This window comes from Pistacia vera, unplaced genomic scaffold (assembly GCF_008641045.1).
Source record: "Pistacia vera cultivar Batoury unplaced genomic scaffold, PisVer_v2 Contig234, whole genome shotgun sequence".
Taxonomy (NCBI): Eukaryota; Viridiplantae; Streptophyta; class Magnoliopsida; order Sapindales; family Anacardiaceae; genus Pistacia; species Pistacia vera.
Window position 1 is genome coordinate 651,449 of NW_022196040.1, and position 124,906 is coordinate 776,354.

General features: G+C 35.3%; 17 protein-coding genes and 1 non-coding gene across 21 annotated transcripts; 8 read left to right on the forward strand and 10 right to left on the reverse strand.

The window, feature by feature from the left end:
• Positions 1-927: 927 nt before the first annotated feature.
• Positions 928-5,499, reverse strand: LOC116131500 (RHOMBOID-like protein 8). The gene is made up of 7 exons (XM_031417147.1): positions 5,158-5,499; positions 4,212-4,375; positions 3,912-4,075; positions 3,550-3,815; positions 3,319-3,445; positions 2,154-2,212; positions 928-1,270 (listed from the first exon to the last, which is right to left on the reverse strand). Exons 1-7 carry the CDS (start codon positions 5,496-5,498, stop codon positions 928-930), a joined length of 1,464 nt encoding a protein of 487 aa, XP_031273007.1. The 5' UTR covers position 5,499.
• A 281-nt stretch (positions 5,500-5,780) lies between these two features.
• Positions 5,781-5,852, forward strand: TRNAW-CCA. Its single transcript has one exon. It is a non-coding gene; the product is annotated as a tRNA-Trp (tRNA).
• Positions 5,853-6,325: 473 nt separating this feature from the next.
• On the forward strand, positions 6,326-9,610 carry LOC116131539 (phosphopantothenate--cysteine ligase 2-like). The gene is made up of 9 exons (XM_031417187.1): positions 6,326-6,657; positions 6,739-6,979; positions 7,091-7,135; positions 7,228-7,313; positions 7,529-7,581; positions 7,715-7,774; positions 8,327-8,428; positions 8,789-8,908; positions 9,371-9,610. Exons 2-9 carry the CDS (start codon positions 6,750-6,752, stop codon positions 9,608-9,610), a joined length of 936 nt encoding a protein of 311 aa, XP_031273047.1. The 5' UTR covers positions 6,326-6,657; positions 6,739-6,749.
• Positions 9,611-11,030: 1,420 nt separating this feature from the next.
• Positions 11,031-13,494, reverse strand: LOC116131559 (uncharacterized J domain-containing protein C4H3.01). The gene is made up of 5 exons (XM_031417211.1): positions 13,106-13,494; positions 12,768-12,842; positions 12,457-12,596; positions 11,892-12,029; positions 11,031-11,335 (listed from the first exon to the last, which is right to left on the reverse strand). The coding sequence occupies exons 1-5, from the start codon at positions 13,350-13,352 to the stop codon at positions 11,126-11,128; spliced, it is 810 nt and encodes a 269-aa protein (XP_031273071.1). The 5' UTR covers positions 13,353-13,494; the 3' UTR covers positions 11,031-11,125.
• A 3,115-nt stretch (positions 13,495-16,609) lies between these two features.
• LOC116131520 (transcription factor TGA7-like) lies at positions 16,610-20,868 on the reverse strand. Of its 2 annotated transcripts, XM_031417165.1 has the most exons (10): positions 20,768-20,868; positions 20,500-20,569; positions 19,377-19,538; positions 19,212-19,283; positions 18,915-18,974; positions 18,758-18,835; positions 18,581-18,644; positions 17,837-18,108; positions 17,242-17,469; positions 16,610-17,155 (listed from the first exon to the last, which is right to left on the reverse strand). In XM_031417165.1, the coding sequence occupies exons 3-10, from the start codon at positions 19,533-19,535 to the stop codon at positions 17,003-17,005; spliced, it is 1,086 nt and encodes a 361-aa protein (XP_031273025.1). In that variant the 5' UTR covers positions 19,536-19,538; positions 20,500-20,569; positions 20,768-20,868; the 3' UTR covers positions 16,610-17,002. The 2 variants fall into 2 exon arrangements, with proteins under 2 accessions (XP_031273025.1, XP_031273024.1); XM_031417164.1 differs by lacking the exon at positions 20,500-20,569.
• Positions 20,869-31,577: 10,709 nt separating this feature from the next.
• Positions 31,578-33,056, forward strand: LOC116131580 (ABSCISIC ACID-INSENSITIVE 5-like protein 3). The gene is made up of 3 exons (XM_031417237.1): positions 31,578-32,463; positions 32,576-32,647; positions 32,858-33,056. Exons 1-3 carry the CDS (start codon positions 31,618-31,620, stop codon positions 32,930-32,932), a joined length of 993 nt encoding a protein of 330 aa, XP_031273097.1. The 5' UTR covers positions 31,578-31,617; the 3' UTR covers positions 32,933-33,056.
• Positions 33,057-33,854: 798 nt separating this feature from the next.
• LOC116131522 lies at positions 33,855-39,441 on the reverse strand. The gene is given in 14 exon segments (XM_031417167.1): positions 33,855-34,023; positions 34,601-34,835; positions 35,427-35,505; positions 35,507-35,527; positions 36,343-36,717; positions 36,801-36,862; positions 37,314-37,386; positions 37,768-37,892; positions 38,024-38,101; positions 38,345-38,416; positions 38,500-38,573; positions 38,659-38,758; positions 38,846-38,933; positions 39,039-39,441. Coding segments are annotated over 13 exon segments (1,428 nt in total). The 5' UTR covers positions 39,119-39,441; the 3' UTR covers positions 33,855-34,023; positions 34,601-34,634.
• Positions 39,442-39,824: 383 nt separating this feature from the next.
• On the reverse strand, positions 39,825-43,223 carry LOC116131537 (uncharacterized protein At4g37920). 2 transcript variants are annotated; one of them, XM_031417184.1, is made up of 6 exons: positions 43,003-43,223; positions 42,369-42,727; positions 42,053-42,224; positions 41,316-41,560; positions 40,618-40,805; positions 39,825-40,321 (listed from the first exon to the last, which is right to left on the reverse strand). In XM_031417184.1, the coding sequence occupies exons 1-6, from the start codon at positions 43,130-43,132 to the stop codon at positions 40,162-40,164; spliced, it is 1,254 nt and encodes a 417-aa protein (XP_031273044.1). In that variant the 5' UTR covers positions 43,133-43,223; the 3' UTR covers positions 39,825-40,161. The 2 variants fall into 2 exon arrangements, with proteins under 2 accessions (XP_031273044.1, XP_031273045.1); XM_031417185.1 differs by having other exon boundaries at positions 42,369-42,699; positions 43,003-43,099.
• A 210-nt stretch (positions 43,224-43,433) lies between these two features.
• Positions 43,434-45,688, forward strand: LOC116131485 (pentatricopeptide repeat-containing protein At4g18520, chloroplastic-like). The gene has a single exon (XM_031417128.1). The coding sequence runs from the start codon at positions 43,483-43,485 to the stop codon at positions 45,343-45,345; it is 1,863 nt and encodes a 620-aa protein (XP_031272988.1). The 5' UTR covers positions 43,434-43,482; the 3' UTR covers positions 45,346-45,688.
• A 1,325-nt stretch (positions 45,689-47,013) lies between these two features.
• LOC116131501 (pentatricopeptide repeat-containing protein At4g18520, chloroplastic-like) lies at positions 47,014-48,374 on the forward strand. Its single transcript, XM_031417148.1, has one exon. The coding sequence runs from the start codon at positions 47,014-47,016 to the stop codon at positions 48,226-48,228; it is 1,215 nt and encodes a 404-aa protein (XP_031273008.1). The 3' UTR covers positions 48,229-48,374.
• Positions 48,375-50,413: 2,039 nt separating this feature from the next.
• On the reverse strand, positions 50,414-53,582 carry LOC116131480 (probable glycerol-3-phosphate acyltransferase 2). Its single transcript, XM_031417124.1, has 2 exons — positions 52,832-53,582; positions 50,414-51,475 (listed from the first exon to the last, which is right to left on the reverse strand). Exons 1-2 carry the CDS (start codon positions 53,558-53,560, stop codon positions 50,597-50,599), a joined length of 1,608 nt encoding a protein of 535 aa, XP_031272984.1. The 5' UTR covers positions 53,561-53,582; the 3' UTR covers positions 50,414-50,596.
• A 4,198-nt stretch (positions 53,583-57,780) lies between these two features.
• LOC116131581 (tRNA (carboxymethyluridine(34)-5-O)-methyltransferase) lies at positions 57,781-61,103 on the reverse strand. The gene is made up of 3 exons (XM_031417238.1): positions 61,022-61,103; positions 58,560-59,682; positions 57,781-57,890 (listed from the first exon to the last, which is right to left on the reverse strand). Exons 2-3 carry the CDS (start codon positions 59,636-59,638, stop codon positions 57,800-57,802), a joined length of 1,170 nt encoding a protein of 389 aa, XP_031273098.1. The 5' UTR covers positions 59,639-59,682; positions 61,022-61,103; the 3' UTR covers positions 57,781-57,799.
• Positions 61,104-62,676: 1,573 nt separating this feature from the next.
• LOC116131479 lies at positions 62,677-63,460 on the forward strand. Its single transcript, XM_031417123.1, has 2 exons — positions 62,677-62,710; positions 62,963-63,460. The coding sequence occupies exons 1-2, from the start codon at positions 62,708-62,710 to the stop codon at positions 63,311-63,313; spliced, it is 354 nt and encodes a 117-aa protein (XP_031272983.1). The 5' UTR covers positions 62,677-62,707; the 3' UTR covers positions 63,314-63,460.
• Positions 63,461-64,269: 809 nt separating this feature from the next.
• On the forward strand, positions 64,270-68,719 carry LOC116131571 (probable LL-diaminopimelate aminotransferase, chloroplastic). Its single transcript, XM_031417223.1, has 10 exons — positions 64,270-64,362; positions 64,477-64,505; positions 64,725-64,792; positions 65,033-65,149; positions 65,442-65,504; positions 66,646-66,750; positions 66,868-66,918; positions 67,147-67,467; positions 67,565-67,771; positions 68,254-68,719. The coding sequence occupies exons 1-10, from the start codon at positions 64,298-64,300 to the stop codon at positions 68,542-68,544; spliced, it is 1,317 nt and encodes a 438-aa protein (XP_031273083.1). The 5' UTR covers positions 64,270-64,297; the 3' UTR covers positions 68,545-68,719.
• Positions 68,720-76,816: 8,097 nt separating this feature from the next.
• On the forward strand, positions 76,817-85,464 carry LOC116131477 (myosin-9). 2 transcript variants are annotated; one of them, XM_031417120.1, is made up of 10 exons: positions 76,817-76,899; positions 77,153-77,353; positions 77,541-77,663; positions 77,869-77,906; positions 77,979-78,084; positions 78,433-83,301; positions 84,001-84,156; positions 84,347-84,448; positions 84,523-84,665; positions 84,781-85,462. In XM_031417120.1, the coding sequence occupies exons 1-10, from the start codon at positions 76,822-76,824 to the stop codon at positions 85,073-85,075; spliced, it is 6,111 nt and encodes a 2,036-aa protein (XP_031272980.1). In that variant the 5' UTR covers positions 76,817-76,821; the 3' UTR covers positions 85,076-85,462. The 2 variants fall into 2 exon arrangements, with proteins under 2 accessions (XP_031272980.1, XP_031272981.1); XM_031417121.1 differs by lacking the exon at positions 84,001-84,156 and having other exon boundaries at positions 84,781-85,464.
• Positions 85,465-85,519: 55 nt separating this feature from the next.
• LOC116131478 (membrane-anchored ubiquitin-fold protein 6) lies at positions 85,520-88,018 on the reverse strand. The gene is made up of 3 exons (XM_031417122.1): positions 87,508-88,018; positions 86,682-86,852; positions 85,520-86,096 (listed from the first exon to the last, which is right to left on the reverse strand). Exons 1-3 carry the CDS (start codon positions 87,635-87,637, stop codon positions 86,041-86,043), a joined length of 357 nt encoding a protein of 118 aa, XP_031272982.1. The 5' UTR covers positions 87,638-88,018; the 3' UTR covers positions 85,520-86,040.
• A 6,345-nt stretch (positions 88,019-94,363) lies between these two features.
• On the reverse strand, positions 94,364-96,383 carry LOC116131578 (F-box/kelch-repeat protein At1g22040). The gene has a single exon (XM_031417235.1). The coding sequence runs from the start codon at positions 96,326-96,328 to the stop codon at positions 94,895-94,897; it is 1,434 nt and encodes a 477-aa protein (XP_031273095.1). The 5' UTR covers positions 96,329-96,383; the 3' UTR covers positions 94,364-94,894.
• Positions 96,384-113,267: 16,884 nt separating this feature from the next.
• On the reverse strand, positions 113,268-114,976 carry LOC116131502 (protein FAR-RED IMPAIRED RESPONSE 1-like). Its single transcript, XM_031417149.1, has 2 exons — positions 113,669-114,976; positions 113,268-113,516 (listed from the first exon to the last, which is right to left on the reverse strand). The coding sequence occupies exons 1-2, from the start codon at positions 114,974-114,976 to the stop codon at positions 113,268-113,270; spliced, it is 1,557 nt and encodes a 518-aa protein (XP_031273009.1).
• Positions 114,977-124,906: the final 9,930 nt, after the last annotated feature.

Below are 124,906 nucleotides of genomic sequence, written 5' to 3' on the forward strand. Positions count from 1 at the left end.
TAAATTTGCTCTAATATTAAGCACGTGAAGCACTTCATTGAGGGCCAAAGTCTTGCCAGATGTGAGCTTGAGAGGAATTTTACCTTTGCCAAGAACATTAGCAGTTCGAGAATCACCAAGATATACATGTTCTTCTTCATCCCCTACAACAGTGTAGGAGGTAAAAACATCTTTGTTTGCACAAGTATGCCTAGTAGCACTAGAGTCTACCACCCATTCTTTCACATTGGCCACAAGATAAGCTTGAGAAATGACCGCTACAATTATATCACCATGTCCTTAAACCAAATTTTTCTTTGGCTTAGGAGGATTGTCATTTCTCATTCTCTTTCTACATTGAGGTGCATGATGACCTGGCTTTCCACAAACAAAACAATTTCCCTTCTTTTTGAAGTTGGCGTTAGTAGCTTTACGCTTGTAATCAGGTTTTTTGTTATCGCACCTCTTATTTTGCTTGTGAAATTTATCTTGCACCAAGTGTGCTTTTGAAGCTATCTCTATTGATTCTGCAACTTTGAGTTCCTTTCTATTGGTGTCCTCAATTATGATGTGGGTGGTCAAATCTGCAAGTGACGATTGCTTGTGCTTATGTTTGAGTTGTTGCTTGTAATCCTTTCAAGATTTTGGCAGCTTTTCAATCAGCAATCCTACAATAAACTTATCTTGCAAATTGAGGTTTTCAGCCTTGAGATCTTTTAGAAGTTTGTGGTATTCATTTATTTGCATCTTGATATCCTTGTCACTTGTCATCTCCCACCTATAGAAGTTGCCAATAACAAATTTTTGCTTCCCAACAATCTCAGCAGTGTATTTTAGTTTCATTGAATCCCATATATCCTTGACTTCTTTATGGGGGCAATAGATATCAAACAAGTCATTAGATAAGGTGCTAATGATAGTATGCCTACATACCTTGTTATCATGAGTCTAGATTTCCAATTGTTTTGGATCAGTGGATGATCCAGGTTTAGGATCTGTGAGAGCAGCAGCTACACCGAACATGTCAAGGATCGAAAGAATGCATTCTTGCCATCTTTTAAAATTTTGTCCTCCAAACATTTCAATTTTGGAGATATCAGGAAAAGATTTGGCATATGAGACAACGGCGACTACTAGAATAGCAAAGGCAACTGAATGGGACACTCCATGAAGGCCAGCTACGAAGGAGGTGTTGCCAGAGGCTATAGCTGTAGGATTGTCAATAGTAGTGGCAGAAGAGTTGTTGGCGACAGTAGCAGGAGAATTGTTGCCGAGAGTAGACTCTATAATCCTTAAGATTGTTGTAAAATAATTCAGAAAACAAGGAGAAATTAGAAAACATGAGACGTGTTATATACACTGTCCTTAAGGATTATTGCGTCACAATAAATATTTTAAGAATGCAAAAATCCTCCAGGATTTAACAGGTTCTTCTGAAATAATTTCAGGTACACAAAATAGTAAAAGATTTTAATTAACCCAAAGAGGAAGTACATAAGGAAAGACTGATAACTTATCTCATTGTAAAGAGCAAATAACTCTTCTATTATAACGTTATAATAATGTTGTGATTGAGTAAAGATGGGAGAAAATAAGGCTCATGAAGAAGTCAAGGATAATACTTTTTTTATTATAATATTATAATAAGGTTGTGATTGAGAAAAGATAAGAGAAAGATAAGGCTTATGAATGTTATAAAGAAGTCAAGGACAATGCTAACTCCAACAGATAGTAAAACTCCTTGCTAAAGTTTAGGAATAATTGGTCAAATGGAATAAAAAATAATAACGGTCCTCAAAATCTTTTTGAAATATCAATAATAATTCAACAATTAGTTAGCTACAATTTATTAGATGAGACTCATATAAGATTCATTACGAGTTGACTAATTACAAACTGTCACGTTAGAGTTGTGAAAAGAAGTTTGTGAGAAGAAATTGTGAGCACAACATTTTCCATTTTTAAAAGCATAGTAAGGAGAATCATCATTTGCTTCAAAGTTCGAAACCTTCTCACCCTTAAAAAATTGTAGGCCCTGCAACGCCTGTCCATAACACTATGTTAAGTTATTAACTAGATGGTGGTCTCCGGCTACAGTAGAGATTCGAAGACACAAAATGAGTTCGGGGGCACACAACACAACACAAAGACCATCATCACACTCTTGCCCTCACTTCGCAGTGTTCTTCAGAGGCATTCCATTATACTGTTTTGAAGTGCCAAAATCATTATGCTACAAACTTGTATCATACATCAGTACAACAAATTATTGCAGTCTCCACAGCCAGTCCCCACCGTAAAACCCCATCTTTAACTAGTAAAAGTTAAAAGGGAAAGATCATGGTGAAAAGTGAAAACATCCAAAAAGAATTTTCAATAGTGACGCCATAGTATAGCCCATTCTATCTCAATACTCTTTATGCTATCAGAAAGCTTCATAAAGCCTTTTCTTCCTACTTCAAACAGTACTTTTATATTTCAAAAAAGATATGGACCAATGGTAAAGTTAAAAAAGAAAAAAAATCCTAAAAACTTTCGACCGAATGGCTATCAACAGAGTATATGATATTCAAGTATCTTCAGTTTGCATGATTCATTACAAATTAAAATGTTTTTCTGTCAGCATAGCAGAGTGCACAAGTCCTTCATCCTTGCTTGTGAAATGTTGGTATATGGGAAAACCCTGAAGTTGCCATTGCCCATACAAGTCAATGTCATCTGTGAGTTACTCACCATAGTCTGCAATTTTCATTTGACGAATATTAGCATGCATGCAGTTTCATGGCATTAAGAGCTTATTAGTTATATAAGAAGGTCTATTCTTGACGATCTTCTAATACATTATTTCTTAGTATGTGAAAAGCTATAGTTGGCGCAAACAGTATCGATTAAAAATAAATACGATCCTCTTTGATGCAAAGATAGTATCAAATGCAGCCATCTACACACATTATAAAAGAAGTTTCTATGAATAGAGCATTTATGACATATGAAAGTAGTTTACAACAAGTTATATAGTCAGTCAAAGGAAGGGATTCGGTTGACAATGTGATGCAGTAACTTACTTTCAAGAAGACATTTTTTTATGTTCACAGTCCAGTGTATACTCTTAAGCTGATAAGAGTAATGAAATTTTTTTCCTATATTTGCTCTATAATTCACACTTATTCTTGGAAATGGCTTTTTGTCCGAGGACATATGTTTATGGGGTCAAATTCATAATACAGGGCAGTTTCGTGCATGGGCTTATTTCCTTTTCCCTTCCAAATATAGTCAGTTTGCCCTTAGCGTCAAACTTTGAATATCATATAATTTGATGCGCTAAAATCGAAACCGTACCTCGCAATTAGCTGTTATGTCATTGCAACTCCACCTTTTAGAAGGAATGCAGTCAATATATTTGCACCATTTGCAATATTGGTTTACATTTATTCCTCCAAGTACTGCTCCAAGAGATCCAAGAAGCCTGCATGCAAACAAAAGCTCTTCTTAGTTCTTACAATTCTTGCAGAAAAAGATATGGACCAACAGCAGGAAAGAGCTTATCACCGAATTGAAAGGAGAACTCACACAAAAACAAAAAGAATAAGACAGACACCCCTTATGATTGGCCTGTCTAGCTTCAGCTTTGATTTGATAGAACTTTTGGTACTATACTCGTAGAGGCCTGCCTTGTTGTGAACCAATGGCTTAACCTCAGGGGTGAACAGAAGCACGAAACCAAGTAGAAATCCTGATATAAGACCACCAATGCTTGAAAAATTATTTACATAAGGTAGCAAACCGACAGCAAAATTGATTGTGGAGACAAAGAAAAGAAATGATATCGCCGCCAACTGAAATCAAGCAAAGGAGGGATCAATGCACCGATTAGTAAGATTAATGAAGAATACATGATTTTGGTGGTGGTGGTGAAAGAGAAGGTGAAGGACCTTATGAGTGTAAACATTCCAGTCCCGTAGGACCCCAGAAAGCATAGCTCCAAGCAAACCAAATAATGCGCCAGAGGAACCGACTGCTGGGCTATTTGTGATGAATAGTGCGGCGGCCAAGCTTCCAACAAAAGCAGAGAGTATATAGATGATACCTGTCCTCACTGTGCAACAGAACCAGAAAAAAATAAAAGAAGGTAAATTACCCATTAATAGCATTCAAAATCTATTTGTAAACCTATAATATCATGCTATAATTCTTAGCTAAGATGATAGCTAATAAGATGGCAAAGTAGTTACGCGGTCCAAACACTTGCTCTAAGTGAATTCCTACAAAGATGACGCTGCCGAGGTTGATGATTAGATGAATGAGCCCAGCATGCAACCCAGTGCATGTGAACAGACGCCAAGCATGGTGATTCTCTTCCAGAAAATTCTGGCGGAGAGCTCCCATTTCATCAAACCTGTGAGAACATATTAATTTTATCAATGATGATAATACATTATACCACTTCATTTTCAGCGTGCTTGACAAACACTAGAGATTCAAACTAAAGCATTGGACTATGAAATCTCAAAAGCTTCTAGCGCAACAGTGTTCTTCACCCGGAAGATAGATGAAGCATTATGTATGTATAATGGCAGAAAGCATCAGCAAGTCAATTCCAGTATACATTCGCATAAAAAATAAAATAAAATTCCGCCTAAGTCAAAATTTTCCGATATTGGGCTGCAGAACTAAAAGAAAACTGATGAATGATTGGAAATAAACAGGTTCAATGCACAAATCAAGAATTTACTTTTCTATCCCATAAAATTCCTCGCAACAAGAAGGGATCCATAATCTAAAAACAACTTTGAGGAATCACCAAGGATAATAACAAAAAGATTTCTAAAAACCCTAAATATCCAGGAATCTAGAGCTAAATGGTTAACTAAGCCAGCAGTATTGTTTAAGTTGCTTACCAACTATTATTTAATTAAATATAAATTCAACAAAAATAATTCAATTATTGGCATCGTAACTAAGCAAAACCACAACAAGATTAGCGGTCTCAGAAAACCTAATGCAAACATTTGGTGTACCTTCGACGCAAGAACTAAGAGAATCAAGACACCACCTCTCATATTCTGTTGTTACAGAAGCCAAATCACAAGAAACCTAAATTTTAACCGAACATATCACGACAAGGTTCCCATTTCACACAAAATAAAACTCGCATAAACAGAGAAAAAAATTACTGACGCAGAAGCAGAGGGACCGAGTAAAGGATTCTCAGGGAGTGGCTGAAACGACAGCCTTCCGAGCGCTTTGAGTGCGCAGTCACCGTGAGAGTTTCTCCAGCAATCATTGGCAACCATGGTGGCAATGAAGGCCACGACATGGAGGATGACGAAGACGGAGATGATCCACGTGTCGCTTTTTCTTATACCGGCTCGAGACTTGAAGAAAGGAGTTTTTTGGTGTTCTCGGTCTTGGTTTTTTGATAAGGAGAAGGGACGAGTTGGAGGTGAGGGTGGCCGTAGCGTCTTGATTTCGAGGTGGCTTTGGAATTTGGCGGCGGGAGTGTCTCCCATTGTTGGCATTGCTTGTGAGAGACGCTGCTCGTCTTCTTTGGGTTTTATAGCTGTTGCCAGTTGTTGTATTCAGGTGTAACAGACTCCGAAAGTGGCAGTTAGAATTGGCGGGAAAATTTTGTTTATGTTATATACTTATATTTATACAATAATGATAGGCGGTACAAAAGAAATATGCGAATATTTTACAAAAAGTCAATATTTGTTCTTTCATTTGTTTACTGGGACATCAATTTTGTAAAAAAAAATTTTATATAAATATATATATCTTTTCGTCACATAACTTCAAGCGGATCCGTGGCGCAATGGTAGCGCGTCTGACTCCAGATCAGAAGGTTGCGTGTTCGATTCACGTCGGGTTCAATTATTTCAAAAAAATAATTCTTTTTGTTAACGGTTTACTTATGTATTGAGTAACAAATTCATGATTGCCACTCCTTATGTATTATGATTGAGTGAAGTTAGAATTGGTGATGCATAATTGTCATATTTACATTTCATTTTGACTTCAACCCCATGATTGTTATGCTCATCTTGATTCTATATGCAGGATTTCAACTGATTTTGTTGACTCTAGATATAATAGCTTCACCAAATTATTAAGGAATTTTAATATGCAATGCAATGTTAAAGCTATTATCAACTAACACAGAAGTCTATATAGTTGGGTAGTAGACGGGTGATAGGATTAGGTTTCTTAAGAAAATGACTTGTTAACAATTATATTGATATCAATGCCGCCATTATTGATCTCTACAATTATTACTCACAGCTGTTGCTAAATTTTCATTTATTTAATAAATATAACAATTCACGTGGAATGGATATGGTGGAATTCTTGTACTAAACAATTTCACATGTTTTTCATCCATTCCTGCCCTCCGAGAGATTATAGAAAACACTGAAAACAATTTCGTTTTTCAACCGAGTTACTCTCATTTTACAGAAAAAGAACAGTAATACGGTGTTTAAAAAGTAAAAGCGAGAGCGTACGGTGGGATTAGTCGGGTTGCAACCTGCAATTATATCTTGGTGGCGGGAATTGACGGCTATTAAAATATCTCCAACGAAAGTACCCAAGCTATAAAAAAGGAAATCTAAGTCTACAGATTTTCGCCCATTCATTAGCGTTGAATTGAAGCCTAGCCAATCCGCTACTCGGCACCAGGTCAGTTCTAAATCTAAATTCGTTCTCGTTTACAGCCGTTAACGTTTCTGTTCACTAATTAATATTTTTGCATCATTGTAGGCAGTTAGAAGATGAATTCATCGCTGGGATCAGAAATCGACTCGTTTTACGAGTCGGCTCCGCCTCTGAAAGAGCGCGACAGTATCATGGAGAAATTAAACGAATTTGTCGAACTTAACTGTAAAGGAACGAAACGAGTGGTGTGTGTGACATCTGGCGGTACCACGGTGCCATTGGAGCAGCGTTGTGTTCGTTACATTGATAATTTTAGTTCCGGCCATAGAGGAGCCGCATCTACTGAGTAAATCCTTTTTAATTTTGAAATTAAATTTTCATTTTTGACGAATTACAAAACTAAGGAGAACTCTATGGAAATTCCTCTAATATTAAAATCCCCAATCATGGTTTGTAGGTATTTTTTGAAGGCGGGATACGCGATTATCTTTTTGTATCGAAGGTTAGAGTTTGTTAGCTTCAATTATAATTACTTATTCATTGTTGTAACGAGGATGATGTGGGGAATTTGAATTTTTGTTTAAATTTATGCAGGGGAACGAGCCAGCCGTATTGCAGGTCCCTTCCTGATGATCCGTTGCTTGAATGTTTTGAGGCGACTGATGAATTGAATATTCAAGGTTTGTAGCATTTTGAATTATTATCAAGTTGTATACTCTAGTCGCCTTGGCTAAGTTATAGACGATTCTTTAGGTGATAATGGTGTGTTATGTGCTGGTGCTAGAATTTTTTTGTTGTGGGTGTTATATTACTTGATAGGGTCTCTCTGGATTTTATATGAAATGATGTTTCCTGTTTCACCACTAAGATGATTCAGTTATGTCTAATATTTCAGTTCGCCAACCTTATTCTGAAGCAGTGAAGAGGGCTATTAGGGATCATCATGCTGTATGGGCCATTAATATTTTTGCTAATTTGTAGTGTTTTTGGAATTATCTTCATCTTTGATTTTACTTGTTTGATATATTAATCTGCAACACAATTTAATGATGGGCTACTTTGGGCTCTTATGTTATTGCAGGCAGTAGCAGGCGGTTTTCTGTTAAAACTTCCCTTTACAACTATATTTGAGTATCTTCAGGTTCACTTCAGTCAAACTTTAATTTTTTATCCCTTCTTTATGATTAATGATGGTAATGCAAACTTTCCTCCTGATTTTTGTAAGTTTGTGGTTTAATTTTTTCCATAATGGAGATCTGTTCTTTTATGTCTTCATAGTCTTTGGCTTTGTGATGATGATAATGATAGACCGCATAATATGCCTCCTGGGAAGTCTCACTGTATTTTAGCTAAACTAAATGAGGCCACTGACCTTGCCTTAGTATTATGCATCTTTCATCTGAATCACCTAGGAGTTACCAGTCTTGCTTATTTGTTATTCTCTTTCTCTTGACCAGTTTTGCTTATATGTGCCTAAATGAAGTAGTCCTGCACCAATCTTGCTACGTTTTACTATTTTCTTTGCTTGCCTGCACATTTTTGTGGTTTGACTATTGCTTTGTTATGCTGACTAGTATTCTTTTTTGAACACTTAGTCATCATTATGTGATTGCAATAAAAAGTTTTTAAAATTGCAATTCCTGGAAGAAGCTTTCTCCTATTTATTGAATAGCTGGTCCTATACTATGAGCAGATGTTGCAGATGGTTGCAGTATCACTAAGGAGTCTTGGGCCACTGGCAATGTTCTATCTCGCTGCTGCAGTGTCGGACTTTTATGTTCCCTGGAAAAGCATGGTAATGGTTTAATAAGCATACTAAGAACTGTTCTTGGTTTCAATTTTCAAGCTGCTTTTAATAGCCATGAAAAATAGATTTGTAGTTTCCTGTAGAGAGTTCCACTGCTGGTCAAAATTGTGTATATTTTTGCATTTTTGTATTCTCATTTACTAGGCACAATATATGGCACAAATGAGTTTAGATTAGCATATTGGCGGATAGAAAGTATGCATTGGAGGAGTTATTTATATATCCATAAGAAACATAAAGGTGAAATTTGCCCACAAATTATTTTCTGAGTACTGAATTTTTAATTTATTGAAAATTTGAAATTATCCACCTCTTAATTGCATACTGAAAGCTAGATTAATTTTGCAGGCAGAACACAAGATTCAGTCTGGCTCTGGTCCCCTCGACATGCGGCTTGTGCAAGTGCCAAAAATGCTATCAGTGTTGAGGACAGAATGGGCTCCCATGGCCTTCTGCATATCATTTAAGGTTAGAGAATATGCACCTCTGGAGACTAGATTTTTGTCCAAAGAGTTCTTGAATTAAAATATGTTGTATGTCCCACAAGAGTTAGACCTATAAATGATTCAACAAGATAACCCAAAAAGTTATGGCTTGGTCATGGAGGGCATTTATGTAGGTTGGTCAAGGAAATAGCTTAACAGAAGATTTGAATAAATTAGTATCATGAATTGGTGAGGACTTGCGATACGGAATAAATACAGGTTTTCTTTATGTATGATGTTTCAAAAGTAGTGGAAGACCTATGTAAACTTTCCTCTCTTTTTTACAATGTAGTTGTACTTTGACATTAGAATGCTGCCCAATTAAATTAATATAATTGAAATATGGTTATAGAGACACAATGCGGTTATTTTGTAGTTTACTAGACCTTAAACCAAGGACCTCTTTACCATTAAAATTTGATAATCTTTTCTCTGCTTTACACAGCTTGAGACAGATACAAAGATTCTTCTAGATAAGGCTGATATGGCTCTGAGAAAGTACAAGATGAATGCAGTTGTAGCAAATGAGCTCTTGACTCGCAAAGAGGTGGTCGTAGTTGTCACAGATAGTGAAAAGATTTCAGTTCAGAGAGACAAGACAGAGGCTGGTTCTGATGTAGAAAATCCGTTGGTCAAACTCCTTGTGGACAGACATTCAGCTTTCATCAATGATTTTAATGCATAGCAAACAACAGAGATACATGACATACAACACTAATTGTTAAATGAAATAATACCTAATTTTAGGATCTTTTAGTTTTTCCATTATCTCGAGCCTTGTTTTCTCAAGGATTGTTTCTGTGTTGTATCAGCTTTTCTTTATTTGGCTTAACAAAGTTAAGCCAACAATTGTTTTTATTTTCTTCTTATTCTGAAGAAAATGTTGTATAACGAATAAACTTGTAACTTTTGTCAGTCACCTTGATTTCCTTGTTGATCTAATAATAGTTTCTACGAAGGGATCCAAGGAAAACATTGTAATACTGAAAGAAAGGTTAGTTTTTAATAAAAATGGTTATCCAATCTTTTCAACTTTAGTTTTAGCTTGCAGCCAATAATGTCTTTGCACTACACTCAGTTTTAGCTTGCAATAAAGTCTTTGCGCTACACTCAGTTTTAGCTTGCAGGTGACCATCAATATCAATACGCTTAGTAAATTTAAGCAACAGAATATGGGCTTCCCTTTCTCTGCGCACGTGTGTAAAATCCAGTTCTCTAGTTTGGTTTTGATCTTTAGAAAAGGGGAATGCGAATTGCCAAAGCTCAATTAAGTTAATTGTATTGTTTATTTGTCTTCACCGAGAAATACAGTAGTACTACACTATCAAACACTTTTCACTAACTTTCTCTCACAAATGTGACGTTTCAGCTCATAATTGATCAGCTTGCAATGAGTCTCATCTGTCCACTATAGGTCCTGTCTGACCAAATACGAATTGACCAATTACGAATTATCACGTCAACCTTTGTAAGAGAAAGTTATGAGAAATTGTTTGTCAATCTATTTTTATTCTAAAAAATATAATCAACCCAATAATATTATACTTACAAAAATTTATATATAAAGTGAGATAACAAAAAATAAATAAAAGAGTAAAACAAAAAATCAAACTCATTATATTTACTCATCTATTTTTTTTTGTCACAACGCCTTATATTCATTTTTTTGTAAGGGTAACATTGCTTTAATCAACCAGCCTCGTAATTCTTCGTGTGGCAATCCAGGCCATCAAGTACTAGATGTTGTGAAGGGTATAACGGTAAGAGTAATGCTACAGTTACCGAAGGATGTGCACCGAATAACGTGACGCAATCCTGACCGTTGATTCATAATAAGTTAATATTAATCGACGGTCAAGATTTTACCACATCATTCGATGCATGAATTCAGTGTGTAATTTTCGGTAACTCCATCATTTTCCATAACTGTAATTTCGACATGAGGAAACGAAAACACTATCAGAGGACAAATTTATTCAACCACCAACGGCCAACCTCTACCCCTATGCACAAACAAAATTTGACAATCTTACCCTCACAAATCTGAAAATAAAAGCCAATTTCTTTATAAATTTGGAAGCAATTGCTATGTACAGTTTTTTTTTTTTTTTTTGGTACAATAAATACGTATAAGATATTAAGAATGTTTCTGAAATGTATTGTACAATAGAAAGTGGTGAATAAGTATCTGCAGCGTCACCTACTTTGTTTCATCGTCATCTGTATCAAGCTCAAGGCCCTCCGCAGCTAAAAGCTGACTGATGACCCTTTTCTTTTCATCCTCTGATTTCTTTCTCATCAAGTCCCTTTTCTTTAACACAAGTGTATGCCGCTTCAAAGTATTGGTAAAATACTCCCTGGATGCCTTTTGCTCTTTAGCCAAAATTTTTCTTTCTTCATCAGGGTCAATCTGAAATTTCATCAAAACACAAATTTCTGATGTATTTGTAGAGAAATGCAGAGATAACAAGGACTAGATAGCTTCATTTGTTTTGGGAAAAACTAATATGATGAGAAGAACTTGACTGCATTCGGAATTGTAACAACAATAACCATGGAAATAATTTAAGGTAATAGTAACAACAATGGCAATAAGTGTAGTAATTTTGAGGCACGTGAAATAGTAATGAGATAATGGGTATTACAGTTCAAATTAACACTTATCTAGAAACACCTTAACCTCTAGGAGCTAAGGCATTCATGATCCTTCAGAATCTTAAGAGGGGAAATATGTATGGGATGATAGATATTAGGGTTCAGATAGATACTGTCCGCTAGAAATAAATAACTCCAAAAATTTATAATAATAGACGACAGCTGACAGAAGAAACCAGAAAGAACATGATTTACACTAGGTATAAAATTTTATAATTAAAAAGGCAATAACTAATAGAGCCAAATGGTGGGAAGATAATTAGGGAGCTCTTGATTGCAAACCACTTGATAATATTCATATTACTTAATACCTTTGAACGAGAAAGACGGCGTGCACGAAGATTTAACTGAAGCTGCTGCTGCTCAGCCCAAGCTGCAATTGCCATGTCACCCCGCTGATCAAAAGCTTTTCTCTTTTTTATAAGCCATTCCATCCATGCTTGGGATGCCTAGCAACAAAGAAACATGAAAATGCCATTAACCAAAGGGTGAAGTTGAAAAGTAAATAATTACTGGCCAGAAGAAGAGACTTGAATAATCAAAGAAACCCCTACATACTTTAGCACAGCCAGAAATTCACGGTTTTATACTTTATGCACAATTAGCAAAACTCCCACATAATTTAAGCCCTAAAGGGTGAAGTGGAGCCCTTTAGAGAACACTTATATTTTTCCCTCTTAAGGAGAAAAAGGACTGGAGGACGAGAGGGTTGGCAGAACTTCATTTAGTATGTAACAAGGAAATGTACATTCCTTTGAACTCTAACAGAATCAAATTCTCTTAAACTTGTAAATTGGAAAATTTACATGCACAAATTCTTAATTATAAGCTATCTAATAACTGAAAAAAAAATTAACATTTACGTAAGAGTGTTACCTTCATAGGATTGACTCGATTATCCATATCATATTGCCTTCGTTTTTCCTCATCTATCAGCAACTCGTAAGCTGCTTGAATCTTAATGAATCTAGCTTCAGCTGTTTCTCCTTCTTCAAGGGTCCCTCTACCATCATATACTTTAAAAAAGAAAAACAACGACTAGATTAGTAGAGAGTCGCAGAACAGATGCAAAATATCAAGTAGATACCTAACCCACCTACATTTTGATTTCCTCATTTGCCTTTCATAAAGGATTGACACGAAAATTTACATTTGTAAAGTGAATAGGTCTAAAGGAAGGAACAAACCATCTGGATGATAGAATTTCGCCAAGCGCCTGTAAGCAACCTTTATCTGCTCTTCATCAGCATCCCTTTCTAACTCTGCATTTAACAATGAAAAAATTGCAACAAAAATTTTTAACTTTATTAACAAAAAATAAATAAATCAAAATACAGAGTCAAAGTGAGAATAAAAACATCTCACTTAATTACTCAGTGTTCTAAAAAAAAATGCCATTCGTCCACTAAAAAAAAAAAAAAAAAAAAAAAAAAAAAAAGATTTAGTTAAGTTGCCTCGAGTATAAACGACTGAGTAGCAGAGCATAAGTATCCTGTGTTTGAATTCAAATAAAGAAAATTATTACCGAGGGTTTCGTAGGGAGATTTTTGGTCGGCCCAATTGGAGGCACTAACAACAGTTCTTCTCTGAGTTACGCGAAACCACGACTCGGTCCGATTCAAATCTCTGGAACCAAACCAAGGAGACAATCGAGGTTTATAGCTAGGGTTTCGAAATGAAACCCTAATTACCGAGCGAGCTTGGTCCCTGTAACTTATAAGTGAAGTGAACACCGCGTGAGGCCGACAGATCGTTCTCAAATTGCCGCTCATTTTTTTTTTTTTTTTTTTTTCAGAAGAACCAAATCCAATAACAAAATTAGGGCTTTTATTTTATTTTTCTCAAGAAATTAAGGTTGAAGACGTGAAGGAAGTGAAAAGCTTATGATAATGAATCTTTCGAATCTGACGACTGAATCTCAGTTTTTTGGGTATTTTTATTTTTATAAAAAAAAAAAAAGTTTAATTTTCAGCTTCTCTCGTTTTTTTTTGTATTTTTATTTTATTTTCATAATTTTTACCCGGGAAATTTGTGGCTTGCCGTGATCACAGTTGGGATGTGTAATATTACTATTTTACCCCTCCTTCCTGAAATAATTTCTAACTCATTATAGCGATGGAGTCCAATTCATGTTCTTTTTTTTTTTGTTTTTAAATTAGGGTTACATTATTTATAGTATCAAATGTATTTGGTTCATAAGAGGTTGATATGATGAGATTAGAGGGGCACATAATTAAAGAATCATATCATAAACATAGAACTTGATACTAAAATGAGGAGGGAAACCTAAACCACCAATTTATGATTCGAGTCCCAATGATAATTGATCAGCATCTTCATATGAAACCTCCCACCTACTTTGCCAACTTTAGAGGGCTAGGGATGCAGAGAATATGTTCCCGCTATAATAATTTCATGCGAAGATTTGGGCTCCGTTTGTTTCACTCTTTCGAATATTATTTTAGTTTTTCTCAATAAAGTTAAACAGTAAAATTGGTTTATTCTCACAATATTATTCTATTTCTTTTAAATTCTCCTAAATTTATTAATTTAACTAAACATCTCCAAATTTTTTTTTTTAAATTACAAAAACACCACAATAACCCACATTTACCATATTCTGGCCACCACTACCGGAAGCTGGCCGAAATCTGGTATAATACCGGTAGTGCACCGATCTAGCCTTTTCCGGTCAGATCTATGGTGGATCTAACCAGAAAATGCCAGATCTACGACCAAAGATCTGGCCGTAGCCAATCGTTAACGACGCCCGTATCTTTGGTCGTCGTAAATGACCAAACGCGTCAATGGTCAGATCTACGGCTAGATCTAGCCTTTTCCTGCCAGATCCACCGTGGATCTAGCCGGAAAAGGACATATCGGTGCACGATCGGTAAGATCCAGTCGATACGGTGACTCCGGCCACCCTCCAGCGGTGGTGGCTAGCTGTCCGTATTCAATGGGTAGGTTGGGGGTGTTTTTGTTAACTTTTAATATTTTATTATAGGGGTGTTTAGTAAATAAACAAACGTATGGGGTATTTTTGTTAATTTTCAAATCCTATATCGTAAAACCCACCCAATTTAACTTTTTTCAAAATATTATTATAAAAACTATATAATAATGAAACAAAGGGACCCCAAATATTTTTCTTACTTCTTTAATGGCCAGATTTTGTCAAACACACAGAATCTGTTGAGGTAATTTCAAGCTTTGCTTTTTCAATCTTAACTAATAAATGGGGAATATTTTTGTCTAGAATATCATGTACAACCAACCGTCCAACTTTGTAATTCATGACTACATTTTTTGAACGATTTGACAATCTTTTTTTTTTTCTTTTTTTTTTTATCACTGCAGGTGTCTGGACTAGCTTGCGTGTACCTTAACTAATCTNAGTTAAACATAGAACTTGATACTAAAATGAGGAGGGAAACCTAAACCACCAATTTATGATTCGAGTCCCAATGATAATTGATCAGCATCTTCATATGAAACCTCCCACCTACTTTGCCAACTTTAGAGAGCTAGGGATGCAAAGAATATGTTCCCGCTATAATAATATCATGCCAAGATTTGGGCTCCGTTTGTTTCACTCTTCCGAATATTATTCTGGTTTTTCCCAATAAAGTTAAACTGTAAAATTGGCTTATTCTCACAATATTATTCTATATTATTCAATTTCTTTTAAACCCTCCTAAATTTATTAATTTAACTAAACATCTCCAATTTTTTTTTTTAGAAATTGCAAAAACACCCCAACAACTCACATTTACCAGCTTTCGACCACCACTACCGGAATCTGGTATAATGGCGCACTACTGGCTGGCCATTAGTGTGTCGATCTAGTCTTTTTCGGCCAGATCTATGGTAGATCTAACCGGAAAAAGCTAGATCTATGGCCAAAGATCTGGCCGTCAACGGCCAATTCTTTGGCCGTAGCCAGTCGTCAATGACGGCCGTATCTTTGGTCGTCGTAAACGACCAAACGCGTCAATGGCCAGATCTAGCCGTAGATCTGGCATTTTCCGGCCAGATCCACCGTGGATCTAGCCGAAAAATGGCATATCGGTACACGACCGGCAAGATCCAGCCGATACGACGACTCCGGCCACCCTCCGGCGGTGGTGGCCAGCTGTCCGTATTTAATGAGTGGGTTGGGGGTGTTTTTGTTAACTTCTAATATTTTATTATAGGGATGTTTAGTAAATAAACAAACGTATGGGGTATTTTTATTAATTTTCAAATCTTACATCGTAAAACCCACCCAATTTAACCTTTTTCAAAATATTATTATAAAAATTATAGAATAATGAAACAAACGACCCCAAATATTTTTCCTACTTCTTTAATGGCCAGATTTTGTCAAACACACAGAATCTGTTGAGGTAATTTCAAGCTTTGCTTTTTCAATCTTAACTAATAAATGGGGAATATTTTTGTCTAGAATATCATGTACAACCAACCGTCCAACTTTGTAATTCATGACTACATTTTTTTAACGATTTGACAATCTTTTTTTTTTTCTTTTTTTTTTTTGTTTTTATCATTGGGAGTGTCTGGACTAGCTTGTGTGCACCTTAACTAATCTTTGGGACCCTAAAACTACCGATCAGATAAGAGTCCTAATGGTTACCCCTATTAGTGCCTGAGGAATTTGAACTCAAGAGTTCATGAAACCTTTTTTTGCTCTTTTACTATCAGGCTACCTGGTAATGGTTAAAGACAATCACAATAGTCACTTTGTTGAACAATAAAGACTCAAGTAATTCTTGTATTTTATATATAGGTTTGTTTAAGAAACTTCTATATATGATTGGTCGAGTCTTAATCTCATAACATTTTATTAGATTATGAATGATAGACTATATTTTAGTATATGTTACGAAGATTTGTCGTTTGTTTATTAAAATTCTGATAATTTACATAATCAAATCACTAAGACATATGATATATTATGGGCATTCAAAAATTATTAGGACCAATATTTTGGTGCACATTCATGTGGCAATTAATGGGCAGAGTACATTAAGCAATGCAAAATCCTTCAAATCCAACTTAATGCACTCTAGAAATGCTTGGAATCATATTAACCAAACAATTTTTTTTACAGTACCACCAATCCTCATAAACATTATAAGTCTCCAATTCAAATCAAACTTTCTGATGATATATACTTACACATGAACCATCAACTTAATAACCTAATTCTCCTCTTGATGTGCGCAGAAACAAAATTCATATATATTTACACCTGTTCATATTTGAGGTAGCCGCTCTTGAGAAATAAAATTCAGACAGATCATATTGTAGTCATGCAACAAAAGTTACAAGTATCCAATTCCTTTGCTGCTGACACTGAAACTTCTGGTGAAGAATACATCCTAGATATGATCCTTTTTCCAGGTCTTATTGTTGTAGACTAGGCAGGTTCGCGTGGACGAGCAGCCCAAAGTGAACTCAGAGCACGAAGACGGTGAAAATATTCTCCCAAGGCAAGTAAAGCTCGAGCTGCTTGACGGGTTGTTAGGATCCGGGACATTTGCTGCATTGTCTGTTGTCGAAGATGATCTGCCTGTTCCAAAGAAGTCCAAAGCATGAGAGAAATTTAGAAAAGCACTCGATTTTCATATGCAAACTATCAAAGAAATAATATTATACCTGGTTCACAAAGCTCTCTAGCGCTTCCAACTTCTCCACTGCATCAGCCATCTGAGACTGGTAGCTCCCTGAACTCATTTGATCAGATACTATGCTCTGGGCCAGAGTTTGCTGAAGTTTATCTATTCCTTGTGAAAGAGCTTCTTCAGCTTGCTGAGAAGATTGCTGAAGGTTACTCACGCATTGAAGCTGCTGATCAGTCAAGGGCTCAAGTTGTGGCAGAAGAATCTGTAAAATCAAAATCTGCAGTGTCACAATTCATGTGCTGATAGTCGCACCATGTGTATTATAAATAAAGTGAATGGTCTCAGCCAAAAACAGCGCAGCTAGTACATTTTATACACAGAATTGAATGAATGATGTTCTTGAAGATCGAGGATAATGGAAAAGGAGATTATAATCACAGTGAGCTAACAAATTTGAAATTAGAAGAAAAAAAAATCATGAAGAAGTCTAATGCTCAATGGGCTGACGATATAGGCTTGATTAAAACTGGATCAAACAATTCCCTAAGACCCACAACAAGCTGCAGACAAAATGCTCATAATCATATTAAACATTCTTTAAAGAATAGTTATCCTGAACTACATCTTACATTTAGAAGCTCTGATGGGCGGAATCCTCCTATCCATTGGAAAAAGCGTTCTGTTGAAGTTCTCCACACACCAGAAATCAGATAGAAGACATCAGCCTTGGCAGCATCGCCTTTCATGCGGAAAAGATTATAATAATGGTTCAAGCCACTTTCTACAAGTATTCGGAGCTCAATGTCAGTTATATGAGCTTGCATTGCATTTCTAAGCTCACATATCTGTCTATTTTGCTCTTCAATCCAGTGTGCATACTCAATCTCAAATGCAGCGATCCCTGCCATATGCAAAAATATAGTACTTTAAAAGAGAAAAAATATCTGTAGGCAGATGATATTTAACTTAAAATAGCTCAAAGAGAAACACTTCACGGTAAATAGGTAACTACTAATCATGCTACTTCAAAAGCAAAGTTTAACTTGTTTGCTGGAAAACCACAAGAGAAAGGTTTTGTAATGTAAAGCCAAAAGGGAGCTTTTTCTCATTATCATAAGAGGCAACTTAGTTCAAAGGATTGACTAAACACTTGAATTTGGATAGAGCAAAAGGAAACTATTAGACAAGAGGAACACTTCAGTATCAGCAAGTGAGGTTCACATCATTTTAACTTCAGTATTGTGTATTAAAAGATGTCAGACAGAAACAGATACAGCGAAGTGACTTTAGATTGTAGTTAAAGTGTTAAACACATACAGTTTAAGGATTCAATCGACTTAATGATGGTGATTGTCAGCACATAAAGCACAAACCTGGATTTACAATTCTAGACAACCCTAACTGACTGCCATCTGATGCAGCACCTATGAACATACCCTGCAAGAAAACATTCACCGATAGATTAAGTAGATAATAAATTTAATACTTTTACAAATTTGTTTTGACACAAGGATTATTTTTTTATAAAAGAGGGAAAATTTTCTCCAGACCTGGTGTCTTGTTCTTTCAAGTTCCTGCTCCAACTGTGCCAATTTCAAACGGCTTGATTCGAGTTGTTGTACATAGGCCTATCAAACAAAAAAGAAATATTATATAGTGAATAACGTCCATCAGGATAGGCTTCTATGGGAATGCTTATCCTTCTACCTTTTTCCGCAAACGACTTTTCCGAGCTGCTTCACGATTTTGTGCCAATCGTCTCTGTACCTATAAGTAGGAATATGTCTTTACATCATTGAATTTTCCATTGCAAAGAAGTCCAGCTAAGGTATAGTTGTCTTTGCTCCAATCAGAAACCAAATTATAAGGCAGCGCAACAACAATAAGATTTATTCTTGATTCAGAGGCAGAGGGAGAGGTAGAGGGAGAGGGAGAGAGAGAGAGAGAGAGAGAGAGAGAGAGAGAGAGAGAGAGAGAGAGCATATCATAGAATTTATATATCACCTTTTCAGAAGGTTTATTTGCTTCTTGATCACTTCTGGAAGGCTCCATTGAGTCATGAGAAACATATTCGGGCTACAGAAGTTAAACCAGAATAATGAGCCCAGAAATAAGATGAAAGAAACCTAAGATCCAGTAACCAAAGAAGCAAAATTCATGAATCTTTACCTTGTTGTCTAGCCTCGCATCCACCTCTACAATTGTGGATGAACCAGTATTTGGGCTGGCGTCACCTTGGAAGGTGTCTCCCCACATGTTGATCTGGTGGAATGGTTCATAAATGCTCATCCTTCTCAAGGTGGCAAGCTGAGTTGATGGAGAACTCATACTCTGATAATCAACAGAAACAAAATGAGATGCCAAAAGACAAAACTAAACAAATTTATTGAATGAGATTCAACATCCCTGAAACAGAGTTTGTTTATAAAATCACTTATTTTCATATCTTAGGAAGGAGGATGTGGAGATAAAATTTAATCCAAATGCTCCGGAAAAACCATTACTTTTTGGTACCCTAATCAACAACCGCCAATTTTCATGATATGTATCATTTCTTATCAACATTTAAGTGCAATGAAATATCTAAAGAAGATAAGCTATTCAGAAAGTGGCTAAGCACCTAGAGGTGATCTTCCACTTATGCATGATTTCATCAAAAAGTGAGATTACCCAAATCTAATGTAAAAGACAATTCGTCAAGCACACAAAAAGGGTAATTATTATGCTTCTGAACTTTTAGCAACTAATCTATATCATAAGATCTCCATGTCTCTCTCCCTAAATTCTCCATAATATCTGAAGAAATACCCTAAACGACGGGGGAACAACAAAGACTCCTCTCTTTTCCACCTTCAACCAAAATTTAACTTTTGCTTTACAAAATTACAGATCCTTATCTGCCCCCTTCAGGAATCTTGAACAGGACACAAATTGAAGATCAATATTAAATATAAGTAATCCTCTAGCAGTTAAAAGTATGCAGCTTAAATTCCCAAACTCCTAAACTTTTGCCCATCTTTTCCACCACAGGTCATGAAAATCAGAGCTCAAAAATTTGCTCCAACAGAGGTATGAGCAAAAAGGGAAGATGCAACAAAGATTATATACTAACTAATCATGTAAATATTTGCAACTTCAAAATCTTTAATCAAACCAAATATCCCCAGTTAAGCCTGGTGCTCTCAGTACTCTTCTGTGTATGAGATATAGTCTGTGATTGTACAAAAAAAATAATAATAATTCAAATTGACAAAATCCAATTATTGCAATCAAGATATGATCAGTAGCTTACGAGAATGAGACTGGGGATGCCTCTCACCACATGCTTTAATGCTAAAATGGCGCTAAAAACCACATGTTCACTAAACCACAGTAGCTACTGATTAGTAAGAACTTTCACCATACTTAAAAAGTTTCAAGCAAATGAAAGGAATTCATGAGAAGAACTCAATAAGCTATGAAAACAGAAAGAAGAGATTTCTTTTTTCTTTTTTGAAAAAAAGAAAAGTGATATCTTGAGCTGACAGAAGTAAATGATCACAAGATACAAAGAGACTCACCATCAAACCATCTTCCAAATCTCAATCTCTCTTCACTCTTCAGTTGTTCAAGAAAACCGACTTCAACACTGGAAGCCCTTTTTATAATACCAAACAAGAACCTAAAGCAACAGAATAATATAATTATAAAATAAAATAAATTGACTTGTCTTTCATTATAATAGAACGCTACAGTCAAACGTTAACGTCCTAGTGTTCCCACTTAAAAGTAGAAACACAACTTTGAAATTATGCGCAAACCCATCCATCTCCATCTCCACTTTATCCTACGCACTCCACACCCCTTAACCTACACCCACCTTACGTCCTCACCTTACGTCATTTCCCGGCAAAATTCTTCTGGGTTTAGCTTGAGAATCTCGCACGTCCAACGTGGAAGCATATCATTGGTGGCTGCCTCTGTTGCATGGTTGTTGAAGAATGTCCAGTAGCCCAATTGCGTGCTAAAACATTATTATATTATAAAATAAATAAATTCATTAATTCATACTTGTATTAGTAATACAGTTTTTTGGGACAATAATTATGAAAATAAATTTTGGTAAAGATAATCTGAGTTGGAACCGGGGCCAGGGTGAAAGTAATTACACGTAAGCATGTTGTCAGATCACACAAGAAGTTGAACATGCGCGCGTGTGATATATCTCCCGGCATTGGTGTAGAATAGCATCCATTTGCTTTTCGCTCGTGTGAGTAACTAAGTAACTAACTAATCAGCTTCTATCTTCACACGCGTGTAAAGAGATGTTTCCATCCATAATCTTAACCACAAATAACGAGATATTTACATTTTCATCCCCGGATGTTTGGGGTTTGTTGAAAATGCCCACTACTATGAGTAGAGATGGAACAAATAAGCTAGGTTAGGCAGGTCAACCCTAACTCGGCCAGCCTCAACCCGGGTTCAACTCGGCCTAGGTATACCCTATTGAGCGGTTGGGCCTTCATAGGCCAACCCGGCAACTCGGTGGGTTAAATTTTTTTTTTAAAAAAAACTCATCCAACCCACGGATCAACCCAACGGGTTGGACAAAAAATATTAAAAAAATCAATAAATTAAAAAAAAAATTGCAAAAACCCATTTTACCCTTAAAATATAGTCGTTTTATAGTTGTTGGAAAGGTCTTTTTAGTCATTTTCTTTTCCCCTTTTTTTTTTTTTTCTATAAATAGGGCATAAACTCTCATATTTCCTCACATCCCAAAGTCTCTCATTTTCTCTATTGAAATTTCTTAATCTCTTTGTTGTCAATTTGCTCTCATTTTAATTTTTATTAGTTTATGCAATTTTTCAATTCATATTTCCAAATTCAAATTCTCCTTCTTTAATTCTATATTTCTACTATGTCCAATTTTTTTTTTTTTTTTTGTTAACTGTAATAGATAGATATTTTCATCCCATCAATTTCGATGATGAAGAAAATTATCTTAGTCACCCCTGAATTTACTAACGTAAATGCAGTAGATTCAAATAGTCTCGCTTTTTCATTCTCAGAATTTGATACACGTCATAATATTCCCCCCATCCTCCCCATGCTGTTATAGCTCTCGGTAGTTCTAGAAGTCGTCCTCGTAATCGTCGTCCTCATCCAACTCCATGTCAAGCAAAAGCGGGTTCATCAACTGCAGTCGAAACCGACGATAGGCACACATCATACGTTAAGCGCATTTCGATAAGTTTTACGCGACAAAAAATGCAGTTCAAGTGAAGAAAACAAGATGCAAGTATTCTGGAAATATTTATAAAGCTAATGCAGGTAATGGTACTCGTACTTTAAAAAGGCATGCTAGTAAACATATGAATCAATATGGAAAGAGAGAAACCAATTAAACTCAAATAACTAATATGGGCACTACTTGACTTTATAATTCTGGTGTATATAAGAAACAATTAGTTTTATATATTGCTGTAACTAATCAACCTATTAATATGGCTGAAGATAAATATTTTAAAAGATTTATTAAAAATTCATTTTTTCCAAGATTTAAAAGTAATTTTAAAACTGCAACTATAAATGATTTAATAAAATTGTTTAGAAAAATGAAATTAGAATTAAAAAATAAAATACATAGTTGTCATGTTAGTGTGGCTCTAACCGTCGATATTTGGAGTGGTAGAGCTATATTTGATATTTGGAATGGTAAAGATAAACAAGACTATATTTGTGTGACTAGTCATTATTTTAATAACGAATATAAATTAAATAAATCTTTATTGTGATTTAGATTAATGGATGTGGATCATATTGGTCAACAAATTTATAATAAAATTGTTAAAGTTTTAAAAGATTATGATATTGTTCATAAAGTGATAAGTTTAATTTTATATAATATAAGTGCTAATATTAGAATTATAAATTTTTTTTAAATAAATTTTCCTTTTTATGACAATTTGATGTTTTTTCACCAACGTTGTCATGTCACATTATTAATTTAATTGTGAAAAGTAGTATGAAAAAAATTAGAAATAATATTGATAGAATTAAAGATTCTTTAACTTGGATTACTAGTAATAATAGAAGAAATGCTTAATTTCAAAATGCTTGTATAAAATTAAATATGTTTCCTAAAACTTGTTAGATGAAATAGTACTTATTTAATACTTGATTCATGTTTACCAAATACAAATTTAATTAGTTATTTTGTAGCAAATAATAGGGGTCCTCATTATTTGGCAGACAGTGATTGGCATATACCTCAAAATTTTCATTTTTTTAAAATTTTTTTTATCAATCCACTTTAAAACTTTACAATGTGTATTATCCTACTAGTTCATTGGTAATACATATAATTATAAAAATTTCAGATTTATTTAAAAAAAAAAAACCAGAAACAATGAAATTTTAGCGAGACCAATAGAGGCAATAGAATTAAAATTTAAAAAATATTGGAAACTCCTTCCTTTTCTTTTTTGTTTAACTGCCATATTTGATTTTATAATTAAATTAGCGCATTTAGAAAATGGTTTAGACACATTAAGTGAAAATTTATGAGACGAAGCATATGCCAATCAACTAAGAGAGATAAGATAGTATCTTGCAGAGGTATATTTTCAATAGGAAAACAGGTATGGGAACCACCGAAGAGATGAAATACCCGAGGAAGTAGCATAAGAAGAAACAAATGAAGACTTCGACTCCTATAGTGCACTTAATAGGCCGAAGAGGACCCAAACCTGAAGCATAGCCTCCTCTTCAGAAGCATCAACAACGAATATATTGTTCTTCATGCAGTTACAGAGTAAAGAGCTTCACCAATATTTGGGAATCCCTGATGTGCTACTAGCAGATCCACAACAAAGAGCCAACTTTGATGTCTTAGAATATTGGAAAATCATAAAATATATTTTTTCGGTATTATTAAGACTCGCCTTGGATGTTTTCTCTGTTCCTGTCTTAACTGTTTTATCCGAATAAACATTTAGTTCAAGTGGAAGAATTTTAAATGACAGGAGGAATAAACTTTCACCAAAATTGATTGAAGTCTTCACATGTCTTCGAGATTGAGAACGATTNCTCTATTGAAATTTCTCAATCTCTTTGTTGTCAATTTGCTCTCATTTTAATTTTTATTAGTTTATGCAATTTTTCAATTCACATTTCCAAATTCTAATTCTCCTTCTTTAATTCTATATTTATTCTATATCCAATTTTGTTTGTTTGTTTGTTTTTTTTTTTTTTTTTTTTTGTTAACTAGAATAAATAGATATTTTCATCCCATCAATTTCGATGATGAAGAAAATTATCTTAGTCACCTAACGTAAATGCAGTAGATTCAAATAGTCTCGCTTTCCCATTCTCAGAATCTGATACACGTTATAATATTCCCCCCTTCCTCCTATGCTACTACAGCTCCCGGTGGTTCTAGAAGTCGTCCTCGTAATCGTCTTCCTCATCCAACTCCATGTCAAGCAAAAGCGGGTTCATCAACTGCAGTCAGAACCGACGACAGGCACACATCAAACGTTAGGCGCATTTCGATAAGCGACAGAAAATGAAGTTCAAGTAAAGAAAGCAAAATGCAAGTATTGTGGAAATATTTATAAAGCTAATGCAAGTAATGGTACTCGTACTTTAAAAAGGCATGCTAGTAAACATATGAATCAATATGGAAAGAGAGAAACCAATTAAACTCAAATAACTAATATGGGTACTACTTGGCGCTATAATTCTGGTGTATATAGGAAACAATTAGTTTTATATATTACTGCAATTAATCAACCTATTAATATGGCTGAAGATAAATATTTTGAAAGATTTATTAAAAATTCATTTTTTCCAAGATTTAAAAGTAATTTTAAAACTGCAACTATAAATGATTTAATAAAATTATTTAGAAATATGAAATTAAAATTAAAAAATAAAATATATAGTTGTCATGTTAGTGTGGCTCTAACCGTCGATTTTTGGAGCGGTAGAGCTAAACAAAATTATATTTGTGTGACTAGTCATTATTTTAATAACGAATGTAAATTAAATAAATCTTTATTGTGATTTAGATTAATGGATGTGGATCATATTGGTCAACAAATTTATAATAAAATTGTTGAAGTTTTAAAAGATTATGATATTGTTCACAAAGTGATAAGTTTAACTTTAGCTAATATAAGTGCTAATATTAGAATTATAGGTTTTTTTTAAAATTAAATTTTCCTTTTTATGACAATTCGAAGTTTTTTCACCAACGTTGTCATGTCACATTATTAATTTAATTGTGAAAAGTAGTATGAAAAAAAATAGAAATAATATTGATAGAATTAAACATTCTTTAGCTTGGATTACTAGTAATAATAGAAGAAATGCTTAATTTCAAGATGCTTGTATAAAATTAAATATGTCTCCTAAAACTTGTTAGATGAAATATTATTTATTTAATGCTTGATTCATGTTTACCAAATACAAATTTAATTAGTTATTTTGTAGCAAATAATAGGGGTCCTCATTATTTGGCAGACAGTGATTGGCATATAGCTCAAAATTTTCATTTTTTTTAAAATTTTTTTATTAATCCACTTTAAAACTTTATAGTGTGTATTATCATACTAGTCCATTGGTAATAAATACAATTATAAAAATTTTAGATTTATTATAAAAAAAAAAACAGAAACAATGAAATTTTAGCGGGACCAATAGAGGCAATAGAATTAAAATTTAAAAAATATTGGAAACTCATTCCTTTTCTTTTTTGTTTAGCTGCCATATTTGATTCTATAATTAAATTAACGCATTTAGAAAATGGTTTAGACACATTAAGTGAAAATTTATGAGACGAAGCATATGCCAATCAACTAAGAGAGATAAGATAGTGTCTTGCAGAGGTATATTTTCAATAGGAAAACATGTATGGGAACTAGCGAAGAGACGAAATACTCGAGGAAGTAGCATAAGAAGAAACAAATGAAGACTTCGACTCCTATAATGCACTTAATAGGCCGAAGAGGACTCAAACCTAAAGCATAGCCTCCTCTTCAAAAGCATCAACAACGAATATATTATCTTTCAGGCAGTTACAGAGTAAAGAGCTTCACCAATATTTGGGAATCCCCGATGTGCCTAGCAAATCCACAACAAAGAGCCAACTTTGATGTCTTAGGATATTGGAAAATCATAAAATATATTTTTCTAGTGTTATCAAGACTTTCCCTGGATGTTTTCTCTGTTCCTGTCTCAACCGTTTCATCCGAATAAACATTTAGTTCAAGTGGAAGAATTTTAAATGACAGGAGGAATAAACTTTCACCAAAATTGATTGAAGTCTTCACATGTCTTCGAGATTGAGAACGATTGTGCCATTAGGATCAATACGAGGTTGTCGACGATACTTTAATAAAATCATTTTAATTTTGTAATTTAGATGATACAGGCGAGGGAGGTCCTAGTCAACCCTTAAATTAGTTGTTTTGTAAATTGTAACTTTTTAATTTGTAAATTAACTGTCAATTATTACACTATTTTTTCCTTACCAAGTTTTTATCCCAATTGGGTTTTTCTTAGTAAGGTTTTTAACGAGGTAATAATTGTTGTAATTTCTTATTTCTTATTTTATTTTTTGATAAATGAATAAATCTAATTTTTCTTATATTACAATTGAATTAATATTTGAAATGTTAACAAAAAAAAAAAAAAAAAATTTAATTGAATTATTGATATGTGAAAAGTTAGCTAAACAAAATTACATAAAAGAAAAAAATAAAAATAAAAAAGTTTGGGTGGCCTGGCCCGACCCGCACAAAATTCATCGGGTTAGGGTTGGCGGGGCGGGGCGGGCCAACCCTTTTGACCAAAGAGGCGGCCTATTGGCAAGCCGGGTTAGGCCCGACCCTCAATTTTGCTTAACTTGCCACAGGTCGGGCCGAACAGGTTATTTTTTCACCTTTAACTATGAGATACAAAGACTTCAATCATATTAGATCATCGATATTTCTTTTTTTGTGATCAGGGTTGTTTGAGTCAGTTTAAACACACCTCGACTAATCTTCCAATACCCTGAAGTTAATGATCGTTTAATCTTTAGTGGTCACCTATATTAACAATCGAGATAAATCGAACTTAAGACTTTTTGAATAATATACTTAAGAATCACAATTAACTAGTCGACCACACCAGAGTAGTTAGATCATTGACAATTGTGTTGTTGGCCTCTTTCTTAATACACTGAACATTTGTGTTCTTTTAATATTTTTGAAATTATAGAGTGAATGTCAATGATATTAAATTCCAAATTGACGAAGGAAATAAAGCAAGAAACTTTTGCAATAATGTCGGCCCTTCCTAATCAAGAAGGACGGGAGAAAGAAGCGTTACTGCTGGAAATTAAAGGAGAAGGAAAGCGACGAGGGTTTGTGTTGTTTCTGCAGAAAAATACAACATCAATAATGAAGAAATTAAAGTAGATGGAGATAAGAGAATCCATTACCAGAAAAAAAAAAAAAAAAAGCAAGCCATCAAAGGATAGGTTAAAATCCTGTAACCAAAAGGGGACTCATCATCTCAATTAAATCTCCATTATTCATGCAGTTGCGTATCACATTTACACTCTTGAATAAAGTTATAATACATTACTTTAATTTATACCCTTTTTTTCATTAAAAAAAGTATCCAAAATCATTAAATCACCCACCTTATTCAATAACTTTTCAGATCGTATACGTAACATCAAAATGATTGAGTTAATTATTCTGGAATTAGTTCGGTAAAGATTTGGGGAGAAGTACAGAATATATGGGTTTGGAAATAAATCATTTATACTTAATAAGTAAGAAATTGGAAATAAAAATGGTAATTAATATGAAGTAAATGGTGTGTCACAAGGCATAATGAGTAAAATGAAAGTTAAAAAAAAATAAAAAAAGGTTTAAAATGAGAGAAAGTGGCCATACGTGAAGTATTAATTGGTTGCTGAATTTGTGAGCTTTTACAGTGTAAATGGTCTCCCACTGAGAAGATGAGTATGCAGGTGCTGGTTGTGGTTGTTGTCATTATCTTAATTAATTTATATTAAAGTGTAACTTATTTTATTACAATTTGAGCTACATTAATATCCTATATTAAAGTAACCTCTCAAAGTGCACTAAACAAAAAAACATGATATGGGATTTATTTTTCTTTTACTTTATATCATGTCCAACCACGCAAATCAAATCAAATCAAATGAAAACTGAAGAAATGATAGGTGAAGAAGATATTTCTTAAGGTTTGAGAGTTGGGCAGAATGAGAATCTGAAGCTAACGAGGTAAAGGTGAATACGCCCAGAAAGCATCAAAAGTTTGGTCATAAAATTAATAAAAGGAATGGAGGGTTCAAGTAGAAGTAGGCGAGGCCATTTGATTCTTTTTAGTTTTCTTTAAGTCCAGCCACTTACGGAATCTTACAAAATATCAAACATAAATATTAATTAATACTTTGCTCCAAACTCAATTGGATCTTCTTTTAAAGTAGAACCTGTGTTGTTTTAACAAACCCACTTCCCACTTTTACTTTTCATCTTCTCTCTCTTTTCCTTTTTTTTATTTTATTTTATGTCACGCAAAAGATTAAAGGATCTTCACCAAGTACACGTAAATTAAAAGTGCACCCAAAATTGGACGAGCGAGGATAATCTAATATTATCTTTTAAATTCGAGTTTTTTTTTATGGTAAAAGAGTAAGAGAATGATTTAACATAGTCTCTCGAGTTCGAGCTTCTATAATTACTAATAGAGGTGACCATTAGAACTCTTAGCTAGCCAATAGTTTTAAGGTCTTAAGAGATTAGTTAAAGTACATGCAAACTGACCTAGACACTCAAGGCCATATAAAAAAAAAAAAAAAAAAAAATAGGTGCACCCAAAATTTCGTAACTAATGCATCTTCTCCCATCTACTTTACTTAATTGTAAAATCTTTCATCTCCTTGTGTAAAATATATGAGAAGTAAACATAGGGTGCATTTCATTCCCTATTTTTATCCATATTCTCAATCCTATTCCCCAAATATTGTTTGACACATTATTCCAGAAATATTACTATATTTTTTAATTACTTTTAGACCCCTTAAGTTTATTAATTTTATTAAACACCCCTTGAAAAAAGTTTAAAAATTAGCAAAAACACCCCATCCACCCATTCTTGCCAGATTCTGGCAACCACCATCGGTGATAACCAGAATCTGTCACAATGGCTTACATATCGACCGAAATTGATCGATAATTCACCGATCTGGTCTTTTCAGGCCGTCGTTGACTGACAACGACGACCAATGATGGGCTTTTGCGACCATCAACGGCCACATCTAGTCGTAGATCTGGCCTTTTCTGGCCAGATCCGCCACCAGAAAAGGCCAGATCTACGCGTTACGACATAGATCCGACCGATCTATGTTGTAACGCAATTTTTTGGTCAGATTTCAGTGGTGGTAGCCGGAATCTGACACTGCGGGTGATGGGGGTGTTTTTGTCATTTTATAAAAATTTTATATATTGGGGTGTTTAATTAAATTAGCAAACTTATGAGGTTTTTTTAGAAATTTTTAAATTTTATCTCGTAATACTCTCCTATCCAACTATCCAATATTATTCTCAAAATCATATCTAAAATAATAAACCAAACACACCCATAATGGTAGTGCATATGGGTGTAGTGTAATATAATTCTATGCTCAAATTGGTGGGTTGAGTGAAGGGAAAGAGTTTGTGCCATTGGAATTGCCTTTTGATCCTTCATTATTAAAAAAAGTAGCATGAAAATTTAAAATTAAAGTGGGAATGTCACTTTGGAATTGGATGACCAATTGCGTACATCAAACAACAAAATCAAAAGCTATTGGAATATTCTCACGTAAGTCTAAGCAACAATCTCCAAATTCAAGAAATAATTTGTGGGTTAGGTTAAGTTATTGTGCATCAATTAAGAGATTTTTTATTTTTTTATTTTGACTATGAAATACGAATATGAGTTGAATACAAGTGTCACCCTGGGATACCATATACATCATAAATGGGCATAAACACCAAAGTGAAATGTCAGTGTCTCCAAAAATCAGGGCCGTCAATCGAGGTCAATCTAATACAACTCAATATGTCCTTCATTATTCTTTCCTCCCACAAATACGCCTCCAATTGAATGCATTTATTTTACTATTAGGGATTTGGTTTCTTACTCCTCAATTAATAATGTTTTTTTTATGGTGGGTTTGTGTTAATTATGTTTTTTATGATCTGGAATTTGTCTTTATGTTATGTGTACTTATGGAGACATTTAAACCGTTAGATGTAAGTTTGAAGAATGTAATGGCTTGACCATACTTTCCTTTAAAAGGATTTATACTGATCGGATAAAGTTCTAGGAAAGTACCCAAATCTGTCACCTCTTTTTTTTTGTTTATCATTATCCCCTACTTTATGATTTTTTTGGCCTAAAATTGTCTTCTTATGTGAATATTTGTTTATATTAAGTTTCAATAAATAAACTAAATAACTCCAAGGGATCGGTCTGACAGTAAAAAAAGTTTGTTTCTTTTTTTGAGTTCTTGAATTCAAATCTTGGGGTTATCTACCACAATAACATTGTGGTTTAGTCATTTGGGTTTATAAAATATTCAACAGACTTTGAGATTAATTGAGATGTTATACGTAAACTGATCTGAACACTTCGGTTAATAAAAAAAAAAAAAAAAAAACCAGTTTTACACTTTGAAGAAATGAATAAGTGCTGCTTGGAAAGTTTGCAAAGAAGGCCCAAGGCTTTTTAACAACTCAACTATTGTCTGGGCTTCCGTCTCCGTAATTTTTTTTTTTTTTTTTTTTTTTTTAAAGCGTCCTTGGAGTGTCCTTTAATGGTACTGAGAGTGGGGTTGGGTGTTGAATTTATGTAGATCCCCCCAAAGTAGGATGAAAACTAGGTATGGCTGTTAAGATGAGAACTGAAACTCTTTAAACTCTTAAAATAGGATCCTCAATTCCTCTTCAACTAACCAAAGCCACCCACATCATCTCTAACTAGTTCTTCGATCTTTCTGGCGGCTGACATTTCGCACTTGAAATTTCTTTCATCAATTTTTATTTACTCTTCTTCACTCTCTAGCCACACACAGTCACCCTTTTCCATTAATCAAAACTTTACCAAACTTCAATGTCAATCCAACCCTTTTCTTCCTTTACATTTTACTTCTTTTTTCATTAACATATCATGCTTCTCCCCCTCATGGCTTATTCATTCATTTCAACTTCTCTTTCCCCCACTCTACTTTCCACTACTTGTCCCACGTTTTATCTTCATTTCCCTGTTGAATGACACTCCGTTAGTTAGTTAATTAATTAATTAACTGTAATTACCCTGCTGGTTTAATTTTCTTAGAAATCTACAAAATTTATTCATGAATTTAGTGTTTGATGAGTGGATATATGATAGAATTATGGTGTCTCCAAAGGGGTCTCAGTTTCCACCTCTGGCTACACAAGGGTCTGTTTACAATCTCACATTTGATGAGGTTCAGAGCCAGCTGGGTAACATAGGAAAGCCTTTGAACTCCATGAATTTGAATGAGTTAGTCAAAAATATGGTTTCGGTTGATGAAGGTAATCATCATCATCAGCTCCCGCAAAACCCTTCTTCTTCTTCTTCATCATCGTCTCCACCCGCTTCATGCTTGCTTGGAAATTTTAATTTGAATGGAAGATTGAGCAAGAAAACCGTTGATGAAGTTTGGAAAGAAATTGTCCACCATGACCAACATGTCAATAACGAAGTGGATAATCATTATAATAATAATAACCAGACGGTGCAACAAATGATGACTCTTGGAGAAACAACACTAGAAGATTTTCTACTGCGTGCTGGTGTTATTAATCATCCTCAGCAGCCACTTATGGCATTTGATCCGATGGTTGTGATGTCGACACAGCAGACTGATTGGTTGCATTTCCAAATGCATCAGCAGCAACAACAAATGAGTGTGATGGATGCAGATTTTAATGTTTCTGAATCGGCTTACGAGAACCCTTCAGTTGTGGATATAGGATACTCAGAGAATCATCATCAAATGGCCATGAGTATGACAATGCCTGTAGCTGCAATACCAGCGACGCCTTCGGATTCTAAAATGGCGGGCGAGAAGAAGCGAGGGTATTCGGATGAGATGATGGAAAAGACCATTGAGAGGAGACAGAAGAGAATGATCAAGAACCGCGAGTCAGCCGCAAGGTCAAGAGCAAGGAAACAGGTAACATGTTAATGGGGCTAATCTGTGATTTTATTTCTGGTTTGTACATTATTAATTATGTTGTTGCTAAATTCTCTCGGTTTATATTTGTTTTGGGTTTGTTGATTTAAAGGCATACACCAATCAGTTGGAGCTTGAAGTGTTTCAGTTGAGGAAAACAAATAGTTGGCTCAAAAAGCAAAAGGTACAATACATAATCACTGACAACATTTTTTTCTATATTTTAATGCAACTGCTTTGTGTTCAATTATAGTTTAAAGGTTAGTCCCTATGTATTGCATTTTCTTAAACGTGGGATCAAACATTCGCATTTTAATTGTTGGTGAAAGTTTAATGTTTTTGAGTGTTTTAACCCAAGGAATTTTCCTGTTCTATGTTGTTTTTTTTTTTGCAGGAAGTGGAGATGCTCTTGTCGTCGCACCCGACGTCCATGCCCAAGTATCAATTGCGACGTACCAGCTCAATTTAATTCTAGAATCTGTTCATATTTGCACTTACAGTTTTTATCTAATTAGAATTTATTTTGTTTATTCATTCGGTAGATGAGCAAAAAATTTTGACATGAGTTTTGAGCTTTTATTTTATATTCTTTTTGGGCAGTATTCATTTGTAGAAGAGCGAAAAATTTTGATATGAATTTGAGCTTCTTTTATTTGGAGCCTTTCTGGGTTATTCAAGGTTGAACATTTTGATTGATTGGTGCAGACATGAGACACTGCTGTATTTTGAAGAGAGCCAGTCATCAAGCTTATACTATAATGCTCAAACTCATAATGCTCGAACAAAATTAACTAGCCCTGTAAATCACAATGAAAGAGTATACTAATTTCCATAAAAATGTTATATGTTACGTGCCTAACTTGGGTGTATTATTCAGAGGTTTTGAATTCGATTTTCTCCTCGATTACTAATAAGGATAATCATTAGAACTTTTATTTAATCGATAATTCTAATGTTTTAAAAAATTAATTGAGATACTCATAAACCTGATTATCCAAACACCCCTTGTCATTAAAAAAAATAAAAAAAATTATATTAGGTAAAGTAATGGTACTTTTTTTTAGATTTGATTACTAAAACTCTTAAATTGTATCAAAGCAAATTAATATTTTGTTTTTGAAAAATATTTCCGAATTGAGAGCGTGATTCACAGCTACTTTAACTCATTTATCCTTTAGTGGTCCAAGTAAACAAAACTCAAACTTGAATCATATGATCAAATGACTGGAATAAAGGCTACTAGAACCCTACACAGCTGCACTAAAAAGTTCTCTATGATTGATATGGTGGGTATTGTCAAAGCGAGAAAGCCAAAAATTAAGAAAATCAATTAAAGAAACGACATATGTATAAACAAATCTTATTAATCTCTATCATATATAAGATTTAACTAAACTTCAGGAAAATGGAATTTGTATTATAATTATATATACTCATATATACACAGCTATTGAATATTGATCATATCTATTTACATGAAAGATGAAACTAGAAGTTAATTCTCCACGGCCCCGACTCGCCTCTGCTTTAGTAAGTGCTTCTTCTGCGGAACCTAGTGACCTAAAACACAAATGAGCTTTTCATCAGTCAAAGGATACAGAGAAACCCAAGAAAGAAAATAGAAAAAATCCATAAAGAATTGGATTAACGGATCACTAGGACCTTATGCTAACATGTGCAAAAGCATCTGGTACAAACAACAAAACTACCACGATACGCTAACAGTTCATGACGAGATCTATCAGCTTTTTTTGAGAAAATGAAAAATGATGGGTATTCCTTAAACTACACAAAACATTAATTTTCAAGCCTATAATCCAGTTTAGAGCTACATAGCTTGATGCAATATACATAGACACTGAGTTCTACTAGATGCACAGTGTTAAGAGGTTGCAACTCCATATTGTCAGTACATGGCCCGACTTAATTTAACTGCATAAGTGTGTGTGTGACTGTATATACCAATCACAGGAAAATGAAAACTAGAATCAAAGTTGGCAGAAATCAATGAGACCGATATTCCTGGACACCGTTGAAAAAAATCAAGGTTGATTCCTACACTATCAAATTAAAAAAGCAAATGATAGTACCCTCGTGCACCTAACTTATCTAAAAGGAAAAGATTATAGGTGATTACTTACAAAATGTAGGACTATTGGTGGGGCACCGGATCATTTCTTTGTGGCATCAATAAACATGGCTCGAGTCCAATGCTCAACATCCTCAGTTTGCGATGGTGGAGGAGGAAAAGTAGGACGCTCGACAAAATCCCATCCATCAATAAGACTTTCCATTTTTCCAATATCAGACATCTCAGTGGCACAAAGAAAACTGGCTGCGGAGCTTGGGAGATTGTTATCGCTAAAGTTTTTCTGTGAGGCAAAACAAGCACACAAAAATCATCAAGTCTTCTAAGAATGCAACTCATTTGAAACCTAATCTCATATTATCCCCTCATAAAAAAGAATCCTATTATTCTAAATATTACCCATCCTAGTTATACAAAAGATTGGTGAAACAAAGATAGCATAAAAAAGAATTGAACGTCTGTACCATGTCACTAAATTTTCGTTGAATGGCAATGCTTCCTTCTCCATTGTCTGTCTTAATAGGTTCTCTTATAGGTATGCATATATTGGCACATTAAAAGAAATTATAAAGCAATTTAACAGGCAGCATCATCAGTAGCAATTCAGGCTGTATATAAAAGAGTATCAACAAGCATAACAAAGTTGATTTCTTTTAAAAAATCCATCTAGTTGCCACCTGAACTTTTAACATTCTTCCCTCCTCCCCCACCACCACCAATATATATATATATATATATATATATAAGAAGCAGAAGACAAAAATACAAAAATAAAAGAAGAAAAAATAAAAAAGAAGGGGAATTTTGGGTATCAAACAAAACAGTTAAATACATTAGCTAAAATTTCAAAATTAGTTAAAAGCCAAAGTCATACCGTCATGGGCAACATATGCGCACTCTCCAGTAAAGTGGTCGATGAAATAACAGAATTCATATTCCACACTGATTGTTTAGTTGTTGAACTGTTTACATGACCTGAAAATTGAAAGATAGTGTCATACCCAAAAGCATCACAAATTACATGAATAAGTACCACTCTCCCGAAAAAAAAAAAAAAAAAAAAAAAAAGTAAAATGATTATTTATCAACCATGACATTGTTGTAAAGTTTTGAAGGATCCTAATACAGATGCAGGTGAAAGGATAGAGGATCCAACATATTAACCATTCTGCAGATGGTAAAGAAGACCTTGGATGACTTCTGAAGCAAAGGCACTTTCAGATAGGCTTGAGAAACAAGAAGAAACCAGTGAAAATAGCGAAAGAAACACACTGTATTTGGCTGTTCAATCTCAACCCTATTTAACAGATTGAGCAAAAGGTAGAATCATGCTAAGGCAAACATGTTCAAGCTCTAGTTGCCATAAGTAAGAAAGTGGCATCTTCTGAGCTCATTTCTTTAAACAAAAATCAATTTCCGTAAAAGAGTTCATTGAAAAAACAAACAGCTGATTGGAAAACTTTCCAGCTTGGGAAATGAATGACTGAAAATGCAAATGAAATAGTTGAGTAAAACTACAACTTAATAGCAGCAAGATGAATTTTCATGGCCCAAGGCATCCAACAAACTAGCATTAGCCATGTTCCAGTGACTAATATTGTAATAAAATACTCAAGAGAAGTTCAAAGTATCATCCAAAATTTACTTAAATGACTTTCATCTTTATTTTTGTCCAAAAGTTAAAATTTGCTTGCTGTTGTTCTAAAATTTGCACAAGGTAGAATTCAATTGTGGGGCAGGATCATAAATCACATATACAGAGGGGAAAAGAAAGAAAGTGGAACGTGTACCTTGAACAAGCCATTTTCAAGGAAAACACAGATCGAATTTCCTTAGATGAAGATAGTGTCACCAATAACTTGGCAAATGCTTCAAAAGTAGATGCTTCAGATGGAGGATCCAGACATAGTGAGTTATAACAGTAGGCTGTTATGCATGCCACACTTTTCTTGAGAAGAGAAATCCCTTTCTGCAAGTCCATGTGTGTTTCAACAGAATGTGGAGATGCAGCAGTATAATTGAAGCTACTACTTCTAGAACAATCCAGGTTGGGCCTTTTCTCAGATTCCATTGAAGTAACACCGAAATTACTTGAGCTTTTATCCCATGCTTCTCCACTAGTAGAACAGTAATTTTGGCGTGGAATAAAAAGGGGATATTCATTGCTGCACAGAACAAAATATATTCAGTCCTACAATCTAATATACAACAATGTAGCTTCATCAAATTACATTCCCAGCCAATATACCTTCGAGAGGATGGGCGTGCATTCCAATAAGAATCCCTTTGCCATATTCTTGAGCAAGAACCCTGAGGAGAAATTACAATATAAACATAAAAGAAACTAGACAGAAAAAGATACATCAAATCTGGTGCTTTTTTCCCTTTTTTTTTTTTTTTTTGTGCGTGTGAAAGTGTTTCCCTAAGAATATAGTTTGCAGTAACAAGGGCAAAAAAATTAAACATCTACCATTTTTCTTTTTTCCTGAAAAAAATCTTGCAAAAAACTTATAAGATGCTCCCATGAAATTTTTATAGCATGCTCTAGTGAAGGTTATGAGCTATTGCCTTCACCAAAACTATCTCAAAAGAATATTTTCTTCATTAAAGTCCTGTGTAATCATCAACTGTACTTTTAGTTGTATTGAACAATTAGTCCATGTGGAGGCTAATCACTAAGAAACCCAGCGAATTTGAAAGATATTTGTCTCAAGTTTAGAAGGATTTTTAGCCATTTCACACAAGGTGCATAAGTACTCACCGCAAAACCTGAGTTATGAAGAGCAGGAACAGCCAAATTGTGAACAACAAGATTTACAAGTTGCACCATGTATCTGTTCTCCAGTCACAAGGATTACTAGTTAGTGGTCAAACAGAAGAACATCCAAGCTAATTAACCAACAAACACATAATTTTAACATGAGAATTTATAAAATACACTGTCAAGAAGGTATACATGATTCAATCTCAGCAGGGCAATCTAATTACCAGTTCTCCAGTAACACTGATTATTTTTCTTATTCATTTTGACACGAAGGTTCAAGCACAAGATTGTATGCATGCATCAGGAGGAGAATCTAATTACTAATTTTCCAGTTACACCAAATTTGTTTTTCTTATTAATTTGGATATGAAGGGACAAACACAAAATTTAGATGTATGCATGTCCTTGTGCATATACATACGTAGTCCTAACAGAAAAGAAAAGTGGTTACCCCAAAGAGGCAGCTAGCTCTTCTGATGGAATAGAGTGTGGGTCAAGTCCTCTTGGTAATCGTGCACAGCAAATCTGATCATATTGACCACTCTGGCCATCTCTTACTTCTGACTCTTTGGTCACCTGAAGAAAAAAAATTAATGTATCTTATTTGGAAGCACCATAACAATCACCCTGGAAGGCCACTTAGATGCAATAACTGATCTTATTTGTCACTAGAAGGTATCACAGCCCATTTATTTTAAAGGCCTTACCCGACGTTGTGGGAACAATTTGCATATCTGTTTTATAATCACAGACTGTTTATGCAGAAGTTCAGAGAGGATTGCCATCTGCAAATCCAGGAACAATTAGGCAATAAACATGGTATTTAGGTGAAAAGAGAAAAACAGAAAAGAAAAGAAAAAAAAGACATTCTATATGATCAACAAGAAGAAAGAACAATGAGGATACAAATACATGGCTATAGTAGTAGAACATCACAGACAAACAAATGCTCCAAGAAACATGCAATTAAAAGATAGTGCACAAAATAAATATCAGCATCTAAATGAAACTAGGATAATAGGCCTTACATGCCCCAAACTCTGAGTGCAAATAAGGTTAGGATAGAACTTCTGCAGTTGTTCTGCACGATTCTTTTCCAACTGCAGAGTCAAAATGATACACAAAACATCTCACAACCTGATAATCAACGAAACTAAAATGAAATCAAGGACACAACTAATACCATAGAATGAGTTGATTCAAGCACAGCATATTTAGCTTTTAAATCATAAGATCTCTTCTCAATCTTTGACTTCCCTGTAAGAAAGTAAAAGTAAATCAACTTTTAAATCTAATATCAATGAAGCATAACAAATTAGGAGTAGCCAAACAACCAAACAACCTTGCGCGAGTTGCTCCCTACTATGCCGTAGCTTCTCTCTCAAATTCACAAGCTTCTCATTCTGAAGCACTCTCCAATTCATTTGATCATCCGCTTTCCCCTAATGAAACATAAAAAATCCTAAGGTCATAACCGTGCTGTCTAAACAAAAACCATATGAAAACGGTAGGCAAAGCACGATTCAAACCTTTGCCACAAGAACTTCAGTCAATCTCGAATATAATGCATCCCGACGACTCTTTAAAGATTTCAACAAAGTGTTGCACTCGTTTAATCTACACGTTACATTACACGCATCGTTTTACACCAGCAAACAAGCAAGCCTAAATCAATTAAAGCATTTAAAATAAGCTTAAACATCAAGGAATTAACAGAAATACCTGTAATTGACACAAACTGCACAAATAGAGGCGCGATTCGAATTCTCGCATATGGCGCAGTTACTGCTTCTCTTGTTCATCGTCGAATTTCCTCTTCAGAAAATCAATCGATAATTTAAATGTTTAATTGCAGCAAAAAGAAATTGAAGGAACTGAATCTCCTAGAAGAGAGAAAATACCACAGTTGAAAGGAGTTGGCCGGAGACGGAAATCGATAATGGATGATTAACGGAGATTCATTATCATTCACGGGAAACTGAGATGGGATGTATTTATATTTAGATATGGTTTACCATACGTGAAACTTCTGCTCTAGTAATGTAAGGCATAAATTATATGGTTTATTATTTGTTCTCGGACTCTTTTTGTGATAAAATTTGAATTTGGGGATTGCCGGAACCAAATCAATTTTAAATTTTGAGAAAATTGTTTGGGTACCCCGGAAAATTTTACTGTGCAGTACCACGTCGTTTTTGTCTTTATTTTTGTTTCCTTAAACGACATGTCGTTAGCCTTGATATTTAATAAGAATTGTCGTCATTCAGTATCTCTGACTCGATTCCTGTAACCGACGACTTGTCGTCTTCTTTAAAAGCCTTTACATGACTCGTCATTCCTATATCATTGAATTGAACTGGTTACCATCCATATTTATGCCTTCAAAAAGAACATACATGATTTATGTTCTCATCATGCAAATCACCTCTTATTAATAAAAGACGATTTAGGATTAATGTCTCCACATCAAAGAGAAGAAAAAATATAAAATAAATAAAATCAGAACCATTATTCAGAAAGAACATGTAGCCTGTGAATGATAAAATATTAATTGAGAGAATACATATGATACAAGAAACTATGATAAATAATATAGTTTGATGCTTCAAATAGAGGGCCTGCTTTGTGTTGTCAAAATTTCTAGGACGCTAAACTGAGGAGAAACCAAGGGTACAATACAAGAACTAGGGAGGTTTCCTCTGACAGTTTCTCGGTGTCACAGATGCAACCGCACAGAAACGGAGCTTCTGAGATGTTAATTATGTAAAGCTTCGTGTATTAAGGTTGTATGTGATTGAATTAATTCAGAAAGTGCTTCTGATAAGTATTGATTCTATTGTCATCATCACATAAAATGCTTTTCTACTAGCTTCCTCAGCTCCTCCATCTTTTCAATGATTCTAGGATTCATTAGGTCCTTGGCTTCTCTCATAAGAGTGCCTTCCCGGCTGAACTGGTAAGCATCCACCAGAGTCCTCATCAATGTGTGGAGCTTTTCTGGGGTCCTAGAAATGGGGAGAAAAAAAAAAAAGTAAGATTGTTTGTCTGCCAATATTGCATTAAATGATGTACAAAATAACCAAGCAATTGAGCAAGAAGGTAATAATCTTCCATTGGAAAATAAAACTCTTGATAACATTTTCTGTGTGTCCTTTCAAATAGAGAAAGCCCTACAAAACAGGCAAGAAGTGGATGTTCCAAACGAAGGAACCTATATTTAAAGGCCTGAATTCAAAATCCTTAAGGAGAACCATTATTTTGACACAGATTAGTAGCGAGCGAACAAATTTCAGAGACTTACGTGTATAGGTTGTCCACGTCTTTCCCTTCAATTTCTTCTCCTGGGGTAAAGGCATCTTTTAGAGTACATAATCGCTCCGCTGGATCCTCAATTGTAAGAAGATACTTTAAAATCCTAACCTCTTTAGGCATATTCCTCTGGAGGTTACCTCTTGCCGTCAAATATAAATGATACAGTATGTCTTTTACCTGTAACACAGCAAACCAGACTAGGACAATTAATAAGGTAGCAATTCAGCAACTCAAAGTTAGACATTACATACTTCTAGTCATCACATTCAAAAGGTAGTAACTGAAACCAGTCCAAGACTCCATGTTCTTCGTATGTCTGTATAGAATTCTTTAGACAAAGGACCACTTGGACTATTCTACAGTTATCCAAGAGTTGGTTGTCATTGTATGATAGCACCTCCACAATATCTTTCACTTCTTCCCAACATGAACACAAAGTTTTCTCTCCTCTTCCTCTTCCATGCAGGTTATTCTCTGTCTCATTCCTTCCCCACAAAATTATGGAGAAACTTAATTTCTGGAGTTACAGGCATATATTCTGCCATATTTTACAGGAATGGTTCACACAATTTAAACATCAAGAAACTTCTTCTGGTCTCAGCATCATAAAGCCATGAACACATGCATCTAATTATAAAATAATTGTACAAAGAGGGAGCCATTTTCAAGGACCAGTGGTCACTTTACCTCATCTTTTGTCATGTCTGATTCCTTAGCAGCTGACCAAGCTTTAGTGATCATCAGCACCAATGCTGAATCAAGCTGATTTTTCTCAGCCAGATTATCTATCTTTCTGCAAGCAGCCTCTATAGAAGGTGAATTGATAATATCTTGGAACTTCAACTCAGCAGCATTGAGTGCTTCAATGCTCTCAGTTGCAGTATCATAAGCTTGTACAGCAGCCAAGCACATGTTCCCCAGCTTCGCTAAAGCTGGTTATACAGACACAAAGGCACAGTTTCACCTTTTATCCACCAGACGAAATAAAAGAAATGACGATTGTATGCATGAATAGAGTATATGCATATTAAATCACATAACAATTCAAACATGAATAATTACTGATTTAAACAAGCAAAAAGTAATCCAACATTTAATATGTGCTACATAATAACCATGTAGTTATGTAGAATAGGCAAGAAACTTCTCATCCGAGTTGATTAAACCAGCCTAGATTACATATAGACAACTAAAATAAAAAATAAATCATACTTGGAAGACGACCTGTTCATCAATTTGCTCATTCATTACAAGTAGACATGTTCACAGGTATATAATGAGATGGTCAAAGACTTCAGCTTTTGTAATTCCCCTTATTGTCAGAAACATGCCATATACACACTTAGGCATATAATAATTTTAACACATTTGAGAAAAGTAAAAATTAATTAAAATAGCATCCAAAAGAAATCAACTAGTCTCACCGTTTTGCTCTGTTGGATTTTCATAATATGATTCTGCTACAGTGTGTAGATGCATAAAAAATTCTTTAGTGAAATCTTTACGGCGTCTAGAAACAATTTGACTTATTTCTTCTGATGGTGCTCCCTTGATGACTTCAAGAAGCTCATTGTGTCTTTGCACATCTTCATCAATCTGTGCAATAGAAACTTCCCATGAGCTAGCAAAACAACTAGAAGACACACTTAAGACAAAACCAGTAAGCATATCATGCCCCTAAATTATTAAAACAAATTCACAACAACAAAACTGAAGTTAAAAGTTCAACGATTGAGCCACCTCTTTCAGCTTGCGTCCAAGCCGAAGAAGTTTATGCTTAATTCCAGGGTTTTCCTCAGCATCGGCACGGTCCTGACAACGCTTGAAGAAATGAGAGCGTAGATTGTTCCATTCCTTGCTGAAAGCAAGCAACCTTCGCCAATCAGTCGGAGTGGGCTTATCAACCATGAAAACCTCAATGAGTTTGTCACATACTTTAATCATTTTGCCATCATCCAAGCTCTTAGTACCATCCTTCTCTTCACCATCTCTTGTAGGCTCCTCATGAATAGACGTGGTTTCAGCAGTTGTATCACCAACAACAGCAGCAATGGGGGAGTATCGGCTAAGCCTGATTGGATTAACAATAAAGGGACGACCTTATAAATCAAAACAGTATTTAATTAGCCACTGCCCATTATTAATTCAGCATAAATGTAGTAAAAAGGAACCTAAATCACTCCTAACTAACAAATATCGAGTAGAAGATAGTAGCACAAATATGAAGAAACCTAATTAAATTTATCCTTTTCAGTGAGTAATAGATTCCGAAAGTGATTGAAATTCATTCTTAACATTCAAAAGAAAAATTATACTACGGGAAAGTATGGACAAGAGTGGAGTAAATGAAAGAACGAAAAAGGAAGATACTTACATTTAAACTTATGAGAGAAACAATGAATTGGCTTTGAATTTCTTATTGACGGAAGAACAGCAGTCTTAGCTCGAGAATTTGTAAAAGGGAAAAGGTAAGAACCCTGTAACGTCACACAACCCAACTCCATCGCACCACAGGAACTCAGTGTACTTTCATAAATTAACACAAATCACCTTATTTTGAGACTTGATTGATGGGTCAAGCGTGTTTAAACGACTCCTCCTGATTTTTGGAAGGAATTTTTCCAATAGACCAAAATATCCCTGTATATGTCATGTTGGAAACTACTTATCGTGGCAGTGAACGACGTCGTACGCATCTCATGCAGAGGAAAGGGAAAATGGGACAGGAGAGTTAAAAACTAAAGCTGCAGCACTATATCAAAACCCAGGAGCGAAGCTGAGTGTCTATTAAAATTTTTCCATCATCATCAAAAAACGGTTCCTTCTTTCGCGGGAACTTTGAAGCAAACAGGCGATGCTCTCATTAACTTTCTTTTCGCCATACATCACTTTCTCTCCGCAACCTTCACTTCTCACCATTAAACCATTAAAATCTCCAAAAGACAAACATAACTCAGAAACGAGAAACACTGGTTATCATAACGACCGCTCAAGTTTCCATTGCTTTTCTAATAAAACCCCATCTTCTACCTCCCATTGTGACAACTCAAGCGACATTGTCGGTTTTCAACATAACCCAGATGCCGATTCTTCGGATACAGGCTCCGTGAGTCAATGCGTTGACTCTAACGAGCTTGCTGTTTGGCTTCAGAGATGTAATAGTGTAAAACAAGTTAAAAGAATACATGCTATTGCCTTAAAGTGTTTGAGTAACTCGGTGACTTATGTTGATAATAATTTGATTAGTGTGTATGTAAAATTTGGGAAACTAATTGAAGCTCGAAAAGTGTTTGACAAAATGCTGGAGAGGAACGTTGTTAGTTGGACCGCGATGGTTAATGGGTATTTGAAATTTGGTTTTGATGATGAAGCTTTAAGGCTCTTTAGTGAATCGATAAGAAGTGTGGTTCGAGCGAATGGGAAGATGTTTGTGTGTGTAATGAACTTGTGCAGTAGGAAGTTAGATTTGGTGCTGGGAAGACAAATTCATGCTTGTGTTGTAAAGGGTAATTGGAGAAACTTGATTGTGGATAGTGCGATTCTTCATTTTTACGCGCAACTTGGTGAATTGTCTTGTGCTTTTCGTGCCTTTGATGGGATGTCGGAGAGGGATGTGGTTTCATGGACGACTATTATTACTGCCTGCTCGCAACAAGGGCAAGGGGATGAGGCTTTTTTGATGTTTTCGCGAATGTTAATTGATGGGTTTTTGCCTAATGAGTTCACGGCGTGTAGTGTTTTGAAGGCTTGTGCAGAGGAAAAGGCACTAAAATTTGGGAGGCAGTTACACGGAGCTATAGTTAAGAAGACATATAACAATGATGTGTATATAGGAACTTCTTTAGTAGATATGTATGCAAAGTGTGGGGAGATTTTGGACTCTAGAAAGGTATTTGATGAAATGATGAATAGAAATACAGTTACATGGACTTCAATTATAGCAGGGTATGCTCGGAAAGGACTTGGTGAAGAAGCTATAAACCTTTTTCGAGTAATGAAGAGACGAAAAATAATTGCCAATAAATTAACTATTGTGAGCATCCTTAGGGCTTGTGGTCTGATTGGGGCTGTCCAGACAGGGATGGAAGTACATGCACAAATAATCAAGAATTGTATCCAAACTAATGTATACATAGGAAGCACTCTTGTGTGGTTTTACTGTAAAAGTGGGGAGTCCCCTACTGCATACAAGGTCCTCCAGCAGATGCCTCTTAGAGATGTGGTCTCATGGACAGCCATGATTTCTGGTTGCGCAAGTCTTGGTCATGAGTCTGAGGCTCTCGATTTCTTGAAAGATATGTTGGAGGAAGGTGTGGAGCCAAATCCGTTCACTTATTCTTCAGTTCTGAAAGCATGTGCTATGCTAGAAGATATTACGCATGGGAAATTGATCCACTCCTCTGTGAAGAAGACTACAGCATTCTCTAATGTGTTTGTGGGTAGTGCTTTAATTAATATGTATGCTAAATGTGGATATGTATTGGAGGCATCTCAAGTTTTTGACAGCATGCCTGAGCGGAACTTGTTCGCCTGGAAGTCTATGATTGTGGCCTACGCAAGGAATGGACTTTGCCAGGAGGCATTGAAGCTCATGTACCGGATGCAAGCAGAAGGATTTGAAGTAGATGATTATATCCTTACGACAGTTTATAATGCATGTGGAGATATTGAGTGGGATATGGAGCTTTCATCTGGATGTTGCTTGCAGTCTAGTTGACCTTTGCCTAATCAGAAGTTCAGATGATTGCTTGAACTGTTTATGAATGGATGATGCTTGTGCAGATCACAGATGTTCCATCAAATTCTTTCGTATATATCACATGGATTCTAGCAAATATAAAGGGTTGATCAGTTTCAAGTACCCCCATGTCCTCAGAAACCAGAATCGATCCTACCTCCTATTTGATGATAGCCTGGTACTGGTCTGTCTTACACAGAAGGTATGAAGTTAGTACACAGACAGGATGTCCTTACTCTTTTTGCTTTACTTAGAGAAGGTGGTTTGTCCGGCCCTGTTTCTTGGATCTGTAATATAAGGGTCCTAAGAGATCCTTTTGGGAATCATGAACGTCTGTGATCCATGCTAATAACATGGATATTGGATATAGTGCAAACCTGCTGTGTATCAGCTATGTAAATGGAAACTTTACGTTCATTACAAGTCAGAAAGATATATTGTATGCAAGATAGTCTTCCAACTTTATCTACTTTTCACGACATTATTTTGGTTCTATTGTCCTATGTAAAGTTAATACGGGAAAGTTACATAATCGGTTAGAACATGTATATTTTCTCAAGTTAAAAGAATTCATTCTGTGTACTAATATGAGATAAGCTCATTTTTTTTCCTCTCTTATGCAATTTCGGCAGTACCAACCAAATTGATCATCCGCATAACTATCGTGCCCATTCAGTGCAAATAAATTGCTAACTGTTCAAGACTTATAATCTGGGTAAAATCTTAATGTTGGGAGACAATTAAAAGGGTGGGGCTCGTTTGACTTGTTTCTAAGAAAGTCCATACGCAAGGTCCACACACGTTCAAAAGTCTAATCCAAATTCAGAAATTTATACATTTGCAGCCCACAGACTTCCCGCTCCCGGCTCCTCCCGCTTCTCCCGATATAGCTGTGGGGTCATCCAACCGGAGCACTTGAACGAAAGAGGATGTTTGGAGAGTTCACTTATGTTTTTGGTTGGTGCACATACTCGCTTTCAGCTATTCAAAATGGTCTATTAAGGGGCAACCAGCGACCACCTTGCAATCTCAAGCAGCCATTTGGTGCAAAAGATAAACGTTCACAGGTATAGTTCAGTTCAATGAGTCTTTATTTAATGAATGAAACTCACTCTTTTTTCTGATAAATAATCATGCTATGCTAGTACTAGTTATGAAACCTACACTTTTGATCTGCCTTTTATTCTTTATTCATATGTTTTATTTGGGATTAGATTTTGTTTGTGGTGAATAGATGAATAGGTTTATAATCATCTTCTTTTTCAGGGCTTATGGGAGGTTCAGTTAGCAAGTAATTTTATTAGACTCATTTTTCTCACCTTAGTGTTGCTTATACTTTGCCAATTCTACTTCTTATCAGGTGTCTCTTCCCGACCCAGAGCCTCCAATTCACTTTGCACTGGTTTATGGTACCCGATCTGGTCCTGCTCTTCAATGCTACTCGCCAGGGAACATTGATCAGGAGTTGATGGAGGCAGCCCGTAATTTTCTAAGAGGTGGAGGAGTTACTGTTGATTTGCAAACCAAAGTTGCATGGATTAATAAGATCCTTAAATGGTAACCTCCCTCTTTTAATGTCACCATATATACGTTCCTAGAGAACTTCAGTTTGCAGTCTCCCCTCTCCTCTCACATGAAAACATACAAATGCACCCTTGCACTTTGATACTTGTGGATAGTGCGATTCTTCATTTTTACGCGCAACTTGGTGAATTGTCTTGTGCTTTTCGTGCCTTTGATGGGATGTCGGAGAGGGATGTGGTTTCATGGACAACTATTATTACTGCCTGCTCGCAACAAGGGCAAGGGGATGAGGCTTTTTTGATGTTTTCGCGAATGTTAATTGATGGGTTTTTGCCTAATGAGTTCACGGCATGTAGTGTTTTGAAGGCTTGTGCAGAGGAAAAGGCACTAAAATTTGGGAGGCAGTTGCACGGAGCTATAGTTAAGAAGACATGTAAGAATGATGTGTATATAGGAACTTCTTTAGTAGATATGTATGCAAAGTGCGGGGAGATTTTGGACTCTAGAAAGGTATTTGACGAAATGATGAATAGAAATACAGTTACATGGACTTCAATTATAGCAGGTTATGCTCGGAAAGGACTTGGTGAAGAAGCTATAAACCTTTTTCGAGTAATGAAGAGACGAAAAATAATTGCCAATAAATTAACTATTGTGAGCATCCTTAGGGCTTGTGGTCTGATTGGGGCTGTCCAGACAGGGAGGGAAGTACATGCACAAATAATCAAGAATTGTATCCAAACTAATGTATACATAGGAAGCACTCTTGTGTGGTTTTACTGTAAAAGTGGGGAGTCCCCTACTGCATACAAGGTCCTCCAGCAGATGCCTCTTAGAGATGTGGTCTCATGGACAGCCATGATTTCTGGTTGCGCAAGTCTTGGTCATGAGTCTGAGGCTCTCGATTTCTTGAAAGATATGTTGGAGGAAGGTGTGGAGCCAAATCCGTTCACTTATTCTTCAGTTCTGAAAGCATGTGCTATGCTAGAAGATATTACGCATGGGAAATTGATCCACTCCTCTGTGAAGAAGACCACAGCATTCTCTAATGTATTTGTGGGTAGTGCTTTAATTAATATGTATGCTAAATGTGGATATGTATTGGAGGCATCTCAAGTTTTTGACAGCATGCCGGAGCGGAACTTGTTCACCTGGAAGTCTATGATTGTGGCCTACGCAAGGAATGGACTTTGCCAGGAGGCATTGAAGCTCATGTACCGGATGCAAGCAGAAGGATTTGAAGTAGATGATTACATCCTTACGACAGTTTATAATGCATGTGGAGATATTGAGTGGGATATGGAGCTTTCATCTGGATGTTGCTTGCAGTCTAGTTGACCTTTGCCTAATCAGAAGTTCAGATGATTGCTTGAACTGTTTATGAATGGATGATGCTTGTGCAGATCACAGATGTTCCATCAAATTCTTTCGTATATATCACATGGATTCTAGCAAATATAAAGGGTTGATCAGTTTCAAGTACCCCCATGTCCTCAGAAACCGGAATCGATCCTACCTCCTATTTGATGACAGTCTGGTGCTGGTCTGTCTGACACAGAAGGTATGAAGTTAGTACACAGACAGGATGTCCTTACTCTTTTTGCTTTACTTAGAGAAGGTGGTTTGTCCGGCCCTGTTTCTTGGATCTGTAATATAAGGGTCCTAAGAGATCCTTTTGGGAATCATGAACGCCTGTGATCCATGCTAATACCATGGATATTGGGTATAGTGCAAACCTGCTGTGTATCAGCTATGTAAATGGAAACTTTACGTTCATTACAAGTCAGAAAGATATATTGTATGCAAGATAGTCTTCCAACTTTATCTACTTTCACGACATTATTTTGGTTCTATTGTCCTATGTAGAGTTAATACGGGAAATTTACATAATCGGTTAGAACATGTATGTTTTCTCAAGTTAAAAGAATTCATTCTGTCTACTAATATGAGATAAGCTCTTTTTTTTCCTCTCTTATGCAATTTCGGCAATACCAACCAAATTGATCATCCGCATAACTATCGTGCCCATTCAGTGCAAATAAATTGCTAACTGTTCAAGACTTATAATCTGGGTAAAATCTTAATGTTGGGAGACAATTAAAAGGGTGGGGTTCGTTTGACTTGTTTCAAAGAAAGTCCATACGCAAGGTCCACAGACGTTCAAAAGTCTAACCCAAATTCAGAATTTATACATTTGCGGCCCACAGACGTCCCGCTCCTCCCGATGTAGCTGTGGGGTCATCCAACTGGAGCACTTGAACGAAGAAAAACACTATGCTTACTCACCACTTGTACTAACTGCCATACAATCTTTGTTAAAATTTTACATGGTACCCGTACTATGCGTATAGTACCAGTACTATGCGTTATATTTGTAAAGGATAGTAAGATGGTTAGTAAGATGGTGAGTAAGTATAGTATGGTTCCTTGAACGAAAGAGGATGTTTAGAGAGTTCACGTATGTTATTGGTGGGTGCACAACTGCACATTCTCGCTTTCAGCTATTCAAAATGGCGTATTAAGCGGCAACCAGCGACCACCTTACAATCTCAAGCAGCCATTTGGTGCAAAAGATAAACGTTCACAGGCATAGTTCAGTTCAATGAGTCTTTATTTAATGAATGAAACTCAACTCTTTTTTCTGATACATAATCATGCTATGCTAGTACTAGTTATGAAACCTACACTTTTGATCTGCCTTTTATTCTTTATTCATATGTTTTAGTTGGGATTAGATTTTGTTTGTGGTGAATAGATGAATAGGTTTATAATCATCTTCTTTTTCAGGCTTATGGGAGGTTCAGTTAGCTAGTAATTTTATTGGACTCATTTTTCTCACCTTAGTGTTGCTTATACTTTGCCAATTTCTACTTCTTATCAGGTGTCTCTTCCCTACCCAGAGCCTCCAATTCACTTTGCACTGGTTTATGGTACCCGATCTGGTCCTGCTCTTCAATGCTACTCGCCAGGGAACATTGATCAGGAGTTGATGGAGGCAGCCCGTAATTTTCTAAGAGGTGGAGGAGTTACTGTTGATTTGCAAACCACAGTTGCATGGATTAATAAGATCCTTAAATGGTAACCTCTCTCTTTTAATGTCACCATATATACGTTCCTAGAGAACTTCAGTTTGCAGTCTCCCCTCTCCTCTCACATGAAAACATACAAATGCACCCTTGCACTTAGGAGTGGACCCAGAAATTCAAGTTAGGCTTGGATCAATTAGGTTAGTATCATAATTGATTAAATTTGATGTTAAATAAATAAAAAAATAAAAAAATATAGATGTAAAAGAAAATCTTGGGCCCTGGCGATGCCCCTGCATGCACCACTCACAAGAAGGAAGTTCAAAACTTTGCACCATCATCTGAAGCTTATATTTACAGTATTAACACCTACAAACCTTCATGGATTAATTGGCTATAATAGTCACACGCACAAATGTATTTTGATTTTATGAAGTATTTTATTTTGAAGTTGTAATGGTAATACCCATGCATTTACAGTTCAGTTTACGCATGTTGTTTAGTTATTTATGTCCTTCTAAATTCAGGCACAGGTTTAGTGCGCATTTCGGCAAGAATGAGGCAGAGGTACTGAAGCATGCATAATTAAGTGTTGCTTATTACATTGAAAAACCTTGAAATATACACATGTTCTAGTAGCAGTTGAGAAGTTCCCATGTCTCTGCGGTTTACTACTTAATTTACTTTGTGATCCCCTCATTACCTGCCAAGATCATGTACTTGTCTTTCCGCGTAAGACTGGTGCACTCAAATCCTAAAGCTTTGCCAATCTTGTTCTGCACATAATTGGCAACTTCAATCCTCGATTTCCCGCCGGAGTTACATGTTTGGGAAGAGGGTAGCTTCTCAAGAATCGTGGCAGAGTACATAGCAAATGGATTGAGTAAGTTATATATAGAGTCTAACCATTTGAATCCACTGGCTGTCGATCCATAAAACATGCTAACCTGCATATCTATAGCCACAGGAACAATCTCATCAGTCATCTCTGCAAACAGAGGACTAAACCTCAATAGATATGGCTCCCTACAAGTGGTTCCTTCAGGGCAAACCGCAAGGTCGCCTCGGCTTAACTCTTGTTCCATTATTTCCTTGTCTTTCTCCCGATCTCTTGTTAATCCGACGGTCTTGATCGGAGACATGATCTCAGTGAATCTGCTGGTACTGTAAGTGACTGCAGTGACGGGTTTCATGATAAAAATTGAAACATAAATTGGGTCCAAGAGTGTTCTGTGGTTACAAACATAGAGGAGACCAGTAGGTTTGTTATCATAATTGGTAGAATTAATTGAGGAGGGGTTGGATATTGATAGAGTGGATTTAAAGCCAGTTGAAGAATTGACAAGATTGACAATGGAGAGAGGTAATAAGGTGCCAGAGGTAAATCTGATAATGGAAACAAAGATTCCGAGAGGAAGCCACATGAACATGAATAGGGAGGCAAGTGGGGTTGGCCTGAAAGCCAATCTTCCGTCATGAAAGATCAGAGGCTTTGGGTATTTTTCCCTCGGGAGGATTTCCCACTTCCTTTTCTCTGCTTCTGTCACCCAGTATATTTCCTGTTGCATTTTCACACACCAAAGCTTTAGGTGATATTTTATACATGTATCACAGGAAGATTGAGAGAGTGTAAAAAATAGTGAGAAACTAAATGTTGCAAGTGTTTCTTTTCGTGAGTATTTATAAATAATGTGATGATGTCTATACAAAGTTGATATAGTAACTACTTTTCGTGATATTTATAAATTAATAATGCTATCCTTACTCACGTACTTACTAACCATATTACTTACCTTTGTAAATATAAAACATAGTAAAGGTACCATAAGTACAGTACGGATACCATATATAATTTTAATAAAGGTGAGTAAGGTGGTTAATAAGTTCGTAAATAAAGATAACATTATTGTTTATAAATAATGTGATGATGTACATACAAACTACAAAGTTGATATAATAACTAATGCGATTACTGAATTGACAGTCCCATATTAATTGTGAGAACACAAGAAGTTTCATAAATCTTACCAAAGTACAATAAACAATTTTGTCTAGCAAGAGTTAAATATATATCACAAGGTTTTTAAAACCTGTTCCGGTGTGAAAATCGACTAAGTGGTCGGGTCTTGAGTTCACTGGTTGAACTGGTTTGACTGACGGGTCAAAACGGTGACATCAGCATACCCAAAAGTTTGAAATCCAGCAAAAACATCCCTAACAAATGACATATAAATCTCTACAGATTGAAATCCTACAAAAACACCCCAAATTACACCATCGCGTCGACAACCTCAAGCCAAATAGGGCCTCTTTCCGACATCAACAACACCCCATCATCACCACGAAAACTTTCCCCTCAGCCTCCTGACCAAAACCCATCTCACCTTACCCTAGCGGTTTTTAGTCGTTTCACTCACCAGAAATCACCTCTGTCACCACCTTTCGACTCATCGGCCCTTCCTCTTCAAAACCTCCAACATCCCAGCCACCAATTACTTGCCTATCGTCGTCCTCCTCTCTAAGGTTTGCCATGAACAGTCAAAATTGATAACCCAACCCAGTGAAGGCCCCAAGTCTCAGTTAACTAGTCGAGGTTTAAAAAAAAGATATATCACTTTGGAAAATTACCCTAACAAAGTTTATATGGGGTAATCTTATGGATGAAAGTTATTCCACTTTAAAAAAAAAAAAAAAAAAAGCATAATAAGATCCTTCAAATTTCATAAAGTAAAAAAAAAAAAAAAAAAAGCTATCTTATGGATGAATCGTAGTATTATTCTTTTTTAAATCAAATTAACACATTTGTCAACAACTAGAGAAGGATGCATCTGTGAAGACTGTAATTACACCAAAGAAAGGAATAAAATTAATGATATAATTTAAACAAAATGGAACAAAGTTGGAGACGATCGAACCTTGCAATATGAAAAGAGATGGTCATCAAAAGCCTTATATTCGAAGCACCCAATACCAATAGCATAACCACCCATTTTCCCATCACCATGAAACTCTTTTAAAACAACTGGATTTCCCTTTTTTCCCTCCATTAAACCCAAAAAATACCCACAAAATACCTTCAATTCTCTCCCCTCAACACCATCAACTCTTAAATAATCTTTCACAAAACACTCCACCATAATTCTAGGCATCTCACTCACTGCTATCTTCCTTTTATCACCATAATTCATCACCGCATTAAACCCTTCATTTCCAACGTCTTCCAACAGAAACTTGGGCAAAACTGAACTTCCAATTCTAAACTTGTCACTTTTTATCCCAACAAAACTTACAAAAACCATAATATTCAGGCCTATTTGTTTCTCTCCAAACAGCCAAACCAAAGGGTACAAAAGAAACAATATGAGAACCCTTAAAAGCCCTCCACCTTCGAAGGCCACAAGCATGAAGTATGGAAAAAGTGAAGATGACTTCAACAGTGCAGCCTCTAAGTGAAACACCAGGCTGGTTATTTGTTCTGATTTGATATTATTATGGGGAAGAGAGGTGAATTTCTGAAACATTGAGTGGGTCGCATGGCCTTTTCTGAACCTAAATTGAAGAGAAGATGGATTTGTTTGTCTTTTGAATTGGAATTTTGACAAGAACGAAAGAAGTTTACGTGGAAAAAACTTTGCAGCTGCCATATAGGTTCTTCTATGCGTCTTATTTTTTGCCATGAACAAAGGTGTGGAGCTCTCTATATAAGTTAGAAGTTATTAATTAATAGGCTACCGTACTGGGTGCTTAATTACTGGGGTTGCGTAACGGTACCAAATGCCTACTAATTTGTGAAGGCTTAAGGGACCGTTCAAATGGTAAATAACATAAAGTAGTGTATCTTAGAAAGAGGTTTGACGTATGGCTTTAATTAAAGAAGAAAACAAAGTAGGATTTGGTAAATACGTGTTAGAATCGCCAAATATTGTAGTATTAAATGCAACCATATTTGAGAGTCTAGTTAAAATGATAAATAATATTAATTTTGTTGAACGTAATGTGTTAATGAGATGAATCAGAATAAATCACGTATATTATTATTTTTTACTGTTTATAATTTGTATGTTTACTGTTTCCTTAGTTTTTCTATTAACCACTATTTCATTCAATAAGTAGTACGGTTAATAAATTTTCAGGATTATTAAAATAAGAGAGGGTATTATGATAAAAGAAGACAAAATGGTGGGGTTAAACGTCTATCGTCATTAAATTTGAAATTGACGTTGACGTACTTGACAAGTAAATGACGAAGCAGAATTTGCTGGCAAAGTTGAGTGGCCCAACAACATGTCATCCTGGTCTATATCTGTGGCCCATTGGGCCCCTAATTTTGCCCTAAGTCAATGTCATACGATTTGAGAAATCAGAATACCTATTTTATATCAATAAAATTATGCTTACTCACAATCTTACTAATCATTAGAGATGACAATAGATCTGATATTTTTGGATACCCAGCCTAGTCCAGCCCGAAAGAAGCAGGCTTTACCAGAGGTTGAAAGAGGCAGGCTTGGGCCTGGACTTGATTTTAAGGCCCGACCTCGGATACGGGCCAGGCATGGGTACATCTTTAGGCCTGGCCCGGCCCAGCCTGTCCCGAAAATTTTAGTATTAATTTTACTAATTTACCCTTATACTATATATTTAATTACAATATTATCCTATATATATCTATTTTTCCCAAACTCTAACCTCAATTTTTATCCCATATTGAAGGTTTAACATGTTAAAATTACATTTAAATGAGTTTAGATGGGTTTGGTTCAACTTATAAAGTGGATTTCACCATAACATATTATGCACAGCTGAAAAGTTAGTATAATCAAATATTATGGAGTTTTAATTGCCAATTATTGCTTAAATTATTTGCGAAATAGCTTCAATTAATATTAAAACTATTTCTAAATTAAAAAAAAAAATTGAAATTTATTAATATTTAAAAATAACTCTTAAAAAAGGTGGGCTTGGGCCGGGCCCATGGTTATAAAAACCCGTCGGCCGGGCTGGGCTTTGCCTATCATACCCGTAGCGGGCTCGGGCCGGGCTTGGGCCGTGTCTGAGGTCGGGCTTGGGCCTGGGCCAAGGGATACCCTGTCCCGGCCCGGCCCATTGCCATCACTACTAACCATCTTACTATCTTGATAATATAATGCATAGTATGAATACTATGCATATGATACCCTACATGCCGTTATATTTTCCAGGATTGTAAGATGTTAGTAAGATTGTGAGTAAGCATAGCATTACTCATTTTATATATAAATGTAATACGATTTGAGGAAGGGTATGCATGGGTACTAATAGATTCTAGAAACTGTATACTAACTTAAAATAATATGGTCTCCAGCGCATAGTATGGGTACTATGTGTGGATTTTAACAAAGGTTAGTACATTGGTTAGTAAATCCGTTAGCACGCACAGTATTATTCTTGAGGAATCATGAATACTTGTTCAATAATACTAGTCTACGGCTTTCTCTCACAATCTATACGTGACAATTCATTATTGATTACTCACATAGCAACGAGACCCATTTTACAAGCTCAATAATAATTTATCACTGGGGAGTTATGAGATTAAATTTGACCTAGTATTACTCATATTTGTTTTAACCCCAAGAGTTGTCTGACAGTAAAAAAGTTTGCTCCTTTCATTACTCCTGAGTTCGAATCTTGGAGTCTTACACATTGTAACTTACCTGATTCTTTTGGCTTGTAGGTGTTTAATGGATCCCAATGATTAGTTGAGGCGTGTACAAGCTGGTCTGGACACTCTGATTACCCAAAAAAAAAAAAAAAAAAAATGTGATATTGTCTTCATCCCTAAACTAATTTTTGAATGCATCTAAATGTATAATATTAAACATAGGTACATAGAATAGTAGAGAACGACAATGATAATAATCTATGCCAACGCCAATGAATTAAGTTGAATTGGAATCAAAGCAATCCTTTGACCATTTTATGTTTCAATTAGTAACTTTTTTCATAGATGATTATTAACATATATTTTTAGACAGAATTTCCCTGGTTCTCATATAATTTTGTTGGATCATATATGTATACTACTAGATCTAAGTTTGTAAATAACATTTCAGCCCAATAGATAAAGAGTAATGCTATACTTACTCACAACTTACTAACTCTTACAATCCTGAAAATAACGGCATAGTACAGGTACCATACGCATAGTACCTGTACTATGCCGTTATATTTATCAGGATAGTAAGATGGTTAGTAAGATTGTGAATAAGCATAGTTTTATTGTAAGATAAATATAATGAAGTATAAACATGATCCTTATATATAATATGTAAATTTAAGGGGGTGTTTGTCTAAGCTTATAAGCTGGTCAAACTAGCTTATAAGTTTTAAAATTAAGCTGACATGTTTGTTTATAACATTTTTTAGCTTATAAGTTGAGCTTATAAGCTAAAAAAAAAAGTTGAGGGAGAGGTACTTTTTTTTTTTTGGTTTATAAGCATTCTGCTTATAAGCTAGTTTGACAAAGTATATTATCACATTATCCTTGTTTAATTTTAAAATTTCTTAGTATACCCTTGTTTAATGTAGTACATTTTTTAGTCATTTTATAATAAAATATACTTATAAGCCACATTTTACCAAACACGTCAACTACTTATCAGTCATTTATAAGTATTTTAATCAAACACGTAATTGCTTAAAATTTTAAATACTTATAAGCTAAGTGTTTATAAGTTAATTTTCATAAGCTCAGACACCCCGTAAGTTGTTTTGTTGTAGGTGTGTTTTCAAAACAATAAATTGCAAATGAAGATGCAACAGGTTGGTGAAGGCATTAATTTCAGCCAGATTCATAACCCCCAACTTAAACTGCAGGAAGTGGCAGTGGACATGAATTGGACAATTGTATTTGTCAGGGACCATCAATAAATACATTATCTAATTACGGCCGACGTGTTATCATTTCGCTTGTGTTGCGTTGCCCAAAACATCATTTTCAATTAATGTTGCTCCTCTTTTGAAATGCATGGCTAAAAGGGGTAATGGGCAATTCTGTTTTCCTATTTCGAAAAGTTTTGCCCTTAGATTTGGTTTAGAATTTAATATCCAAAAGTTACGTCGCTCTCCTTTTGGTTGTGAGAATTACAGTTGAAATCAAATAAGACGATGATGTATTGACAGGCTACTACCACTTTGATTATGAAAATCACTCTTAATTATGAGCTCCCAGTTCCTACATGTGCCTTCTTAAATACTGGTACTGAGATCAGTAGCAGGAATACCAACACTCTTCATCTTCATTCATTAATAAGATTAAAACTGTACCCTTATCTAACAGGGATCCAGTGTTCAAATAAAAAGTTTCAATATCATACTTGCAGATATAAAATTTCAAGCTTTGGGTACATAAGATTACGTAAATGTCAAGGAAGTTCATTGTAGCTTAATGGAAGAACTAATGTGAGGTGACATTTATATTAGGAATTAATTTGGAAGGTTATATAAAAAAAAAAAAAAAAGGAAGGTTATATAAAAAAAAAAAAAAAAAAAAAAAATACAATGCAGCTTGAAAATTTTGGGCTAAATGGTGATCTTGAATTCATATGGCCTGCATTCAGTTGCTTCATGGTACAAAGTAGATGAAAAATTTCATGCCCAGCTGAATAATTTTGGAAAATACATCCAACATTGAGTGAAAAAAGTACATCCAACCACTTCTATGAAAGGAACAATCCTTTATTTTGCACATAATGGTGAAATAGATGACACAGTAGCACCAGATACATACCCCAGCAGGGAGCAAGTTCACTCCCAAGGGTTCAGAGTTTGCTGAGCCTGTTCCTAAACAACAAAAATCACTGTGTATTCTACAAGTTCTCCAATGTAACAGGAGAATGGATTCATGATGACGTTTTCTCAAGAATGATACACCAGTTCGATTTGTCATAAAATCGATCGACTACTACTGCATTGTCCATATCAGACACCAATCTGCAGAAGATAATGCAAAATGTATGAGCATGCAAGTAATAGTTGGATCAGTAGGACACATCAAATAATAGTGAAATACAGTACAATGCAAAAGTGGCAAAGATGAAAGACAAAGCATACTGCTTGATCAATTGCACTTATGAAGCAGCTCAGAAAAAACTTGATCGCACATGTTGAGAAGTTGTGAGAATGAGACAGCAAATAAATGTGGCCATTCCCTTCCCTACTCCAAATTAGTTAAATTCCCTTTATTTATTAAATTTTCACAAACTGCCTCTTTTTTCAGCATAACAACTTCTGACAATATCATCAGCAAAAATTGATCCATATATCTGTCGCTAATGACAATTAAAATGAAAACAAAGGGGCATTATTTTTTTTTATTTGAGCTTTACTTGATTTTCATTCTCACCTTCAAACTTAAAGAAAACACATTTCTAATTTCTCCACTACTTTTCAGAAAACTTCTCGTACTGAAGTTCATTATAACAGTCAAAATCTTCCATATCATGCTGTTGTGTTAAAAAAATTTCTGCTCAGTTACAAAATTAGATAAAGAATCTAGGAAAGTGGTGAATAACAATCCATTAGATAAAGAATCTAGGAAAGTAGTGAATAACAATCCATTAGATCCAAATAACTGCATTTGCTAATGAAAATAATGAGTACCTTTCAAGTTCGCCTGCAGTGAAGACATGGTAATATCGGCTGTACACCACGGCACCCTTTTTATCATCTTTCTTGGCCAGGCCATTTGCAAGAGCACTAGCAGAAGCACCACTGACTTCAGCACGGTGATAAGGCAAGTGCCAAGGGACAAAATATTCTTGTTGATCGTTGATGGTTTTTTCATCTTCAGAAACCACCGAATTATCTTCACTTTGAGAGGTTAAACACAGAGATTCCCACAACTTGTCAGTTAATCTCTCCTTGGATTTTTTTACATGGTCTCCCACACCATGTTCCTCTGTTTCAGGAATACTTTCTAATGTTGAGGAAGAGGGGCTACGGATATGAGGACTGCCCGGTCCTATCCACTCTTCCACATACTTTTCAGAAAGTGGCGTCCATTTGGTAACTAAAGATCTATCCTCTTGTTCCACAGCCCAGACTGTTATTAGAACCAGACCACCCTTTTTGACAACCCGAACTAATTCTTCAATTGCTTTCTTTCTCCTATTTTCAGTACTTAGGTGATGTAATACAGCTATAGATATCGCCGCATCACCATAACCAGTTCTGTAGGGAAGGTTTACAGCATCTGCAACCAAAACCTCGTGCCCTCTATCTGCACAAATTTTAATTAGGGGAGGACTTATATCACAACCCAAAAAGAAGCAATTTGGATTTAAACCAAAGTATTTCCCATTTCCACAGCCTGCATCCAAGACAAGCGAACCTGAAGGCAAGGAGTTTAAAAAAGTGGCAACTTTTGGCCACTTAGCAAAACGAGTTGAACTAAAATGGGGGGCAATAGCATCATAAACATGATGTACATACTTCTTCTCCAATTCAGGGGTGGATTTTACACTTGAGGATGAGCACCTCCGGTCCTCACTTACAGAAACAGATTCCTGAATGTTTGATTCCCCAACAGCACCCAGAGTACACAAACTAGAGGAACCTTTAACTTTAACTTCTCTCATGGTTCTGGAAATTAATGGAAGACAAACACTATTAATATTGACAAAGGATAGAGGACAAGTCTTGCAAAACTTATAGAAACATCTACTTTCTCTCAGAAACATAAAAAACCATCAGCTTGAAGCATAGAACCTAATCAGGCATAGTGCTGCAAAAAGACCAAGGATAGTAATTATTAATTTTTTACTTTCACAAGAGTCTAGGAATAAAGTTGCAAATACTGTTATAACAATATGCAGCTATCTGCTATAATGTGCAAATAACTTCAGTTTAATATGCCATGATATAAATCAAATCTAATAAACAAACTAAGCAAATTGTTGGATACAGCAAAACTATACATGAACCATAAAAGTATAATTTCTATGTAAGCAACATCAAACACAAGACAAGATTCTTAACTTCCATTACCATGTCTCCAGTCAATTCATATAGACCATCTGCTTTCCTTCCCATGGTCTTCCCAAAACCATGGATATAAGTTCATCCTACTAACTAAAATTTATATGTTAGGGATAGGAATTATAGGTTCAATCACTCCAGCTAACAGTACTTATCTCATCATAAATCCTAAAGCCAGCTTTCCTACCAAGAAAAAGCTGGCCGTGAGACAAAAAAAGAAAGGCATGCATTTTCATAAGGGGCGAAGATACCCATAAAAATATAGCGAAAGACCAACATATTTTTCCTTATTCCCACACTTTTATCTGCTATTTGAACTCGCTTCTGTTTATATTGAACATTGTAGAGTATACAGTTCTTCCACAACCACAACATAAAACACAGTAATGCTAAGAAAAGAAAGAATGAAATGTCATTTTTCTTGCTTCAGTACATAATGTAAATGCATCAATTACAACTAACTTTCTGTCTCTGTACGTCAAACTATGCAATGTCTTTCAGTTTCTCCCCCTCTTGCTCACTCTTAAAAGCATGGGATACAGTACAATAAAAATGTTTCAATCTTATGTTTTACAATGCCCAATTTCAAACCCATTAAATCAACTAAGCCAATTAAACTGTTTGATCAATCTTTATCACATTATTGAGTTCAAAAATTAAGCTCAATCCAACCATTTCCTAACTTCAACCAAATAGGGTTTGCTAATTCCAAAGTAATACTAAACAAAACTCCGAAATTGAACTTCATTTCCTTCCCACGTCTTTCAGAAAGCCAAACAGAGCTTAAACAAATGCCAAAGTACATTAAGTTATTAACAACATTAACAAAATAAAAAATAAATCCCAAATTTATTATCCTTATCAAGAAACAATACAACCGTTTTATACATCAATTGATTAAATTTCCATTTTTCACTTCAGATTACAGTTAGCAAGTAGCAATTCGATTCCATTTGAAGCTAAAGAATGCAATTTTTTGGTATGTTTGACTGCGAACCAAATCTTGGGTTTTGAAATTGTGAAAATAAACAATCAGATAAGGATATGCGGTATCATAAGTGCATATCTATAGGTAAGAAATTTACCTGATCGAATGGAGATGGCATCGATGTGGGTTATTACCGTGAGGTGTTTGTACGGAGTTACGGGTTTGAATTAGGGCTTTAGGAGAAGAAAGATAGAGACATTCTGGTGTGGAGAATATTACCAGGAGGTAACAGCTTTATGATAATCAGTATGAGCTCTCCTCTAGCTACCGTCGGATTTAACATTTTTTTCAGTTTTGTTTATTAGTTGTTAGTTGCCGTTGGATTGGCATATTTTTTATTTTTGGATAAGAGATTCTATTTGCTGAAAAATTTCGTTGACCTGATTGGCTTTGGAATAAATTAATTTTTTTTTCTTAAAATTGCGTAATAGGGTAGTCAATGATATTGAATGTATTTTTATTTTTCTCAAAAAAACAAGTGGGCTATAATTTTTTTTTTCTTTTCAAATTGTTATAAATTAATGTCATTGAATGTGAAAATTGGATTAAAATCCATAGAAATATTAGAAATATTTTTTAAAATATATTAGAATATTAGTTTGACTTGAAAAAAAACATGTAAATTGATTAAAATAAACTTGTTATATTGCTGAATTAAACTACATAATGCTGAAATAAGAGGACAAGAAGATAGTGATGAAATATTCCAAACTATGATGAACTAAAAAATTATATATCTTCGAGACTTTAAGGATTTACATATATTGTTAGGTGATATGCATGATTGATTAAAACGGAATAAACAATTCAAAGGGTATGTTTATTTTTAATTGATTAATCATAGACTTTTGGAAAATTTTAACCATGTGTTAAAGCAGACTTTTCTAACCTCAAATCAAATGCATGGTTCAGATTCAAGATTTTCATAGCTTCTTCCTCTTTGTCTTGTTTTGTAGTTTTTCTTCATTGCTTTAGTTATGTTCAACTGATGGGTTATATTATGTTATCCACATAGTGAGGTAACTTCAAGGAAAGGGAGACCGTTAGCGTATGCTTTTAGTCAGTAGCTAGTCATGAATATTCTCAAGGAAACTTTCGGAGAAATGTTTGCTCAAGTCACTTGGAAGTTGCTTAGCAGGAGAAATTTATCAATTATACAACCATGAATTTACGTAAAAATAAAAATAAAGGTTTTTTTTTTTTTTTTTTTATCGGTGTCTGATTTAGTTTGAGTGTACTTCAACTAATCTTGGAGACCCTAAAGTTAACCGTCAAATAAATCTTTAGTAATCATCCTTAAAGTGAGTCAAACTTATGACCTCTTGAATAATAATTCAAAAATCTCTATTCAACCACCTTATCATCGATGAGTGGTTAGAGTACTTCAATATTAGTTGTGGACTCATTCGTCTGCATGTGTAATATAAGTGGCGGACTTTTTGTTAAAGACAGCATCACCATGAATCAACTGTTCAATATTTGATTGGCCGAATAACATCCTCCCAGCCAAAGTTTGCATTAAAGACAATTCACTACCTGAAAAGTTTCAAAATGACAATTATACACTTTCCATTAATTTCATCCGTTAAATATAACTGAAGAGGGATAGAATAGTAATTTCAAAAACAATAATTACGTCACTTTACCTCTATACATAACCAAAAAAAAGAAAAACCCTACTCCCGTCTTCATCTTCTTCATCTCCCCCCATACGGCTAAATCGCACCCGGCCGGATGCATTTGACCGGAATCACGCCGGCCGGTGCGATTTGGCCGGATTGACATGGTATATTCTACACTCACAGCTTTTTCTTCTCCTCCTTCTTCACTCCCATTTTCTTCAAAACTACTATCATAACTTCTTTTCTAATAATAAATTTATGGGTGTGTGATTTTATTTTTTCTAATATGATTTGCTTTGGATTATTGGTCTATGACTATGGTGTTGAAATGAATTTATGATTTTAGTATTAAATGTTGTGAGATCATGATGATGACTGATGACTGATGAGTTTATGATTTTGTTGCTTGAATGCAGCGGATCGTGAATGTGTTTATGTCCAGTCGGGGGTGCTTTGGATGTGGGCTGGTGTTTGTTGTTGGCAGGCTGGGTGTGTGGGTTTTAGGCTTCTGTTTTTCGATCTGTCTAGGTTGGCAGTGGGGTGTTTTGCTCTTGTCCTTTTCTGGCAGGTCTGGTTTTCTTATACGGGCCGCTGCTCTTGGGGGTTCTGAGGGATTCGCTGGTGAGTGCAGCAGCGGTATCCGTAGTAGGCAGGCTTTGCCCTGTCTGCTATTTCGCTTCGGTTATGTGGCGTGTAAGGGTGGGACCGTCAAGAGTGGATGTTGTTACAGGGAGAGAGGACGTTGGCACTTGGCAGTTGCTTGCTAGGCTGTGGGGGACGACAAGGTTTAGCCGTCGGAGATGGTGGCCATCCGGCCTAAAAAGTCTGGGTTTGGGATTTAGAGAGGAAAGGGTATTTTTGTTTTTACAATCCCTATTAATGTCAGTCAACAGATTTCATTAACAGATATTAACGGAAAGTGGATAATTGTTATTTTGAAGCTTTTTGGATAGTAAATTGTCTTAAAGGCAAACTTTGCGTGGGAAGATGTAGTTCGGCCTTGATGTTAGTTCCAACCCAAATCCCCCACGACTCCACTCAATAGACAGTTTGTTTCTATTTTTTTAAGCAGCCAACGGTCTTGTTCCATGTGCAAAGAGAGCTGTGTGCCATGTGACCGAATAGATGAATTTTCAAATTATTTTTTTGATTGTAGTTATTTTGTAGCCTTTCAATTGATTGGCCCGTCGTCCCACTTTTGGAAGTAATTAACAAGACGTTCCCTTCTCTATTTTATGAAGAAGTCCTCTTTACTTTGTGTGCAACTCGAAAACATTGGTAGGTTCAAGGAATGATCTGTACTGCTGAATTTTTCCATTGGAAAAATGTGTTGAATTAGGTGGGTATAGTGTGGAAATTTAGGTTTGTTCAGCTAATGGAATTCAAGCATCTTTGGATGTCACTGTCCAGGGGGCTGTTTAAAACTAAAGAAAGATGGAATGGCTATCGTAAGCAGCTTCATGATTTCATATTAATTTGTTTGTTTCCGGGAACCTCCATAGAAAGTCATGGTGGATGAATTTAATCCACTTTTTGTATGGCCCCATATGTTTATTTAAATTGTGGACTATTTGGCACTCTCCCACTGCTATAGTACTTATATAAATAGCATTATGGTAGTTGCCATTTATCACAGACTCATAAGAGAGACAGCTCATTCATTATATTTATTGCACACATATAACTCTACATTGCGCAAACTCAATATATAAGAGAGCAAAAGCTTGAAACAGTTTATTTATTACTCTACAATGTTATCTTCACGCATTTGCATACCACATGCAACTATTTTACAACCTAGAAAGAATTGGAACAGGTTGATACAGTCCGTACATGATATTGTTATTATTTAGCTCGCCAAAGTTTCTATGTTATTTCTTGTTCAAGATATGCTGATTTATGTCTCTTCATTTGATTGGCTGATTTGCAGTTCAAAGTCCAACAATCAGTGGAAACCTGGTAGGTTGCTGTGACAATGCATCTCCCTAACGATATATTTTAAGCTTTTATGAATGGAATATCGTTCTTGCATTCGGTCAACAAAATATGAATTTTATATATCTTTAACAAACTTGAATATGTTCGGTCTTTAATAATAAGTCCATGGAATGATCTATGCAACTTGTTTTATGGCTTAAAGAGTGATATTTGATATGCAATGCAATAATGTGATCTCAGGTCATTTCACTGAAGTCCCACGTAATGTCAATATGGAGAGCCTGCGCACTAGATATTTGTTTCCTGAGGTGAGGGAATTTTAAGACCATCCCGGCGCTATAGTCAACTGTGTTAAATTAAATTGTTTTTCCTTGGCTTTGTTACTTGATCTTCTCATGCATGCATGGTAATTCAAGCTTATATTTGAAGTATCACACTTCTGATTCTAGTCTGTTCTTATTTCCATGGCTTCATTTGAATTAATTAGATGATTCATCAAAAACATTTAATTAAGTTCTTGACATTTATTATGATTGTTTCTTGACCAGATATTAATGCATGAGACTGAACACACCAGGAAGTATCCCGATGCAAAACTTATACGGCTTGGTATCGGTGACACTACAGAACCTATACCTGAAATGATAACAACCGCAATGGCTGAGGTAACTCAGTATGGCTCCGTTTAGATGAAATGATTTTCCTGAAAATTAATTCTCACTTGTGGGAATTAAGAATTAATTTTACATGTTCTCAGATTATTTGTTTACTCTATACATCCTCAAATGTCGAAAGTATTTCCCAAGAAAACCTCCTTACCTGAAATCAGCATACTTTTACAGTCTCTGCACACACATTTCTACACCTGTTATTTTTTTCTCCGTTTGCTGTTCCGGATGATTGCTCTCCTGGGTTATCTTTGAAAAATAAGCAGCTTAAGTCTTTTCTGTTTTGCAGCATGCACTTGCTCTATCAACAGTTCAGGGTTACAAAGGGTATGGAGCTGAGCAAGGCAACATGGTATTTTACGCTTTAATTTGCTGCTTCTAAATATTTGTGAATATTAATTAGAAGAGCATTAAAATTTACAATATTCTTTGGTCTTTTTTTCTTCATAATTGATAAGAGAAAAACTGACACACAACCACCGTCCAAGCCGTGCACTGTTTGAGATGCAAATCGTGATAATTGATAAATGTTTGTAACCTGAGTCACAACTCTATGTATATATGGACAAAATATATAGCTAAAGCGTTAATTAATTTCTTTCTGGATCCTGTCTTCTTCTTCTGTTTCTCATAAGCTATTATTGATTCGTTTGGTAAAGCTTTATGCGGATATGGTCCCCAACATGTTTTCTGTTGTGACCCTAACAAGTTTAAAGGGGCTTTTATTAGATCTAGAAATCGAGTATACTTGAGAAGCCCCAGAGAAAAAACACTTTCTTTTGCTGAATACTGATGTCTCTATGCATTCAACTTTCTACTTTTATCAAGTTGTGGGTAGTGCATACCTGGTTAGCATCCCTGACTGGTCAAATCTTCATGAAGCTTCACTTTTATGGATTACTTTAGAAATCATGAATATCATAAGAAAATCAAATAGCTAAGGATAAAACAAATGAATAGCAACAACAAGAACATTTGTTTGCGACAAAATACATCGTTTGTCACAAGATGTTAAATGGGAAAAACAGGCGTCAGCTTGCTGACGACAACATGTTTTTAAGTGCTATGATCTTACGAAAGCATCACCTTGATGATTTTTGCTGGTAAAACCATTGTAGTTTGTGGAAATAAAATGACTTCCTGGTCAAGAAAAATAAAAATAACAATTTATTTTCCCTCGTTAACAGTTTCCAAAGTTTTATTCACAGTTATATTCAAGAATAGCCTGAGAACTTGCTTGTGTTGACACAAGTTAATCAAGTGTTTTTACCAGAGTCTGAACTTGTAATCCTAATATTTCATTTAAAGAATTAATATAATTTTGTTTTTCAGAAAAGTTGTCATGACTGAATAAATGGGAAAAAGATAGATTGATCCTTGTTAAGTAGATGTTTGCATCCCCTGGGCTCTTTTCTGCTTGCATGAATAGAATTCATATAGTTTGTCATGTTCATTTAAGAAACTTAAACTTCTTTGCCCCTTTTAATTTGTAGGCATTAAGAGTGGCAATTGCAGAAAAACTTTACAAAGATATGGGCATAAAAGGTGAAGAAATATTTGTATCAGATGGTGCTCAGTGTGATATTTCTCGCCTCCAGGTATGAGAACTTAGGTTCTGCAGCATATGTTGTAATTCGTTTTTTCTTTTTATTTAACTCGGTTTCTGCTGAATTATATGTTACAAACCTGATGACTTACGCATTTGCTCTCAACAGATGCTTCTTGGATCCAATGTAACAGTGGCTGTTCAGGACCCAAGTTTTCCGGTAATATTTGAGGACGCTTTGGATTTTGTGCAAAACTTCTTTTGAAATAATTGACCACATCTTTAATCTTTAATATTTTTCTAGATAATTTAAATTCATTGCATTACTCTGATTTTCCGGGAAACTTAAGCAGCCCTAAGCAGTTATTATGATAGTGATATTTATATTGAATTTGATTGAAACTTTTGGACCCGGGGACCATGTTAATGGACTATGTGTTTGGAACAGGCATATATAGATTCTAGCGTCATTGTTGGTCGAGCTGGCAAGTTCGAACAAGAAACTGGGAAATACAGGAAAATTGCTTACATGAAATGTGGACCTGAGAGTAATTTTTTTCCCGACTTATCAACTACTCCGAGAACAGATATCATTTTCTTTTGTTCTCCAAACAATCCAACTGGTCATGCTGCATCTTGGCAGCAATTAAAACAATTAGTGGAGTTTGCAAAGGCGAATGGATCAATAATAATTTATGACTCCGCATATTCTGCTTATATAACAGACTCAAGCCCCAGATCAATCTTTGAAATTCCTGGAGCCCGAGAGGTCCGTCTATAAGAAATAGTCTTTTTGATGCAATATTTTTTTTTTTTTTTTTTTTTTTTGTGATAATTAACTTGGCCTTTATTATATGACAATATAGGTAGCCATCGAAATTTCGTCCTTCTCCAAATTCGCTGGTTTCACAGGTGTCCGCCTTGGTTGGACAGTGGTCCCTGAAGAGCTGTGTTATTCTAATGGATATCCAATCATAAAGGACTTTGACCGCATTGTGTGCACTTGCTTCAATGGTGCTTCAAATATTTCACAGGCTGGAGGCCTAGCATGCCTTACTCCAGATGGCTACCAGGTAGCTGATCAAATTCCTTTTCCAATTCATGTCTTGTCTTGTGAAATTGTAGTGAACATTAACAGTAATTTACAAAAAAGTGGTAGGTTGAACAGTCATACTTAAAATTTTGAGTTGTTCTTAGACTAATGCATATATAGTTGACATTAAATTTGACTTGTGGTATCATCAATTTGTATCAGTTATATAAATTTTATTGAATTCACTTAATCTAATTATGAAAAACTATATCATGTTTTCTATAGAAAAAATGGTGTCCTCAAACCTCCCTTAACATAAAATCATAGAATTTAAGTTCATATACTTTTGAGTATCCGACTTTATAAATGTAACATTTGAATTATTGTCTATACTAAAGTTTCAATCCAGTGAAAATTTATCTTAGAAATTGTCAAAGGTAATCCAAATTTAATCATTGCTACTGATAATTTCACATTATGCTGGAGATAATTACTTCTTCCCTGTTGTTGAATTTGTTTCAGGCTTTGAGCAGTGTAGTTGACTACTATAAGGACAATGCCAAGATAATCATTGATGCATTTCAATCACTTGGGTTTAAGGTTTACGGTGGGAAGAACGCCCCTTACGCATGGGTGCATTTTCCAGGCATGAGTTCTTGGGATGTATTCGCAGAAATTCTTGAAAAAACACACATAGTCACTGTTCCAGGTTGCGGATTCGGTCCTGGCGGCGAAGAATATATCAGAGTCAGTTCATTTGGGCATAAACAAAGTATACTTGAAGCTTCCAGGAGGCTCAAAAAATATTTATAGATAATTTTATATTATCAAATCTTTTTATGACCCAAAGTTAGACGTTGATGTAATAGTATGACCCGGGTTAGATTTTCGTATGCTTCAAGCAAGAACATCTCCCTGGTGAAATGCTTTAATATGGTTAGCTGCCGCTCCCTATACAAGAATAAAGACAATAAAGACTTCCTACATGGTTTATTATTTTTTTTAGTTTTAACTGGAATTATGAGCCGATTCTAGCTGACCATTGGAAAAATCAATTGCCTATCGCATTTCAGGGATATAAATAATAGAATTTAATTCAATCACATCTAGCAAATAGTAATAACTTGGTCATTAAGCTTGACATAGCAATCCACAAGAAGGACCACTTTTAGATGTCCCTACTTCAATTTTGTCAATATGTAAAAGTAGAACGCCAATGCCGCCCCTAACAGAAACGTCAACAAACACGTCCTCATCTTCATGCCTCCTGACGCTAGTAATAAATTAATAAAAAGCCAATTACTTGCTTTCTCCCCAAGTAGAAACCCCCTATAAATTAATCCTTTCAAACTCATCACACTTACACAAATCACATTAATTTCAAAATTCCAATCCATATAATTTAGGTATCTGATCAAATACTGCTAAACGATGGCGTCTCCCGGGTCTTGTCTTGCCGAGGCATATGTGCTGAGAAAGATGCAAAAGGAGAAAATGAAGAAAGAAGAAAGAGGCAAGATTGAAGGTGTTGATTCACAAGACAAAAATTCTAGTGGTTGTTTCCTATGGAAGGTTAAGAAGGTTCATTCACAAGTGTTGACTACGGATTATTCTGGGAAAGAAGTAGAGCAACGGGATAACGAAGGTTAATTTGACTGGAATCAAATGCCATGTTAGCTCCATCATTCATATATATATATATATTGGCAATTTCTGCTCGAGGTGAAAGTGTCTAGGTTCCAGTATATGTAGTATGAGCACCGCTTATTGAGTCAATAAATTAGTTAGACTTGTATATGTGTAATTCATATATCAATAAATAAAAAAACAAGTAATAAGATGAGTCAATTTTCCTTTTTTAATACTATGTTTTGTATCAATACACAAAAAAAAAAAAAAAAAAAAAGGTTATGAGATGAGTCTATTTTCTATAATGTAACTAATATTTGGTTAAAATACTAAGCTGGTTGACTGGGTTTGAACGTTTGTTTTAATCTCAATTTGTCTATCGAAATCGAAGCCTTGAAATCTCAATTTGATCTTTCAGCTTTTGTGATTGTTTTATTAGACTCGCTTCGTTCGGTTAATTAGTACAGATCTGTAGACACACACCTCAACAGACTCCCATTAACACTGTTGAGTCACTCAACAGTAGTCAACTCAACTCAGCCTAGTGGTTCCACGTAATGGGCATTTTACCAAAACATTTGGCGCTCGCCCAAACTTTGCTTACGTAAGTACATACTATTAGGTTAAGGGGAATTCGGTTTAAAGTATCTTGCATTTTTTTTAGGAATCAGAATTGGTGGTTTCTTGAAATTTGGAATTAGAATCGAAACATATAATAATGATTTTTGTTTTGATTTTGGGTACCCAATAAAATTTATTACCCCCCAAAATATTTTAAAATAGCAAAAAAACCCTTAAAAACCGATAAATACCACTCTACCGGATACTTGTTAATAAAAATAAAATTACAAATTACAAACTCCATTATTTTGTAAAGGTAGATTCTCAAAAGTCAAACAAACTTACTTCAAATGTTATAAAATATAAATATAAATGTATTCACATTATTTTTTCTACAAAAGTTTTTATCAACCTTCCACTATTTAATTTAATTTTATATTAGTCTTAGTTCCCAGTTTCGGTTCTAGTTCTTGATTGTAAGAACCGAAATCAGAATAGCACAGTGACAGTTCCAAAAATTTGAAACTGAAACCTACATGTTGACGATCAATTTTGGGTAAGAACCATAACCAAATCTTGAGTACTCGTCGATTCTGATTCTAATCGATTCTTTTGAACACCCCTACATACTACATATTATGAGTTAACTCTTCATATTGGTTCCACAGGTTAAGTCTAAAATCTAAATAGCAGTTACGTTACGTTAAGTAGAATCCGAAAATAACACTTAAGTCCTTATTATTAGCTACCAATTTTTTTTTAAATTTATTTCTTTTGCAAAAGTTTAAAACTCCTAATTTAATTTTATATAAGTTCGTTGATTTTTTTATAAAAAATAAACATCTGTTAGCTGACAACTCTGTTAAAAGTTTAGAACAAATTTATTAATTATAAGGATATAAAAATGAACAGTTTTTAAAAAAAGAAATTCAAACGATTACTTACTGACTCTGAAAAGGATGTAAATGTCAGTTTTATAATTTATTGGTCTTCGAGAACAGTACATTTAATTCTGCCACGTCTTTGCTTACGTACGCTATGGCCCACCCCAACCTTTGACACATATAGGCTGACGTACGTACTTCCTGTCTTCCTCACACGTNTAATTTATTTCTTTTGCAAAAGTTTAAAACTCCTTATTTTATTTTATATAAGTTCGTTGATTTTTTATAAAAAATAAACATCTGTTAGCTGACAACTCTGTTAAAAGTTTAGAACAAATTTGTTAATTATAAGAATATAAAAATTAACAGTTTTTAAAAAAAGAAATTCAAACGATTACTGACTCTGACAAGGATGTAAATGTCAGTTTTATAATTTATTGGTCTTCGAGAACGGTTTATTTAATTCTGCCACGTCTTTGCTTACGTACGCTATGGCCCACCCCAACCTTTGACACATATAGGCTGACGTACGTACTTCCTGTCTTCCTCACACGTTTCTATTGGAAGGAAACGCGACTTTTCCGCCACACAACGCATGAAAGTTCGCAAGTCAAATTCATAGCTTGGCCAACAAGGCAGCCATAAGAGAATTTGCTTCCCGTCCCCACTTTATTTATTTGACTTATGGGCGTACAGAAGCCTATAAATTGACACTCTCCTGATCGTTTTACTTCATCAAATCAAATCTTCTTCTACACGTTCAAGTTTTTGTTCTGCGGATAGATATTCAAGTGTTGTTCCAAGTTAAGAGGGTTGTATTTTCTTCAGTGTTGATGGCTATGTCTGGAGTTGGTCTAGCAGGAGTCAGTCTAGCAGAAGCTTACGCCATGCGAGCTTTGCACAAGGAGAAAATGAAGAAAATGGAGAAACAGAAGGGCGCGAATGATGTAGTCGTGGATGAAAACGAAACCCCGAGTGGATGTTTCTTCTGGGTATCCAAGAAGAAGACCCCTTCTTCCAAGGTTTCATCAGCAGAGTGTGAAGAAAAGCTGCAAGTCGATGCGAAATTGGGATTATAAAAGCTTGTTGGGTTGTCCAATTAATTGTATGGAGTAGTCTCTAATTGTAGCCTGTGCTGAGACTTGTTACGTTCAGGATTTAATTTCATAGCTTGGATACGCATGCTAATGATTCGCTTTATTTAATTTTTCTTTTCTCATATACTGAGGAAGGTTCAATTATGTAGTTTTTGTGTATGAAACAAAAAAGTAGAAAAAAATACCGACAGAAAAAGAAATAGAAAGTGTGAAATTCTTTTTTTTTTTTTATATACTTGATTATCTCATATATGTGGTAGATTGAATGGTTCTTTTTTTTTTTCAATATCCTTGGAGCGACATAAGCAATACGTCAAGTTTTGTAAATAATTTAATTTCTGTACACCAATAGCATATAAATTGCAATAATGGGCATACTAAAATTATACGTAATGATATATGTTGATAATTACAAGAAACCTCAGCCCACTTTAGCCATCTAGTGAACCTCAAAACTATTTTTTATTAACTACTTTGAATAGTTAATAGTTTGATCGGGGCTTTTAGATATATCATTAAGAGATCATGGTTTAAGTTTCCATTTAACGCTAATAAGATAGCCATTAATTCTTATCGATCTATAATTCAAGGGTTTCTGAAAATTATTTGAGATACAGTAAACTGGTCGAAAAACCTTAAACATAAAAAAAAAAAAAAAAAAAAAACTCATTTTCACCTCACAAAAAGTATCACACAATTATCTTTTTATAATCACAATTCACATGGCACTTACCATATGTCACAATTGCAATGGATCTAATTGAAGTGGGTAAAAGTGATTTATGATAGTCTCAAAGTCTCATTCAATCCAAGATTACTTGTTAGGTGAATGTGGACCCACCAATATCACAAGCTCAAACATACAAAACTTTATTATAATTTGGAATTTCTTCTTGAATTTTGGATTTTATATTAATTAACTAATTTTTAAATTTCACCATTATTATTTAATAAATAACATTTTGAATAGAAAAAGGCAGTCAAATAAATCTTGAAACACGCGTATCCCGTATGGTATCACGTGTAAGGTGCACCTGATAAAGGAGAACCAATGGAATGGGTGAGTAGTACTTGTGCCATATCTTGATGTTCTCAGAGTCAGTTTCTCTACTGATTTTAATTTGAAAAACCCAACCAGACCCACTTGCAATAAGCCCCATTTAGGCCACTCAACGTGAACCCACATCGCTATATTCATGCATTCTCGAGCCTACACCTCCAACAGGACCAACACTTTCACGGTGGGTTTAATTTAAAAAAATATTGTATTATTGATAATGTTATGTACTTATATTAATGAAAAGATAAATTACTTGAAGATCATTGAGAAAGTTTAGTAAAATGAATTTGGTTAGGTTGTACTAAATTGATGAGTATGTTATATTGATATGTTTGATTGTAAGGAATAAATAAGTGATATGTTATATAGATTACTAAATTCTCTTATTTTTTAAACATTAATATAATAATAATAATAATAATATTATTATTATTTGAATTATTTATTTTAACCCCTACATTTGAGATTTCGCTAACACACCCCAGCCACACAAAAGTTTAATTTCTAACAAAATTACCCCTACCTACCCTAAGCCACTACTAGCAGTCATCGAAACGGCATACTACCAGTTAGCCAGATTTATGGTCGTTGTTAATGGCTAGTATCTGGCTGGAAACTACTAGATCGATGCACAACCGACCACGATGGTCGACAGTGGTTATTGGGGGGAAGAGGGGGGGGGGGGGGTCTTGGGTGACATGCAATTTGTTTTAAATACAATGACATTATTGTCAAAAAAACTTAATTAATTAGGGGTAAAATTGTAATTGAAGGTTCATGTAAGTTAATTTCAAAATAAGGATACCATTGTCCAAAATTTTTATTAATAAGGGATAAAACTGTAACAAAATTAATATTACTAAGTAATCTTAAAATACCTAAAAAAAAAAAAGTAATTAGATTACCACTTATATTACCAATAACAATTAATATTGATTTTAAAAGATTATTAAAATTTTATATTACTTGACAACAAAACATGATAATATAAGATGACATTACCTGATTACCTCGTTAATGAATGGGAGATAACTTCCAACCAAACACCCCCTAAATATTTTCAAAGACAACTATTATGTGCACTAGGACATCTTCTTTTAATATTTTTTTTATATATCAACTTCTTTTTTTTCTTGGTGAAAATATCAACGGCTGTTTTGTTAAACATTAAAGGCCTACTAACATTAGATTTAAACACATAATTAGTATAGTGTTTATGATAATGATATACAAATTTAAAGCTTATTAATTTAAATTCGTATTTTATATGGATGAATTATGTACGCTTTATCTTGAATAAAAGGAAAATAGCAAAAGAGTGTAAGGTTTTTTATGCTAATATTCATGTCTACTTTATAAAAGTGAAAACACAATTAAATCCATATACATTTTCTCTTTTACCATTCATAATTATCATTATTAATGAATGAATATATTTACTTCTTAATGTTAAAGTTAAAAATTTATAACCTCTATCATTGAAGGCCGTCCATTGCATTGAGCATAAAACTTACCTTAAAAAGTAAGGACTATTTATTTATAAGGAAGAGTAAACGACTTTTTCCCACAAAAATAATAGAGAAATTATATTTTTCTACCCACATACTCTTAAAATATTATTTTATTACCTAAATTTATATTATGATTCCGATTCTGGCATCGTTGACTTGTTGTGACCCCAGATCACAACTATTTTCTTCCCCAATCACCACTCACTAAAACTTCTCAAACCCTACTTTTGTCGATCCTGTTAATCGTTAGCAATTGAGTGATTAGGGTTTACGTAACTGCTCTTTTCAAGTTAAATTTCGATCAATCTCAATCATCAAAATCTAATTTTCTACTACCAAAAGACTCATCGGTCTCTCTTCTTCGAAAGTCGCTATAACCTGAACCGAGTTGCTTTGTATGCGGTATCAGAATATAAATTTAGATAACAAAGTGATATTTAAAAAGTCTGTAGACGGAAAAATATCATTAAACAATTATTTTGGTGGGAAAAAGTGATTTACTCGTACAAATTATTATAAAGTTGATATTGAACATAGAAAAGAAAACAATGGTAAAGATAGACATGTCCAAATTCGTGAACTTGGATTGAACCCATTTGCAGAATTTGTGCGAAGTTGAACCCATAAGGGCACTTTTTTAATTCATAAATGAGACCCTAATTTTCAAATCAATCACCAATCGGAAGAACAAAACAAAGTGGCTTTCCAGTGAAATCCAGACAACCCCACATAAGCATCATCATCATCTTTATACTTTCTGGATTAACCAATTAAATTAAGCAATGAAAAATCTAATAATAATATATTGACAAAAATAGGTTTATTAATCAGAGAGGCTTTGGCGGGATGTCTCTATTCTTTAATTAATACTACTAATTTTTCTGAAAGCTGATATTTCACCTTCAATCACACCTCCATTTCACCTTGAAATTAAAGCTTAATGCCCTATTAATCTGTCATTAATCAGCACCTTAATTAACTGATTATTTACGCCAACTCCCAAAAATCCCACCCAACAAGACACATGTACATTAACGTTAACGCTAACACAAACACTTTGACAAGATAAATCACAAGCACAAAACAGCTTTCTCTCTCTTACACAACCCTTCACACTAAAGATTCTCTCTACTATTCCTTCCAAATTAAGCAGCTGTAGATCCACAACACAACTACTAGGTACCTACCCATTATTATTATCATATTTATCATATTTATTAATAATTCTTTCAAGATCTTAGTTGTGGTAGTAATTCTCAAGTGTCAACTTTTACTGCATTTGTCTCTTCTTTTCTTGTTTTGACGTTTTGTCTATTCACTGACCTTTTTTCTTCTTCTCCTGTCAAATCCGGTGAATTTCTCCTAGTGGGGTTTTGGCGTTTTGTTGAAGAAATATAAAGTTATAAACATCAATAATATATTTTTTACTTTTTTTTAAATTGGAAAAAAAATTTGCTTTGTTATGAGCTCTTTAGGTCTGCATTTTTCCGCATTTAGCTAGTCACTTGGTTTTGGATTCTCTTTAACTCATTCGCTGGTTCTATTTAGTTTTGTGTCAGTCTTTTGCCTCTTTTAAGATTACACTGTCAATAATATTGGCATTGTTTTTCGTTCTTGTTTGTCGTTTTGCGAAGTGAAACTTTGAATTTGAATTTGTTTATTTATTTTTGGTGATTAAGATTTGGATCGAAGAGTTTTCAACCGGGCATTTAAACTTTTTTTCTGGGTTTTGCGTTAGCGGAAGCTTCTATCAAGGTATGTGTTTCTATAAATCTCGAAATTGGAGTTCGAAGTTCAAATTTTTTTGCATCACTCTCTATTTGGTTACTGAAAAAATGGGCAGAAAAAGTTTGTGGATCTTGTGTAGGTTTCTGTAGAAATGTTAAGTCAAACTGGGTTGACTAATTTAGTTGAGTTGAGCTTAGTTTAAGATTCAAAGTTATATTATTGGCTTTTTTGTGATTCATGCATCTTTTGAGCGTACATATGATCAGGTATTTGGTAGTGCTACTGAGAATCTGAGTTTCCTAAATCTGCATTTTGATTTTAATTTTTGTTTTCACTTTTGAGTCAATTTGTTTTTGTTTCTGGTTCTCATTTTTGTTGCTAATTTTGCCAAATTGTTTTACTTTATGTGATTTTTATTGAAATGTTTGTGCATATTGTTACTACTATAGCAGAATTCTCAAATGAATGTGTATGACTTCCCACTTGTTCGGTCAATAATGGCCATCTTATTTATGACACAAATAACATGATAGTGTTCCTATTTGTTTGACAATAGTAGTGCCGTAAATCAAACTGGATGATTGATACTATGCAGCTCATGATTCATCGATCTTTCAGGAATGTCGAGGATTACAAAGTGGAAGCTTGAGAAGACAAAAGTAAAAGTAGTCTTCCGGTTACAGTTTCATGCCACACATGTAAGTTATAGGGTAGATATACAATTTGCATTGCTACTAGTATCGGTGGCTTTATTTTTATTTTGGTTTTTAAAATTTGTATGAATTATATATTTTCTTTGTTGATTGATTAATTTGTTTAGAAGTACGTTGTTGTTTCACCTTCCATGCTGCTCTTGCTCTTTTTAGTCATTTTTAGGTAGTATTGTTGATGCATCTCGTTTTTTTAATAAATGAAACGACGCTATTATCTGTTTTTTTCTGCATGAACCAGATTCCACAAAGTGGATGGGATAAACTATTTATATCCTTCATTCCTGCTGATTCTGGAAAGGCAACAGCAAAGACCACAAAAGCAAATGTGAGGAATGGGACTTGCAAATGGGCTGATCCAATCTATGAGACTACACGACTTCTCCAAGATGTTAGAAATAAACAATATGATGACAAGCTTTATAAGCTTGTTGTGGCAATGGTAGTATCTTAATTCTTTCATTTCTGTTCGTGTACTTAATTACTTATATGAAATGCAATGTATATATGGTTTCCAACATCAACTGATTTGTGGACAATTCGTGCACTTTGACTAATATCTTAACATTTTATTCACACTATCGTCTTGTTATAACTGACATTCTTTGATCTGAATCTGATCATACCAGGGTTCTTCTCGGTCTAGCATCCTTGGTGAGGCCACCATCAACCTTGCTGACCATGCTGACGCATTAAAGCCTTCTGTTGTTGCACTGCATCTTCTTGGTTGCGATTCTGGAACAACATTACATGTGAGAATTGTTGAATTCTTTATTTTCTCTGACATAATATTCTTGGCTTGTTAATTTATCAATTCACTGCAAGATAGTTTCTGCTCAATAATTTATGTTGACAAATTCATCCCTTCATGCTTGTTTTCAATAATTTTGCTTTATTGTTAGAGGTTTATATGTTACCAAATATATTGTTTTTCATAGTTTTTTTTTTCAATGCCAGGTCACTGTGCAGCTGCTAACTTCTAAAACTGGTTTCAGGTAACTCATCAAAAATTATAATTTCATTCTTTGGCCATTTTGACCATTTTATATAAGATGTCTTTCTTGCAGAGAATTTGAGCAGCAGAGGGAACTTAGTGAGAGGGGATTACAGACAGGGAATGACCAAATCAGTCCTGATGAATCTTGTAGTGGAATGAATAATCAGATGGAGAAGGTGTGTTTACTTTTGTTGTTCTGAATAGTCCATATATTTAACATTTGAAAATTTTCTAATTGCTTCTCAGTCTTTTGGTTTATGCTGGACTTGCTTTTCAATGACAATTTCATCACAAACATATTATAAAATACATGAAACTGTGTTTGGATAAGCACGTTCTTTTCATAGGTTATATCCTTTCATTATGAGTTCTTTTGTAAAAGTAGATATCCTCATGTGTCAATGTGTTTCCAAGTTACATTGGGTGTTTGCTTGCCATTAGAAAGTTCTATTGTTAAATCACTAAAAAAGACTAGTCTTTTCTATCAAGAGATAATAGTTTTGTCATTTTTTCTTAAAGTATAGGTTGGTGCAAGAGTTAGGTTCAAAGAAAAATCCAAAGAGCTCCCCTCACTTGAAGAAGAGGTGGGGATGAATGAAGACTATGCAGACTCAACTGCTGGATTTGATGGTTCTTCTAATACTTCAGAAAGCTTATATGCTGAGAAGCAAGATACATCCAGCATACATGAAATCGACAGCCTTAAGAGTACCGTCTCTGGTGATTTAGCTGGACTTAGTCAAAGTCCTCAACAAGAGAAAGGAGACTCCTCAGATCATCGGTTTCTGGTGCAGGGAACCAATGACTGGGTTCCTGGATGGGGTTCGGACTACTCTGTGGATAATGAGTTGGCAACTGCTTATGAAGAGAATTGTAGACTTAGAGGCTGCTTGGAAGTGGCTGAGTCATCTATTCATGAGCTGAAGCTGGAAGTAACGTCCTTGCAAAGTCATGCTGCTGATATAGGCACTGATGCACAAAAACTAGCTCAGATGCTTGCTGCTGAGATTGCATCTGGAGAACAGCTGGCAAAAGAGGTTCTTATACTGAAATCAGAGTGTTCAAATTTGAAAGATGATCTTGGAAGGCTGACAATATTGAAAACAAGCTCTCCATTTAGCGACAGAGAAGCTATTGCTAAAGACCAGGATCATTTATTTGAAGGCCTACAATTTGGATGGGTGAGGGCACTTTTGGTTGTGGAGGATAAGATACGAGAACTGCAGAAAAAGGCATCCCTCGGATTCCATGAGAGGGACTTTAGGTCCCTGCAGGCAGACCTGGAGGCATCACTCAGTCTTTTGCAGGATCTCAAACAAGGAATTGGAAAGGCAAATTCTATTCCTAACTTAGGAACATGTGACCAATTTGTACCGGGAACCGGGTTCGGCACAGAATTGTATCAACCAGAGTTAGACATGCTTCAATGTGTTAGCATACCTGGTCTGGTTTCACATGAACCTAATTCTATAAATGCTACTAATGCAGTGGAAGGCAAAATCTTTGAACTCCTGAGGGAGTTGGATGAGTCAAAAGCTGAACGGGAAAGCCTAGCAAAGAAAATGGACCAGATGGAATGCTACTACGAAGATCTTGTCCAGGAGCTGGAAGAAAACCAGAGGCAGATGCTGGGAGAGTTGCAGAATCTCAGAAATGAGCATTCCACTTGTCTGTATACGATTTCATCTGCTAAGGCTGAGATGGAGGCAATGCACCAAGACCTCGATGAGCAAATATTGAGGTTTTCTGAAGAAAAGCGTGATTTGGAGTCTGTCAACAAGGATCTGGAAAGAAGGGCTTGCAGTGCAGAAGCAGCACTCAAGAGGGCACGCTTGAATTACTCCATTGCTGTGAACCAGTTGCAGAAGGATCTTCAATTACTATCTTCCCAAGTTTTGTCTATGTTTGAGACTAATGAGAATCTTATTAGGCAAGCTTTTGTAGATTCGTCGCAAGACTTGCAACCAAGTAGTCGAGAACACCCTCATATAGTGCAAAACCAGCTGAATTCTGAGGAATCTCATGTCACCAGACTTTTGGAGTGCCAGAATCAGTATGTTGGCCAAAAGAAACAACACTTGGGTGGAGATACTCTTTTAGAAGACTTGAAGAGATCAGTCCACTTGCAGGAAGGGCTTTATCGGAAGGTAGAAGAGGAAGCTTGTGAAATTCATTTTGTGAATATGTACTTGGATGTCTTTTCAACGACACTACAAGAATCTTTGCTTGAAGCAAGTGCTGACATTAGACTGATGACAGAGAAAATGGATGAACTGATGCGCCAGCTTGAGCTATCAACAGAGTCAAAGGAATTATTGGAGGAAAGACTGCAAACTGCTATGAATGATATCCATTTCCTAAATGAGTGCAAGGCCACTTGCATTGCCAAGTGCAATGACATGGCTCTTCAGAACCAAATTTTAGAAGCTAATTTACAAGATGTCACCTGTGAAAATCATCATCTTACACAGAAGATAGCTGAATGGGAGTCCCTTATGGTGGAGTTTAAAAGTTTTGAGAGCAAGTATGAGGCCAGTGCTGCTGAGAAAACTGAGCTGGCAAAGTTATTGGAGAAGAAATCTCTGGAAAATTGCAATCTTCAGCAGGAAATTTCCTCTTTGCAGGAAGAGTTTAAAACTGTGAAAACTGAGTTTGATGAGCTGGCTTCTGTGAACAAAAACATGCAGAATTCTGCCAATTTTCTGCAAAACAAAATGCAGAACTTGTTGTCATCTTATGGAGAGAGTTTTAGTGAATTGTCTCTCTGTAGAGAATCCGTTGTTCAGGATTTGGGTTCCAAGGACTTACAAGGTGTTGTATTGCAATTAGAAGAGCTACAGCAAAATGCGTGTCAGAAGATTCACCAAATCATGGAAGAGAAGAATGCTCTAATAGATGAAAAAGATAGAGCTCAATTCTCTTTAAGCAAAGCAGAATCAGATATTGTGTTGATAAAGAAGAAGTTTGAACATGATATAAGAGATATGGTAGATAAACTTGACGTTTCTAATGCCCTGGTGCAAAATCTTCAGTTAAAAGTTGAAACTATTGCAGAAAAACTAAAGGTTAGTTCAGAAGTTGAAGAGAGCCATGCACAACAGCATAGAGAACTTCTTTCTGATCTTGACCATCTTGAAGTTGAGCTGGACCAACTTGGTTCTAAGAACAGGGACTTTGTTCAAGAAATCTTGGCATTAGAGATTGTAACTGAGGAACTCAGAAGGAGTGAACAGATGACAGCAGAACTAACTGAGAAAAATCAGGCTTTAATGGTCTTTTTACAGAAACAATCCGAGGAATCCGCTAAGCTTAAACTGGATGCCTACACGTTCAAAGAAAGACTCCAATCTCTTCATGATGAGCTGAATGGTGAAAGAAGTGTGAGAGAAGAACTAGAGAGTGCAATTAAAATGAATAAGCAGACAATAGCAGAACTAACTGAGGAAAACCAGGCTTTAATGGTGTCTTTACAGAATAAATCTGAGAAATCTGCTAAGCTTGCATTGGATGCCAAGGCTTTGAAAGAAAGTCTGAAATCTCTTCATGATGAACTGCATGGTGAGAGACGCTTGAGAGAAGACTTAGAGAGCACAGTTGGAAGGAGTAAGCTGACAATAGCAGAACTAACTGAGGAATACCAAGCTTTAATGCTCTCTTCATGGAATAAATCTGAGGAATCTGCTAAGCTTGCACTGGATGTCAACACTTCCAAAGAAACTTTGCAGTCTCTTCAGAATGAGCTGCATGATGAAAGGAGCTTGAGAGATGAATTCGAGAATACAATTAAGGATCTTACTTCCCAATTAGATGAGAAGCACAACCAGCTGCAAGATTTTGAGCGGCATAAGTCTGAACTGGTCCATCTCAAGCAACTTGTATCAGATCTAGAATTGGAGAAATCAAGGGTCTGCGATCTTTTGTTGCACTCTGAGAGATGCCTTAAAACTGCTAGTGACAAATCTTCTTCTGTCACTAGTCTGGAATCTAAGTTGTCTGAAATGCATGAACTATTAGTAGCTGCAGATGTGAGATTCATTTTCACTAGAACTCAATACGAGGCATGGGTTGAAGAGTTTGTTCAGCAATTACACTCCAAAGGTAGGTTTCTCTCTGAGCTTCAGATCAAGAATCTTGATTTAGAGGATGCACTTAGTAATTGTCTTGCTCGTGAAGTACAGTGCAATGAAGAGAATGCCAGATTGTTGACAAGTCTTGACACACTAAGATCTGAGATGCATGCTTCTATCGCTGAAAACAGAGTACTGCTTGATAAAACAGCTCAGCTTGAAGAGTACAAAAATAGGGCTGTAAGTGTGGAGGCTAGTTATCATGAGAAAAACCAGCTTGCTGTTGAAGTTGAAAAGCTGAAACACTTGTTGGTGAGTTCCAAAGAAGAGATTGATAATCTGATAGTCTCCAGAGAGGAGCTGGATATCAAAGGTTTAGTACTTGAAGCTAAATTGGATGAAGTATGTGCTCAAGTAACCTTGTTGGAGGGATATAATGGTGAACTTATGACATTGCAGAATCAGTGCAAGGAGCTTACTCAGAAGCTCTCTGAACAGCTTTTAAAGACAGAGGAATTCAAAAACTTGTCCATCCATCTGAGGGAGCTTAAAGACAAGGCTGAAGCTGAATGTATCCAGCTTCGTGAAAAAAAAGTGTCTGAAGGACCAGCAACTGCTATGCAGGAGTCTCTGAGGATCGCTTTTATTAAAGAACAACATGAAACAAAGCTGCAAGAACTAAAACTTCAGCTGTCTATTTCAAAAAAGCATAGCGAGGAAATGCTTTGGAAATTACAAGATGCTATTGATGAAATTGAGAATAGAAAAAAATCTGAAGCTTCTCACTTAAAGAAAAATGAAGAGTTGGGAGTGAAAATCTTGGAATTGGAGGCTGAGTTACAATCTCTAATCTCTGAGAAGCGTGAAAAAACAAATGCTTATGACCAGTTGAAGTCTGAACTTGAATGTTCATTAATAAGCCTTGAGTGCTGTAAACTGGAACAACAAAAACTTGAAGCTTCTTTGCAAGAATGCAATGAGGAAAAGACTCAGATGTCTGTTGACCTCACCATGATGAGAGAATTACTCGACAGTTCCACCTCGGACGTTCAGAAGCAAGGAAAGGATGGGTTGCACAATGAAAATTGCATGTCAAATGAGCATGTTGGGAGAAATATTTACCAAAATAATAAAATTGTGGGCACTTCAAGCCATGGAAGAGTGAATGCAGACAAGGGTTGTAGTAATGCTCCAACAGCGGACATGAATGTCAAGTATTTGGAACAAGATAGTACAGTAAATTGTGAAGATTCAGAAAACATGAGCTTGGTTCCTATTGCTGAAGGTAACTGTTCAAGTGCACTCATTGATGTGCAAGCAGAGCAGGTAATCCTCAAACTGATCTTTTGTCTCATCATTATTGTATTGTTTTTGCATACAGGTTGTAAATTTCTATGTAGCATATGTATTATTGTGACTTCATATAAATTTTGAATGTTCTGTTGTTGGCTGAAAAAATATATTGAGGGACTGACCCTCAATATAAAATAAAAGTTAAGATTGGCTGCATTTCTCTCACTCTTAAGGTGCAACATTAAATTCACTACGTTAATGCCCAGAAGAAATTATCAATAATAAAGCATTTAAAATTACTATTGATATTTCCTTGATCTGTAAAAGACTCAGATATAATTTTTTGTATAACTAAGACAGTGAGCTCTTGCTCTTTCATTGTAGAAAGTTTAATATCCATTTAAAAGCTCTCTTGGTGCTCAAAATTAATCTTCCTAAGTGATGCTTTAGCACTTGCTTGTATTTCTGGTCATGAACTGATATTAATTTGCACGTGATTTTTAAGTAATTAATTATGTGTTCACATTGTTTTAGAATCTATCCTATCTCCTATGACAAAGGTCCATGAATGTTTAAATATGTGTAAAAGATTTTCTACTTTCATTTGTCATTCATCTGCTGTGTATTCATTCATTTTGCATGCAGACTTTCTTACAATTGTAGGGGTTTCTTTCTTATCCCTCCTTCCAAAAAAAATATAAAAATCTAACTATTTGCATATTCATTTATCAGGACGTTCTCATATCCAGTGGTGTAAATGGAATTTCAAATCTTGCACTAGTAAATCAAGAGAACCGGCAACCAAATGACATGAACGATCTAGCTTTTGTCAATGATCATTTTAGAATCCAAAGTTTGAAGTCTAGCATGGATCACTTAAATGAGGAGGTATGTGTACTGTGTAATGAGAATACAACTGAGATTATGCCAAGTAGTCAGTCCTATATCATCAGTTGTTGGGCATAAGAAGAGATATGATACATAATAAAAATTTCGTATAGTTTTTGGATTCTGTTATGCAATTTGCTTGGAATAATGCCTGATGGCAATTTAATCCCCTCTTATTTCCTGGTTGCAGTTGGAAAGGATGAAAAATGAGAATTCACTTGTTTCACAAGGTGATCATAATTTTGATCCTAAATTTCCAGGTTTACAGAGAGAGCTGATGCAGTTAAATAAGGTAAATTAAATTGCTAATTGCCACAAATTATCCTAGTACACTTCTTCTGGTTACTTATTCTGCTGGTTCCTCAGGCAAACGAAGAATTGGGAAGCATATACCCTCTCTTCAATGAAAGCCCAGGCAATGGAAATGCAATAGAAAGGGTACTTGCATTGGAAATTGAGCTTGCTGAAGCATTGCAAGCAAAGAAAAAATCAAGCATCCATTTTCAGAGGTATGCCATCTCTTTCAATACAGTACCTCCCTACATTATGGACAATGTTAATTCTCTTTAAAATCCAGCCGAATGGAGGAAACATCTAAATAGATCTAATTCTTGTGTGGTTCAGCTCTTTCTTGAAGCAACACAGTGATGAGGAAGCAATTTTCCAAAGCTTTAGAGACATCAATGAGCTAATCAAAGACATGTTGAATGTAAAGGGTAGGTATGCCACCGTGGAGACTGAACTTAGAGAGATGCACGACCGGTACTCTCAGCTAAGTCTACAATTTGCAGAAGTTGAAGGAGAGAGACAGAAACTGATGATGACTCTCAAGAATGTTCGGGCGTCCAAGAGATCACAAACGTTATTTCGGGACTCATCAGCCTCTCTTGGCGAGTCACAAGACTCACAACCACAGTAGCGAACCTGAAATGATGGCTTATATACCAAGTTCTGGAAAACACACTACCTGAGTATAGAAGTTGGCCTTTCCACCTTGCTTGCCGGCAATGTTAATTGTTATCTTTACGGTGACTGATTATCCTTGGCCACTGACCACCCGCAAAGTGCTAAAATTTTCAAGCTTGGTGGGGATGCTTATATCTAAACAGCTGTAATTTGTGTAAATAAAATATCTATGCCTAATATTTAAAACCATTGGGTATCCCAAAAGTATAGTTCTGTAACATTTCGATCCCCTCGTTTGCAGTCTCAGTGGTGTCATCCCTTGTGCTGTATAGTTAATCAAATTTTTTTTAAATTGGTTCTACTTAATCTGAGAAAGAAGAAAGAAGCAAGAAAACATCATTGCCGTTGCCACCCATATGTTTGTTTTTCTTTTTTTTTTCTGCATTTCATGCCTTTCAATTTCACAATTATCCGTGTTAATGATTTTCACCATTCCTTTTGTCCCATAATAACGGAGCCTTGTTTGCTCATTTCCCAGCTTCGAGACAATAGAATGAAACTGTGATATGTTGCATTTTATCAGGTATAACACAGCAACTCTTGACAGTCGTTAAGCAGTGCGTAAATAATGACAGTTACATGTGAACAATAATTCTTCTACCCTTTCATAAAACACTCAAATTACAATAAACACCCCAATGAAACAGAAATGATAATTTTCCGCCCCTATGATTTCCTATTGTTTCTTTTTGTTTTATTCACAACCAATGAAGGAATGCAAGGATTTTAGTTGAGTAAACCATAAGGTTAAGCAAATGAATAAACATCTTGACCAAAGACCTCCTAGCTTCTCCTTTCAGCAGCCCCTGGGATTCCTGGAACTCCCCGAACACTAGGAATTTTCCGACTGTATTTTGGTAAACGTCTAATGGGAACATATAGAAGCTCTAACAACAATACAGAAGCTTTCACATGCAGTCACAAGATTGAGCATGAACACCTGGACTTCTTTGGAAAATCATTCTGCAGTTTATCTGAGAAAGGTACATCAGGTGTTAGTTCTAAGATACACATCCATAATTTATTTCAGTGTTTCCAAACCATGCTGTTTCATATCCATGAACTATCGCTAATAATATAAATGAGGAAGTGTCCTTGAGTTTTTCCTAAAAAGGCTTTAGCTCACTACAGGCTTAATTTGTAACTTGGGGTAGAACAAATTTACCAGAATCGTAAAATCCTCTTCAATTTCTCAGGGTTCTAAACACAATTTCTAAGGCAAGCTTGGTAGGTGTTCAGATGAAAATATGGAGCAAAAGAGCGAGTTGCAGTACCATGTTGTTAGAAAATTTTATAAATTTAGAAATCTTCTTTTGTTCACAGGGAATCAAGGTCCATCGGCATTACCATGTTGTTATAAGAACATGGCTATTCAGGATTAATTGCTACATATATATAGAAATATCATGGATGTTTATGTAAGAACAATCACACAAGGCAGATGGTTTGCAAGTACTATACTAGCTACCTAACTAAATGCAAAATTTCAAGCCTATAACACTGTTCATAGGATTAAAGAAGATAAATGAAATCACAAGACAGGGCATATCGTGGATTACTGCTGTTTTTGTCAGGTAATGGAAGACGCAGAACAACATGCATAGTGATGACACCTCCTGGAAGTTCAACAACTGGGAGTCTAGAGTCAGCAATCGTCCTGTTATTTTCCAGTATCTTTCCAGCGTGAATGAGCTGCACATTGCTCACTGTCTTCGGACCATTTTCTTTATCTACCAAATTGAAATAGCAATTCCCCAGGAATTTAAGTCAATCTCATTGCCAATAAAGAAACAAATATGTGGTCAAGAGCACAACATGCAGAAGAAAGGCCAGAACACACTAGAATTAAAAGAGGTTGAAATCAATTCATTACTCATAAATCATTAATAAGCTTACAACTTTGATCTCGAATTCATCACACAAGCATTCGAAATCCGTCATTTAAGAGAATAAATATGCTGCCACAATGTTGGACTTCGCAAATTATCAATATAACAGCCGCAACAGCATTTCTAAAATATAGTGTTTTGTTCTTTTCTTCAATCAGTGAAGCAAAGGCATCAAAAACAATCTTTATTTAACAAACTGACAAGGATTCAATTAATCACCTAAACGCAAATAAAAAGAATCAAATAGAGGAAAAACCATCTAATTTTGTAAAACAACTGGTAAAGAAATGCAATTAAATTGTATACAGGCTGCAGAGGAGTTTACCAGATTAAAAGAACAAAAAGTTGAAGGAAAAAATGAAGAAGAAAGAAAGAAAAACCTTCGTATCTCTAATGAAGGATTAGAAAGCCTAAGATAAACGATTCAAAAGCATTGTAACAGTCATCTAAAAGTTGAAGATTGAATGAAGTAATACGAGTTAAAAAGAAGTATAACCTTTAGGCCATTGTGCAATTATTTTCTCTTTGAGAGAGGCCACAGTGGCTGCCGGACTATACTTGCTTGGACCTATGTCGGTGCCATCTGCAAGCCTGAACTTAAGCTCTATCGAATCTTCTTCTGCCATTGATGAATCAATTTTCTAACCAAGAACCCACCTCAACCTCTCATAATACTCTCCGCACACCACCTCAAATTCTTTGAAAAAAAAAAAAAGCAATCTTTCACTGCAAAGCCTTTTCTTGGGAAAGAAAGAAAGGATCTTTAGCGGAAGAACTGAGACATCTCACGAACCCAGATCAGATTTTACTGAGATTTACCAAAAATTTACTGGAAATTGAGCGAAGACATTAGAAAACCATGAAAGAGACAATATTTTCAATGAAGAAAAAGGTAATGTTGGAACTGAAAGCCATCAGAAATGTATAGGATTAGTTTAGTTTAACACAGAGAACGAAGAGACAGACAAGTTCAACCTGTTGAATTACTTGATGTAGAAAGAAAGAAATAAAACTAAACTAACAAAATGGCAGCTTTTTCAAGTTAGATTTTTACATGAAACTAACAGAAAAATCTAATCATATGGAAAGTGACATTCTCACTACATTACCCATTTTATTTTATTTTAATTATGTCACACCAACCACTTTTTCTTTATATTTATTTCATTTTATTTTTTTAGGATAGGTGGTTTTGTTCCTAAGGTTATAAGAATCATCCCATTTTACTGATTATTTAGCGTTTTATGATATTAATTAAAAACAAAAAATTGGTGAAACTTTTGCTTCCAAAATTAAAAAACTAATCAGCAAAATGTTGTGCAGAGAATGAGTGTGAGAAGGTCGATCAAAAAAAGAAAAAGAGGTGGTGAGTGGAAATCACGTTTGATTAATTATTAATATTTTTTGTTAGTTCTAATTAGTGCAAGTTGATATTAGTAACACAAGCACTTTCGAAGAAGAATAATACTTTGGGTACTAACGAATGGGTACTAATTTGTGTACTAACTAAAGCATAGTACCCGTACTATACGCATAGTACGGGTACTATGCTTTAGTTAGTACACAGATTAGTACCCATCCGTTAGTACTCATAGCATCACTCTTCGAAGAAATAACTAAGGATCACCTTATTTAATCTTTAGGGTCCTTTAAATATCCTATAAACTCAAAGGACCAAATAAGTCATAAGTGACGTTTGGTTATGAGGTATTTGAGATTATTAGGATTAAATCGTCTTATATTACTTGATTACCATGTTTGGTTGTCAAGTAATATAAGATACCGGTAATTTTCAAATACCAATAGTAGTTACTATTGGTAACATTTGAGGTATTTTGATTACCTCAATTTTCTTAGATATTATAAGATTACCAGAGTTATCTTTTTTTGTTACAATTTTATCCTTTATTAATAAAATTTTAGGACAATAATGCCCTTATTTTTAAATTTATTTACATGAATATAGCTTTTACTATTTCACCCCCAATTAATTAATTTTTTGGACAAAATTATCCTTGAATTCAAAACAAATTACAGCCCACCCAAGCCACCACCCCCAGCCACCTGCCGTCACCTACTGCCGGTAACCACCGTCGTCGTCGTCGGAATGGTGCACGGAAGGCCGAAAATGGCCTCCGTGCGTCGATATGGCCATTGGCCAGATTTGGCCGTCAATCAATCTGACCATTAACGACCAAATCGATGGTCGTTGATGGCGACAAACATGGCCGTTAATGGCCATATCAGCACATGACGACCATTTTTGACCTTCTGTGCGTCGTTAGGTTGGCGGCGGCCTAGGGTGGTTGCCGGCAGCTAGCTGTGGCTGGGTTGGTCGAGGGTGTTTTGTTGATTTTCCAAACTTTTATTATGAGATTGTTTTTGCTAAGTTTTTAAATGTAGAGGGGTTATAGTAATCCAAATAATAATAATAATATAATAATAATATTTAATTAGAGGACAATTGAGTAATTTAATTAGCATACCCACTAATTTATTCCTCCCAACCAACCATATTAATAAACATACCCACCAATTAACCAAACATATTTTCTTAAAGATTCCTAGTAATCTTCAAGGTAATTTATCTTTTCAGTAATCCAATATTCCCAGTAATCCAGCATTCCCGAAACCAAACGCCTTTATAATGTTATTGTGGTAGGTGACCCCAAGGTTTGAATAAAAAAACTCAAAGAAAAGAGCAAATATCTTTGATGGTCAAGTCAACTCTGTGAGGTTTGTATCATATGTTTGAGGGAGAACGACACTCCCACCCAAAGTTTGGTAAAATGATCCTTCTCCACCCCTTAAGTTTCAAAACGACACTTTCGCACCCACCGCTATGTTTCGTTAGTAAATTTTGTTATCTGACATGTATAAACTGTACAAAGACTAAAATATCCTTTTATCTTCTTCTCCTCCTTTCTTCTTTCTCCTTCCGCCAGAATTGCACCTTGTTGACCTTCTCACCACAATCTTCTCACACAATCTCCACCCTTATCCAAATCAACACACATCATCCAAATAAAATTAAAAAAATGAAAAAACTGAAAATCTGCCTACCGATGCCAACAACCCATCTACAATGCATGAAAATAATAGGTAGAGACTCCTTTATGCCCGGCCATACAGAAGATTTCAAATAAGTTCTTATGAACTGAAAACTGTTGACTTTAAATCTGGATTGAAACAAATGCCTTAACAAGTATCCATATCTCCTAACTACAAAAAAAAAAATTATTCGCTTACTGATAAACTTAAGCAAACTTAATGGCCATTTATATGCCTTAAAACTATGGAGGAACATGGACTGGATAACAGATTGGATTAGTTTAGCTCTTCCTGCCAGAGAAAGCATCTTCCCTTTCCAAGTCGATAATGTATAGACAAGATTTGATCTGCAAGGGGTTGAAGAAAAACTCTCTTTTTCTTATCCGTGAAGATACAAACTCCAAGGTAAGTGAATGGAAGAGATCCATTCGAAATTTCTAAAACAGAAGCAACCGTCTTGTCTGTGATGGGATTTTTTGCCCAGAAAAAGAAAATAAGAACTTTTACAGCAATTAATCACTTCTTGGCTCTATACATTCAAACTCAGAGACAATATTAAAAATACGCTTCAAAATAATCTGCTTCATCACATGGCTCGTTTCTTCAAATGGTAAACAATTTTTTCTTTTTTAAATCTCAAAACTCTTTGACTTATTGCTCTTTAGTTCTATCAGTTTTTTTATCTCAAAAAGATTTGGGTTTGATTTGGCCGGAATCACAGGCTGTGCGATTCGATCGAATCGCACTAGGCCGGTTGCGATTCCGGCCATTTGGTGGGGGTGGGGGATTCTGGGGTGGGGGGTGGGGAAGAAAGTATTTGAACCAGGGATTTTTGACTTTATATACTACAGGTAAATACACAATTATCCTTTAACTGTTTTTGAATTTACCATTTTGTCCTCTTTCGTTAAAGTTAACGGAGGGGGGTGGTAAAGTGTCATTTTGAACTCAAAAACTTAAGAAATAGAGCAAATTTCTCTCGATCAAGTCAACTCTCTGAGGTTTGTATCATATGTTTGATTAGGAAGATAAAAACAATTACCAAGTAAGCATGAAATCTTTTATTATGTTGTAAAAGAATCAATGAGCTGTATGATGGAGACATTAGAACCTTTGCAATTATTCTTGACCAAGCCTTATCTAATTGGTTTTGTGCAAAAACACAGTATATGAACTGAAGAAGCAGCAAAAGAAATAAAGGGTTTTTCAATTGATTCTATTATGACTTTTGGATTGCTTTATTTTAGCAAGTGTGAGCATATACTCAAGTTCATACATATTTTACACGACATTGATGGCCACCTCGAAACACGTATGAAAGACAAATATGCTCTACAAAATCTGTTCAACTTCAAGTACTGTTTAAAATTTTAGATAAAACAGAAATAGTAAGAGTAATAATAAAATAAGATGAGGCTTGGTTGACACTTTGTTTGGAAGAAGTTCACCTTGGCCGCCATACCCATTACCTACACCAACAAGTCTTTCTTTATATTAAAACCATGAAAGGCCAACTACTGATTCTGGAACAATGACATGGGAACAAAAATGAGAACATTTTATATGGCAGCTGAAATTTTGAACAATTCAACATGAACAATAAATGACAAGAAATTGAAACATTTGGAGACTTGAGGAAGTTATTTAATGTATATGGACAGGTTCATTGACCTTTCTACGTTTGGGTGAAAACTAAGCAAGGTTTCACGTTAATATGACATTTATTCTTCTTTAAAAGAAGAAAACAAAAGCAAATCATCTCCGCCACCACTACATCATGGTCACAAATTTCATCGATTCCCAGTAATCATTCTATTTTTCTAAGTAAATTAACAGGTTTTTCATCCAAACCAAAGCACTCTAAAATTTACATTTTTGAGAACTACCAGACCTAGACCCATCTCAACAGAATGGCAAGGCTTCTGTTGAGAAGTTGAAAATGCCTTGAAAGGTTAAGAATTATCCTCCCCAACCAACAGCAACAACCAACAATGATAATTACACTATTATTACCAGAAAAGGAAGCCCTTGGCGATAGTTATTTGTAAAGTCTAATGTTCTGTTGCTTATGAATTTAACTGTAGTTCCCCACCCCACATTTCCAATCAAATGCTAGACCTTCAAGTTGCTAAAATACAATCCTTATGATTGTTGAAAAGTTTCCATCCATTGGATGTTCAGAATCCACAATGGCAGCTTTCAACATCAATTCTCCATTATCACCATTCCTAGCATCATTGTTTTTCTTCATGACTTTTCAGTATGTTGGAACTTGGAACCCACCACCAATTCAAGCACAAACTAAATCGAATGTACACCAAGAGAAACAGGTAATAATAAAGATAACATCTAGCAAAGTATTACGCCTCAGTAAACCATGTATAACATGCAAGTAAGAACACTTCATCTTAAGGATCATCTTAATACATTCCTTTTAATCACTAATATTTTATAAACAATTGGCAAAATTACTAGGATACCATATTGTCCCAGAGAATGCTAACCATTGTTAGCTTCAGTGGCTCGCCACTGAGAAAAGGGAAAGCAAAGTGGCACAAAGGAATAAGAACATCAACAATATAATGATAATGTTTCACAACCATATTGAAGGAATCTAACCTAGACGCATCAGGTCTTAGATTTATGCAAAGTTTTTTTTTTTAATTTTGAAAAGAAAAATAAAAAACAATAATAACAAGATATTTAGTGCTATAATGACAAGGGGCTCAGTGGGTTCTAGTCCTTCCTGTGAAACAGCATAACATAATCGACACATGATCCATGCTACTGGTAGAAACAGGAAAAATAGGCTGTAACGTTTCCCTTATGCATAAACCTGTCCAAATCTAATCTTACTCTTACATTAAAAGCTTATCTTCCATCTACTCCCATTTTATTGTTGTCTTCTTTGGCAAAATATTTATGTCATATACAGTGTCCATCCATATCTTCTACCTTGTTCTTCATTTAAAGTGAAAAGTAATAATTCCCTATAACGTTATGATTGGTCAAAGGTAAAAAAATCACCGCTGCATAGCTCAGACCAGGAGACACAAGTTGCAGAACTGTCTTTCAGCCATGCTCAAGTTCTGAAATTTGGCATGCCTCCACATTAGTTATTAATACCTGCTGTTACATTGCCCATTGACAAAAGCCTGAGTAAAATTCAAGTCGTAAATGGATGACAATTGATTTTGAACAGCTCTAAGAGGAGAATATCTGAAGGCAAAAATTTACTGCAGAGTTGCTGCAGCCGTTATGGTGATAAGTAAGAATCTTTTCCGTCTAGGTACCCCACTAACAAGAAAATTCTCACTTTGAACTTGATTTGACATCATGATTGTCATAAAACAAAATGCTATAATATTTAGAATCCATACTTACAAACAAAAAATGACCAACAACATAAAGATATCAAACAAAGAACAAAATAATAAAAGCTAGTGCTTCACAACAACTTAAAATCTTCAACTCCAGCAGAGTTGATATGGAGCAACAATTCTATTAGAATCCAGAGTATACACTCAAAAGTACAATGTCAATTAGACAATCATAACATAATATTTGTTCCAACATAAATGTTAATTGTCCATGAGAAGGCTGATGAACACTCAAAAGTATAAATGTTATTATGCTAGGCTTGCTTTCTGCATTATAGTTCGTGCTGAGATTCCACAACCAATTAAATCTTGGTAAATCAATCAAGCATGATAATTCATCCATACTCTTAAAAGTGTAGTACATAAGAAACTAAAGTGGAAATTGCAGCTAGCTAGATAAGTTCACTTGCACCAAGCATTTGGGAGATCAAATATATACCTAGTCTTGTAACTTCCAATGGTATAAACTTCCATATAACACTATAGCACATCTTTTTAGTCAATATTTCGTGAATCTATTCAAACAGAAGAGATGAAATTTCCCCCAGGTAAATCATTAAACTTTCCCCACTATGTAACTTGGGCCTTTATTTGTACCCTATTAAGGGGGAGAAAGCAGTTTTCCAGTAACTCCACAATCTTCTATTTATGTACTACATCAGATTTAAGAAAATGGCTGAGCACCAGAGACAATAGTTTGCAAACTAAATAGTATAATATATCTAAAGGACAAGCTTTTGATTCGCCCAACTTATTTCCGCTTCAGGCAGAAAAGGCTAAATATTAAAAGTCTAAACCTAAAAGTTACATAAATCAGGCAGGTTCCACAAAGGATCAGATTAATGTTGTACAAAACAATGAAATATGCAGGCTAAGTTGATATAGAAGTAACACATAGAAAAGATCTCCAAATATAAATGAAACTGAGCAAGTAAAACGGGTTGTTTATTTTATTTGGTTTGCACTTTTGGTATAGTTCTTCACATTTATACATTACACAAATGTTTTCAATAGAAAACAAATATTAACATTATAAACCTCCAATTATGAAATCAAGGTTTTACATCTGTTCAAATTTAGACCAATTTTTAGGCCATATTATTCATCTTTAAACTACCAAGGAACCAACTTACCAGATCTGAAAATCAACCGCATGTAATTTGAATACGGAAATCACTAAATCTAAAGATGCTGAGGAGGCAATGTGACACACAAGAACATTGGAAGCGCTCTCTAATAGTCTCTGGACATAATAACTTTAATTTGCAATCATGTAAGCAGCTATCCCATCATGATACAATTGAATGTATAAAAGAACACATTATTACATACTTGACTGTGCCGGTACCCAACTTGAAAAATTATCAGAAGTCTTTCCACCTATAGAGCTCGTATCAAATCCTGAAGATCCACACTACAATAAGACCTTCTGCCACAATGCTTGACATGCCACTATACATCAAGAACTTGACAACTGACAAGTTCAGCAGACCCAAAATCCCTACTGGAGATGACCTTCCAAACAACAGTGTCTGATACTACCAGTGAATCAGAATGTTCACATAACAAGCCATCTGAAAGAGAAGCTGAGCTTGATGGCAAGCAACCCAAATTATCACGCAGGTCAGCGCGCAAAACAGCAATCTTATGATTGGCATCTTTTGTGATAACATGAAGCTTTCCATGAAATCCCGCAAGTAAATATGGAGATTCAGAATCTGTGAAATTAGATATAGGGACTTCTCCTATTACAACTTTCCAAGCATCTTCCTTTTGATCATATACCTTAATCTGACCACTCTCCAAAGAACTAGAAGGATCAAATGCATATAATTCACCATCTACTACAACGCTCAATTTTGTACCTGCCTGTCGTGCAGGCCAACCCTCTGCCATGCCGATTGGCATTTCAACCCATGAATTTGTATCAGGATCATAAATCTCACCTCCAACATCGACAAAAAAGGGCCATGAGTATAAGCTTTGAGGCACACATAATCTTCCCATGTACGAAGTCATCCCAGTGGCAATAGGCTTTAGCATGTCAGCAAAGAAAGCATTGGGTAGCACTTGAGCTCTTGAGAATGGCATGCTTGGAACTTGAGACCATGTATCAGTGCAGGGATCAAAAACCTCAGCAGACTGAAGAGGAGTCAATCCTGCTCGGCCACGACTAACCCCTCCAACAACATAGAGCTTATCATTTAAAATGCCTGTCTTACAATAGGCCCTACCTATAGACATGGAAGTCACTTCACTCCATGAATTTAAAATTGGATCAAATCGCCACACAGATCTCATGGTTGAGGTTCTAGAGAATCCACCTAGCACATAGAGGCATCCATCAACGTCACCAATGGCACAACCACAAAATGGCATTTGATCCAACTTATCCTTCAAACCAAGCCATCCCTTTACAATTTCAGCAATTTTAATGCTTGGCCCAACCACGTTCCACGTCCAAAGCCCAGATGAACCCTTCCTAGATTCATCTTCACGAACAACATGCGGGAGTGGAGGCAATCTCTGCCATTTTCTCGACAAAGGGTCCAAAGCATGCCACAAAAGTGTATCATCTTCTACTTTAGTCAAAATATACAGCCATTCTTCTCTCATTCCAAGTTCTTTTCTCACTTTAAACAGTTCAGGGTTCATAATTGTTTCCTTCCACTTTCGGCACACCAATTTCATGTTGAAATAGCAAATTCTAGGGACCCGAGCAAGAATTTGGATTGACAACTCATCAGGAAGACTAGGAATCAGTCGTGGGCCATACTGGGTAAAGTCTGGTGACATTTTTTGCTTCTTGCAGCTTTCATTCTTTGAGGTCTCACCGAAATCACTTGTTCTAAACTTGGGACTAGCAAGGCTGAGAAAAGCTCCCATCAAGAAACTCTCAGATTATGCAATCTAAAGAAACCCTGGATTATACCAAAATTTTTGTGAGTAAAAGTTTAGTCAAAATGCTGGAAAAGCTAATACACTTGAGTTCATCAATGCAATACATACATAAACAAAACAACAGTCTAAATGAGAATGTCGCGAGAAGAATTTCATTGAACTCTAGAATTCCATTTATAAATAATTACATCTTCAAATCATGATAGAGATAGCAAACGAAACACAAAAACTCTCGAAATTATCACTCCCCCTAGTTAAAAAGGATAAACGAAGACAAAACAGAAAATTAAAATAACTCCATTATATAATACTCAAGAAAACAAAAACCCCAGATAATTTCAGAAACTCAAAGAACAATTAAGCACAGAGCACTATGTAACATCATTCTGACACGAATTCTTCAAAACCGGTCAAGATCACACTCTCATCTTTGTTAAACAACCCACCAAAAATCTAATAATAAATATGAAAAAAAAAATAAGCGTCTACCCATCAAACAATATCACACATAAGAATTAATCAACCGAACAAAAAAAAAAAAACAGATAAATTAGAGATAATTGCATTGCATGAATGATGATCCAAAATTTGAGGAGAAAACGAAGCGGGACACACACATTGCTCAGATCATATAATGGAAGAAGAAATTGGGAAAGATAGGTACCTGGGAAACTGAAGAGAATTAGAGTTACAAATGTTTGGTGAGTAACATGAATATGGAAACTGTGCGTATCAGTAATTTCAGTTTGTGTGTATGTAATCTCTCATCAATCATCATCATGTTTATTTATTTTTGTCAAGTTTAGAGTGCTTGACGAGTTGACGTGTATTTTAGGATATTTATTATTTAACCATTGAAGTCAATGAGACGATGGCACGTGGACGGATAGATCGTGTTGGGATGAAGCGGAAAGTGTAAACAGTTATACTTAAAGCACAAGGTATTCTTGCTTGATTCTCCTTTTTGGTAAATGGAATCTACAACTCGGAAGAGAAGGGATGTTCCTTGTGTTTACTTGAACCGCGGAGGTTTCTTTTATTCCATTCCACCCATTATTAATTAATTAAACTTTCACAAATTCAATTTCCTCTTTACTCTTACTTTGATCCATTCGCCGGCGGTCTTTAACTTTTATTTATTTATTTATTTTTAAAGGAGAAGAGACCAATAGGTTTTAAATGACTCTCGTCTTTGCACTGACTCAAGAGAAATGACACAAATAGCTTCTCTTTAAGATAATACCAAAGATTCCTGCTCACATACTTGCTTCAATGGCTAGCTGTATTGTTTCCCTTCCTCAACATACCTTAATTAAAGACAAGAAAATAACCACTTGTTTATGAACTATGAAGAAAGTTACTTTATTGGTAGGAAAGCTCAAGTAGCAATGCTGGTTAAAACTTAATCATTATTAGATGGTATGATGATAAAAAAGTAAAAGAAAATTTTAAGAGCTTGTGAGTTTGAGTCCCTCTAAGCTCTAATAAGGACAATCATTGGATTTCTTATTCAATAGACATTTTCAAAACCCTAAAAGATTAATTGATGTATGTGTTAACGACCCAAACACCCCTGCTAATAAAAATAAAATCTGGGTTTAAAATGGGATGTTAAAAGATATTTGAAACAATGGACTGGGAACAGTTTGAACTAGATTGCAACTCAATATTATCTATGTAATGAATCGAACAACAAGATTGAAAAAAAAAAAAAAAAAAAAAAAGAAATGTAACCCAAAACTGAACCACCTGGATCTGGCCAGGGACAACTTCCTGTATATGGGCCTCCAAGATGGTTCAATGTAGGAGAAAACTACTAAATCCACCCAGCCCATTGTATGAAGAACTTGTTAAATAATAAGGAAAACAAATTCAGGTCCTATACCATAACATCATACAATGGCATCGATCTCAACTGGGGAATTTGCTCGTATTTAGCTTGTTTTATATTTTAATTACTTCATCAAACAGCTCACAAAATGCCTTCATCACAATGGAAAGAGCGTCCAGAAACCCCTCTCTAGCTAGCTAGTTTAATAAATTTATTAATTAAGAGTTAATCAGGCGAAGATTAGGCTACATAACAGCCGTCAATGGACGAACAGGTAAAGCTAGAGGAGCTGAACCTGAGTGGGTAAAATATGTGCCACCAGTCTCACCCTGAGTATTCGCATTACAGATGAAATTATAATTTGTATCTGATATCTCCCTACCCCTGTACGTGAAACACGTACGTAAAACTCCATACCTCTCCACCCCATTTTCCAAATTCGTTTTAGGCATCTGCGAGTTCATTATCATTATCGATCCACCTTTATGTGTTGTCTCCTCCACCTCTCTAATATTATCCATATTATTCGAGTCAGCTTGAACACTTTCTTCATATTCTTCTGGTTTCTCTTCCCCATTGTGTGTGTAGCCATCTATTTCTTGTTCTTCTTTCATAAATTCGAGGTCTTCTAGCTTTAGCTCTTCGTTGTTCGATGTTATGGTATCATCCAAGAACACAAGATTTAAGATAAGACGACCGTTCTCCCTATAGGCTTCGAAGTACTGGTGATGCATCACTTTCTCTTCTTTTAGGATCAACTTCCCATCGGTATAATGTCTGGTTAAAACCCAAGGCATGTGTCCTGGCAAATTTCCTGTACGTGCCTGTAAAGGGATTGGTGGTGGATACTCCCTTGACATTGAACATCGTCGGCGCCGCTTACCAAACTTATGACTGTGATCAATTGCTTCTGATTTATCCACTTGTAGAGTTTGTTCTTCGTCTGAGTTCATGCAAACTCCACTTTCTGTTCCAATCAAATCGTCCATCGCCCAGGACCAGGACGAAGAGCAAGTCAAATTAGATGGAAGCAAAGATGGAGTAGTCAAGAATGATGATGGTGATAACAACTTGTGGGAATTAGTGATGATAGATGAACGGTGGCTTGGATTTTGAGATACTAATGGTTCTCCAGGTGATGAATAAACTAGGGTTTTGAGACCGGCTGGTTGATGAAGACATTGGTGTAAAAGATGTTCTTTTGGTATCGGCATGTTGGGAGATTGTAACGTTCTTGATGCCCACAACATAATTCCACCCAGAGATGAAATAATTATCCATTTTGCTTTAGAGAAAAAGTCTTCTTTACTCCACAAATCCATGCTTCGGCAGTAATTGATGGACCTTAAAAAACACTAGCTATGGTGTAGAGACTGTGAGATTAAGCTTCAAGTGCTTTTCAGCGCTGTACTGTAGCAGCAGACTTGCAACGTGAATAGCTTGCCAAAGAATAAGCAAGAAGGAAGATTAAACACACATTCTAACACAATCCATTAGTTATAATTTTAAAATAAATAAACAATTGGAATTGTTTAAATTATATACACATTAATTTTGTTCACAAATTTGGTATAAGAAAAGACAAATTACGATTGTCTTTATTTGAAGGGGTTTAAAATGGAGTACGCGTGGTGTTGTAGTTGTACAACAGAGTATGCATTCCTTAACACGTACTTAATTTTTTTGTTTGCCATCGGCACCGTTTCTGACTGAATAATTTCGTGTATGTAAATGACAGTAGGAAATTAATTTTCTATGCATGATGAATGAAGCAAATAAATATATAATAATTATAAGCAACAAACAAAAACTACACTGAATTATAATACTAATTAGTAATTCATATAATATGTAAGATAGAAGATTTAACAAAGAGCTAGATCTTGGAGATGGGTCTACAAGCTTGAAGAAGCCCCACTCTGCTCATGAAATTAAGTTCACTGATTATCAATTTTCAGACTGTGAGATAGCATAATAACAAGCTACAACAATGCGCAAGAAAACCATCAAGTAAATATTTTTACTAAATTGCAAATGGTAATGTAATAATTAGTTCAAGAATGTTGAACATTTTAACTATTAAACATTCTCTCAAAAGGAACTTCGATCAGTAAGGAATCAAACATTTCGCAGTCCAACTTTATCATATAAACGAGGAAATCACCAATGCAAAGTGCAAGAAAAGACATATGTACCTTTTACTTAAACGGTGTGTATTACACGTCCATTAATTTCTCTGCTAGGAGCAGTCCATGCCCTTTCGAACCAGAAGGGGAAGAGAGTAGAAAAAAGGACACAACACTGATATCCTCTACAGTTTCTCCAACTTGGTGATCATTTTATAATAATTCTTATATACATGGAGTGGCAAAATTTGCTAAGTTACAATACTGTCAAAGAGTATTACTGTCGTTTTCTTTCACAAACCGAAACGGCTGCCCTGGGTGGAGCCTGGTTCCTCTACCACTCATATGGTTTCCCCTTGTCGCAACCTTTAGCTGTACTGGTTTATCACAGTGTGCCCTTATTACTGATTGATGTGTGATTGTATGATTCCTTAAGATTACAATAGACATTTGTACAGATGATCACGTATAGAGAAATTATATAAAATCTGATTTTGTTTGGCTCTGAATCTGTGGCACCCAATTTTGATGCCAGGTCAGTTCCTTTTCCATCGACGACAATACGTCTGGACACCTAGCAATATGCCACCATATATTTTTCATCTCTATGTTCTTTTCTCATCTTTATAAGTTCATATTTTGTTCCATGATTTTTTTTTTAAATCATATAACAGTATCCTTGTGTATATAATATAATCTAATTACAAATAATTAATTTGAAAATTATAAACAATCTTTCCCTTAAGTTGTAATAATTGATTTTTATAAAGATGTTTGAAATAGTATAAATTTGATTAGAGTAACACTATATTTACAATTTTTATAAAGATGTTTTGGACGTGAAATTTCGTCACCTATCACAGTCAAGCTTTGAACGTAAAAGTATATCCTCTAAATCATGGTCTTTTAATTAAATCCCATGCCAATTTTTGAGATGCTGTTTTGTGATTAATTATTTGACCAGGATTTCCTTACTTAATACTTCAAAATCATATGTTACTCTGATTCAATTAAGAGAGTCCATAGAGAAGTTGGAAGGGATAAATGCAAATTTAATTAACAAAATGCGTTGTCAATATAGAAGCATATGATTTTAAAGATTCTTGTTACAATTTGAGACTAAACTAAACACTAATTAATCAATCAATCACACAAGGAATCAAGAACAACCAAACACGCACAAGATTTTACCGTGCTTCACTTGCTCTAGATTGGAGCAAGCTACGTCCACATTGAACTTCGAAACACCGAGGCTCGCTGCACTAAGAAGATTAATATCGTTTACAGAGTACACTTTCAGAATCTCAAACACAACCCAACTCACTTTGCTAAACTATCACACAACTCCTTTTACCATAACCTTTAAACCCAAGAGAAAGACGCCTAGCTTCTCTACCCGTGAAGGAAACACCACCTTCACTGATCAATCTAAATGATTGCACAAAGATAACAAGAATTGGAGTAAACTGAAAAAAGCCCTAGCAAAGTGAAAAATACAGAGTCGAAGAAGAAGAGAGATATCTTGTGTTGTTATTCACTGTAGCTTTAAATAAAGAGCTGCTTCTTTTATACCTTGACTTTTAAGTGAAATAATAGCCCTTAGATGTACCTCTAATCAGCGGTCAAGATTGCAAGATGATTTGATATTGCAGCATTTCACTTACACTGATATGACTGCGTTTTTAGCTTCACATTTCAACATTCTCCATCTTGAAACTAACAAACTCCTCCAGGTTGTCCCTCCATTAGTGCAGCAAGCATCTCAATGTTCCTTCTCAACTCTAATGTGTTACCTTATATGCAGTAGGTCCAAGCAATGCTTGAACTTTGATGCAGTCACAACCTTGGTCCCCATATTTGCGGGATTTTCCTCAGTTTGTATCTTCTCCAAGCGTAGTTGTCCACTTGAAATGAGATCCCTCACAAAATGAAACTTCACATCTACGTGCTTGGTTCTCTCATGATACACAAGGTTTTTGCTCAAGTGGATGGCACTTTGACTGTCCGAATAGACAATCACAAGTCCATCCAACAGGTTGGCTTCTTATAGGATTCCTTGTAGCCATATATCTTCCTTGAAAGCATCCGTGACTGCCACATATTCAGATTCAATTGTGGACAGTGCAACCAAACGTTGCAACTAGGATTTCCAGCTCACATAGTTTCCTCCAAGCGTAAAACAGTAGGCAGTAGTGGACTTTCTACTGTCTCTATCACCTGCAAAATCTTCTCTTTGTGTGTAGCCTTTTGTGACTAGACTGGCCTTGTATCTTGGAGGGTCTGAAGGGTTTATGCCTTCTTTTATCTTGAACATCCACCTGCACTCTACACACTTCTGATCCTTGGGTTTCTGAACTAATGACCAGGTCTTGTTCACCTTTAAAGAGTGCATTTCTTCACTTATAGCAGCCAGCCACTGTTTTTTGTCCTTAGAACTTATAGCTTCTTCATAAGTGGTAGGTTCAACCCTTTGAGTTTCCCCACCAACAATTAAAGCTGTATAGATCAGGTCTGCATAACTATATCTCGCAGGAGGCCTTATATCCCTTCTGATTCTGTCCCTTGTAAGCTGATAATGTGCAAGGTCCCCTTGTTGAGACCCTTCACCAATCTCTTCGGTTGCTTCTTCAGGATCTTGCACAACATCAACATCTTGCTGCATTCCTACAGGTGTAGTATCTGCATCAAATTTGGGTAGATTCGTGTGATGAATTGATGGCTCCACCTCAATTTGGGTGGTACCAGTTTGATTCGTATTTACTGTCTTAGTATTTGAGGTACCTATAATGGGGTTAGTAGATTTACAAGGAAAAACTAATTCATTAAAGACCACATCCCTGCTAATTATAACCCTGACCCCCTGTGCCTCTCTTTCCCAAGTATGTACCCCTTTGTCCCCTCTTGGTATCCTACACACCTAAGGGACCTTGGCACTAACTTCCCATCATTTGTGTGTGCATAGGCAGCACACCCAAAAACTTGTAAGTGATTTAGGCTGTGCTTTTTACCAGTTCATTTCTCTTTAGGACACTTGAACTCTATAGAACTAGAGGGGGACCTATTGATAAGGTAGGCAGCAGTGGTTAAGGCTTCTCCCCAAAAAGTTTTAAGCAGCCCTGAGGTGAAAAGTAGGCACCTAACTTTCTCCAAAAAAGTTCTATTCATTCTCTCAGCAATCCCATTTTGCTGAGGGGTTTTCCTTACTGTCCTATGCCTTAGGATCCCTTGGTCAATACAATAAGTGTCAAATTCAGAGTTACAAAACTCTAAACCATTGTCTGTTGTAAGTGCCTTGACTCTTTTATCACTCAGATTTTCCACCAGAGCTTTCCAACCTTTAAACTTGGTTAAGGCTTCATCCTTAGACCTTAGAAGGTACACCCACACCTTCCTACTGAAGTCATCCACAATGGACAAGAAGTATGAATTCCCACCATGTGATTTAACCCTCTCAGGACCCCATAGATCCGCATGTAGGTACTCTAAATATCTAGAGGCCTGATGAGTTCCTTTTGGGAAACTCATCCTATGTTGTTTACCTAAGACACATATAGATCAGAAACTGTGTTATTCCCAAAATAGCCCTATTGTTTGAGAAGGCTCATACCTCTTTGGCCTATATAGCCCATCCTTAGATGCCATTTCTCAGCTGCATACAAGTTAGTAGTCAACAAAGCAGTATTAAAAGAATCATGATAGTATTGTCCACATAGAATGTACAAGCCATTAGTTTTAGTTCCTTTTAGTAATACTTCATTATCTTTGTATACAACTATACACCCATTTTATGCCTTATAACAATACCCATCCTCATCAAGAGTTCCTAACGAGATCAAATTCCGTTTGAGTTCAGGTATAAATATTACTCTAGATAGCTTGATTAACTTGTCATTATTCAGCTTAAGAGTTATGCTACCAATGTCTTGAACCCTACAGGAGTGATTGTTACCCATGAATACAATTTCATTATCATCAGTCTTAAGGTTTTGGAACCAATCTCGGTTAGGACTCATGTGAAAGGAACATCCGGAGTGTAATACCCACTCTTTAGCTCTAGCAGAATTAGACACTGTGAGAGCTTTAGAAAGTTCAATGTTGTTACTAGTGCATGCTAGGTTGCTCTCTGTGTTAGAATGTTTTTGTTTCTTAATCCAATCATAACAATTTTTCTTAAGATGACCAGTTTTATTACAGTAGAAGCATTTCCTAGTCTCCCATTTAGGTCTATTATTACCCTTAACCTTTTTCTTATTCTTAAAGCTTGAATTACTTTGTGGACCTCTCCCAGCCTCTTTTCCTATATGACCAGTTTCCGCCCTACCTTTTACAAATAGGTTATTGCCATTTATTTTCCGAGTCTTTAACTCTAACTCCCTAGATTTTAGTCCAGCTACAATCAAGTCAACACTAGGGATAGTCCCAGTATAATGTAAAGCATTTTTAACTACTAGATAATCTTCAAGCAACGAGTTTAACAAAATCATAGCCAAGCTGGAGTCTCCTAATTCTTGGTCAGTGCCTTTAAGAATTAGCGTTATTTTCAAGAACTCATCTAAATTATCATCTAATGACTTAGACACATCCATTTTATATACAAACAAAGAACCCTTTAAAAACGCTAAGTTAGGGGTAGATTGTAATGCAAATAAAGTTTCGAGTTTACCCCACAATGCGATTGGATTCTCCAAGCCATCTACCTTTCTTAGAACGCTGTCCGACAAGTTCAAGATGATGAGGTTATAAGCCTCCTCATCAATCTCAGCCTTCTTCTTCAGCTTCTCCTGGCCATTTGGTAGAGTCTTTTTCCAATGCAATTCCCACCTTGTTGTGAGACAAGAGAGCCTTCATTTTCTTTTTCCAGCTATTGAAATCAATTTTCCCATCATATTGGGTGATTTCCATGCGAGTGGTGGTGGACATTTTGTGGTTTTTTCGGTTGAACACTAGAACTTGGGATTGCTTTCTATTTCCCACGAATTTACAAACTAATTGAAGATTATTGAAGACCAATATTACTTAAGACTAGCTAAATCAAGAAAACCCCCAATTTAGCAAACCCTAGATCAAAAGATTTCCCAAATCAAGAACCTAATTGACGATTTCTAGACCCCTTGACTCCTCAAGAACCATTAAATCAAGAAACCCCAATTTAACAAACCCTAGAATCAAGAATTTCCCAAATCAAAGACTGGACGAAATCGACAAACCTTAGAACTTGGCTCTGATACCACTATTACGATTTGAGACTAAACTAAACACTAATCAATCAATCAATCACACAAGGAATCAAGAACAACCAAACACACACAAGATTTCACCGTGCTTCACTTACTCTAGATTGAAGCAAGCTACGTCCACGTTGAGCTCCGAAACACCAAGCCTCGCTGCACTAAGAAGATTAATATCGTTTACAGAGTACACTTTCAGAATCTCAAACATAACCCAACTCACTTTGCTAAACTATCACACAACGCTTTTTACCATAACCTTTAAACCCAAGAGAAAGACGTCCTAGCTTCTCTACCCGTGAAGGAAACACCACCTTCATTGATCAATCTAAATGATTACACAAAGATTACAAGAATTGGAGTAAACTGAAAAAAGCCCTAGCAAAGTGAAAAATATAGAGTTGAAGAAGAAGAGAGATATCTTGTGTTGTTATTCACTGTAGCTTTAAATGAAGAGCTGCTTCTTTTATACCTTGACTTTTAAGTGAAATAATAGCCCTTAGATGTGCCTCTAATCAGTGATCAAGATTGCAAGATGATTTGATACTGCAGCATTTCACTTACACTGATACGACTGCGTTTTTAGCTTCACATTTCAACACTTCTATTTAAAATTGTAGCTGTTTTTATAAAAATATATTAGCATCAATAGAAGTACTTTATATAAAAATGTTGTCAAAGACCTAAATTAATACATAGTATTTAGCCTGTCCCCATTGAAACCCAAATGAAAGTCAAAATTTTCTTCATTATATATAGAAAGCAATGTCATCTTTGTTGATGCTAAATTCTCGGGAGTCGTAAGCCTTAAGCCTCAATCTCAAGACGTTTTTGATAGGATAGTGTTTCTATTTTATACGAGAAAAAAGAACCTCCAAGAAGAATGAGAATTGAGAGTTTAGAAGAGAACTTTTTATTAATTATTGCCTACCAAACCTTAATTGTTTTAGGCTTTATATAACCTTACAAATTATTCTAATTCTAAAAGGACTTTAATTGCCTAATTCAAAAGATATTTTAATTATTCTAATTAGATAACAACATAATTATAAAAAGACTTGGCCTTTTTGTCCTAATTCTATCCTAAATTCCTAATAATCCCAACAGTCTTCCACCACTCTTCAAGAGTCTCCTCGCTAACTTCATGAGCTTTGATGTTCCGGTGCATTCAACCAACAGTCTGAGGGTTAATACTCAATAGGGGTGTTATTAACGTTAACCTTTCAACATTCAAGTTAGATATGTAATCTTTTTCTATCAGCGATAGAGGTAGGAATCCAATCTTTGGGGGACCGGATTATACTTGTATGTTCAATTATCAAACTTGTCATGCTTACATATCATAAGTCTTATAATTCCTCATTAAATGTTTGACCTCTTATATTACAAGTTTTAAGTTAAATTTTATCACAATAATTAAAATCTAATGATGGAATTTTTTTTTTTTTTTTTTTTAAAGGAAGAAATTACAATTTTATACCTTCAAAGAATCGAGAGACTCGTTATCAAAAAAAATTTAAATTACCATGTCAATGCTTTTTACTAGTTAAAATTTAATCAACATTTGCATAACTAATTACTTTATAAATGATAATAACTAAATCTAATCTTAATTTTTAACGTGTTTTAAGGAGGGAGATAAAATAGAATAAGAGATAAAATGAAAGTTAAAGAATTCTATAAGATTTTTCATTGTTAAAATATAAAATAAGCAAGAATCAATATTTGTCAGAAGGTTTCTAAATCTAATTGTAAGATATATGTAGTCAATATGTAAAATTGAATATATATATTTTATTAAATATAATGAATTTATATAGTAAAATAAGGAGTTCTTCTTTGGCCTGTGCTAGCCATGGCCACCTCAGGCCAAAGCATAGCTCTGGCCATGTTTCTAATCAAAACACCTGCTTAAAACTAGTTATATGGTCCAAGGAACTTTGTATAACATCTATTTTCATGCATGATTCTTGATTCTATTTTAGGAATGGTGTATAGAGATACAACAAAATTTAAGGAAAAAAAAAAAAAAAAAAACTCTAGCATTTTGAGAGGATGTTTCTATTTATAAGTGGGTATGTCTAAACTTATAAAAAATGCATTACCTCAAATCTTCGCTTGAGCTTTCCTTTTATAGACTTTGTTGAGCGTTCGCCAAGTGGCATTTATATATAATGTATGTAGCTGACATGGCATCCATGCAGCAGCCTAGCCCATTGAAAATTCAGGCGTTTTACAAGAGATAGCATTAAATTTCGTTGATAGCATTAAATTCCGTTGATGGCATCAACTGCAAACTTAGCTTTTGTCTCCCCTCCACGTTTTATTAATGTTAGCTTTGACCGACCCTAACGGTTTTCTTCTTTTCAATGTTTTAAACCCACCCCGGGGTAAAACCCGACAAAGTTGTCAGGTCCCCGATTAAAAACTTCTAAAATTCAGCAAATATATCCTTAAAAATTATGTTAAGTCTATATAGGTTTAAAATTTGGCAAACACACCTCAAACACAAATCGGTCAGTGATTGGTTGGCGACAGCAACACCCCATATGCAACCCCCCTTGAGCTCATTCCCCTTAAAATATACCCAAGATCTGGTCGAAATAGGTTCGATTTCGGCCAGATCTCACCAACGCTAGTGTCGAAATTCCAAGCTAGATCTTATCGACGCCAACGTCAACAACCCTCCCCATCACCCAGAAATTACTCCCCTCTTCCTCCTGACCAAACCCACCTCACCCCACCCCAGTTAGCCTCGCCAATAGTCGGCAAAAACTGGTTGTTGCCGCTGCCAGTTTTGTTTGATTTTCGGTTGATTTACTCACCGAAAATCAACTCCATCACTACCATTGCATTAACCGGCACTTTCTCTTCAAAAGCCCCAACATCCCGACCGTTAATTGTTCTCCAATCATCCTCCCAAATCTTAGGGTTCTGGGTGAATAGGAAAAATATAAACCCGGCCCGTTGAAGCTTCCGAGTCCTGGTTGAACTAGTTAAATCGGTTGGGCCAGGCCAGGTTTTAAAACATTGCTTCTTTTGATGGAGTCAAAAGACTCAAAACCGAGGCTCACAGCTAAACCACTAGGGTTAGGGCTAATTTGTTGGCATTGATGTATTCCTTAATTCCTAATTAGTAAATTCGCGTATTGTTCGCGAATATCCATGCATTATTCGTGAATAGCCGTATTTTATCAACTCAGCCATATTATTCGCGAAGTATATGCCTCAGTAGTATTATTCGCGAATTATTCCCATATCCGAATTTTTGTCAAACTTGTACAAACATGTTTTTCACCATTTGCCATATTATACCCGTAAAATTCTTGTACCTTTTTTTTGCCATACCCATATATTTGAAATAATATATAGATTTTAACCACGTGGTCCATGAAAAGTGCTAAAACTAGGATTGATATTCCCGTATTTTTCAAAACGTATTGTTGACAGTGCACCGTATTAAACCCGTATATACCCGTACCGTATTATTTCCGTATCCGAATTTTATGGCCGAATTTTTACAAACGTATTTTTCACCATTTGTCGTATTATACCCATAAAATTCTCATACCTTTTTTTTGCCGTACCCGTATTTATTAACTAGGTTCCTATTGCGATATGTTGACATAAAGGATGGTCTTAAGGCATGCTTCACGGTCTAAGACCAAAGTCATTAGTTGAAGCCTTGGTACATGAACTTTTGGCTCAAGACTCTACACTCACTTTAGATTCTCATAACCTTACGCTCTAAGAATTTATCTAATTTTGTAAAGTCTCCTTATCTAAGGTTTTATGTTTTTGCTAGGGTAGGCGGGTCTGGGTACCCATCCAAATCCCATGGAATCAGAATTGGAACTGGAACCGATCGGTTCCTAAGATTTGAAACCGAAATTGGAACCGACTGGCTCCTACGAACTGGAACCAGAACTGGAACCGACCTGTTATGATTCCTAAATGGCTGGAATTGGAACTTGAAGCATAGGTTCCCATTCTGAGTACTTGAGAAAATTATGAATATACCCCTAATATTCACAAAAATTGACAAATATATCATATGAGAATTACAAATACCCTCCCAATTATTTATAGAAATTACAAATACACCTTGCATTCTGTTTACAAAATTACAAAAAGTTTCATCTATTTGTTAGAAATTACTCACTAAAGCCAACACAATTGAAAACCTACCCAAATCAGCTATGGTAGTACCTCTGGGACCTAGAAAGTTGTATGGTAACAACCTCTCATGGTCTCGCATCTACATCGACACCAAGCTCAACCTTGAATAGGTATATCTATCGGTTCTCATCATGGATCTGCCCCTCTTGTGGGCCAACGAGGCCCATTGGTCCATGGGTGGTCTTAGCTTAAAGCACCTTCGCCTTCAAGGTCAGATCGAGGGCTCCGTCACTAAACTCCTCAAAGAGCACGAAAAGATTGAAAAATCACAAGACAAATATGCCTCAAATTATTTGGTATTAATAACAAGAAAAGGGACGATTTAGTTTCGCCTCCTCCTGCTCTAGTGGCAATAAAGAAGAGGAGATTCTTGGCTTTGAGTGATGAAAAGGAAGAGAAAGAAGTGCACCAAGTTGTAGAGAAAGAGAAGGGGAGTTATAAGAGGAAATTAATGAAAGATTTTGTTGGAGTGGTGAGGGATAAGGAGTCGGCAGGAGTGAAGATGAGGAATAAGGGAGTTGGGTGCCCGAATCCAAGTTCTGGGTCTTTTTTCTTGGTTGGTTCCTATTCCTAACACAGATGGAATTAGTACTGAAATTGTACAGTACCGATTCCACTAAATAGGAACCTAAACCGACCCTATGTGGGCTGGTTCTGGGTAGGAACCAAAACCAGCACCTTGGGTACCGTTGGTTCCAGTTCTACCCTAAATTCTTGCTCATCCCTAGTTTTACACCTTAAAAAAGGACACAAAATTAGAAGATAATTTTTTTGGTAATCTACAACATCTTCTACAATATAGATTACTCCGACCATTCTCATGATAATTTAAAGAATATGTGTTTTTTATTCAAAGAAACTTATGAAATCTTGTTTAATTATGGTTAATATTTGGCAATTAAATTTTTGTGTTTTCGTAAAATTTTGTTAGAAGCTAGGACCTTCCAACGTATATGTAGTACGATCAGTGTCCAAAGGAATAATCTAGTTATGCACAATCACATTTGGTATATACTACCCTGGATTCTACTTGCAAGGCTGCAAGTAAATTATTCCAATTTACAAACTAAAATTGAAGTTGAATAAAAAATAGTGCGTTGGACACGTAGTACTAATAATTAACAACAACACTACGCGTACGCTCTCTCTTATAAAGAGAGAGCGTATGCACTGACGTGGCACACCACGTCAATGACACGTGGCATGTGGGCCATAGTTCTTAATCCCCAAAAATTAAAATATATATATATATATATATAATTTGAAACCCAAACTTCCCAGTTCCCAGATTGTGCAACCTAAATCAAATTCCCTTCCCTAATTTCATTTTCATCTCAAATCAAGTTTTACAATTCCTACCTCATCAACCTTTCCATTAATTTATGAAATTCCATTTTTTTTCCTAAAAAGCCACCTTCAACAGAAGATCCTATTGATTTGGTTTAGGCAAAGCAACAAAAAAAAGTTGCATTTGTTAAAGATCCATCACCAACAGCGAGACTAGTGCCAGCATCCTTGCCTATTCCAACATCTCTTAGCATTGATTGAGCAACGAATTCACTTAACAAACAAGATCAGTAGCCAGCCATTGATCTTGTCGATCCACCCGCATTAGTGGCAAAGAAAGAAGCTTTAAGGGCAAGAAAGAGGATATACATAGCTATTTTACTGAATTCACTAGGGATAACCACCATGCGACCACCACTCTCAACGGCTCCTACCGCCGTCGCATACTGCCGGAGCTCAATCACCACAGCCACCGCCACTACTTGTATGTGTACCTTGACTATTTTCACTTTCACTAATAAACTCAATCCCAAAACCCATAAGTTCTTGTACATATCTCAATCTTCATTTTTAATAAACAAGGTCATTACTCATTGCAGAACTGGGTCGTGAAAAAAATGAAGTTTTGGATTCCTATTTTGAGAAAGTTAAGATTTTGATGAAAGGGGGAATCGTTTTATGGGCGCTTGTTTGTGGGGCTTTGGTGTTTGGTTGTAAGAGAGTTTTTGCTGTGGAAAGTGTAGTAAATGCAGGGTATGGAGGTTGATTTCATTGAATTTAAATTTGCATATTGGTTGGATTTGGTGAAAATGCAGAATTTTTTGGTGCAGCTATTGCAGCTACATTGTTACATTATAGGCAGATTCCAGAAGTGCTTTCGGTGCAGTGTTTTGTGTGCTAGAAGTGATGGCTGGACCTGTTTTTGTGCACTTGAGGAGGTATATCCGGGTATTTGAGGAGTCAAGCTGCATTTTGACATTGTTTTTGTGCATTTGAGGAGGTGTATTTGGGCATTTGAGGAGTCAAGCTGTATTCTGAGAGTGTTTTTTTCTTTTCTTTTTGTTTATTTTTGGTCAATTGTTCATGGCAGTTAAAAATTGAACTAGGTTGGCTCAAGCAAGAAGAAAGTATGATATCTGACCTTGTGCATTATTGTTTGAATATGATGTATGTTGAAGATGGTGTTGAGCAATGTAAAGTAGTCGGGTGAATCCATGTGCAAGTTGTTTGTGTACTCTATATATCTTATGCCTTATTGGATGTAATATGTAGAGTTTTATTTTACTAGTTTCATGAGAGCTTTTGGTTAATGCAAGGATTTGTAAACTTACCCAATTTTGGGAGGAAAAGAAATAAAGAAATACACAAAATCACATAATGCAATATTGAAATGCAAAAAGAAACAACATCCACTAAGGATATACATCCTTATACACAAAAGCAACACGAACACAAGACAACTACAATCTTGAGAGCCTTTACAAAAAAAACCAGTAAGGGAAACAAGACACACCCTAACCTGCCTAGTTATCCTAGCAACAGCAAAAAAAACTGTGCCAAAAAAAAAAAAAAAAAAAAAAAAAAAAAAAAAAAAACAACAGCTTCACTACCAACAAAGAGAAAAGGATGCAACATAACAAAAGCTGCTGCTCCCACTCCAACCTGCCCAACCAACAGTCCAACAAGCAGAACATTACACTACACACTACAAAAACTGCAAATGCACAACCTACAACCAACACTTTACACACTACACAACTGCAAATGCACAACCTGCACCATCAGCCCACTAAACATTGCACAAACTGCACTTGCAGCCCATTCGTCCTCTTTTTTACAGGGGACAGAACCCATCAATCTACACCTTATATATATCAAGACATATATAAAGAAGACAATGCAATATTAAAACTCAAGAAATTCGTCACCTAGACTTTCAATAGTAGATTTACATAACCAATCAGTTCATCTTAACATCATAATATGCAAATTTAGATTCAATGATATTTGAAATTTTAATCACTATTCAATAGCCAAAAGGATATACACCCGGTAAGAAATGGGAATTCTCCAAAGGAACCAAGTTCTTAGGACATGTACAAGAGACTAAGCTACACAAAAAAAGCAAGAGCAACAAAAGGATTTACACCCTTTATACACAAAAACCTATACACAACCAGCAAAAACACTTGTGGAAACACCAAAAATCGGCTTCCTGCGGCTGATAAAAAAGTGCACAAGCTGCTGAGATGCAACACCCACTGTACAGATTGCTAAGACACAAAACCAGGCTTGCCAAAGCTCACACCAGCAGCCAGCAACCAACCCAAAAAATTGTCACCAGCAGCCAGCAACCAACCCAAAAAATTGTCACCTGCAGCACACCTAGCTATGCACTTGGAAGTAGTTGGTTGCAACCAACACACCAAAAATGAGAAACAATGCCCGAGCTCTCCCCAAACCACAAACAACATTGTAACTAGACTGTAGGTACACTTGAGAAGAGTCCACGTCCTAGTCTCCTGAAACATATATGTTGAAGTTGTGATATTTATCAATAAATATAATAAAAATAATTAAATAGTCAACAAAATAATTAATTACTAAGCTTTTACCTTCATGCTTTAACCTATTTTTCTTGCTTTTTTAATATCTTCTTTTTTAATTTACAAACAATTTGTTCAAGGCTCGATTGCTTTCTTTTGAATAGAGGATGACCTTTGCTACGAATAGCCCGTGGATTAAGAATATTACTACTCCCCTCTTTCGAAGCACCACCAACACTTTCACAATTCATTATACTATGGGATGACAAGTTTTCTCTTCTATCATTACCACCAACACTTTCAGTCGATATCAATTTGTTCTTAAGATCATTAATCACGTTCATCATCATATTACAATCATCCTCATTAGTAGATGCCAAGTCTGCTACAGTAGAAAATAAATTAGACAACTTATCAAATCGTTGTCCTTCAATATTGGTACTCCAACTATTATAACTTATCTTAACCTTTGTATGATATCTACTTATATTTTTCTTCCATCGTCTTAAAATGTACTTTTCAGGCACACAAGAAATTCTCTTATGAATCAACACCGTAATTGCATGTCGACATAAAATTCTTCTAAACTCAAACAATTGACAATTGCAGCGAACATCATAACTTGCTCCATCAAAGCAAACCACAAAAGGAACAGGACGGCGAGTCTCTCCAACCAGAACATCTTCTTCTATTATAAATTCCACATATGAATCAACCTCTTTAGAAGAAGATGTTTGACAATAAAGCTTACCAGCAAGTTCTTGTTGGAACTCCTTGAATTTGGTAGTGGTATATGCATCTTGAAATTGTTTCTCAATAGCATATGTGCTTATGCAAAGAATCCATGATTTGAAAGATTTAAAATTTGCCTCATTTTCTTTCTCCACTTTATCACGCAATGCATTATCATATTGTTCCACAAATTGTTTTAATGTGGTTTTTGAATTAACATATCCATCAAAGAATGGATGCATACTTTCACAACATTGGGTAGTAGACATAACTGCCCAAAAAGTATCTTTCACAAATGTCGGCACCCAACGCCGTCGTTCATTATACAGCCCAAGTAACCATTCATTGACCTGGAGGTTGTGTTTGTCAATGAAACAATTCCAGCGTTCTTCAAACTCTTCATGTGTCAATGAATCATACACAATATTTTGCAAAGAAAACTTGATAGATTCATATTGGTTATAACCTCTCAACTTTTCAGGCAATTTCTTCATTATATGCCACAAACACCATCTATGTCGTGTACCAGGAAACACAATTTCGATTGCTTTTTGCATTGCCCTATCTTCACAATTCAATATACATGCAAGCCAAGATTGAAAAAGCCATACAAATGTCCCTATGTCCTCATTGGAGATTAACCCACAAACTAATAGTGTTGAATGACTATGATAATCAACACCAACAAAAGCAGCAAATGGCATATCATACCTGTTAGTCAAATATGTTGTGTCGAATATCACAACGTCACCAAATTCTTTAAATGCGGCTCTACTCCTTGCATCCGCAATAGAACATTCTTTAATCGACCCTCTTCATCTAAATCCATTATATAGAAAAAATTAGAATTCTCATTTTGCATTTTCAAAAAATATTTTTGAATTGCATTAGCATCTCCACCACCAAGTCGTAGCCTCTTAGCTTTTTCAATATAGTTTCTACAATCTTTCTGTAAGAAAGGCAAATTCTCAACACCACCTGCTTCAACTACCAAGGAATTGAAATTTTTATTTGGTCTAATCCCAGCCCTATCATTCACTTCGAGCTTCCTTTTCATGTATGGTTGTATTTTTCGATTGCTCTTGAAAAATCTAATTTTGCCAGGACTATAGAGTTCACGGTTATGATCCAAGACAACTGAACATATTTTTCATTTCCCATCAGAATGTACAGAAGCACCGATTCGAGCTTTACAATTAGTTTTTGTCATTGGTTGCATTTTAAAGGCATTTCTACAAACGCTATTCCGCTTCCCATTACAAGAACAAGACAGTGTCACATATTTCAACTCTCCATCATCTCCTTTTCTTGAAGATCTTATGATGACTTCAAAACCCATTTTATTCCCATAGCCTTTGTACTCTTGGAAAAGCATATCAAATGAATCAAAAATCATTCCAGGCTTAGGCTCCAAAAAATCTTCTACAATTCTTGTATCTTCAATTTCTTGCTTATTATTATCCTAATAAATTGGTATTATGATAGACAAAATTAGAATATAATAATACTTAAAAATGGGAAGACATAATACCATTAAAAAAATCTTAAACCATATAATACTGAATAAAAAGGGATTATAAAGTAAAAATTACTTCAACGACATTGATTTGAGAGGAAGAGTTCTCTGAAATTTTTTTACTGCACTCTTCCATCTTTGGTATTTTGATGTAAATAGAATACCCTAAATAAAAGGTACATTGTGTCAAACATTTGCTTCCTAATTAGCACACATCGACATTCAATGATATATTACTAAAAGATAAATTCTGTCAAAAACATAATTCTATGTAAAACCCGATACAATTTTGCTTTTAGGAAAAAAGAATGGTCCTGAAACAAGTGGTCCTACTCCAACATAATTGATGCAATAGCTTGGATTGAATCACATAAAAGGGATTTCTTCTACAACTCCCTAACAAATACAACACGTCTTTTTTATTTTCTTTCTACGCTTTGAAATTTCCTTATATAGTAAACAAAAGCCCACTAACATATACACTAAAAACTATCCAGATCGTCAAGTAATTTCAATGAAAGCAATGTGCTTGTAAAGCATAGCTCGTAGTCTCAAATAATATTATGAATTCACAAATTTTGTAAGGAACTTCTAAATAAGTCATAGTTACGGATGAATCACAAATTCACAATTGACTAAAAAAGAAATAGAAAGTTAGGAGAAGAGTACAAAACTTGAAGTGAAGTTACTAGGTAAACACATAAAACATACCAGTTCAGCTTTAGGAGCAAAAACCATGAGAGTGTAGAATGGCAGCACAACTATTGTTCCCAGAGTAAAAACACTACTAGCTATAAAGATGTAGGGACGAAACATTAGAATATTGGTAACAACTTCAGAAAATTATGAGAAGGGTACAAAATTGAAGTGAAGTTACTACATAAACACAGAAAACATACCAGTTCAGCTTTAGGTGCAAAAACCATGAGAATGTAGAATGGCAGCGCAACTTTTGTTCCCAGGGTGAAAACACTACTTGCTAAAAAGATTTGAGGACGAAACATCAAACATTAGTAACAATTTCAAATCCTTTACAGCAAAGAACTTCGACAAACCAAGATATGGTTGAAGTCCAAGATGTGAATCAGTTCAACACCTGGCTTGCTTCCTCCTTTGGTTCCTCCGAGGATCTCTCTGAAAGTTGGAGTATCTAAGGCCAGAAGTAAGTGAAAAGAGGAAGTGGAGGGCAGGTTGTTAGCTAGTTGCTAGTGTCAAAGGTAAGGGGGTTCGACTCCTCCGTAATCAATCTGTCATTTTTTTCAATTGAAAAATTAGGTTATTAAATTGAATCAATGGAATCAATATGTTGTTTCCTTTCCTCCCCCACCTATTGAACACAAAAACTAAGAGCTAACTAAGGGGCAGGACCTTGCCTACCAGCTTCGGGTTCACCTTCTAGGAGATATTAATTAGGACATTGTTCTATTATGTCCAAAGGCTTAAAATCTTGAGTAGGAGCTCGTGGGCATTCTTTCATAGATAAAGATTTGATTAGAAGAATTACAAATTTTGATGGTTAGGATAAATCAAATTTGAGAGAGAATTTGATTTAGGAGGAAGATGAAATTAGGGAGGGAATTTGGTTTAGGATTACCGCGGGAGTTTTGGTTTTGCAATTGTAATTATTTTTTATTTTTTGGGGGATTAAGAAGTGTGGCCCACATGTCACATGGTATGCCACGTGGCATGCCATGTCAGTGCGTACGTATAGTGTTATTGAATAATTAATGGAGCATCGGAACAGATGCCAAATTGAGTCCTGAGGAATCTGAGATGAACAATGAAAATGCAGAACCAGTGACAGACCAATCATGAGATCTGACAATAATGGATATTGGGAGGTAGCTGTACTCTACAATTTATTTCTATATCCCAACAACTTATGAATAGTTCCCTCGGAAATTGCTCCTCACATCTTCATGCATATAGTGGGACTATTTCTATTTGCTATATCTGCCAGCGCCAGTGCGCCACACTCCATTCCCCCTGGTGTCCATTGCATGTTGATTTTGCCAGTGCACTACTGCTTCATCATCTTTTGTTTTCTTCGATGGCCAAGAGATAGTAATTCAACTATTTCTTATTTCACATCACTAATCGTCTAATCTCTCTCAAATTTACCATTTTAATTTATAATAATTCTACATGAATAATTGATTCCAAATCATTGTTTCATCTTTATCACTTTGTAATACACCTCTTATAAGAATTACCACAAAGAAAATGAGAGAGAAATTCAAACAGATATATCATTGTCAAGGTAGCTTAGCAAGTCAACTATGATATCGGTTGGAGAAGGCAAAATATTAACAATTAAAAATATGGAAAATCACTGGCAAATATAAACACGAAAATAAATTAAACTCTGCCAAACGCCATTTCATTGCTGGACTACAACCCTTAAAAAAATCCCGAACGAACAACTAACTCTTTCACCGATAAAGATCGATGGTCCAAAAAAATAAAAATTAAAATTAAAAAAAGGATGCAGAATAAGGGTTTGCAAAAAATTTAATCAAAAGACTAAAGGGTTTAAGACAAGGCTACCAGTGATTCAAAGGTATCCAAACTGAACCCTAAACAACACCGTAAGACTGAAGATTTTTAGTTGCTTTTTCTGTGATAGAGCTAAGTATGAACTGGCTTGATTGCTGGTACTGGCACTCCTAGAAAACAAGATGAGTTTATTCTCACACTGTTGTAATTCAAACACTTGCCGCCGCCTCCTCCATTTCCACCCATCGTATTCGCAACACTCCCATTCTCAACAGACGACTCGGCTATTTTAGATTCATATTCACCCCTTGTTTCTTCCGCATCCTTATGTATAATCTCCTTCTCAGCATTGTTATAACAATTATCAACCTTATGGACAAAATCACCAATAGCATTCGAATCTTCAGTCTCTATTTCCAGGGCTGCTGTTTCTTCTTCTTGTTGTTGTTCTTCCGCATTGCAATATTGTTCGTCGATTTCATTTTCATTTTCATCGGCAAAGGGATGGGGCAAGACATCGTCATCTAGAGGAACAAGCTGTAATGTGAGATGACCATTGGATCTATAGGCCTTGAAATACTCGTGATGCCTCACCCTCACCATCCTTAGGATCAACCGGCCATCATTGGTGTTGTATCTCTTCAACACAAACGGCATATGCGAAGGTTGGTTCTCTGTACGTGCGAGCAAGGATATTGGTGGAGGGAACTCTTTCTTCTTCATTGACCACCGTTCATCTCTCTTACCACGGAGATAGTTTTGAACACGTGTTCCCGCGTTCTCTTCTTCTCTACTCTCCCCACGCAAATATTCATAATTCTTCAAGTCAAGACAGCTCTCCATACCAATGTAATCACCCATCTGATCAGAAGAAAAAGACGGTGGTAGTGGATGTGACATTAGGTTAGGTTTCAAAATGCTAGAATCGTGATGGTTATGGCTATGGCTATTCTCAGGACAAATGGTTAGAGTTTTATGACCAAGTTCTATATCTGATGATTTTGGGGACTGCATCTGAAAAAGAAAGCTAGAAAGAGAGAATGAATTGTTGCCTTGTTGGGTTTTTAATTAATACTGTATCAATCTAGCTATCTTGAAGTACATGGGGAGAACAGTATGGTACTTTTGGCTGGTTAGAGAGTTTCAGAATTCAGAGTATGTTATCGAGAAGAGCAGTATTGAGAAAAGAGAAAATTGTAGCAGAGACAGCTAATATCTGTGACGTCAAGATTAGGGATTTATGTGGCTTGGAGATATTCGAAATGTCGTTCATAAGCAACTTACCTGTAATAGACAAATATATAGAAATAATTAGATGATATGTCAATTACAAGTTAAAAATATCTTACTGTTACCTACTTCATGAACTAGAATCTAATTATGATATAACAAACAAGCTGTGGGCGTGGCGTTTCTATTAGCTACTTTTTATGCTAGTTTCGCTGTATGAATCAACTATAACCATGTGTAAAGCTCGAGTGTATTCATCCAAAGGACCACAAAACAAAACAAAATCTCTGATAAAAATTAAGTTTGATTTCTATAAACAAAGCGTCGCGTTGCATAAGAGTTTTGAACGCAACATAATGAAAGGAAAACGTGAATTAATTACTTGAAAATGAAAAGGAAATTAGAAAATTAATTATTGGGGAAGAAGGCGTATACGCGTCCAAAAAGCTTGGCAATGAAGAGTGAAGCAGACATCTCTGGCATGCAAACGTGGATGCCAGATATCTCCTGCTCAAACAAACAATTAATATTGTTTTCATTTCTTTATTCTCTGGACGAACCAAACAAATTCATATTATTGATGAATGATGAGATAATCTCTCTCTAATTTTTTTTTTCTTCTTCTATCTCTGACGATTTAAGGAATAAAATAATAGCAGTACTCGAATTTTAATCAAACATGATGGAATTCTACCATAATTCTAAGGACCCTAAAGTTTTATATTGTTTTAATTAAATTTTATATAATAAATGACTAAATGATTGAATAAAATATGTTCAAGATTTCAACACAAGTTTTCTTCATCGACAAAAAAATATATATAATATTAGAAGAGAATTCCTTGAATTATTTTTGGACTAACAATGAATAGTTAGAACACTTCAATTCAATATTTTTCTTAATAATTTACTCCAAATCAAAGTTTTCCAACTCTTTAAACCCGGAAATAGATTGACAAAAGAAGTGTGAAGACAATGAACAGATTGAGAAGAAACTCTTAAACGTAACGAATGTAAATGAACAGATATATCAGTTCACGTATGTATATATATAATCATAAAGAAAAGAATAAAATAAGAAAAAACTTACTGGATTGCGATGGAGAAAAAAGAGTTGACATCATCATCTTGGTTCCGAGATCTCTTCAAAGAGAGAGAGGGGGGTGAAGAAGAAGTACAAGAGAATCATACGAGGATGACAACTAAAAAGACAAAGAGACAGAGACAGATAGGCATTAGGTCTTGGCTTGATTTCACTCTTCAATTTCTGTTTTTTAAATATTTTCTTTCTTAATATCAATAACTTCCCATAACTAAATCTTCTTTTGTTTAAATTGCCGATTTATAGGCGGGGCTTTAGGGTTTAGTGTTCACCGAGTCGTCTCTCTCGCTGGACTTTTAAACCTTAGCCATTTTGTTGTTACTTTTGGTTATTTTTGCTGGTAAGCAATAGTTTTGGTATTTTTTTTTTTTTTTTTTGTTTTTTTTTGTTTTTTGGCCAGCTTTTCTGTGCTTCAATTAATCATCCGGTGCCTTGAAATTAACGACCAGATAAGTCTCTAATAACTACTCTTTATAAATAGTTTTGGTATGTTAACTCATATTCTAGTGTATAATTTAAGACCCAAAGAATCTGCATTTTGGGATGCCTTTTATTTTTCAATAAATTATATAATTTAAAATTTGCATTAAAAATAAAAGTTCATGAAACTTATTCCTCTTCTGTTCTTTCGTTTTTAAAGGATGAATCAGTTTTACTTAATTACCTAATTAAAATCAATTCATTTTACCCTTTTTTCATGACAACTCGCATAGTCAACACTGGTACCACCGTTTACGCATAAAAATTAATTGAAAAACGAACCACTATTATGTATTATCTACTCCACCAAAATGTAGGAATCATTACTATTATTATTTTGTATTTTGGTTAGATAATTATGGTTTCTCTTGAATACTTTAGATTAGACATTGAAAGTTATCCTTATCTAGACCACTTTTCTGGATAGCAATAATATGGAGTATTCGATTGGAATAGTTCAATCTAAAATTTAAATAATATTATTCGGTGTAGCTGAAAGAGGTATAAATTAATGCACTGAATATTATGTCAACTGTAAGTCTGTAACCAGTAATTTATTCTATTCCAGCGCAGCAATTGAATTAGATTAGATGGTTCCTCTTTCAGAGAATTCTAGTCCTATAGTATAGTTAGAGATGGAGCCTAGACACATGGCGGTGCCGGCCACCGGTCCACACCTAAGTAGGCCAGTAAGCCGAACATATATAGCATAGCCTCTGACTTCTAGCCCAGACTTGAACCCGTTTATGTGAATCCAAACTCCAAACCAAAACCCTCCACCTTTTTTATCAGGCTGCTCGAACTCCCAAATCTGTTGTTTGGAAATTCGTATCATGGCCAATCCATACTTAGAGGCTTTTGGATGGGTTTATCCAAAATAGTTAGGGCGTTTGGTTGGGGGTTATATGAGAATACTAGGGTTATATAATTTTATATTACTTGATTATCACATTTAGTTGACAAGTAATATAAGATTTTGGTAATTTTCTAATACCAATAGAGGCTGTTTAGAGCGGGGGTAAATAAGATAACGGAGGTAATATTTGTTTATTTTACAATATTCCTGTGTTTGGTTTGCAAGTAATAAAATATTATAGTAATCTTTCATTGCAAATAGTGATTACTGTTGATAATGTGGAGGGTAATCTTATTACCTTGCTATGAGATGTTATTAAAACATTATCAGGGTAATATGATTTTTCTTTCCATTTTGCCCTTAATTAAAAACTATTTTGGACATAATTGCCGTCAAATGTCTACCAAATAACAATTATCCAACCCCCCTACATTTGAGAAATCAGCTAAAACACCACAGCCACAAAAAAGTTTAAAAGTAAACAAAATATTCCCAGCCACCCAAGACCAGCGCTGGCCTCACCACAGCCGGCCGCCAGTGTCAATCGTCATAATGGTGCACGACCGACGAGATCTGGTCAGGCATGCATTGGTAAGGCCTTTTCTGGCCATGGATGCAGAAAACAGCCAGATTTGGGGTTTCTATGGCCATGAAATGGCCATGGATCTGGCCATTTTTCGGCCATAGGTTTGTGATCTGTGGCCATTTTCGGCTTTGCCAACGCACGACCGACCATATACGGCCAATCATGTGTCATTCCGTTGACTGTCGACGGTGACCGGCAGTGGTGGCTGGCTACCGTAGTGGCTTGAAGTGGGTGAGGGTAATTTTGCTACAAATTAAAGTTTTAAATGATTGGGGTGTTTTAGCAAAATTTCAAATGTAGGGGGTTAAAAGAAATTATTCAAAAAATACGAATAAAAAATACTATTATATTAATATTTAAAAAGGAGGGCAATTTAGTAATATATATAACATATCCATCTATTTATCCTCCCAACCAAACATATTAATCATCAATTTATTTGAACCAACCAAACATATTTTCTAAACATTTCCAGTAATCTTCAAGGTGATATTTCTTTCCGTTAATATAAATACCTCTATAATAAAACATTAATTATATGATCCAAACGTCCCCATAGTAGTCACTGTTGGTAATATTGGAGGTAATATGATTACCTCCATTTTCTTAGGTATTGTAAGATTACTTAGTTATCTTATTTTTGTTACAATTTTACCCATTTTTAATACAAATTTTGGACAATAATGCCCCTGTTTTAAAATCAATTTACATTAATCCACCATTATAATTTTACCCTTGTTTAATTAAGTTTTTGGACAATAATACCCTTATATTTAAAACAAATTGCAGACCACCACCACCACCCAGCCACCACCGCCGACAGTTGGCCAACCATCATCGACTGCAGCCAGAAAATCGCCAGAGTTGCTAAAAATGGTTGAAAGTCGCTGAGAACCTTCAGGAGGCTCCACTATGGCTGTTTTCGGCCATATTGATGGCCAAAAAGGGCCATAATGGAGTAGATCTGGATGGAAATTGTCAGATCAATTCTGGTCATTTTCAACAAGATCCATGGATTTGGCCGCTAACGGCCATATCTATTCCACTGTGGCCGTTTTTGGCTATCAATATGGCTAGAAACAGCCATAGCAGAGCCTCCCAGAGCTTCCCAGTGACTCTTGACCATTTTTGGTGACTCCGACGACTTTCCAATGGTGGTTGGCAGTGACTTGGGGTGGTGGGTGTTATTTTGTTATAAATTAAAGTTTTTATATAAGCTGTGGTGTTTTAGCTAAATCTGAAATACTAGGGGTTAAAAGAAATTATTCAAAAATTAATAATAAAAATAATATTATATTAATATTTAAAAAGAGGGCAATTTAGTAATTTAAATAACATACTCACCAATTTATTCCTCCCAACCAAACATAACATATTAATATAACATACCCACCAATTTATTCCAACTAACCAAACCAATTTTCCTAAAGATTCCTAGTAATGTTCAAGGTAATCTAACTTTCTAGTAATCCAATATTCTCTAAACCAAACGCACCTTTAATGTTATTTTATATTACTTAGATTATCATGTTTGACTGTCAAATAATATAAGATTCTCGTAATCTTCTAAAACCAATAGTAATTATTATTAGTTATATATAGTTATTAATCTGAATACCATATTTTGATATTACTTAATAATCTTATTTTTGTTACAATTTTACCCTTTATTAATAAAATTTTAGGACAATAATGCATTTATTTTGAAATTATTTATATGAACTTGCCATTACAATTTTACCCTTAATTAATTAAGTTTTTGGATAGTAATGTTTTTTTATTTAAAACAAATTGCAAGCCACCTAGGACCACTGTCGCCCGCTAGCCACCATTGTCGATTGACATTATCGGAATGGTGCTTGACCAATCGAATCTGGTCGGTTGTGCGCCGATCTGTATGTTTCCAACCATCGATCTAGCTGGAAACAGCCAACCAAATTCGGCTGGTCAAGCGCCTTTCTAGCCACTATTGCCATAGTCGAATGGTGGTGGCCGACAGCCGACAATGGCTTCGGGTGGGTGGGGTGATTTTGTTTGAAATTAAACTTTTATATGGTTAGGGTGTTTTAGCAAAATCTCAAATGTAAGGGGATAAAAGCATTATTCAAAAAATAATAACATATTAATAGTTAAAACTTAAAAATGAGGGTAATTTAGTAATCTATATAATATACCCACAAATTTATTTTTCTCAATTAAGTATATTAATATAAAATACCTACCAATTAATTTCAAACCTAATGAAATATATTTTCCTAAACATTCTTAATAATCTTCAAAGTAATCCAACTATTCATTAATATAACATTTTCCGTAATTCAATATTCTCTGAACCAAATATACTCTTAATATTATAGCATTTAAAGAC

What these genes read in the sequence shown, in the direction of transcription:
- LOC116131500 (XM_031417147.1), bottom strand. Translation starts at nt 5,498, where the DNA reads ATGCCAACAATGGGAGACACTCCCGCCGCCAAATTCCAAAGCCACCTC. An exon ending in CTCGGTCCCTCTGCTTCTGC is followed by an intron (nt 4,376 to 5,157) that starts GTCAGTAATTTT and finishes ATGTTCTCACAG; the next exon opens with GTTTGATGAAATGGGAGCTC. An exon ending in CCTCTGAAGAACACTGCGAA is followed by an intron (nt 1,271 to 2,153) that starts GTGAGGGCAAGA and finishes AACAATCTTAAG; the next exon opens with GATTATAGAGTCTACTCTCG.
- LOC116131539 (XM_031417187.1), top strand. Translation starts at nt 6,750, where the DNA reads ATGAATTCATCGCTGGGATCAGAAATCGACTCGTTTTACGAGTCGGCT. An exon ending in TGATGAATTGAATATTCAAG is followed by an intron (nt 7,314 to 7,528) that starts GTTTGTAGCATT and finishes CTAATATTTCAG; the next exon opens with TTCGCCAACCTTATTCTGAA. An exon ending in CTATTAGGGATCATCATGCT is followed by an intron (nt 7,582 to 7,714) that starts GTATGGGCCATT and finishes ATGTTATTGCAG; the next exon opens with GCAGTAGCAGGCGGTTTTCT.
- LOC116131559 (XM_031417211.1), bottom strand. Translation starts at nt 13,352, where the DNA reads ATGAGCGGCAATTTGAGAACGATCTGTCGGCCTCACGCGGTGTTCACT. An exon ending in ATCTCCCTACGAAACCCTCG is followed by an intron (nt 12,843 to 13,105) that starts GTAATAATTTTC and finishes TGTTAAATGCAG; the next exon opens with AGTTAGAAAGGGATGCTGAT. An exon ending in GAAATTCTATCATCCAGATG is followed by an intron (nt 12,597 to 12,767) that starts GTTTGTTCCTTC and finishes TCTTTTTTAAAG; the next exon opens with TATATGATGGTAGAGGGACC.
- LOC116131520 (XM_031417164.1), bottom strand. An exon ending in CAAATAAACCTTCTGAAAAG is followed by an intron (nt 18,975 to 19,211) that starts GTGATATATAAA and finishes TCCTACTTATAG; the next exon opens with GTACAGAGACGATTGGCACA. An exon ending in TTGAAAGAACAAGACACCAG is followed by an intron (nt 18,645 to 18,757) that starts GTCTGGAGAAAA and finishes GTTTTCTTGCAG; the next exon opens with GGTATGTTCATAGGTGCTGC.
- LOC116131580 (XM_031417237.1), top strand. Translation starts at nt 31,618, where the DNA reads ATGAATTTAGTGTTTGATGAGTGGATATATGATAGAATTATGGTGTCT. An exon ending in GGTCAAGAGCAAGGAAACAG is followed by an intron (nt 32,464 to 32,575) that starts GTAACATGTTAA and finishes GTTGATTTAAAG; the next exon opens with GCATACACCAATCAGTTGGA. An exon ending in GTTGGCTCAAAAAGCAAAAG is followed by an intron (nt 32,648 to 32,857) that starts GTACAATACATA and finishes TTTTTTTTGCAG; the next exon opens with GAAGTGGAGATGCTCTTGTC.
- LOC116131537 (XM_031417184.1), bottom strand. Translation starts at nt 43,132, where the DNA reads ATGGAGTTGGGTTGTGTGACGTTACAGGGTTCTTACCTTTTCCCTTTT. An exon ending in TTTCTCTCATAAGTTTAAAT is followed by an intron (nt 42,728 to 43,002) that starts GTAAGTATCTTC and finishes TTGATTTATAAG; the next exon opens with GTCGTCCCTTTATTGTTAAT. An exon ending in CAGACATGACAAAAGATGAG is followed by an intron (nt 40,806 to 41,315) that starts GTAAAGTGACCA and finishes GCTGTGTTACAG; the next exon opens with GTAAAAGACATACTGTATCA.
- LOC116131485 (XM_031417128.1), top strand. Translation starts at nt 43,483, where the DNA reads ATGCTCTCATTAACTTTCTTTTCGCCATACATCACTTTCTCTCCGCAA.
- LOC116131501 (XM_031417148.1), top strand. Translation starts at nt 47,014, where the DNA reads ATGCACCCTTGCACTTTGATACTTGTGGATAGTGCGATTCTTCATTTT.
- LOC116131480 (XM_031417124.1), bottom strand. Translation starts at nt 53,560, where the DNA reads ATGGCAGCTGCAAAGTTTTTTCCACGTAAACTTCTTTCGTTCTTGTCA. An exon ending in ATCTCTTTTCATATTGCAAG is followed by an intron (nt 51,476 to 52,831) that starts GTTCGATCGTCT and finishes AAAATGCAACAG; the next exon opens with GAAATATACTGGGTGACAGA.
- LOC116131581 (XM_031417238.1), bottom strand. Translation starts at nt 59,638, where the DNA reads ATGTTTCTGAGAGAAAGTAGATGTTTCTATAAGTTTTGCAAGACTTGT. An exon ending in ACTGCAGGCGAACTTGAAAG is followed by an intron (nt 57,891 to 58,559) that starts GTACTCATTATT and finishes TATCTTCTGCAG; the next exon opens with ATTGGTGTCTGATATGGACA.
- LOC116131571 (XM_031417223.1), top strand. Translation starts at nt 64,298, where the DNA reads ATGTTATCTTCACGCATTTGCATACCACATGCAACTATTTTACAACCT. An exon ending in GTGATATTTCTCGCCTCCAG is followed by an intron (nt 66,751 to 66,867) that starts GTATGAGAACTT and finishes TGCTCTCAACAG; the next exon opens with ATGCTTCTTGGATCCAATGT. An exon ending in AAATTCCTGGAGCCCGAGAG is followed by an intron (nt 67,468 to 67,564) that starts GTCCGTCTATAA and finishes ATGACAATATAG; the next exon opens with GTAGCCATCGAAATTTCGTC.
- LOC116131477 (XM_031417120.1), top strand. Translation starts at nt 76,822, where the DNA reads ATGTCGAGGATTACAAAGTGGAAGCTTGAGAAGACAAAAGTAAAAGTA. An exon ending in TTGATGTGCAAGCAGAGCAG is followed by an intron (nt 83,302 to 84,000) that starts GTAATCCTCAAA and finishes TTCATTTATCAG; the next exon opens with GACGTTCTCATATCCAGTGG. An exon ending in TGGATCACTTAAATGAGGAG is followed by an intron (nt 84,157 to 84,346) that starts GTATGTGTACTG and finishes TCCTGGTTGCAG; the next exon opens with TTGGAAAGGATGAAAAATGA.
- LOC116131478 (XM_031417122.1), bottom strand. Translation starts at nt 87,637, where the DNA reads ATGGCAGAAGAAGATTCGATAGAGCTTAAGTTCAGGCTTGCAGATGGC. An exon ending in AATTGCACAATGGCCTAAAG is followed by an intron (nt 86,853 to 87,507) that starts GTTATACTTCTT and finishes TCAATTTGGTAG; the next exon opens with ATAAAGAAAATGGTCCGAAG. An exon ending in ATTACCTGACAAAAACAGCA is followed by an intron (nt 86,097 to 86,681) that starts GTAATCCACGAT and finishes TACCTTTCTCAG; the next exon opens with ATAAACTGCAGAATGATTTT.
- LOC116131578 (XM_031417235.1), bottom strand. Translation starts at nt 96,328, where the DNA reads ATGGGAGCTTTTCTCAGCCTTGCTAGTCCCAAGTTTAGAACAAGTGAT.
- LOC116131502 (XM_031417149.1), bottom strand. Translation starts at nt 114,976, where the DNA reads ATGCCATTTGCTGCTTTTGTTGGTGTTGATTATCATAGTCATTCAACA. An exon ending in AATCGAGCCTTGAACAAATT is followed by an intron (nt 113,517 to 113,668) that starts GTTTGTAAATTA and finishes TATATGTTTCAG; the next exon opens with GAGACTAGGACGTGGACTCT.